The sequence below is a fragment of the Pongo abelii genome, chromosome 4 (assembly GCF_028885655.2).
Source record: "Pongo abelii isolate AG06213 chromosome 4, NHGRI_mPonAbe1-v2.0_pri, whole genome shotgun sequence".
Lineage (NCBI taxonomy): Eukaryota > Metazoa > Chordata > Mammalia > Primates > Hominidae > Pongo > Pongo abelii.
This window is the reverse complement of record NC_071989.2, coordinates 29,731,714-29,875,892: the sequence shown is the minus strand read 5'-3', so window position 1 is coordinate 29,875,892 and position 144,179 is coordinate 29,731,714. Positions and strand designations below refer to the sequence as shown.

At 33.5% G+C, this 144,179-nt stretch overlaps 1 long non-coding RNA gene across 2 annotated transcripts; it reads left to right on the top strand.

Annotated features, from left to right (window-relative positions):
• Positions 1 to 78,007: 78,007 nt before the first annotated feature.
• On the top strand, positions 78,008 to 138,321 carry LOC129059361 (uncharacterized). Of its 2 annotated transcripts, XR_008525189.1 has the most exons (7): positions 78,008 to 78,150; positions 81,586 to 81,666; positions 82,462 to 82,607; positions 98,493 to 98,593; positions 135,404 to 135,432; positions 135,797 to 135,841; positions 136,834 to 138,321. It is a non-coding gene; the product is annotated as an uncharacterized LOC129059361 (long non-coding RNA). The 2 variants fall into 2 exon arrangements; XR_008525187.1 differs by lacking the exon at positions 81,586 to 81,666 and having other exon boundaries at positions 78,014 to 78,150; positions 136,834 to 137,111.
• Positions 138,322 to 144,179: the final 5,858 nt, after the last annotated feature.

The window sequence follows — 144,179 nt, the reverse complement described above, 5'->3', positions numbered from 1 at the left end:
AAAATAGATCTAATATTAAAGCCTTACTAGTATAAGGCATATAAAAGATATTACTTCCAGGTCTATGAGTAATTATAACTATTTTATGGTATATCAATTTGATGCTGGCAGTTAAAAGCAATAAATTAATATTTTGGTTCATATTGTACTTGCAATTAGTGTGACCATATGATTTATTTACTCATTTATTTATTTATTTATTTTTGAGACGGAGTCTCGCTCTATCACCCAGGCTGGAGTGCAGCAGCACGATCTCGGCTCACTGCAAGCTCCGCCTCCCGGGTTCACGCCATTCTCCTGCCTCAGCCTTCCTAGTAGCTGGGACTACAGGCGCCGGCCACCACGACCGGCTAATTTTCTGTATTTTTAGTAGAGACGGGGTTTCACCGTGTTAGCCAGGATGTTCTCGATCTCCTGACCTCGTGATCCGCCCGCCTTGGCCTCCCAAAGTGATGGGATTACAAACGTGAGCCACTGCGCCTGGCCATAGTGTGACCATATTATTTTTTTTAATAAAATATTTTTCATTCAAAAAGATTTTGAATATTTTTTCCAAATGTAATATATTTTGATTATTAATGGTAGTAATAGTTTCAGTATACTATATTTACCTTTCTTGGAAATTAATCAATACATTCTCTGACAAAGACTAAAATTATTCATTTTTCAGTCCATCTATCAATATAATTTAAGAAAGACTGAATTTGGATGGTAGAAACCTATAAGATAAAAATAATTACTTTGTCCTGGTACCATAATTTTTCACACACTTATCTTGTTTGCTCTGCACACATTTATGCAGTTTTACATCAGTAAAATTTATATATACAGTTGTCCCTTGAACCACATGGGTTTAAATGTGTGGGTCCATTGATACACAGATGTTCTTAAAACATAAAAGTTACATTGAGTGTGCCTGCTTCTCCTGCTTCCCCTTTCACCTCCTCCACCTCTTCTTTTTTTGCTGTTTCTGAGACAACAAAACTACTCCTTCTCTTCCTCCTCCTCAGCTTATGCAACACGAAAATGGCAAGGATGAAGACCTTTGTGATGATCCACTTCCATTTAATGAATAGTAAGTATATTTTCTCTTCCTTATGATTTTCTCAGTAACACCTTTTTTTCTCTAGCTTACTTTATTGTAAGAACACAGGGTATAATACATAGGACATACAAAATATGTCTTAATCAATCATTTATGTTATTCCTAAGGCTTCTGGTCAACAGTAGATTATTAATAGTTAAGTTTTGGGGGAGTCAATGGTATATGCAAATTTTCAACTGTGCAGAGGGTTGGTGCCTCTAAATGCTGCATTTGTTCAAGGATCAACTGTATATATTGGGTTTTGTAAGTTCTTTCCAAAATATCATCTTCCTCAGAATTTCGATATGTGGTAGTTTCTTTTCAGAATGAAAAATATAATTTGTGCACTTCTCTTGGATTCCTTTATTCTGAGAGCTATGAATACTATTGAATGTGTTTATATAAGGAAGCCTCAAAAGTAGGGGATATGCATGTATTTATTATATGTATGTACATACACATCTATGTATGTGTGCATGTATTTTTATGATTGTTCAGTAGGAAAAGTTCAAAGCAACTTTCTCTGTATAGGTGGAAAGGGAAATTCATAATGGCTCAGATACTCCTTTACTTAAGTGAGGACTAATTGGAAGAACTACTCGGTCATCTATGTATAAGAAGAAATTGGTATCCATTCAACAGGGGATTTTTTTTTTTTGTCTTGACGTACTTCTTGAGTGTCATTCTTTGTTTCACGTTTTTTTCTGCAAGACATTCTTTCTGTTTTGGAGAAATGTGTTATTCTTCAAACACCTTATCTTCTTAGAGCTCAAAGATGGTTGTAAAAGGAAAGGTTCATTTTCATAAAGGTCTAGGATCCTCCAGGGAAGAGAATCATCTAATCTAATCATCAGTTGGATTTTAAATTTACTGAATGTTGTCCAACAATTTAAGATGGTCCAGTTGAAACATTTGGCAAGAGTGAAGACCGAGGGTCATCCTCAAGCATACCTCCTAAAATGAACCTCATTAAAGGAAAAGAGGGTTGTTATATCCTGTAACCCAGGCTCAAAGTTACCACCCAGATGCCAGATGAACCAACGTGAAGTTTAGGTGCAGTATGATGGTAAGCTACCCATACTTTGTTATTGGTACGATGGAGAAACTTTCTTAGGTTTTTGCTCTGTATTTTCAAAATAACAAACTGTAACCTAACTCTTCCAAGTAATTTTTAGTACAAGGCTTCCTATCTCTGTATGGCACTGAGGGATTGAGATCAACCTTATTGGCTAAACCACAGTGGCTTGTCCTGAGAACTTTTGTGGCTACATTGGTTATAGAGTGAGAATTAAAGCTTATTCTGAAATAGAATAATTGGGAAATTTCTTTCTTTCCTTACATAACCAGACAATCAACTGTGGGAATAACAAAGCTAATATTAGGTTCTTGGGAGCCATATTTCCAATTTGACACTATCCTGAAGAAACAGAAATGATGATATTAGAAGTCTGGCTCAGGATATTTAGGAAGGAAGAAAGACTTACACTTAGGGGCTGGTTTTGGCCAGAGTTTAAAGGCCGGTGGAGAGAAAACATGGCTTTTCACCACAGGTTTGGCAAGTAAACCTTTAAACAAGGCTTTTAAGTATTAATAAATTTGCTACACATTCTGTACCAAAATTGGATTATAGATATTTTAAGAATATAATTCTTTAAAAGACTCAGGTTATTAAGCAAATATTATTAAGTCAACAAGTTACAATATGTTGAATTAAAAGCTGACATGGTTTAAGAAAGTAGAAGGTCTTTTTTTTTTTTTTTTTTTTTTTTTTAGATGGAGCCTAGCTCTGTTGCCCAGGCTAGAGTGCAATGGTGCGATCTCTGCCCACCACAACTCCGCATCCCGGGTTCAAGGAATTCTCCCACCTCAGCCTCCCATGTAGCTGGGATTATAGTCATGCGCAACCACATCTGGCTAATTTTTGTATGTTTTGGTAGACACAGGATTTTGCCATGTTGGCCAGGCTGGTCTTGAACTCCTGACCTTAAGCTATCCACCCACCTCGGCCTCCCAAAGTTCTGGCATTACAGACGTGAACCACCACACCCGGCCAGAAGGTCCTATTTGGATTAAATGCCGGAAGAAGCATAAGGAAATTAACATTGACTGTTATATGGTCAGAAGAAATTATACTCAGATCTCACCGTAGGATGTTTTCTTATTGTTGTAACCCCATCTTCAAGGTCTTATAGTGGAAAAAGCAAATGGCTTCACTTGAAGAAATTTAAGCAAGGCAATCACATAGATGAATGAAAACCAGCCCCTTCTTCATATATATTATTCAAGCCCCTTTTCATTTTTATTATTCCAGGATCCTCTCTTATTCCATTGTGCCTATTTTACATTAGTATTCTCTGCTGATATCCACTTAGATTGTCTCAATGGAGTTTATATTTATAACATAATTACACAAAAAACGCTTTGTTTCTTTTCTTCTGCAAGTGATGAGCATTCTAATAAAATAACTTATGTTTCTAATCAAGATTCAGCATTCAAAACAATAGAATATTTGTGGATTTGATTTTCTATCATTTAAATTTTATGTTTCCCAATCCCTTTTTCATGGACAGAGACAAATACATATAATCACTGTATTGCTCTCATCAAGAACCGTAACATTAGAATTAAACAAACAAGTCAATTATTTATATCCTGGAAAATATTAAATTTATACTGTCTTGCTAATATTTTCTTACATAATAATTTGCAAACACATAAAGTGAAGGTTACTTTATAATAATATGCTGTCTTTTATATTTTAGCAATATTTTATGTGAAAATATTAAAACACACAAAAACTACATAAAATTACCAAAATTCCAGCACTTAAATAATTTGGTGTGATTTTGAATGTCTTTCCAACAGATCCTCTCTTAATACACCCTAATATTCACCTTCATTGTAACTAATATAAGTGTTAATTTTTCTTCTCAATTCTTCTCATCAGTGGACTCATGTATGTTTTTCTACGAATATTTTTTTCTAAAACTTTGGCACAACTATAATATCTCTAATTATATGAGTTCTTCATCAATCTGTCCACTATTAATTTCTTTCTAATGCATATTTGAAATGCTACATAATTGCATAAATTGTGGATTACCTATAATTTATTTATTCAGATATTTTTGGTGGATATTTAGGTGTTTTCCTATTTTCAAGAAGCAACATTGTACATATATATCATTACATAAGTGTCTCTAATCTTGACTGCATATGAATAGCTTGCAGTTTTGTTTAAACAATCTCCCATGAACATATTTTTTCCTGAAATACCAAAAGCAATTTCCAAATACTGTGTAATTTCAGCCATAATTACTTCATAAATAAAGTTCTCTTCATCTCTACTTCTTCTCCCAAACCTAAATATATATCACTCTTTAGCTTCAGACATTCAAGCAGTTAACTGAGATATGTGTAACTTTCTAAAGACTCTGATAACTTTAATTTTATACCTTTTTTTGGACATCCTTGCATTATTATTTTTTTTTACTTTGCTTTGTACCATCACAGCTAAAATGGTAGTTTAACTACATTCTATGAGTTCATTCCAGACAAATTCTAATCCGTGAATGGAAATACTGTCAGAATAAACTCTCTGAAACACAACCTAAGCATGCTGCACTTTGGACTGTGTAATGGCTATCTAGTAATAATAATAATAATAAAACCTTTATTTTTCATACCCATATATCTGTATGATATAATTTTGGCTATTGACCCACCTTCATATTATTTTATCTATAAGCACGATTCACTCCTACTATACAAATATAATAGCATTGTTCTAAACTCCATATTCTACCTAAAGAGAAATGAGGCTTCCACAATTCACTCAAAGTGGTAAAATTATTGATATGAGTAGTCTTTTATAATTTCATATATGTATTATAATATAAAAGGCAAACAACATAAAAACCATGTCAGAGTTACGAGTAAAAACACTATTAAAAAAAAAACAGAGGAAATCCTCCCAAAATTTCAGTAATCCATAGGATGGCAAATAAAAAAGAAATAGAATAATAAGAAACAGCAAAAACAAGTAATACAATTGCAGACTTCAGTGCTAACATATTAATAGTTGCTTCAATAAAATTACGTATATAATCAATTAAAAAACATAGGCTGATAAAGTGACCTTCTAAAATGGCCTAACCATATCCTATTTATATAAAATTCACCTCAAATTCAAAGACAAAAAAGTTGAAAGTAAAACGATGAAGAAAGATATATCATGCAAACTTTAAGCAATAAAATGAATTACTACAATAATACCTGATAATGTACATTTTAGACAAAGAAAAATTCTTGAGAAAAAGAGACATAACAATGATAAAAATAATAAATCTACCAGATAACAATCTATAAAAAATCTGTAAAACAATATATAAGCAACATTTTAAAAATCCTGTAAAACAATATGTTAAGCACCAAACAAAGTGTCCTCAAAATACATGAAGAAGGACTTATAAATATGAGGTAAAATGTTTGTAAGTCCATATATCTCATCAGGGATTTTTTTTTCTAGAGTATATAAAGAACTCTTACATCTCAATAGCAAAAAGACAAACCAACTAAAATGGGTAAACCATTTTGATTTTTCCAATGAATATTCACAAATAGGACCAAAAGCACATAAAATGATGCTCAATATAAAAAAATTCTCAATATTTTAAATCATTATAGAAATTTAAATTAAAATTAAAATTACAGTTAAATACCACTTCACACCCATTAAAATGGCAATAATTAAAGAGACAGGCAATATTCAATTTTGGGAAGAATGAAAAACCTTACACTTGCTGATAGAGATGCAAAGTTGTCAAGCAAATCTGGAAAAAGGGTGATAATTGATTAAACACTTAAACAAAATGTATCTCATCCACTCCTGAATATCTATTCAATAGAAATTGAAACATACATCACCTGAAATCTTGTGAGTTATTGTTCACAACAACATTATTCAACTGTATTCTTATGAGTTACTGTTTCACGGCAACATTATTCAAAATAGTTCATCAACTGAGAGTGGATAAACAAAAATGGATGAACCTCAAAAATATTATGCAAATTGAAAGAGGCCAGATGAAAAAGATCACACTGTAAATGATTTGATTATAAGAAATGTTTAATAAGAGAAATACTTAGAGACACAAGTAGGTTAGTAGGTGAGACATGGTGTTGGCATGGGAAATTTTTTCAAAGTATTAGAAATGTTCTAAACATGTATTGCAATGACAAGAGCAAGACACTGTAAGTTATTAAAATTTTGTATATAAATGTCACATTCAAATACCATTTTTATGTATACACAATGATGTAAGAATGATACAATATGCTTTTAATTCTGTATTTAATTATATAAGGACTCTATATTATTTCCATAGTTCTATTTATTTTAATTATCAATTATATAATTAGTTTGATAATTTATAATCTTGTTTCACTGTGCCTCAAATAAGTAGTGTCTTATGAGCAACCAGATCATTGATTCTTATATATACTCTATGTATATGTGTATATACGTATATTTGCAGTTTACAGTTTGCCCAGTGCTTGCCTCAAGTATCATCCAAGAAAAAGTGTATTTTTATAATAAACTTGATGTGTTAAATCAGTTTTAATGCTGAGAGAACACATTTTTGGGTAGTCTGATGGAGTTTTTAACAGAGGGTCTTATTTTGTGGTAAAATAATGTGCAACTGTTTAACATAAAACTCCTAAATTTTTATATATACCGGGAAATAAGTTAATATATGCAGTCTTTAAAACTTTTTATATTCTCCTGGCTCTAAAGGAAAGCAAGGTAACTAGCACTCAAAAATACTATTTTTCATGAGGATGAAAATGTATTTTGTAAAGGAGAATTTTATTTTAGCTTCAAATTATTAATATTTCAAATCAGAAAACCTAAGAATGTGTGCAGGTACGACGTGTGCTCATTCTGCCCTGGAATAGGAGGCTTAGACAGTAAAATCCAGTCTTCTAAACTAATCATTGGCTTTGCTCAGGGGTTAGAGGTTTCTGCCAGGGCTGCTAATGGGAGAAAGGGAACAAGCTAGGAAATTGCAGCATCATTTTGCTCTTTTGCTTTGGGGGCCAGCTGAAATTTGCCCAAAGTTTCCAAAATATCCTAAGGATCAATATTTGCATTTTTATGTAATTGAAATAGTTGCAAAAGGACTCAGGATTTGTACCAAAACACAAACATTTAACAAATAACTGTACAGATACCTACGTCATAATGATGGTGATAATTATCATGAAGCAAACTCTGGAGTCATGAGTGTATACAATTCAAGTCCTGAAACAGTATGATTCAAAACTCAAGATAAAAGGTTATACAAGTGATTTTATGCAAGGAAATTATCAGGCGGATTATCTTGAGAAAAGCAGGACCTGGCCATTTTGATAAAGAAATTGTAGCACCTTTTGGCAGGTGCATATTAAGAAAGGTGTGTAGGCCAGTGAGAACACTCTCGAGGGTGGGATAGCTTCAGTCCTTTGTAGATAATATTGAGGATTTTGAAATATGTTCAAGTAAAAAAAAGTAGAGAAGAAAAAAGTGAATAAAACCTTGGACATCTTTCCTACAGACATATTGAGGATAATTTGCCTTTATACTTTAGCATACTACATGGAAAATGATAATACAAATGTAGCATTTTTAAAAAATCATTTTTATAACAATACTTTTTGGGGTAATGACAAATATTTATTATTTTACATCAAATTCAGGTGAGTCACAAAAGGAAAATCCGAAATAATTCTCACTGCAGAAAAATATTGGCATCTTTAATAAAAGACAGTTTTTTTGGTTTACTTGCTTTGTTTTTTCTTTGTTTAATTTTTCTGATGTATTTAAGTGGTTGTTTACCTGTGTCCCTTCAAATTGTGTGTTCTTCTAATTTAAAAAATTATTGTCTTTATATTGATTTTTAGGATTAAAAAACTATATATTAAGGCTTTGCTGGTTATACATGTTGCAAATGCCTTCTCCCATACTGAGCTTACAAATTTACTCTCATAATACTGTATTTTATTGAGCAAAACTAACTTTATTATAACAAGATGAAATACTCTTTTTTACTATCCATTCTGTTTTCAAAATATTCACTATGCACGAGATAGCAAAATACTCTTCTATGTTATAATCTAGAATATTTTTCCTCTTTCTTTGCCTGGGACAATTTCAGGAGAATTGATCTATATACAGTTTCTAAGTAGACGTCCAGTTTACCTAGCAGCATTTACTAAAAGGACAATTTTATTATTTTTCTAGGAAGAAATGTTATCAATTCTGTTGATGGACCCCTTAATCTCTTCTACTGATTATCTTCTACTTGAACCAGTACCAAATTAATGTTGCAAGCTTTGTCTTGAAATATGTAAGACTTATTTGTTCTTATTCCACCCGATTGTGATGAATATGGGTATTCTGGGTTTCCATTTAAATTTTATATACAGTTTTTAAATTTCTCCAAAAAACCTGATAGAATTTTGACTGAAATCGATTTCAATCTATAGATCAATTTGGACAATGAATACATGTAAATGTGACACTTATTTATAATTATTTTCTGATATTTATATATTTCATTAATTTTAATTGTGTGATTGGATTCACATCAATCTCTTTAGTACAATGTTGAATACAGTTGAGATTAAATTATATCCGTATATTATTCTCCACATTTGAAAAATAGTTGTTAATATTTCACCATTAAGTATTATATTGGCTGTATAATATTTGCAATAGTATTTTGAAAAAGTAATGTATTCAAATATAATTTTTTATCCTAAATGTAACACGAATTATCATAAATTGAGTTTTTAAGTGCATGCAAGTTTATTAGAAAATAAAGGAATAAAGAATGGCTACTCCATAGGCAGAGCAGCTTAAAGGGCTGCTGGTTGCCCATTTTTATGGCTGTTTCTTGATTATATGCTAAGCAATGGGTAGATTATTTGTGAGTTTTCTGGAAAACGGGTGGGCAATTCCAGGAACTGAGGGTTACTCCCATTTTTAGAATATAGGGTAACTTCCTGATGTTGCCGTGGCATTTGTAAACTCTCGTGCTGCTGGTGGGAATATGGCATTGAGGATGACTAGTGGTCACTCTTGTCGCCATCTTGATTTTTGTAGGTTTTAGCCAGTTTCTTTACTGCAAATTGTTTTACCAGCAGGGTCTTTATGACCTGTATCTTTTGATGACTTCCTATCTCATCCTGTGACTTAGAATGTCTAGCCCTCTGAGAATGAAGCCCAGTACGTTTCAGCCTTATTTTACTTAGCCCCTGTTCAAGATGGAGTTGCTCTGGTTCCAAAGTCTCTAAAATTTCCCCTATTTTCTTTGTAAGAGAACCCTTCATCCTAAGGATTGTAGAGAGACAAAAATCCATCTTCTGTGACTTCTTTAGGCTGAATAAGGGTGATGATATTTCTGCCTAACTATGAAGTTCCCTTGTATTCAGGATAGAGGGGAGCTAAGTCAGAAAGCATCAATATGCTGAGGGCCATTTATAACTCCAAGTTCTGACAAAACTGGAAGATTAATAAGTGCAGAATTTAAGAAAACATTCAGACAAAACTGGATATATGGAAGATTAATAAGTGTACAATTTAAGGAAACATTCAGTAAGCTTATCCCGCATTCCGATGCAGAGTACAACAGCAATATATTCCACAACACTGAAGCAAAATAAGTAAAATTATCCTAAGTAAAATAAATAAGAAGGCTTTCCATGAACTGGGCAAATATTGCAACCAAGCTGATAGGGGATTGCTAACTGATTCCAATATGTGTCCAGAATTAGAATAGTGATACAGATTTTTGCATTACTTTCCCTCTAGTTTCTTCTGAGCAGCAGCCAGAGATCACTGATTAGTTTACAGAAATAAGCAGGGTTACTCTAAACTGCTTGAAAAGGAAACCTCAAAAACAACTGATGAGACTAGAATTTAATAACAAGTGCACCGTAATTCTTGAAACATAATTTTTCTCTCTCCAGTCTTTCATTTTTACCAAAGACAAATCATGGTAAGTTCGACTTGCTTTATTATTTGTGTAATATGCAGCAAGAATAATTATTTTTCACATAGAATTTTTAAGTTGACTTTGATGGAAATTTGTTGCATAGAAAGATTCTCAGATAAGACTTTTTTAAAGATGATCCCAGCCATGGCTTTGTACCCACCCTCAAATACCTATGAGTTAGGTAAATTCCTCTCCTCTTGAGGTCCCATGACAACTTGGAGCTCCTGAGCTTTTCAGAAAGTGACATTCTTTACTTACCAAAGTCAAGAACCCTGCACAAGGCATTTGTAGACAAGTATGAGGCCAGTTTTCTTAAGGGAATTTTGTTGACTCTGTAAGTCAAGTTTAATTCCTTAAAGAAAAGCACACCATTTCAGTAAAGCCTTGATAAAAATAACTAGTTTCTCCAGTTGTGACATGTTCCAAAAAAAAAAAATCTTATTTCACTTATGCAAATAACAATATGGCCATAAGTTAAGAATACTCATAAAGAGTTTCCAAATTCTGGATAAATCAGGAAGAGAGAAACAAATATATTCCAACTTTTGTTCACAAGAGGATACTTAATTGTTAAAAGCTGTCAATAGCTCAAAAGAATAAGTTTTCTTGACTCTGAAAATCAAAACAAAGGATCAGCAATGTTTTAAGCAAAAAGTCAAAAAAATTACTTCAGTCTTTTATTATTTATTATTCAGTCTTTTATTTTATTATTTTATTTATTCAGTCCATGCAGTTAACTCCTGTTCTGCTTGATATTCATGAACATTTCAGCTCTCCTGAGAGTCCTGAAGGATTTTCCTCTATTCTAATGTCACAATATCCAAAGTTATCAGAAGCCTGCATTCAAGAACACCTGTTAGAGTCCTATGGCTGATTATAAACCACCTTTTAAAGTGGATCAAAACAAGACAATCATTATTGGTGGATGACAAAATGCCTTAGGGCAGTCACTGTTAAAGCCACAGTTGACTAGGAAATTTTTGTTACTTTTGTGGCACACAAAAATTTTACATAACAATTATAGTTATTTATAACATGCAGTAAGTCATATTAGAAGTATAGGTGTTTCCCATAATTTTGGAATGCATACCAATAACATATTTATACAAATACAACTCAAAGAAAGCCAAACACCATTTCATATCTGACAATGCTTCCCATGTGATTTTTACACCAAATAAACCAAATGTCATTTTTACCTTAGTGTACTATTAATGTTAAACCCTGTGTTTATTAAAACCTTATAGGCAAATATACCCAATTTTTATGTCTGATCATAAGGTAAAATTTTTATTAACCATTTAAAATCCTTTAAATTTTTGTTAAAGAGAAGATTAGTGTTCTAAGAAAACTTGTTTTTTTTATTGCAGTGATCAATATATGGAAAAATTGAATTAAACTCCTTTAACTGTATGTTCACACATAGAATTTATCTTAACAAGATCTGACATAAAATCCTTTAACCCTCTAAACTTAGGCAAGAAATCCACATTACCATGCTTCTTACAATCTTTTACCAAAAGTATATTCTACTTTTATTGCATGCCTTGAATGTAGAGCTGTTTCTTTAGTAGTCTCAAATACACGTTACACTCTTAACTCTTGATTTTGAATTATATACACTGTCCTTTTTCTGCATATGCTGAAATTATCAAACTATTTTCTACATTTTTCTCTTCATGTGGTAGAATGTGATGGATTCCAAAGTTAAATAAAATTTTTAATTTCTGCAATTAAACCCATCTTACATTGATATATATATCTTCCTTATATTGCAAAATTCCTTTGACTAATGCATTGTTGAATACTTGGCATTTATGTTTTAGACATAAACTCCAGCTTTAAAAATGGTGTGGGAATTACACCATTTTTAGTCTGTACCCTGGAAAAGATTTCTGGACAGAATATTCTCTTCTTCTTAATGATTTGGTAGAATTTGATAAGAGGAAGAGATTTTTCAAGTTTTTTGTTTAAATGTTTGCATCCTTCATAACATTGATTTCAGAACTTGATGAGGTTATGAAAAGAGAAGAAAATTGCAGACTGATCATTCTTTTTTTTTTTTCCTGAGAGAGAGTGTCACTCTGTCACCCAGGCTGGAGTGCAGTGGCATGATCTCTTCTCATTGCTACCTCTGCCACCTGGGTTCAATCGACTCTCCTGCATCAGCTTCCCAAGCAGCTGTGATTACAGGCTCCCACCACCATGCCCAGCTAATTTTTGTATTTGTAGTAGAGACGGGATTTTGCCATGTTGGCCAGGCTGGTCATGAACTCCTCACCTCAGGTGATCTGCCTGCCTTGGCCTCCCAAAGTGCTGAGATGACAGGTGTCAGCCACCACACCTGGCCTGGATCATTCTTATGTAGACAAATGCAGATATATTGCATCATCATAAGCTTAATCCACAAAAAACACATCAAGGCAGAGCATAGTTTATTTCAGAAACAAAAGATTGGTTTTGCAGCCATAAATTGCACTAATTCAGCATATGAACCAAATTAAATAAAATATATACATTCATATACATACATATCACTCCAGATGAATGTTTAAATCACTGATTTTTCTAACTTTTCATTATTTCATATAAAGTCCTTGAACAGTTTTCCTTAAAGTACAGCTATAGCTATATTCTGCCTATTTTCCAGTGTCATATTTCCATGCTGTTTCTTAAATTCATATACTAATTACATGCTATGTTACATCATCTCACACATGTGTTTAGAAATGTACAGTATAATTTGGAAATATTCAGAAATTTTTAAAACTTTTTGTTAATTATTTCTAGATAATTTTAAAGTAGTCAGTCTACATACACTATACATTTAGTCCTTTGACATTTGATGATACATACCATGTATCTTTTATTTACACCTATATGGGCATCTCTCTATAGTTTTACTATCTTTTCATCATTTGTATAATTATTTAATAATTTATTAATCATTTTTACATCTTTTGAATAGTTACCATTTTAAACCGTTTTATCAGTTATCAGAGAGGCATTGTAAAATATTCAACTATAATTGTAAATGTGTTTACATATCTTTTGGCTTCTGCCATTTTTTAAATTTAAATATGCAAAATTTTATGTGCACAAAACATTAGAGTTGCTATATCTTAAGATGTTGTCATTGTATTAAATGTTTTTCTTTCTCTCTAGAAATACTTCTTGACTAGACTAATGTGGTTGATTATTTTATAGGTACACAAGTTTCTCATTTTTAGTATTTGAATGATATATATGTATAGGTGATAAATACATTATATACTGTCTTATTTTGGCAATATTTTTATGATATTTGTAAGCCACATATTACTTTTTACTTGACATCAGTCTTTAACTAGAATGTGTAATCTATTTAGATTTTATGTAACTCATTGTATAATCTGTATTCAATTCTTTAAATTTATTTGTTTTCTATTTGTCCTGTGTCTTTTACATTTTCTTTTTTTATTTTGTATTAATTAACAAAGTTTATTATTCTTTTTCAACCACATTAACTTAGCAGCTATATGGTCTTTGTATAGTGTTTTAGCAGCTACCATAGATATTAAAACCTGAATCCCTGGTTTATATTTAGGTTAGTCATTTGTTTCCTAGACAATGCAAGGGTCCTAGGCCATTTAAAGTTTATTTATACTACTGCCATTGTATAGAGCCAATTATTATTTGTATTTATATTCATTCGTATTTGCCTGTTCCAATCCTCTCTGTTTCTTTCTGCAAGCCCATTGTTTGTTCTGTGTTTATGTTCATCTGCTGAACACTCTTTAGGAATTCTTCAATGCAGGTCAGCTTAGTATTAATTGTCTTTTATTCTGATCAGCATATCTTTTCTCTTAGTAAATATAATTCTTTTTATATTCTCACTTCTGTTACTATTCTTATGATTCCTACTCTTAGCCTTTCTACTACATAAAGCAGTAAACTTCACCTATTTTGGTAGTTTTTAAAAGATATTCTCCGTAAGTTTGTCTTTTCTATTTTAAAGTGATGGACCTGAGTATAATTTTCTTTCTATTTAACTTGAACACGTGACTTGTAGTCTTTCATCAATTTTGGACATTTTTGTCATTATTTCTTCAAGATTTTATTTTTTCCTGTTTTCTGTCTTTCTAGTTAAACTTCAGTTATACATCAATTACACGTTTTGCTCCCACTGCATCTCTGTTTGTTAAAATATTTATATTTTATTGTTTTATCTCTCCTTACTTCAGTGTCTTTTTTCTGGTTCATTAATTTTCTTTTATCTCTGTCTAGTCTTCTAGTACACGCACAATTGAGTTGTGCTAATGAATTAAATCCTTCATACAATCAAGCGAAAAAATTTAACTGGGCAATTTGTCTTTCTTGACTCAAATGTCTTTCTTGACTCAACCCTCATTCAGTAATACATCCAAATTTTCAAAAAATCCCAATATTTTAACCTCAATAATGATAGACTGTTTTTCATGTGATTGATTTATATGTAAATGTGAACATATTGTAGATACTCATTATTCTGATTTACTTAATGTTTGTGAGATTCAACCAAAGATATGATGACCATTTAAATGTCCTTTTCATTGTTGTGCATTGTGCATTGTCCTTATATGCATAACCCCAAATTAAGTTATCTATTTTCTTGATGTAAATTTCAGTTAACTTTAGTTTCTTATTCTAAAGATAAATACAGATGTGCATCTTTACATCTTTCTTGTGGAATTAAGGAACTTATTTGGTTCAATATACTAAGGACTTACATTGCTACATTAACACTATAGAATATCTCATCTCTCTTTCCCCCCATCTCTTTCTCTCTTTCTACTTAATTAAATTTATCTATGAAAAAATTATTTAGAATAAGCAAATTTTGAATTCCAACAACCATCCTTTTAAAAAAAATCTTTACTAGAATTTTGCTTCAGATTTATTGTTAATAGATGGTCCTGCTTACAATTTTATTAAATATCAACATCTGGGTCACATAGAATATAGGCTATAGCAATACTTAAAAAATCATTTTACATGAAGTACAAATGAAAATTTTTATCTATCTGTGGTAGGCTGTGTCAAATATGTAGATACTTTGGTTTTAAAATTAAACAGATGATGAAGCAGCTTACCGAGGTGAAATTCTTGCCCAAGCTAATGCAGTAGACAAGGCAGAGGGAGCTGGGATTAGAACTCAAGAAAATTTTACTCCAGATTCCATGCGTTGAAACTTAGGTTCTATAGAACCTTAAGTAGATTATTTTCTGTTTTACAAAGAAGAATTTTTAACAACACAGTTGTCGTTGAGTTTTGTGGTTTGTTTGGGCGATTTCTACCCTTTAAAATTGTTCCTTTCTGGCCTGGCGCGGTGGCTCACGCCTGTAATCCCAGCACTTTGGGAGGCCGAGGCGGGCGGATCACGAGGTCAGGAGATCGAGACCATCCTGGCTAACAAGGAAAAACCTCGTCTCTACTAAAAATACAAACATGAGCCGCGCGTGGTGGCGGGCGGCTGTAGTCCCAGCTACTCGGGAGGCTGAGGCAGGATAAAGGCGTGAACCCAGGAGGCGGAGCTTGCGGTGAGCCGAGACAGCTCCACTGCACTCCAGCCTGGGCGACAGAGTGAGACTCCATCTCAAAAAAAAATAGTGTTCCTTTCTAGTCATCCTACGCCTTGTCTTTATCATACCTGCTAAATGAGCTCATGGAAACTCGGGTATGGTGGCTTCATGGTTGCTCACCTATGAGAGTTAATTGACGGATTATAAGAGTCTACTTAGTCTAAGATGTCCCCAACATCAGCATATTAGCATTTAATATTCTATTAAATGTTTATGTGCATGGCTCATTTTATTACAAATATTGTAATTCCAGATAACTTGTAATTCTTACGTATTTGCTATACAATTGCTTAGAAAACTGTAATACCAGATAGATGCATGCTCTGAACTTTTAGAAGTGACAGTAGTAATAATAGATGATGGTAATGATGGTTGTGATAATAGCCATGGTTAGAGTTTCTCATATAAAGTAGACATGTTTGATGTAATCAAGCTGGCAAATGATGGAACCTGGTTTCAAATCCAGGAAAAGTTTTAGTGCTCTTGAATGTCATATTAATAAGGGGTTCTTTCAACAAATACATTCAATGTAAATCTACAGTTGCTTCTTAAGATACCATATGTGAAATACACAAAAGTTATTCAAAAAAGTAGATAGAAAATTAAGGTAAAATATTCCCAATTCATCATATTATATTCAGTGCTGTATGCATTTAAACTTTAATATTGTAATTTATCTCGGTGTGCTATGTATATTTAGTAATGCAAAAGAATGACAATTTTCTTTTTGTGATTTTTCACACAACTGTCTAAGAAAGGTGGATAATTAAAATGAGTAATCAGAGGCCTTCTACGTTTTCACTTACTAGCTATGGACCAAAACATTAGGTATTAGAGGAGCTCTCAGTGCCTGAACTTGTATAGAATATCATCCCTCTCCTTTACCAATGACTTCACATCTTTTTTGTTAATACTTCAAAATCTAACTCATGTTCATGTACAGTGCTAGAAGTAGATCAGTAGATCACCTGGCATCACCATAGATGGGTGGGAAAAGAGGTAAAGAACAAAGCATGTAGGTTCTAAGGCTTTTAAATTAAATTAAAACAATGTTTTCTCTCTAATTTAGCTCCAAAAATTTCAAAAATAATGTGAACTTATGCAACAAGTGAAAAGTATAATATAAAGGAAAATAAATGGAAAATTAAATTAATAATTTAATTTCCTTTAATAATTGTCAAAATAATAATTCATTTAAAAATTCTCCAATTTTGGATGTTCTCTTTATAACCATTTTATTTAGGGATGTACAAAGGTATTTGTACTAGAAAAGTATTAATTATAAAATATTTTCATCCAAAATTATGTATATTTAATATTCATATATAATTTTTAAAAAGGTAACATTTTAATTGACAATTCAATTTTATATTCTACTTGTTATAAGTAAATTTTATATATGTATCTCTAATTTACGAGTTTCATGAGAAGTTAAAGTGCTTTTGTCTCAGTAGGTATTTGATACATGACATAAATCATAATATTAAGATTAGTCTCAAGGAAGCTTTTGGAAAATTGAACTCCATGAATTATATTTGTGCCACTATAACTCATGTGAAGATCTCAAAAAGGAATTAAGAATAAAAAGCCAAATTGAAACATTTAAAAATATACATTTTGTTTCCCATATCCCGGTATCATGTGAGATAAGTTAATATTCTTTACCCTAAATCACACCAGTTAAAAATTTTTCTATTCACTTCCACTGTACTCTGAGAGCATATTTGCATGATTTCTAGACTTTTAAAATTTCAAATGTGTATTTTATGCCTCATAATGTGATTTATTTCAGTGACTATTCATATTTCCTGGAGTAAAATTATATTCTGCTATTGTTGAATAAAATATTGTATACATTTCAATTAGATCAAGTTGGTTGGCGGTATTGTTCAAGTCAGCTATATTATGAATTCTGTTTGGTTGATCTTTCAATTACTAAAATGAAATTATTTAAGCCTTCAACTAGAATCATGGACTTGTGTGTACTTTGTGGCAGTTCTACCATATTTTGTGCCTCAGATATGTTCATCTTCTATTGTTACATGTATACAACTTAAACATTGTTATGTCTTTTGGGAAAATTAATTTCTTCATCATTAGTAATGTCCTCCTTTATCCCTGATTTTTCTTGTCTTAAAGTCTTAAAGTCTGCTTTATCCAAAATTCATATTTACTTAATATTCAGTATTCTGGAGGTTTTGGGGATAAGTTTTAGCATGTGTATTAGTGGGCATTCCCCAGAGAAATAGAACCAAAAATACATACTGCATGTAGTATATGCACACGTAGTATGTATTATTGATTCTATTTCTCTAGAGAATAGAATGTATATGGAGAACTATATACATATGTAGTTGTATATATATGTAAATATACACACATATGTACATACACATATACACACATACACACATAATTTTATACATATATATTTTATACATATATAAATACATATATAAAAATATGTATAAAATATATACATATGTATAAAATATGTATAAAATATATATATTTATATTTATACAGTTATAAATATATACATATATATTTTTATAAATATATACATATATTTATACATGTATAAATATATTTATACATACATACATGTATAAAATTATGTATATATAATTTATATATACATATATAAATATATGTATATATAATTTATATATGCATAATTGTATATAATTTATATATAAATATATGTACATATATAAATATATATACATATACATATATACATATGTACATATATAAATATATACATATATGTACATATATAAATATATACATATATGTACATATATAAATATATACATATATTTACATATATACATACATATTAATGTATACATGTATTTACATATATACATATATACATATATATGTATATATGTATTTTTATATATATATGAGAGAGAAAGAGTCATGAGAAACATGCAGAGCAGGCCATCAGGCTGGAGACCCAGGTAAAATAAAAATTGATATTGCAATCTCAAGTCTAAAGGCAATCTGAAGAAAGAATTCATTCTTCTTCAAATAATCTTTTTTTTTCCTTAAGCCCTTGTAACTTACTGAATGAGTTCCACCTGAATTATAAATTATAATTTACTTCACTCAAAGTCTTCTGATGAAAATGTTAATATCTAAAATTACCTTCACAGCAACATCTAGCCTGCTGTTTGAGCAGTCATCTGGGCACTGTTGCCCAGCCAAGTTCACACAAAAATAACTCTCACAGCACATTATATGATTGTCTACCCCCTTATTCGTATTTTTTATGTCTGTATATTTGAGATTCTTGTAGACGACATATAGTTGAGTGTGTTTTACCATACATCCAGAAAATTTGTCTTTTAATTGTTATATTTATATTACTCACACTTAAGGTGATCGTTGATATGGTGTGGTTAATATCTATTATCTTTGTTTTATCTTTGATAATTTTTTTGCTGCTTTTTTTCTCTTTCTCTTTGCTTTCTTTGGTTTTAACTGAGAATCATATAATTTAATTTATCTTCTCTCTTAGAATGTCAATTCTATTTTTTTAAATTTATTTTTGGTTAGTTTGTAACATGTAGCCCCTCCTTATCCATAGCGGGTATATCCCAAGACTACCAGTGGATGCCTGAAACCACTGATTATACCAAATCCTATGTGTAATATGCTTTTTCCTATAAGTAGTGGCCTATGATGGAGTTTCATTTCTATATTACGTACGGTAAGAGATTAATAAAAATAACTAATCAGTATATAAAATAGTTATAACAATATGCTAGCACCACTACTATTCTCTTTGGGACCATTATTAAGTAAGATAAGGGTTATTTAACACAAACACTGCAATACTGGTACAGTTGAATAATAATTAAGCCAGATATAGTGTAGACAGTGTAGATATGCTGGACAAAGATATGATTCACTTCCAGGCAGAATGAAGCAGAACAGTGTAATATTTCATCATGCTACTCAGAACAACACACAATGTAAAACTTCTGAATTGTTTACTTCTGGAATTTTCCATTTAATATTTTCAGACTCTGGTTGACTGCAGGTAACTGAAACTGCTGAAAATGAAACTGGATAAGGTGGAACTACTGTGTACATTTTCCACTAACCTAAGTCCACTTTCAGATGACACTATCCCACTTTCTGGATAGTTCAGGTCATTATAACAGTGTTTCCAATTCTTTCTTCTTATCTGTTAGAATTTTGCTGTCATTCACTTAATTTCTCCATAAGTTACGATAAATCCAATCCATTTTAATATGATTTCTTCAGTTAACAAAATCAATTAAGAATTAAAAAATGAAATGTTTATTTTCCCTTTAGTTTTCTCCACCTTTATTTTCCCTACTTTTATGTTGATCCATGTTTCCTAACCCCTAGCAAATTCTTTCTCTCTGAAGAGTTTTGAAAAATATTTATTTCAGCACTCTCTGATAGTGATGAGGACCCTCAGTGTTTGCTTGTCTGAGTAAGTCTATTTATTTTCCACTTTTGAAGGAGAATTTTGCTGAATATAGAATTATAGTTTAGGTTTTTTTTTCTTTTAATACTAAATATTTTACTTCACTCTTCTTGTTCATATGGTTTCTAATGAGAAATTTGGTGTTATTTTTCTCTTTGTTTCTCTATATCTATTTTCCCACCCCTGGGCTTCTTCAAGGTTTTCTGTCTTTTGGTTTTCTGAATGTTGTATATGGTACTACTAAGAGCAGATTTTTTGCTCTGATTTATCCTTATTTGTTTTCTGAGCAGCTGGTTTTATGGTTTCGTGTGTGTCATTAATTTTGGAACATTCTTGGAAATTTCTATCTTATCTTTCTAGTACTCCAAATACACTTACGTTACACCTTTTAAACTTTCCATCTTTCTTGGATATTCTGTCCTTTTAAAACTATTACTTTTTCTCTTTGTTTACAATTTTGGTTAATTTTCTATTGACCTATTTTTCGAGCTGTCTGATTCTATTTTTATCATGCCCAGTTTACAGATGCTTCCACCAAAGATATTTTTCTCCTAAGGTATTTGTGATTTCCAGTATAGCCTTTTGCTACCTTCTTAGGGTTTTTGTCCCTATGCTTACGTTCTCCATCTATTCTTATATTATTTAATTTTTCCATGAGAGTTTTTAATATAATATTCATTGTTATTATAATTCCCTATCTTATCATTCTAGAACCTGTGCCACATCTGTGTCTAGTTCTGATGTTTGCCTTCCTCTTCAGAATGTATATTTTATTTCCTTTTATCTTATCTTGTAATGTTTGTTTTGAATGGAGGATATGATATATTAGGTAATAGGGACTGAGTTAAGTGAATCTTCAGTGTAAAGTTTTCTGTCAGTCTGCTACGAGTTTGGTTGTTGTTATTCTATTTGTAGACTCCAAAAGCTGTAGATCCCTCTGGAGTTCTTTTTGTTTCCCCTATTGTTTGGGAGTTTCCTTATAAACTCTTATTTAAATAAAGTCTGTCTTTCAGGTCTTTCACCTGTAATCTACTGTCATTATACTGGTTTCCTGTAGAAGTGGTTATACAATGTGATAGAATAAAACATTCTACAATCTTATAATTAAATCTTAGTCTTTTGGCGGGGCTGGGTTGCTGAGCTGTGACCTTTAGAAGTGTGTCTTAGCATTTCCCCCCACTCCTCTTAGGTGAGACAGACAGTCCAGAGTGGACTAGAATTGGGTAATTTCCCTACTTATAGTCAGATAAGCTCTGGAAAAATGATTTCCTTTGGTGAGTAGACTTTCATTATGGAGAATCCTCTACATGTATTTCAAATATTGACTTTTCGCCCCTCCATGGCAGAAACATGAGGGAATTTTTCTTTTCACTTTACCATGAGAAACTTCAGGAGTTCCTGTAGGCCAAACACTTTAGAGAGTGTGCTTGCTGCCACGACTGGGACTTCAGAGTTACTCACTTACAAGTAGTCCACAGAGCCTCCAGAAACTAGTCAAAATCATCATTTAAGAGGACCTGCCACCTTCTCATTCCAGTGGCTATGCTTGTGGTAATGTGATCTTGGCTGTGAGTCTATGGATTTCTAGTTTCTGCAGAGTAAAGGGAGGTGATTTTTCCTTTTATTTCAATTATCTGATGGATCCAAGAAAAGTCATTGGTTTTCAGATTCTCTAGCTTTTTATTTTTATGATTATGGCTGGACTTTTTTCAGACTCATTAGATATCAGAATTAAAACTGGAAGTTTCTATTTTTAGAAACTTTTTAGATTCTCAGATTACAAATGTGGGCTAAGAATCAACTAATTTTTAAACAGCATTTTTATATTGTTAATTTATTTTCAGGTGAGATCATATTATTATACACTATGCCATTATATTTACTGCCATCAAAGAATCAGACAAGTAAAAACTACTGACAAGGTAGGAGAGCAAGAGGGTGGAATGTTTATCTGAATTGGCAGGAGGCTGGGTGAGTCAAGTGAACACTTCGGAAGTTCAAAAGGTGAAGAGTTGTGTCCTTGAATTAAGTAGTCAAGCAGAAACTTCAAGAAAGATGAGCGATAAGAAAGAAGAAGCAGTAGTTTTGATGTTAAGCAACTGAATGGAGCAGAGAATAAAGGTATGATTTTAAAAATGCTAAGTATCCAAGAAACAGGAAAAATAGAATTACCTGAGACAATGTATGGATATGAGGGAAACAAATCAATTGCTATCAGTGAGATCTTCGGTTGTGTCTTTCACAAAGTTCGCTATTTAGGGAAAGGAGAACAAACATTCTAGACATTTTATTCTAACTTTAAGACTTTAATATCAACTTGGTCTAGCTGTGAGATGGTAGAAATCATAATTGTATTTTCTTCCTTTCATTATTTTATAAATTATGCATTAGCTATGTAAATGTTAAATTCAAATATAAATCTATAGTTCTATCTTTTGATTTATTTTTCTGGTAAGCTGGTTATTTTATTAATTATTATTATTATTTATTATTATATATTTATTCTGGAGGCTTTACCTTCCTAAACTATAAACACACACGTACATGTATGTGACCTTCAGAGATGCTTCTTAGCTTTTTTGCCCCCTCCTCTTAGGTGAGACAGAAAGTCTAGAGTAAACTAGAATTGGGTAATTTCCCTATATATAGTTGAATAAGCTCTGGAAAAAAATGTTTTCCTTTGAAAATTTATACCTATGCATAGATATGTATAAATTTGTATGTATTATGCATATATACACTCTAAATTGTGTGTAATATTCATACAACTCACACAACCACATATACAGCTTTTGTGAGAAATGATTCACATGTTATACAACATACTTATTTTAAAGTGTACAATTCAGGGACCTTCAAGAAAGATGATGGATGAGAAAGAAGAAGCAGTGGTTTTGATGTTAAGCAACTGAATGGAGCTTTTTACAACCATCACCACTGTTAATTTTAGAACATTTTAATTATACCAGAAAGAATCCTCTAAACCTTTAGGTATCACCCCCATCTCCTATCTGTCGCATCTCAATAAGCAACTACTAAGCTACTTTTGGCCTACATGGATTTCCCTGTTCTACACCTTTCAAATAAATGGAAACACACCATATGTGATCTTTTGTGTCCAGATTCTTTTGCTTAGCATAATGTTTTCAGGGTTTATCTCTTTTGAGCGTATATCTGTATTTAATCACTTTTATGGCTGAATAATATTACATTTTGTGGATATAACATGATTTATTTATCCATTCATCAACTGGTGATCATTTGGGTTGTTCCACCTTTGTCTGTCATGAATGTTGTTCTTATATAAACATTCATGCACAATGTTTTGTATGGATATACTTATGCTTTTATTTCGTTTCTATGTATACTGAGAAGTAGAACTGCTGGATCATACAAAAACTCTATTATAATAGAGTTTAATTGTTTGAAGAACTGCTAGGTCATTTTCCAATTTGACTGCATCATTTAGCATTCCCACCAGTGGTGTGTAAGGGATCAGATTTACCCAGGTTTTTGCCAAAACTTTTATCTGACTTATTGTATCAGTGTTCCTAATAACTATTTACTTGTATTTTTTGTTTGATACTATTCTATCAACCCGCCTGCATTAATATCATAATTCTTATTTGATCAATGCCAAGTAATTTAAATATATTAGCATTTGTTATACTTCACATTTTATGGAGATGCTTTCTATGCTTAATCTATGTCAGAGTTATGTCAGCACATGATTCAGGACTGTGTGGCCATGAGTAGAAACTCTCTTAAAAACCAGGATACCAATTCTGCTGCTTCAGGTATCAGTTGTATGTTAAAATAAATATAGCTAGATTGTATTTTGCATGTTATTCAGAAATGTTCAGTATTTAATTCTGTAAGATACTGAGTGGAAATCAAAGTATCATATATACATAGAATTTACATTATCTATCAATCAGTTTATGCTAACCAAAAATCAATTTAGTATGGTTCATTCCTGTAGTAGAAGTGGATCCGATACTGTCCAGATGGGCACCAAGGCTGTGTCTCCCATACATAGCACATGGAGGTCCAAGGACAAAGTATAATTGACCCTTTGAACAATGTAGGGATTGGTGGTACTGACTCCCCACACAGTTGAAAATCTGCATGTAAGTTTTGCCTCCCAAAACTGGTAACATAAATAGTTGATTAACACATATTGTGTATCTTATGTGTATTATATGTTGTATTCTTACAATAAAGTAAGCTAGGGAAAAGAAAATGTTATTTAAAAAACCATAAGGAAATATATTTACTTTTCATCAAGTGAAAGTGACTAACCAAGAACAATTTTTATTAACTAACCAGAATTGCAAAGTGTAATTTCATTATGGAATTTTTAAATAAAATAAAGTGTAATCTATGTGCACCACTGATCACCAAAATCAATAAAAACACTTATAGTTTCATATCGCATGTCATTTTTTTTCTTGGCCTTTAATTTCCTAGCTAGACTTTTTCTAAATAAAGCAATTGGTATTGATCACTTTCTCCATCACTGGCCTTCAGGTCCTACAATTAACAAGCCATATTTAAAAGTATTGACCACTCACTTGTTCTTGAAATTTTCCGTGTTCTCGGTTTTATCGACACCATATTTGTTTAGTTTTCCCTCAATTATTTTTACTCACGTCAGTGTACTTCTCTTTGTCTAGAAAGCTCTTAAATGTTGGTGTTCTACTGTTTTCATCCTATTCTTACAAAGAAGAAATTCATATTAAAAACAGAGAAGTTTCTATAAATAGTCATAGAAAATATAATCAGGATTATGGTGGACAGGTTTAATAAAGTTATACAGATATAATGTTTAAAAATAATATAGTTATTAAAATAAAAATTATAGCTCAGAGTCAGAGAAGACATAGCATAAAAACAACTGTGTTGGACTAGATCCCAGTAAACTCATGAGAGTGAAAACCAGATAATGAAATAACAGAAGTATTTCTAAAATAATAAATAAACTAATTCTACATGATACCAAAGAGTTAAAAAAAAGGGAAACAGAATTATCCATACTAAGATTCATTATATTGGAGTTATTGAACTTCAAAATTCTTAAATATATATATTATGACCAAATAGCACTCAGATTTCTCAACAAAAGTAATAAAAAGAAACCATTTTTTCAGTATTCTGAGGGGCATAAAGACTACAGATAGACTCCCAAATATTCATGAACTTAATATTATTACATCTGAATCATATTTTGAGGGGAAGAAGGGAATCACTGAACTATCCAACATAGGACGAGAACAAAATTTGATTTGCAAATTTACTTCTATCATCAAATAGACTGAATACTCATGTTGAATCAATTTTAGAAGTATTCCCAAAGAGTTGTATAATGTAATTTAATGTTATAATCTCTGATAATATAAAAATAATATCAATAACCAAAACTAAGAGGCAAAATTAAAGACAATAGTGAACACTTTGTAGTCTAACACTAATCTTTCATAGCAGGATGTAAACAGTGTAAAACACTACCTGTGTCTTTTAAGTTAATTTTATAACCTTTCTTAAATTAAGGCCTGTAAGAAATTAAGAAAGTAATAAGTAATAAGAAATTACTTATCTGAAAATTTGCTAATTTTGAGGAGTGTAATATAAATAGAAATGGTAAGAGAGGACATACAGCAGGAGATATGAAAAGAGAGATAAGAAAAAATCAAATCAGTAGAGCTTGATAATTGGTTTGGAGGAAATTGGAAAATACTAAAGTAGTATTAAAAGATGGAACGCAGGAAGGTTGCTGTAACATAAACCAGGATATGGAAAACAAGAAGAAATACAGATTTATGTGGAGAGATGACAAGCAGAGATTTGAACATGTTGGGTTGGAGGTATTTGGAAAACATTCAAGTGACAATTCAAACTGTGACACTGTGGATTGGATTTCACAAGAGAGTTGGCACAAACATGGGGTTGAGATTTCACATCATACAGTTATTACAGCTAGGTGACTTGATGGAGTCGTCCAAGGATGATGAGTAAGAAAAGTAGAAGAAGTTACTCACAAACCTCAGGGGCACCAATACATGAATGATGGGCTGAAAGTGAGGCTGGAGCTAAAAAGAAGCTAGGAGAAGAGATCGTGGAAAGGCTTGGTAGTGAGAGCTATGCAATATATTTGAAAAATAGAAGGGATTCCTGCATGGCTAAAGGTGAAATTCAAATTGCATATATAAAATGGAAAATTGAAATCTAAGTGACTTATGTTTTTTAATCTCAGAGAAATTGATAGCCTGAATACCTTGGGTTAATGAGTTATTTTGTAGAAAGGAGAATATTGGGCTGAGAAATTATTATCTATAAATTGCAGTTAGAGGAAATAGAGATGTTATTGCTTTATTCTTCAAAAGAATAGCATAACGGAACCCACTTGGAAAATGAGCCAAGTAAGGTATTGAAATATATTAAAATTATGACATAAGCATTTTTAAACCAAAAATGTTCAACTCCAGGGAGAATTTTATTATTTTTCATTATTGCTTCAAATTTTGTTTTTCTTATTGTTGTTGTCATTGTTGCTGTTGTTTCCTTCTGGTTATACCTACTGGTTTTAATTTCTAAATATTTAATATATACATTTTAGGATACAAATTCATCTCTGTTGTGTTTCATAATAGTCTATGATGTAATAATTTTTTTTTAAATTGGAGGCATAAATGCATTGTGTGTTACATCATTATATATACAGTGATGTATATCATTATATGACTATACATTATTTTCATGGAAAAGAGGAAATAATTATATATAATCTTATCTCCTCTTTTAATAGCCAGGTCATTCTTTCCTAAACTCTGATATTGGGTATTGTAGAAAAATCCATATTTTTTTACAGTTAGATTTTATTTTTTTCTCTATCTTACACAAGTAACTTATTTTGTCTCTCAATAGTTTAAAGGTAGTTTAACTTTTTACATTAATGTTTTAGAATATGAAAAGCAGGAAATAAATTAGGAAAGGTTAGCTCTCTGAATTAAATGAAATTAATTCAGGAGAAAAATCATAAATCTTTCACGGTGGTTGAATGCAGACATATCAATTTGCAGACATAATTAAAAATAATGCTTCCCTCAGAAATAGATATACATTTTGGTATAATGTAAGACTTTTCCCTAGTTTATATGCAGATCATAAAATTTATCAGGATTTCCTTCTAATTTTTAGGATAAAATTTGTTTTTATGTGATTTATTACAACTTTTAAGTTATATTTTAAAAATAAACCATCTTGAGTAAACTGGTCCAGTACGGAGTGGATCTCAGAGAAGGTATAATGATTAGGTACTAAAAATCTTTGAGAATGCACCATCCCTCTTTTCCCAGTCTTTTTTTCCCCTTTATCTGATCTTTTATAACATGTGGGTTCTTTTTTTTTAATTTCTGAATTCTAATAAACAGGAAGAATTATCTCAGAGACTGGACTGACTTAGTATATTTCCCCAATTCTAATCCCTAGTAAAGAGAGAATGTGAACATTTTAGCTTGAATACACCAAACACTTCTAGTTCCCTCAACTAAACCAAGGGCTATGGAGGTGCAAACCCAGCCACTGCAAAAACCACAGGTATAAACCAGAGTCGGTCCTCAGAAATAGGAGACTGCTCTTGAGCTGAGCAGATACCACCAAAGCTTACTGATATTCATGAGATGAACAGACTTTCTGGTAGGATTCCCTACTAGGGCTTTGAAATTCTTTTTCCCTTTACATTAGAAGTTAAAGTAACCATGTTTTGTTGTTTTTTTTTTTTTCCATTTGTTTGTGTAATCTGATTTCTTTGAGCAGTGGCTTATAGTTCTTCTTAAAGAGGTCCTGGCCTTTTCTTGTTAGCTGTATTCCTAGGTATTTATTCTTTTTATGGCAATTGTGAATGGGAGTTTGTTTGTGATTTGGCTCTTGACTTGCCTGTTGTTGGTGTATAGGAATGCTAGCAATTTTTGCACACTGATTTTGTATCCTGAGACTTTTTCTGAAGTTGCTTATCTGCTTAAGAAGTTTCTGGGGTGAGATGATGGGGTTTTCCAGATATGGAATCATGTCACATGCAAAAATAGACAGTTGGACTTCCTTTTTTCCTATTTGAATACCTTTACTTCTTTCTCTTGCCTGATTGCCCTCACCAGAACTTCTAGAACTATTTTGAATAGGAGTGGTGGGAGAGGGCACACTTGTGCCGGTTTTCAGGGGGAATGCTTCATTTTTTGCCCATTCAGCATGATATTGGCTATGGGTTTGTCATATATGGCTCTTATTATTTTGAGGTATGTTTCTTCAAAACCTAGTTATTGACAGGTTTTAACATGAAGGAATGTTGAATTTTATGGAAGACCTTTTCTGTATCTATTGAGATAACCGTATGGTTATTGTCTTTAGATCTGTTTATGCGATTAATGACATTTATTGATTTGCATATCTTGAACCAACCTTGCATCTCACGGATGACACCTATTTGGTCATGATGGATAAGCTTTTTGATCTGCTGCTGGATTCTATTTGCCAGTATTTTGTTGAGAATTTTTGTATTAATGTTCATCAAGGATATTGGCCTGAAGGTTTCTTTTTCTGTTCTATCTCTACCGGCTTTTGGTATCAGAATGATAATGGCCTTATGGAATAAGTTAGGGAGGAGTCCCTCCTTTTCAATTTTTTGGAATAGTTTCAGTATCCTGCCAGCTTTTCTTCATACCTCTGGTAAAATTCAGCTCTGAATCCATCTGGTCCTAGCCTTTTTTTGCTTGGTAGGCTATTTATTGCTGCCTCAATTTCAGAAATTGTTATTGGCCTATTCAGGGTTTCAGTTTCTTCCTAGTTCAGTCTTGGGAGGGCATATGTGTCCAGGAATTTATCCATTTCGTCTAAATTTTGTAGTTTGTGTGCAAAGAGGTATTCATAGTAGCCTCTTATTTTGTTTTTTTGTGGGGTTAGTGGTGATATTCCCCTTATCATTTCTGGTTGTATTTATTTGAATCTTCTATGTTTTCTTCTTTATCACACTAGTTAGCAGTATATTTTATTATTTTTTTCAAAAAAAAAAAAACAGCTCCTGGATTCCTTGAATTTTTGAAGGGTTTTTCATCCCTCTATCTCATTTAGTTCAGGTCAGATCTTGGTTATTTCTTATATTCTGCTAGCTTTTTGATGTGTTTGCTCTTGGTTCTCTGGTTATTTCAGTTGTGATGTTAGGTTGTTAGCTTGAGATCATTCTAGCTTTTTGATGTGGGCATTCAGTTCTATAAATTTCCCTTTTGAATACGCTTTAGCTGAGTCCCAGAGATCCTGGTATGTTTTCTCTTTGTTCCCATTAGTTTCAATGAACATCTCAAGTTTTGCCTTGATTTCATTATTTACTCGAGTCATGGATAGAAAGAATCAATATCGTGAAAAGGGTCATACCGCCCAAAGCAATGTATCGATTCCCATTAATCTACCATCAACATTATTCACATAATTAGAAAAAACTATTTTAAAATTCACATGGAACCAAAAAAGAGCATGAATAGTGAGGACAATCCCAATCAAAAAGAACAAAGCTGGAGGCATCACATTGCCTGACTTCAAACTATACTACACTCCTACAGTAACAAAAACAGCATGGCACTGATACAAAAACAGACACATAGACCAGTGGAACAGAATAGGGAACCCAGATAAAAGACTGCACAACTACAGTCATCTGATCTTTGACATACCTGACAAAAATAAGCAATGGGAAAGGACTCCCTATTTAATAAATGGTGCTGGGAGAACTGGCTAACCATATACAGAAAATTGAAATTGACCGGTTCCTTACACCATATACAAAAATTACCTAATGATGAATTAAAGACTAAAGTGGAAAACCCAAACTACAAAACCCTAGAAGAAAACCTAGGCAATACCACTCAAGACATAGGCACTGGCAAAGATTTTATGGCAAAGACACCAGAAGCAATTGCAACAAAAGTTAAAATTAATAAATGGATCTTATTAAACTAAAGAGCTTCTGCATAGCAAAAGAAATTATCATCAAAGTGAACAGACAACCTATAGAACGGGAGAAAATTTTTGTAACCTATCAACCTGAAAAAGATCTAATATGCAACATCTACAAGGAATTTAAACAAAGTTACAAGAAAAAAACAACATCATTAAAAAGTGGGCAAAGGCATGAACAGACATTTTTCAAAAGAAGACATACATGCTGCCAACAAACATTTGAAAACTAGCTCAGCATCATTGATCATTATAGAAATGCAAATCAAAACCACAAGAAGACACCGTCTCACATTAGTGAGAATGTCTACTATGAAAAAGTCAAAAACAACAGATGCTGGTGAGGTTGTGGAGACAAATAAATGTTTTACACTGTTGGTGGGAATGTAAAGTAGCTCAACCTTTGTGGAAGACAGTGTGGCAATTCCTTAAAGACCTAGAAACAGAAATACCATTTGACCCAGCAATCCCATTACTGGTATATGCCAAAAGGAATATAAATCATTCTATTACAAACATATGTGCATGCATATGTTCAATACAACACTATTTACAATAACAAAGACATGGAATCAACCTAAATGCCCATCAATGCTAGATCAGATAAAGAAAATGTGGTAGATATACATCATGGAATACTATGCAGCCGTAAAAAAGAATGAGATCATGTCTTTTGCAGATACATGGATGGACCTGGAGGTCATTATTCTCAGCAAACTAATGCAGGAACAGCAAACCAAATACAATATGTTCACACTTATAAGGGAGAGCTGAATGACGAGGATACATGGACATATAGCTGGGAACAAGACACACTGGAGCCTGTCAGAGAGTGGAGAGGGAGGAAGGAGAGCATCAGGAAGAGCAGCCAATGGATGCTGGGCTAATTACCTAGGTAATGGGATGGTCTGTGCAGCAAACCACCATGGCACACGTTTATCTATGTAACCTGCACATCCTGCCCATGTATCCCTGAACTTAATATTTTTTAATAAATAATAAAATAGCAATGGTTTTCTACAACCTCACTCATTTGCACACACTTCTCTCTTTACCTGTGATGTTCTTTCAGAATTATTTAAATTCCAGTCCATCAGTTGCTCCCCCTGTCATTCCCTGATCCCCACAACCCTAAGTCAGGTAGTACTGGCACTGCCCCAGCCTCTCTCATTTGCTCTATTCCTATGTAGTACATTGCGTTTCTCCATAATATGGTGATATAGTTTTCAGTACAGTCAATTGCTTACCATTTCTTTCCTCACTCACTATCCTCAGTGCTTCATTCTTTTAAAAAATAAAATTGTCACTAATAAAATGTCCTATCCAATTTTAAAATATAGATTAATATTTAAATAGACTCTCATCAGATGCCATATATTTCTTCTGTATAAGTATTTATTAATCAATATGACATTTGTAATGTATGTAGAAAATCAAAGCAGAAAAATACGCACTGTAAATACTAAATCAAAATATATCAAATTTGAACTACTCTAATATAATTTCAACTACAAATAAAATGAAATTTCTTCCATTAAAAAACACAGTAGCTTCTGTCATCTTCCTCATAATGAAAGAACCCAAAAGAACTAAAAAAACCACCCCAAAAGAAAAAAAAGTTATTTAGATAATATATAAAAATGTATAGTCTTCATTTTCAAACAAAAGTAGTATTGAAAGTACCCCATTAATTCTGTCAAGTAATGTTGCAAAATATGATATCAAAATTTAATAAATATGATATGATAGGCTATCTTTTGTGCATACATTTTAATAAATAATATACAATATTTCATATCTATGTCTATATACAGTTATGTGTTTTTTATCGATCCAATGTAATTCTATCTAATCTAATCCAATCTAGCCTAATCTAATCTAATCTAATCTAATGAGATGAAGTCCATCCTCCTCCAGCTTTTCTGCCCTTGGCCATGGTGACTGTCAATGGCTCAGGCAGTGCTTGCTTCACCTGCATATGCCTCTCTCAAGGATAGTAATGAACATGGAACAAAAATGAGAACCATAATATTATTGTTTTCGGTAACTAAGTTATGCCATGTGTTTTTTGCTACAACATAACTTAGCTTATCTCGACAATTTCCATTTGATTCATCTAATGCGTTTTTATTTTATTATTTTTTAAATAATTTCTGACTTTTTTACTCATAAATAAGTGAGGAACATACATTATCACATTTTAATCTTTGTTACCTTTGCAATCAAAGCAGAAGAAAGTGTATCATAATAATATTACTCACTCCTTTCATTTACTTTGAAGTATATCTTATACTGAAATATAACATTCCTATAATGAAGAGTTATAACAAAGCACTTACGTCAGAACTAAAGATTAAATGATATACTTTTGCACTTATGAAACAAGGACTCATTTATATTTATGACATGAAAGGTGATTTATAACTTCATATATGAGAACTTACACTTTAATTAAAACTTAGAATCCAAAAAATTTCATTCATTTAAAATATTTATTAATTATAAGTGAGCACAGACAAAAGATGGGCAAAATCTTTATACTTAACTTATACTCTGTTGGAATCTGGCAGATGATTCAGAAGAAGTGAATTAAATAAAAGTATTGTGGAATAAAATGAAGCAAGTCGGAGGACTAGGTAGTCTGGGGACTAAAGATGGACATTCAGCTTTACGTTGTATGGAAAGGGATGGTTTCATGGAGAAGGTGAAATTTGTTCAGGATCTTAGAGCCTTCGAGCTAACAAGGTCTCTGAAGAAAGAGCTTTCTAAGTTCCTGGACTGGCAAAAGCAGAGACCATTAGGCTGGAACATACCTAGTGATGGTGGGGACAGCAAGAAGGCTAGTGCAGCTGGAAGAGGGAGAGGGGTGGGACAGGAATCAAAATGGGGACTTTGAGAGGCCACTGCAAGTCAGATCCTGGAGGCATTAATAGGTTGTTTAGATAATTTAGATTTAATTATCTGTAAGACAGAAAACCAATGGAGGGCTGGAGCATTATGACCGGATGACTAATTGTTAATGTTGAGCAGAATGTCAGGAGGCAAAGGCCTAAAAGGGACACCTGAGGAAGATTACTACAATAGCTTGGACAAGGAGGTACCTGTGGATGTGGTGAGAAGTGTTCAGGTGTTTATCTATTTTGAATAAAGAACCAACAGTATTTGCTGATAGATTGAAAGTAGAACTTGAAAAAATGAGAGGAATCAAACATAAGGTATTCATTAACTGAGATAGGAAACACTATGAGAGGTAACAGGTTTGACAAATAGATATCAGCTTGTCCTAACTGCTGCTCCATAAATAGCTTTTATGATTGATGCCTTAATTACAGGTGTAAGTTCACTGCCTAGATGAGTAGACCATGTTGTCTTTGTTAAATGTACATGGGCAGGACCGGAAATGGGATGCTACTGTAGATAATCTTTTTTATATGACTCTTATTGGTCTCTTCAAGATATCACCAGCCACCCAGGACACTGCCATATCTGCTTGGTCCCACTGCTAATTATCTTGCCTTTTTACGTTGATCCACCTCCTACTGACATTAGATCCTACTTCTGAATAACGGTGAAGAGCTCTTCATTTTGAATTCATTGTCTGCCTCTTATTTAAACTGCAGTTTATGTTTTCTTTTTTTAGAATTAAAAAAACAAATGAATTAAGTATTTATCATGCATGAATAAAGCTACAGAGGTGGTGAAAGAAAATGCAATTTAATATTTCTATTAGATTTGAAGAGGGAGAGTATAAGAACGTGTAATCGAAAGGATAGGTAACAATGCCTATAAAATTTCATTTAATTGGGAGGGAGGCCAAGATGGGCGGATCACCTGAGGTCAGGAGTATGAGACCTGGCCAAGGTGGGTGGATCACTTGAGGTCAGGAGTTTGAGACCACCCAGCCAACATGGTGAAACTGTGTCTCTACTAAAAATGCAAAAATTAGCCCGGCATAGTGGCATGTGCCTGTAGTCCCAGTTACTTGGGAGGCTAAGGCAGGAGAGTTGGTTGAACCTGGGAGATGGAAGTTGCAGTGAGCCAAGATGGCTGGGTGACAGAGTGAGTCTCCATCTCAAAAAAAAAAAAAGTATAAATAAATAAAAATAAAAATAAATTCATTTAAAAAATAAACCTTTATTAACCTAAATGCCTGCCAGCTCTATAGTTCCTCCTACACAAAGAGCAGGACTTTACTCCATTTTATGGTTGTGTATGAGTGTCTCCAAGGGGTCAAAACTGCACTCTACAAACTGCATTTATTGATTCATAGCTATTTATCCATGTGTACTTTCTGCCACACACTAGATGCATTTTATATACGCTAAAGCCCATTTTGAGAATCTAGCATTTGTCCCATACTTGAGATTTCTGATTGATTCCAAATTTCTTTGGAACCTAGTAAGTTGCTAGGTTCCATGCAGAGTCGTGGAAAAGCAATCCCCACACACAATGATCTACACATCACTAATTCTCCAAAGCATTTCTACTTATGCTGAGTTTTGCAAAGAATTTCTGAAATTGTTCTGTCGTGACTGACTCTAGTTCCTCTAACTTGAGGTCCTTCCCATCAGTCTAAGGGAATTTGTAGGTGACAAGAGTCATTTAAGACCCTCCATTCTTGTCTTATCTTCATCCAGATCCACCCCAAAGCACTTCTTGTCTCCCAGTGTTAAATATATACAGACGTATAAGCTCTCTTGCTTGTTAATAAAGGCGAACATATATTTGTATGTATAAAACATACAATAGACATCTATGGCTTCTGAGATACAAGACTTTTTGGATTTCTACTAGTATCCTTATTTTGTACCTATCATTCCTATTATCTCATGGGGTTATTGGATATTTTACTGGCATGAGATATCACGTTTGATGAAAAAAGACACCTATTAATTAACTGAGCTAGGATTCGAACCAATAACTCTTTGACAGAAAAGTACATGCTCTTACATTAAAGCATATTGCTAAAAAATAGAAACAATGAAATATCAAATTTATGAATGAAATTGTAGAAGTAATCCTCATAAAAAGAAAACTTTTAGTACAAGTTCACCAAAGGTAAACAAAAGTTCTAATCCCTTGAAACTTAAATAAATAGCTATGGAGATAATAATAAAGTATATTTGTCATTTATCAAATTGGCTAACATTAATATAAATTTTAGCAATATTGTAATGAAATAGTGATTCTCATACATGGCAGAAGAGAATATAAATTAGTACTGATTTTTTAGAATAATTGAGCAATTTTTATTATAATTCACATAATATTTCATATTATTTGGCTCAGCAATTTTGCACTTCCTTGCTTTAGAAGTTTTCCCTATCTAAATAGGTATGGGCAGAAATGTCAATAAGCACATCACAATAACATAAAAACGGGCTTAATTAAATTAAATATTTAACTTGAAAGGCAAATATGCAATATTAATCACACACTATAACAAGTAAGTCTCATAGATATCAAATATGCTTTAATATTATAAATCTGAGTCATGGCCCACTCTCCAAGCTGCTCAGCTTGCTGTATTTGAATATACTCAAGAGAAATTATTCTAGGTTGAAAAAATGATACTGTCTTTCTTCTTTGACTGCTAAGAAAATCAACAAACTTTAGTATTTCTGGCATTAATTTCTATGTATTACATACTTTAGATATAATTCTTTACTGGATATTAAATTGGAGAAGACAACTATTCCACATGCCAAAAGAACCCTGTAAAAATTGACTTGTTATTCACAGGGAGCAAACACTTCTTGACTTTTCAAACTATGCTCTTTATTAAAAAATATTTCTAAAATAAGGTAAAAAAGAATGTTAAGTGTAATTCTTGTTATACTGAAATGAATTAGAGGAATCATTTGAAAACTATTTTTAGAAATCTCTAATTACTTTTTCTGCTATTTGCTGCCTGCAAGGTATCTAGTGATAAGGTTTTACTAAATCAGAAGTTGCATTTTTAACACTGACACTGCTGATTAAAACCAGAAAGAATAACAGTCATTTATTTCTATAAATCAGAAACACTTGTCTATGATTCTAACTTACAATATAATGGTAGATTTAAATTGGCTGAAAAGTTGGAAATATGCTGTTTAAGCAATCCAATACTTGTAGAAACGAACATTTTCTTACTGATAATGATTTCTGAAAGTGTATTCAGTGTAAGTGGCCAAATAATAACCTAGGAAGATAGCTAACATTGTGTTTCTGAAGAATAAAAGTGTATTCAAATAAAAAATTAAATTTCAAATTAAATATGGAAAAAAGCATAGACTGTATAGAGGTCTGTGCTTGTATGCCTTCCACTTCTCATGTTATTTAATTTACCCTGCAGACAATATAGGAAGAGGATTTAGAATATATTCTAGTGTCAGATTCATCTGAATTTTAGTATTGGCCCTTCTATCATCCGAATTACCTCGTGTGGCTTAACCACTCAAAGCTACAATTTTTTTATTTAAAATATTCATATTATTAAGGCATCTAACTCAAATGGAGATTCTCAGGAATAAAGTGGATAGTTCATACTGAGAGTTTTGCAAACATCTGTTAAAGCTAGCAATGGTTTAACATGTTGGGCTTATGATGCTGAAGACCATTGCAGTGATGTTAACAATGTTGGAAGAGTAAAACAAGAAAATCCACGATGCACACAGGCATAAGAATTGTACACCAAAAAGTATTTCTTCTTGTATCCAAAAGCTACAAATTTCTCTCCGTGAAGGATATTTCTTCACATATTTTTAAATTCTTAGCATTTGTCATATGAAAACCAAAACATTATATACCAGTTTGTGAAATAGGAAAGAAATAAGAAAATAAATTTTCCTCTAAGAAATTTCAAGAACCGTATATAAAGTTATTTTTAAATTATATCTTAATTGATATTTATATAACATAAATTTTATCTTTTTGAAGTGTACAATTTAGTAGTTTTTAATATACTCAAAGAGTTATGCATCTATGATTGTCTAATTCTGTAACATTTTCCTGAGCCTTCCCAAAACACTCATGCCTATTATGTAACTCTTGATATTCACTTCCACCCAAACCCTTCAAAGACATTCACATACTTTCTGACTTCATGATTTTTTTCTATTCTGGACATTTTATGTAAATTAGATTATACAATATGTGACATTCTGTGTCAAATTTATTTCACTTAATGCAACATTTTCAAGGATCATCCATGTTGTAGCAGTATCAGTACTTTATTTTCCTTTATGGCTGAACAATGTTCCATTTTATGGCTATATCACATAGTCATACAATTGTTTATTCATTCATTAGTTGATAGCCATCTGGGTTGATCCATTTTTTTAGCTATTATGAATAAAGCTTCCATGAACATTTTTCAAGGTTTTTTTGTGTGGATATATATTTTTTCTTTTCTCTTAGGCATATAATTAGGAGTAGAATTGTTTGTTCATCTAGCAGCTCTATGCTTTAAGACATACAACTAACTGTAATTCAATTATCTAATTCCACATCTACAGAGTTAAGTAATTTAGCTAACAAATCAATAAATATTAATTGCCTGTAATGTAAATATGACAGTAAAAGGAATCAAAATTACTACTTACTATCTATTAGGAACAAGCTTGGTTCCTGAGGATCTTGAAGTGTTCGGTGTTGCTGAATGTATAGAAGGCCAAATGAGGAGGAGAAAAGGCCATTCAATAAAATAGTTCCTCCTTTCACACAATAAGAATATTTTCTGTTCTTTCAAATCTATACTATATATACACTAATTTGGAGAATTTTCCCAGATTGCAAAGGAAAAAGAGAAATAGTTTTCATGATTCACAGGAAATTCAGAGATTTTGTTATCATTATCATCATCATTTCTTTATGACTTAGCATAGGCTAGTCTTAAAAAGAAAATCTTGTGAAACAAGTACATTGCATAACATATGCTAAACATACAAAATTAAAGATGCTTTAGGATATCAAACCTCAAACTTTTATATAGCCTCAAATTCAAGAATATTCTACATGTGGTCTATTCTGTGAGAAAGAAAAGAGAAAATGTTGTCTTTAAAAATCCAATATTGTCCCATTCTTGTTTGTATTAATGTGTAAATGCAATCCATTTTAAGATTGCTCATACTCACCACGAGTATTAAAGCATGAGTGCTTTATGTGAAATGTCAGTCCTTGCCCTGAGTTTTCAAGTGAAATTTATAGTAACATAATCAGAAGATGATACCATAATATATTAATTGAACAAAGCTAGATACCTCAGTTTGGATTTGAATGAGCTTAGTGATTTTTATTGGAAAACTGAATTGATGGAACCTACTTTTTTTCTCATGTTTTAAAATCAAAACCTTAAAGAAGATAGCTATTACAAGCTGATACTGGAGAATAAATTGTAATAAAAATATTAGATACCAGAAAAGAGAAAAATGTGTATTTCCTCTACTCTCTATTACTACAATTTGAATTTACTCCATATATAGCACTGTATTAATTTTAAAACTTTCTGTAATAGGATCCAATATGCTATCACCAGTTCTGTTGAAAATGTAGATGAGTATTGAAGGGGACAATGAGCTTTCCTCGTCTAATCTAATTCGTCTGCCCTTTATTACCAAAACAACTGGCTTTTTGTAATAAAAATGATTAAAAGTATAGCAATAGAAAAGTTTATCACTCGTAAGTGTGTAAGTCAGTGAATTGTCATACATTGAAAATATCTGGAACCCAGAAATCTGAAATCAAAATGTTGGCAGGGCCATACTTCCTCAGAAGACTAGGAGAGAATTATTGTTTGCCTCTTCCAGCTCGATGGCCCCAGGAATTCCTTTGCTTGTAGCCACATCACTCCCATCTCTGCTTCCATCTTTCCATGTTATTTTCCTCTGTTCATCTTTTATTGAGGTACTTGTCATTGAATTTTTGACTTCCCACTATAATTGAAAATAATCTCATTTTTAGTGCCCTAAATTAACTAGAACTGAAAAAACCCTCTTTCAAATTAAGATTACATTGAACAGTCCCAGGAATTAGGACATGGCCGTATCTTTTGTGGTGGCCACCATTCACCTCACTGCAATCACTATATTAATTTCCAAGACCATGAATTTGTTTTGTCTTTTTACAAATTTTATATAAATAAAATCATATGTAACATACTCATTTGTAAGTTTTTAAACTAAATTTTATATATGCAAATTTTTGTCATGTTGCTTCAGGCTGGAAGCCTGCAATGAATAAACAGGGCCTGATTATTTTGCTTCCATCGCTCTTCTTGCCCACTCCTTCCTAGTTTATTTGCTGCTAAACTTCTGTTTAGATTATGCCTGGAGGAGGGAAGGGAAGAAACGGTTACTGTACATGTGTTGTTTATAATCCATCAAGGAATGTAGAGGATGATTACATTCTTTGATGACAACAAATAAAAATAAAATAAACAGGAAAATTAAAAAAACATAAATTTAAAACCATCAAGAAATACAAATTGTAAGAAACACCATCTTTCAGAAGACAGATACCACTTTCAACTGGTGAGCATGTAGTCGATATTGATAAATCCACATACAATGTTCAAGTTTTCATGTGCATACTACTTCCCTAGGTAACCTGGTACAATGTCCAGTATCTACACCCAAAGTGGGATTTCCTGGGACCCTGTACAGGTAGATCTACAAATTTCATCAGAATATTCAATTAGGGGAATGTTGTATATATGAGGTGTATTATATATAATAATATGTAATAGTTACATATATTGAGAAAGAAAGAAACAAAGATCTTATCTATAACTTGAATCTTCTCTAAATAAAATAGGTAGAAAAAAGTTACCTTTCCTTTTAGCTTAAGCAGCCAAAAGCATCAAAATAACAAAGAATATTCTTAAATTATAGCTAGTGGAATGTAATTCTGGTTGTGAATGTTAAACATTTGGAGTTGGCTGCATAATTTAACAACAAACACTGTGGCACAGATTTTTTGCTATCCACCAAAAATCTATGCTCACTCTTTCAGAACAGAGACACATGTCTCCAAAGGGTCTGTACCACCATAGGCAACATTGTGATTCTCTCATGCATGTAGTGTGGCTATGTAGTTACTTCTCAGCCATAGAACACAAAGCACGTTAATGAACATTACTTCCAGAAAAAAAGGTATTAGGAATTAGTATTTCTTTCTCATACACTACATCATTCCATCAACTAGTAACAAGGGGACCTAGAGCTTGACAAATCCACAGCAAGCTATATGAAATCCACAAGCATAATATGACAGAAAGGTGCTTCCATAGGTTCAGAGCTCTTAAAATGTTATGAGCATAAGAAATACATTTCTTATTTTTTAAACTACTGAAATTAAGAAGTTGTTTGTTATAGAATCATGCATTGCTTTAACCAATATAGTATATAAATTTGATTTACTATTTAATTTTGATTTAGATACATAATATCTGATCTTTATGGACAAGTTTGCTTTGGGCTTCAGAATTTTGGGGTTTTGGAAGATTGTATATACTTATAATGGGTAACATATGCTGGGATCTGTGGAAGCACATTCAATCAAAAACAACAATTTTTCTAGTGAAATATGTGAATATTCACACTAACTGAAATAAATATTAAAAATAATTTTCTTCCAATTTATGTGAAATTTCCCACAGAATATGCTTTAGCTTAAGTTCACATAGATTCACAGTTTTGGAATTGCAAGTCAAGAATTGTAGACTTTGATTTCAATATTTAAATGAGTAGTAATATCTATATACTATCTCTTTACAGTCATGTGCCACATAATGGAATTTTGGTCAATGACAGACTACATATATGATGGTGGTCCCATAAGATTATGATACTGTATTTTTACTCTACCTTTCCTGTTATACATATTTAGATACACAAATACCACTGTGGTATAATTGCCTACAGTATTCAGTACAGTAACAGTATACAGGTTTGCATCCTGGGAGCAATAGGCCATATCATATGGTGTAAGTGTGTCTTAGGCTATACCGTCTAAATTTGTTTAAGTACACTCTATGATGTTTACACAACTACAAAGAATCACCTAAGGATGCATTTCTCAAGATATATCCCCATTTTTAAGCAATATATGATTCTATTTTTAAGTTTAAAAATAATTATGTTAATAATTATGTTAAGGGTAATTGGTAGTATTGAAGAGTAAATTTGTACAATTCATACAACTTAATTGTTCAAGGTGGTTATGCATTAGCAAAATGTCAAAATCTATAAACACAAAAATGTACAACCCTTCAAAAAATCATTGGGATCATGAGCCATAATATTTAGAACATGTTAATGACTTGTTAGAAGTCAATTGAGAATTATTTAGCAAATCACAACCTAGCAAAAACAAGTTCATCCTCCTACAGACACTAAGATAATGTTTCTCATCATATGCCATTTATGTTTGGAATTTAAATGGCTGTAAAAATTTATTTATTGATTTATACATTCTTCTGCCACTTTTAATTACTTGAAATTATGAATTATACAATATAAGGTGAAATTCCAGAGACTAAAAAATAGCAATGAGTGCCCATTAACTGGAATTTGTGTTTAATAAAAATAAGTAGAAATGATTCTAGAACACTCAATTCTAAATATGTGTACCTAATGGAAGGATCAAAGCTAAATACGAGTTTGGTAGCATAAATTTGATAAATATCTTGAAGCTTAAAGATGATGTTAAAAATGTTTACATAATTATGATGTTTAAGAAGATATATTGTTAAAAGTTTGTTAACATATAAAAAGTGTAATGCTAAAAATTACAAATAGTAGTAGAAACAGCTTGCAAAGCTTCTCTTAACTTCATGTAGTTAAAAGATTGAACATTGAAAAGGCTAGTAAAGATCTGTATTAGAAGAAATTTCTTTTTACATTCTTATAATTAATCTCAATTCATTTTCTGCATCTGACTATAACAAAGTATCAGCTGCCAGCAATTGCTATGGACAGACTGAGAATTATCAGTAATACATATTAAAAGCCATGATACAGGCATAAGACTATTCTGTTACATATTAACATGTGACTAATACAGCTCAGACCAAAAATACCACAGCTCTAGATTATGGCTATTGAAAGAAGAGAGTCCAGAAATTATCACTGGCAACATTTGCTTAAGTGTTTCCATAGTTTTACTATTGAAAAATAGTATGAAGAAGAATTTTTAATTAGTAGCTAAAACATGCAGTTGCATTTAGGATATACCAAGTTTATTTGTTCTTAGGCTTCTTATTTTATAAATATAATATTGTTTTCATTTTGTAATGTGGAATTAATATTTAGCTTTAACAGTTTTGTTTTTCAAAATCTAAAAAATACTATGGTTCTTGTTTGAATATATATACACACACACACACACATATACACATATATACACACACATAAACACACACACAGACACACACTCACATACACAATCATGAACTTCATAGCTATGTTTCCTTCAGTCAACAACAGATCACATATATGAAAGTGGTTCTATAAGATTATAATGGAGCTGAGAATTTCCCATTGCCTAGTTATGTCGTACCCGTTGTAATCTTGCAGCACAATTACTGAATTTTAAAAAGTAATTTAATGTAGCCTAAGTTTGCAGTGCTTCTAAAGTCTTCAGCAGTGAACCAGAATGTCCTTAGGCCTTCACATTTATTCACCACTCACTCATTGACTCTGAGCAACTTCCAATCCTGCAAGCTCCATTCATGGTAAGTGCCTTATACAGGTGCATCATTTTTTAAAAATCTTTTAATCTATATTTACTATACCTTTCTATGTTTACATATGGTTAGATACACAAATACCTACCATAATGTCAAAATTGCCTACAGTAACATAGTATACAGGTTTGTAGCCTAAAAACAATAGGCTATACCTCATAGCCTAGGTGTCTAATAGGCTGTACTATCTAGGTTTGTGTAAGAACATTCAATGATGTCCTCAGAATATATCCCTACCATTAAGCAATTCATGCCTGTGTCTTTCTCTAAGTACATATACATGTTTTATATATATATATATATACACACACACACAGAGACATATATATGCATATATTGGTATATTAATAAATGTGCACATGACTACTATATATGCATATACAGGCATTTATATAAAAATATATAATATACAATACATGAATGTGTGGATTTATGACAGACATTTGCAGTCAAAATTTTGATCACCAGATTTACTAGTTGCTATCTTAAACAATCCTGTCTAGGTCTGCTGTAAGTCATAGGATTAACAGAGATGGTGAGTTTTCTCCTTCCCATTCATAGGGAAGCCCTCTCTGCTTGATAGTACAATAGTATAATAGATAATAGTTAATTCCCTCTCTGCTTGATTCAGTTTAAATTGATCAATAGATTAGTTTATTTTATGACCTTTTTTCCTATTCAGGTTGTCCAGATACGTCTTTACTCCATGTCCAGAAATGTTTACCAGTGTCGAGCACGTGATAATTAATGACACCCAGGATAGGATATGTCAGGGTTATTCAACTTCTCAGAAAACTTCCATCTTATTTTTAGCCTCTATGAAAGGAAGTTCTCTTTATATCACCCACTCTGTGCTTTTCCTGTATCAGTTGTCATAACAACTCATTGTTCTTATTTTCCTGGTACACCCATTTCAATTCTCCATGAGCTAAAAAACTGATCCTTCAAGGAACCCTCCCCAAAGATATCTGTATCTGTATCTGGCACTTAGATGAATAATTTTCATCTCATTTAAAATTACTGCGTAGACTAGTATATTAGGATGCTCCAGAGAAGAGAACCAACAGGAGAGATGGATGAGAGATAGATAGATATATGATAGATTGATAGATAGGTAGATAGATAGATAGATAGATAGATAGATAGATAGATAGATAGATTATAGATGCTAACTAGATGGATGGATGGATAGATAGATAGATAGATAGATAGGTAGATAGATAGAAGCTAACTAGCTAGATAGATAGATATTATGAGAAATTGGCACATGTGATTATGGAGGCCAAAAAATTTCACGATCTGTCTTTTGAAAGCTGGAGACCCAGGAAAGCTGCTGGTGAAGTTCCAGCCCAAATTGGAAGGCCTGAGAACCAAGGCACCCAATGGGGTATAAGTTCCAGTACATGTTGGAGGGAAGGTCCAAGAACTGGAGGCTCGGGGGTGTAAAACCTGGTCCATGTCCTAAGCCCTGAGACCCAAGAGCACCAGTGTCCTAGGGCAAGAGAAGCTGATGTCCCACCTCAAGCAGAGAGTAAATTTCCTTTTCTTCTATTTGTTGTTGTTGTTGTTTTTCTCTTTGGACCCTCAATTGATGGGCTGATGCTCACAATAAATGACAAGCACAATCTTCTTTACTCAATCTACTGGTTCAAACTTCACAGATACATCCAGAAATAAGGCTTTATCAGCTCTCTGGGCATCCCTTAACCCAATCAATTTGACAAATACAATAACCATCACAACTAAGAGGGGGAAATGGTCTTTAGCTTATGAGTACAAAAGAAACAATTCTACTGCTATTTTAAATGTAACTGAGCATAAGCATCAGTCTTATAATTACTCACTGAAGTTTGGTTAATCAAATTTTTTACCTAATCCTTCTTAAAAGATACTCAATTCACACACTCACAATTCACTGTCCAAATCTTTGGTTAATGAATAGATGTACAGCTATTATAACTAGAATATTATTACTGGAAATAAAATTAAATTTTAATTTTCAAAATATTCCCAATTTTCCAAGAATTTATAGAAAACAACATTAAATGCACCAATGGAAAATATTAAATATTAAGTATAAACAATTTAAAAAATAACTCCTTTCTCTGTACTGTTTGGCTTTTACTGAGAATGCTTTTTAGAATAGATAAATCTATAATACAAAGATACAGACAAACATAAAATTATAGAGATTATATTAAACAAATAAGATTATTTAGTCATCAAATATGCATTATTATGTAGGAAAAGTGATATTTAGTACGTGATTTTAACTACACTTTACGTGCAACTTTACTATAAAATATCTACTCTATTTTGGTGATAGCAGGCATTTTGGTGTAATTAAAAAGTGTCTTATTAACTCTCATAAGAAAGTATAATCTAAAATTAGTGAATCTAGAAATTTGGAGGTTACAGACTTGCATTTGAGTATCTGAGGAAAACTAAGGACACATGCATGAGAAAAATATACTATATTCATTGTGGCCAAATACTTTAACCTTTTCATGACTTTAAAAAATCTTGTTTATGAAGCTAAGAATTCTTGGCACATGCAATGGCCAAAATGTATTTACTTATATTTCATATCAACTTAGAAATATTTAAAAGCATATCCAAATAATTATTAATTATATATAATTTATTATGAAATTTGAGTTTTGTATTAAACTTCCTTTTGCTCATTATTTATATGGTTATTTACCTTAACATATCATTTATCAAGTCCTATGTTCATAATTATAATTCCCATTTGATATTTGACAAATTTCTGATGTTTTTTATTCAGGAAACTTTCTAGTATTATTATCCAGATGCTTGTTATCTTTTTCATCAGTTTTACTGAACATGATGACACTTTATATTTCAAAAAACTTTTCCTGCTCATGAAATACTCATCTTTTATCTATACTTTGAAAGGGTACATCTGAAGAAAAAATATCATCTTATCACATTTTACATAGTTTTCCTTCCATAATAGATACCTTTTCATTTTTCTTTTTAATTATTCCAGTTCATTTTACCATAGGTTTGAAAGAAGAATAAAATGTCCTCTATGATGAACATCTGTTATACTATTGGCATTTATAAGAAAGGAACTAATATGTTACTCAATCTACAACATTAGATGGTTTTCTAAAAATCCAGTTATTTTTATATAAAAATCCAGTTATTTTTAGAAAACAATCTAATATTGTAGATTGAGTAACATATTAGTTATAATATGTTCTTACAAATGCCAATAGTATAACAGATGTTCATCATAGAGGATATTCTATTCTTCTTTCAAACCTATGGTAAAATGAACTAGAATAATTAAAAAGAAAAATGAAAAGGTATCTATTATGGAAGGAAAACTATGCAAGGCTGGTTCAACATACGAAAATCAATAAACATAATACAGCATATAAACAGAACAAAAGACAAAAACCACATAATTTTCTCAATAGATGCAGAAAAGGCCTTTGACAAAATTCAACAACCCTTCATGCTAAAAACTCTCAATAAATTAGGTATTGATTATTGATAGGACGGATCTCAAAATAATAAGAGCTATTTATGACAAACCCACAGCCAATATCATACTGAATGGGCAAAAACTGGAAGCATTCCCTTTCAAAACTGGCACAAGACAGGGATGCCCTCTCTTACCCCTCCTATTCCACATAGTGTTGGAAGTTCTGGCCAGGGCAGTCAGGCAGGAGAAGGAAATAAAGGGCATTCAATTAGGAAAAGAGGAAGTCAAATTGTCCCTGTTTGCAGATGACATGATTGTATATCTAGAAAACCCCATCGTCTCAGCCCAAAATCTCCTTAAGCTGATAAGCAACTTCAGCAAAGTCTTAGGATACAAAATCAATGTACAAAAATCACAAGCATTCTTATACACCAATAACAGACAAACAGAGAGCCAAATCACGAGTGAACTCCCATTCACAATTGCTGCAAAGAGAAAAAAATACCTAGAAATCCAACTTACAAGGGATGTGAAGGACCTCTTCAAGGAGAACTACAAACCACTGCTCAAGGAAATAAAAGAGGATACAAACAAATGGAAGAACATTCCATGCTCATGGGTGGGAAGACTCAGTATCATGAAAATGGCCATACTGCCCAAGGTAATTTGTAGATTCAATGCCATCCCCATCAAGCTACCAATGACTTTCTTCACAGAACTGGAAAAAACTATTTTAAAGTTCATATGGAACCAAAAAAGAGCCTGCATTGCCAAGTCAATCCTAAGCCAAAAGAACAAAGCTGGAGGCATCACGCTACCTGACTTCAAACTATACTACAAGGCTACATTAACCAAAACAGCATGGTACTGGTACCAAAACAGAGGTATGGACCAATGGAACAGAACAGAGCCCTCAGGAATAATGCCGCATATCTACAACTATCTGATTTTTGACAAACCTGAGAAAAACAAGCAATGGGGAAAGGATTCCCTATTTAATAAATGGTGCTGGGAAAACTGGCTAGCCATATGTAGAAAGCTGAAACTGGATCCCTTCCTTACACCTTATACAAAAATTAATTCAAGATGGATTAAAGACTTATATGTTAGACCTAAAACCATAAAAACCCTAGAAGAAAACCTAGGCAATACTATTCAGGACACAGGCATGGACAAGGACTTCATGTTTAAAACACCAAAAGCAATGGCAACAAAAGCCAAAATTGAAAAATGGGATCTAATGAAACTAAAGAGCTTCTGCACAGCAAAAGAAACTACCATCAGAGTGAACAGGCAACCTACAGAATGGGAGAAAATTTTTGCAACCTACTCATCTGACAAAGGGCTAATATCCAGAATCTACAATGAACTCAAACAAATTCATAAGGAAAAAGCAAACAACCCCATCAAAAAGTGGGCAATGGATATGAACAGACACTTCTCAAAAGAAGACATTTATGTAGCCAAAAGACACATGAAAAAATGTTCATCATCACTGGCCATCAGAGAATTGAAAATCAAAACCACAATGAGATACCATCTCACACCAGTTAGAATGGCAATTATTAAAAAGTCAGGAAACAACAGGTGCTGGAGAGGATGTGGAGAAATAGGGACACTTTTACACTGTTGGTGGGACTGTAAACTAGTTCAACCCTTGTGGAAGTCAGTGTGGCGATTCCTCAGGGATCTAGAACCAGAAATACCATTTGACTCAGCCATCCCATTACTGGGTATATACCTAAAGGATTATAAATCATGCTGCTATAAAGACACATGAACACGTATGTTTATTGCGGCACTATTCACAATAGCAAAGACTTGGAACCAACCCAAATGTCCAACAATGATAGACTGGATTAAGAAAATGTGGCACATATATACCATGATATACTATGCAGCCATAACAAATGATGAGTTCATGTCCTTTATAGGGACATGGATGAAGCTGGAAACCATCATTCTGAGCAAACTATCCCAAGGACAAAAAACCAAACACCTCGTGTTCTCACTCATAGGTGGGAATTGAACAGTGAGAACACATGGACACAGGAAGGGGAACATCACACATGGGGGACTGTTGTGGGGTGCGGGGTGGGGGGAGGGATAGCATTAAGAGATATACCTAATGCTAAATGACGAGTTAATGGGTGCAGCATACCCACATGGCACATGTATACATATGTAACAAACCTGCACGTTGTGCACATGTACCCTAAAACTTAAAGTATAATAATAATAAAATTAAAAAGAAAAATAACTGGAAAATCTCAAAGTCGCATCCAAATCGGTGTTTCTGGGCTTGCGCATGAGAGGTGATAATATATACCATCACCCTATTTTTGAATACATTATGATGGCCTAAAAATAAAATTACCACAAGGATTATTATTAGTTTTATCTCATAGAAAAGTATGCTTGCTAAGCAATGTCTGTAGGATACCTGTTTTATTATATGTTTAATTTTTATATCACCTTTCCAAAAAAGTTAATACCTCTGAAAAATGAATTGTGTCTTTCTCCCACTTTTTATGATAATCAACTTTATTGCATCTCTTACGTAAGGTATTTGAATATAGTTTTTGAAATTTTAAACATCATTTCTTCTTATGGTCAGTATAATAAAGTTTATGCATAACCTACACAATATTACCTAGAATGAAGAGGAGCATTTAATATAATTTAGAAAAAAAAAATGTTTGGCCATCGTAACTCTGACAATAGTCAACTTCCCAGAACTTTAACTGCCATTTCTATAGCATGGCATGGAATAATTGCCCTTGCATGTCACTATCTACTTTGATGATCATATTCAATAATGAAGTCATTGTGTGTGTGTGTTTGTCTATGCTTTGTATGTATGAATTATCAAAGACTGAACACAAATGGTAATTATTTTTCAAGTTCTTTCATTTACCTATTTCTATCATGTGCCTTTGGCATGATTTTCAGTTTCACACTGTAAAATCCATAGCTTTCTATATTAAGACCATTTTGGAACAAGAACTACTAATCTGTTTCTAGACTACATGTCCTATATTTTCAATGTCGGTCTGTTTTAACAAGATTCAACTTATTCTTCACATATTTTTGCTAAATGCCCTTACTTATGTAAAACTAATTTTGGTTCCTACCAAAATTATATGATATTCTATTCTAATCCTGTCACCAAATCAAAGTCCTTTAAACTTTTCTGTAATAACTAAGTTAGATCACTCTTTTATCTCATTCCTAATTGGCAATTTGGATATTTGAAATATAATTTAGACAATGAGTGACTAATGCTGGAAATGAATAAAATACTAATACCTAGGCCTTTATTTCTAGACTTTTAAATATATCTGAGAAGGGTATTGGATATTTTTTCCTGATGTTATTTTATATACTCATAGTGACTCTGTGATATTCCCCAAATAACCATAACTATTAATGAAATCAAAGTTTATATAATTTTAACTTTGAACAATATCACATTTATGCAGACCCTCCTGTAATGATGCCCCTGATATTAAGGATATTATTGTTTTAGTATACTTAGTGGAAATTGAACAATATCACATTTATGCAGACCTTCCTGTAATGATGCCCCTGATATTAAGGATATCATTGTTTTAGTATACTTAGTGGAAATTTATACCTACCTCACACAAGTGATATTTTCTATCTTATTATCAGATGCATGTAGGAAGATAAGAGCATATTATATACTTATTTTTCAGTAGACAAATAGAGGCATTGCATAGACATATATGGAAATACATAGAAATGATTTTTAATGAAACATTTATGTACACAAATAGATATTATTTAAGTGTACTATTTAAATGAACACCTATCTAGATATTTATCCACCAAAAATTAACCTAATCTGTAGCGCATTTTTCTTTCTTCTTAGTGCCACTTGTATATGGTGTATAGACTGATATATTATTGAATACATTGTGGGCATGAATTTTCCATCTCAACATTTTGAATGTATTTCTTACTTCTAATTATAGATGTGTTCCAGTTTAATTAAAATTTCTCTTTAAAAGGATCATTTTTCCTACTATATATGCAGGTTTTCAAGACTTCTAACTTGAATTTTATAAACAGCTAATGTGAAAAACAAAAATGTCCTGATTTTGAAGTATAAAATAAAATGATAGTTTTGATCAAGTCAGTTTAGATCTAAATATCTCTGACTACACATCTATATCTACATTTTTATCTATATATATATGCATATATTGTGTATATGTATGTGTGTGTATTTCATTATTAATCTTACTGATATTGTAATTCAAATATTTGAAAAGTCCACTTATCAAAGACAGCTCTGCAGCTGTTTGAACTATTAAGGCCACTCATTTTGCTTATATCTGCTACCTGTTATTATAGAGATTGACATACTGTCCTAATTTATAAATAAACATATCAACACTTCAATTTTTATCTAAACATCTTAAACTTCTTAATGTGTTACCTTACCATCATAGTTTGCTTTTCAGTGAGATACTGTAATTTTTATTCTTTTTGGTTTTAACAGTGACTTTGTTTTCATTATACACAAAGAAAAAAACATATATTTTGTCTCAGAAGTTAGGCTGCCTATTTCAGTGCTTTGGGAACAGAAATTACCTGAACCTATGTACAGAATATTATATTGAAGAAAACCAAACTTAATATTTGAGAACGATTTCTAAATTCATTGGTTGTGAACTATTAGAGCCTATCTAATTAAAGTCTTAGTTAAATTTTATAATGGTTAAGAAATATTCATTTTATTTTAATCCTCTTTTCAAGGTTAATAGGGCAAAGTTATTTTTAAATGAAAATGTTGAAAGCAATTACTCACGGGAACATTACTCATAATCACAATGCAAGCTAGTTATTTTATTATGCATCAAAGCTACTTATTTTATTGTGTTTCCTTCCTAGGGGGTCAAAGATTTTAAAGTCAGCATCCTGCTAATCCTCCTAGATGTTTAATTAAAGTAAAATATTGTGCAGATTAAAGCAAAATAAAAATTAAATTTATTGTCTTGATAACAAATACAAAATTCATGACATTTTGCAACGGTCTTTTTTGCCCATCAAAACAGCTTTTTATTTCACCATGTCTTCTATTAGCTCCTTTGCTTATCACTTGGTTTTCAAAAAACAAAGAAAGGAAGAAATGAGGAGAGCTAAACTTCAAAGCATCCTTTCCAAGCTTTCTTATTCCTCCTGGTCTCATTGGTCCTTATCCTTATTTTAATCACTTTGTGTGGATTTTAATCACTTTGTTTGAGATGGTTCCACACTATTAAGATAAGTATTGAGGACTTAGTAGTTGGCTTGAAGCACTACAAAATTGAAGCCTGGATTGTAGAAATGGATAGCTCTTCAAATTATTTGTCATTTTCTATTTATCTTATTTTTCTCCAGTTCACAAAAGTACATCCCAGATAAATTATATGGCCAAAATGTGTTTTTTTTTTGTTTCTGCAACATATGAGATAATATGAGCTATAGATTTAATAAGTGAAGGAATTGAAACAGGCAATATACCCCAAAGAGAAAAAATATTCCCTCATATTGACAGAAATTTCTTTACTTCCTAAAAACATGTATATGAGTATCTACTTAAATTATTTATGATTTCTAATTTGGGTATATAGTGTGAATAATTCAATATACTTATACAGTTTTAGTTTCTAAAAACCTAAATCAAATATTTTAAATAAATTTACAAATATGTCAGTAAATTAATTTTTAAAAATCACTCTGACAGTTCACCTCATTAAGCCTTTTCTTTGGTTAAAGTAATTAGTGTTTAGTTTTACTTTACTTCAATCATTTGGTTAATAACAGCACTCTTTCCTAAAGTTGTGTGTGTGTCCTAATGCACCTGATCTTTCCTTCTTGGTTCTGGAGTGGAAGACAACTCAAGTTGTCTTGATTCTGGAGTGAAAAATATCTAGAATTGCAGAAAAGGGAACAGACTAGAATCCTTATGGCATTAAAAGGAGCAAAACATGTACTCTCCATAAGATTTTCTACATGCCTCATTTCTTGGTTTGGAGATGTAGTTTTCAAATATCAAAGTGCTGTAACTAAGTTGTTTTTCTAGAGGTGACAAAGCCACCAGTAGAATGACCACTGATGGGTACATTTTATTTATCATTTGAGGAGCAAAAACTGAGAAAGTGGAGGAAAACCCAGCTAGAACTTCAAAATGACACTTGAAGACACTTAAAGTAAGAAGGGCGAAATCCATGGAAGAAAGTGAATGAGAAGATAGAGAGAATGCAAACTAACCTTATTAATGTCATGACTGGTTGTGGCATGACCATAGATGAATCCTACCATTTCTAATTTTTCTAAGTTGTTTTGGTTTGACTATAGAACAATTAACTATATCTGAATATCTGATGCTTTTCAAAGCGGTCACCAGCTAATGCAGATTTCTTATGAAAGGCTAGTTTTCTTTCTAATAATCATTGGCATTAACCAGTTGCCATAACTACTAATGGATTGCATAAAACACATCTGCATAAATACATATGACTGAATGTGGACATGTGTAAAACTGCCAATTTTAGATAAGCCAGCTTTACACTTTAGATAAAGAATAATTCCACAATTTTATTCTCTTACCTGCCCACTCATACATTCAATAAAAATCATTGAATTTTTTGTGAGGCAATAAACAGGGAAACCAATAACTATATGAAATGAATTTAGATTATGGTAAATAATAAAAAAGTAATGATTTTTTTTGAGAAAGAGTGTGTGAGGGTAGAGTGCAGTATTATAAGGAAAAACTAATGAAGTCTCTCTGCAGAAATGACATCTGAGCTGAGACCTAAATTATTTGAGGAAAGCAGCTATATAATTAGCATTTCAGAAAAAATAAAATTGTAAAATGAGACGTGAAGAAGGGAAAAAGAGCTTGGCATGTTCAAGAAACCAAAGGCAAAGAAGAGGCAGGTGGCAAATAATACATACAGTTTTGAAAATAATAAAATTTGAAATTTATTCTGAGTGAAATGAGAAGACATGGGAAGGTTTTATGGAGGAGAATTACAAATTGATGACCATGTTTAAAAGGTTATTGATCATACTCTGTAGAGACTTTAAAAATTTCAGGAGACCAGTTGGGCATAGGAACAATGGAATGGAGTGGAAGATTTGGAGATGTATGTCATAGTGAAAAGCAAAGGATAAACATTCAGACTGGAGAGAAATTTCCACAGTTGTTCCCAGGTTTGAGGAGATGTCTACTAGAAATCTGAATTACATGTTATCCCTTATTTTTTTATTGCATAATCTATTTAATAGTGAATGTTATAAAAAGTGTATGTGGTATACAGGTTAAGAGATATGAGGGTATTTTTCTACTGTCTTAAATTCTTTAAATCCAAATACCCAGCACAAATATCACAACACAAGGAGCCTGAAAACATCGAAGGCCTATTTTCAGTATGTCTAACCAACCGAACATTTTGTTCTTATCTATAAAATTTTCTAATCAAATAGTCTAAGTTTACATACTTTTATCTTTACTTCTTGACTAGGGAACTTCCCTTTCTGTGATTCAAAATAACCATATTCTACTCACAATTCTATCACATAGTTGGGTGTCATCAGGAAAATAATTGCAGCTCTTTAAAAAATAAAAATACCTGATTTTACTCCTTCAGAATATTGACGTTAATATAGTAGACATCATTTATAAAAAAGAGATTTGGAATTTCTTAAAGACCGCAAGGTAGAATAATTGATATGTCTCCATATTTGAGTCCCCATATATAAGGAAAAACACAAAAAGAAAATAAAAACAAAGAAAAAAACACCCACAAGACAAAACACACAAACAAAATGACAACAAAATTACCATATTTCAGAATGAAATAAATGGGACATACCCCAAAAAGTATTTATAGGATGAAATAAAACATACACACACACACAAACACACAAATACACACTTCAACATCAAGCACAGTACAGATTTGGCTAATATCCCTGAATTGCAAACAAAGCAATTTTCTTAATCAGGATATGTTTGAACAATTAAACAAAACAACAACAAACACCAATAAATATAAATTATCAATACTTATGGAAATCCTGACACCACAGATCAATAGAGTGGAAATAAAAATGTAAATGCTAAGCAAATACCAAGGAATCATGCCATTTAGCTTTCCACTATCTGTGATCCTAGCTAGAGGAAACCACAGGACGTGAAACAGAGTGATGATGGATGGAATGTCTATTATCCTATCAGAAAAGATGGAATTGATGACTTACAAGTTTGTATTTTCAAATACAATGATTTCAAAAGCCCATAAACTGAAAGTATTAGGTTGATGCAAAAGTAATCACGGGTTTTGCCAGTAACCCGTCATTACTTTTGCATCAAACTAATAGTTGTTTCTGTAATAAAGAAGCCTCCATGTATAGAGATGTGACTGTAGTATAAATAGCAAAGCATGAAGGGAAGCAAATAAAGAGCAATTTAAATAGACCTGGCAATAAGTAATGGTAGCTTAGACTAGTCAAGTGGTGTAGAATTAATTTTGTTGTTATGATCTATTGTCAATTAATAATTTATATGTACACATTATATGTTTCAGTTATACCTCCTTACTATTTAATTTCTTCATTTGGGAGCTTGCTATTAATCTCTTAGAATCTTCAATTTTGCCATTATGTGCTTGTTATTAAAATTATCCAAGTTTGTCTTCCATTCTCAAATGATTTGTGACCAGCTCATTTTGGTAAATAAAGAAGTTAATACCTATTTTTCATTTATAATAACAACTTGATTATTATAATTAATCTACCATATAAATTAGATCGTTAAGTATAAAATTCATTATTTTCGGTACCGTCACAGAGTTGTGCAAACATCACCGGCTATGGATTGGCTGTGTACCCAAATCTCATCTTGAATCGTAACCCCCATAATCCTTATGTGTCATGAGAAGGACCCGGTAGGAGATAGCTGAATCATGGGGGCAGATTCCCCCAGGCTGTTCTTATGCTAGTGAGTGAGTCCTCATAAGATCTGATGGTTTTATAAATGTCTGGCATTTCCCCTGCTGACACCTATTCTCTCTCCTGCCGTCCTGTGAAGAGGTGCCTTCCACTATGATTCCTGAGCCCTCCCCAGCCACGCGGAAAGGTGAGTCAATTAAAGTTCTTTTCTTTATAAATTACCCAATCTCGGGTATGTCTTCATAGCTGTGTGAGAGTGGAATAATACATCATGACGATCAATTTTAGATGACTTTCATCACCCCAAAAGAAATCTCATATGTTTTAGATATCACTCCCTCTATTCACGATTCTAACCATGTCCCAGATATAGGCAACCACTAATCTACCTTCTGTCTCTAGATATCTTCCTATTCTGGACTCACAATAAATGAATTAGTATGATACATGGTCTTTTGTCACTAGCTTTTCACATAGTATATATTAAGGTTCATGTTCTAGCATGTGTCAGTATATCATTCATTTTTTTATTACCAAATAATATTTCATTGTATGGACATAAGTTCTATGGATATTTACCTATTCATCAGTTGACAGACATGAATCAACTTGAGTTTTTTCCTGCTTCTTGATTATTATAAGTAATATTGTTATAAACATTTGTGTGCAAGTTTTTATATATCTTGGAGTTGCTCGTCCATATGGTAAAATCTATTTTTAAACTTTTGAGAAACTGCCAGATTATTTTCCAAAGTAACTGCACTATTTTACATTCTAATCAGCAATATATGTGTGCTCCAATTTGTCCACATCCTTGCCAAGACTTCCTATTTTTTGGGGTTTTAATCCTAAGGAATATGAAAGAGTTTCTCATAGTGTTTTTTATTTACATTTCTCTAATGACTAACAATGTTTCCTTAATAACTAATGACTGTTTATGTGCACGTCATTCATTTGTAAATCTTCATTTGACAAATATCTATTCAATCTGTTGCCCATTTTTAACTGGGTTATTTGTCATCTTATTGTTAAGTTGTAAGAATCCTTTATATGGTCTCTATAAAAGCCTTTTATCAGATATGTGATTTTTAAATATTTTATCTCATTCAATGCACTGCATTTTTGTTTTACTATTGATGTCCTTTGCTCACAAAAGTTTTTACATTTTGATTAAGTTTAATCTATTTTTAGATTATATCTCTTGTCTTTTTGGTATCATATCTAAGAAATTATTGTATAAATAGGGATCATTAAGATTTATGTCTCTTCCTAAGAGTTTTATAATTTTAGCTCTTACATTTATGTCTTTGACGCAATTTTAGTTAATTTTTGTATATGCTGTGAAGCAGAAGTCCAGTTTCATTCCTTTGCACGTACATATCCAATAACAATTTTCCTTGGTGCTATTTTTTCTCATTTATCCTGGCAATCAAGAAATTATGTTGAAATTTTCATTCAATTGTGTCTTATCTATTTTAAAGAACTTGACTTTTGTTTATAAGTTGAAACATAAGAGACTGCATCCATTCATGACAAATGAACTCTGCTAATTATTTTCTTTAATAGGGACTTTCTTAGCTAGGTGACAGTAGTAAACTTTAGGTCTTTATTTTTCCCTGAAATTATTAATGAATATAAAGTCTCCAAGAATCCAAACTTGTATTTAAAAGATAGAATATTTTAATAGTCTTTCAAATCAATCAATTTGGCACAATAATCGATTCTTGCAGTTTTTGACTATATTTTGTAGACCAGACATTTTGGTGGTTTACCTGTTAATTTTGTTTCTCAGGTTTAAAGTTAAATGTTAAGTCTAGCAAGATACTATAGTTTCATACTGAAAAGAAAGGAGTGTGATAACTAAAGATAATACATTTCACACATTCCTTTTCAAAAGCACCTCAAATCAAACTACATTTTTCAAGATGTACAATGTAATGCAAAATTCAGAAATTTTATAAAGTCCTTTTAAAACCACACACTAAAAAACTTTAGCTTTTCTAAATAAGGAAAAAAAAGTAGCTTTCTCCAAGTGAGTATTTCAATGATATATCCTGGAATGTTATCCACTTTTTGCTCATTCCCTGAAGTTTTTTTTTTTTCTTGTTGTTGTTCTGTACATGTCAGATATATAGATAATATATCTCATAATAAGTTTTTGCTGTAATAAATTATTGAGTAATTTAAGACCACATTTTTAAACCTGTCATCTAAGAATTACCTAAGTGATTATCTACTTATTTATATTTCAGGCATTGGGAATTAGAAATTTAAGGAAAGAGTTTGGGAACATGACATTTAAATGTGAAACCCAGATTCTTTCTAACAATCAGTAAATGTTGGAAAATTATTCAGTAAGTTGTCCCCTCTGATGAATCTTAAGGATATTATGCTAAGAGAAATAAGCCAGGCACAGAAAGACAAATATTGCATGAATTCACTTATGTGTTATCTAAAACCAACCAACTAACAATGTGTAACTGAACTCATGCGAAAGACTAGAATAATGGTTACCAGGGGCTGGGTGTTAAGGAAAAGGAGAGATTTTGGTCAAAGAGTAAAAGTTTCAGTTATAAGATAAATGAGTTCTGGAGCCTAAATATAAAGCACAGTGACTATAGATAATCCCAAAGCACTGTACACTTCAAATATTCCAGGAGAGTAGATATCCAGTTCTCACCACACACACACACACACACACACACACACACACACAAAACAACAACAACAACAACAAAAAACCAAGGTTAAATGATAAATATGTTAGGAGTTTGATTGTGGTATTCATTTCACAATGTATACATGTATCAAAACATGTTGGCCAGGCGCGGTGACTCACGCCTATGATCCCAGCACTTTGGGAGGCCAAGACGAGTGGATTACCTGAGGTCGGAAGTTTGAGACCAGCCTGACCAGCAGGGTGAAACCCTGTCTCTACTAAAAATACAAAATTAGCTAGGCAGGATGGTGCATGCTTGTAATCTCAGCTACTCAGGAGGCTTAGGCAGGAGAATCGCTTGAACCCAGGAGGTGGAGTTTGCCGAGATCGCACCATTGCACTTCAGCCTGGGCAACAAGAGTGCAACTCCTTCTAAAAAAGAAAAAAAAAAACACATATTGTTCACTTTAAATATATACGTTATTTATTTATTTATTTTTACCAATCATACATTAAAAAAGCTAGGGAAAGCAGAAAAAAAAACCTCTTAAATGCAAATACCTTTCATAGTAGTGATGTAGCATTCAGGCTAACCAGTCTTTCTGCACCAAGTGTGTTAACCTATAGGTGTGTTGCACATCACAACGAACTCAACATAGATTTTGATGGTGCAAAATGAAGCATGAAATTGTTAGCTGCTCACTCTGATAACACACAGGAGGAGAAAGAGTATATGGTCAGAGGAAAATAGGTTAGTAAATGAAAAAAGTTACATGTAAAATGGTACCAGATTTACAACTTACACAAACGTTCTATCAAGCAATTAGTTATAATAAATTCCTCTGGAAAATAAACTGTATTGAATTATACTTAATTTATTCATTCTACTAACAAAAATGACTAAGTGCCCTTGATAAGGTCCTCTAGTAAGAGGTACTAAGCCAAATACAAAGATACATTGGAAACCTGACTCCATCTCTATACACAATATGCTCAATACCTTCAAACCTCAGTCTGGTTTGTTGTTTACAGGTTTAACATAAATCTGACTAACAAATATAACTTATGACACCTCCATTGGACAGGGACTAAGGAGGTTCTCAATAAATATGTTTTGAATGAATCAACCAATATTCACCACCTTTCATCATGTGTTTCTTTTTCAGAAATGTGCACTACAGTGGAAAAGCTTGCCTAAGTGATTATTGTCATAATGACACGTATTCAATAAATAATTCTATTCATGGAATTTCATCAGCTTAATAAGGAAAGAGTAAATGAAACATCACTATAACTATGTACAAAGTTGGAATGTTTGCATTTATCAGCAAGTACTAATTTATTGAAGGTCCATTCTAAACAGCCCTTTTTTCAATAAAGACACTTACATTAATATTACAACTAGTTTTAAATTATTATTCCTTCAGAGTGGCAGGTGCTAATCGATGTTTAATGTCTTTTTCTTTATTTTATGTAGGCCCATAAGGCCTTTTAAAATAAAATAAGCTGTATAATGTCCATTAATCTTTACCCACAAATTAATAATATTTATTATAATGATTTTTGGAAAGGTACTTTAAAGAAAACAATAAAACCATGACTCATAGATCACTTCTTTTTACTATTTTTATTATTATTATTATTATTATACTTTAGGTTTTATGGTACATGTGTGCAATGTGCAGGTAAGTTACATATGTATACATGTACCAATTTTCTGTTAACTTGAATGGGTACATATAAATTCTATGGTCTTAAAACTTAAAAATTAATGCTTCAATTGATCTTGATTTGTGACTTTATATTGCTAGAGTTTATGCTCAACTAAAATCAGTCAAAACTAAACATATCTTGTGCTTTGGGAATTCAAAAATAGAAAATAACTTTATTACTTTCTAAAAAGTTTACACATAAAGAGACAGCCTTTTATATTTTTAATCAAGAATTTTTGCTCTCAAACTTAGTAGAACTAAGAATTCATAGAGGGTTTTGATTAAAATACAGATGGCCAAACCCTGCCTTCAGAGATTACAAAAGAGCAGGACAAAAAGGTATCCTGAAAACATCAGTTTTGACAAGTTCCTCATATGATCTGATTTAGGTAATCAAACCACACTTTGTCAAATGCTCAACAAATGCAAATGCTCAACAAATGTGGTAAGTACCATAGCTGAAAATCTTAAAATCTTCTAGGAATTTGTAGTTTCTGGAGATTATTATGGCCAAAGAAAGACTAAAGTTGTATAAAACCATATTTAGATGAAGAGATGCCGATAACTTATCTTACACTAAAAATATAATTGGACTAGTTTTTATGAACTTTCCAATCTATGTCTAGAAAAATGTGTGGTATGGGAGCATTATTCTCAATTTACATAGGAGTGTAAGAGCTTAGCATCTAATTTTAGTACATCTCTTGAGGACCAAAATTATTCTGTTGTTTTATATTTGAGTTTCCTATTTTGTATATTAAAATATGGTCAAATTTTAAAAATTTACTCATACTGGAAATAAAATTAATTTCCAAGCTCCACCTCTGAATTTTAAAATAAGTATGTTAATGATATCTTAAATGAAGTAATATTTGGTTATTTTCATTTAGTTATAAGAGGGTTAATTAATATATACAGTAGCATATACAGTGGCCTGAACATGCTTTCTTTGTACATTTTCTATTTAATAATATATTAATTAGGATTTTATACTATATGTACTATTAAAGCTCTTAAATAGTTTAATGTTCCATATACAAGAATATAAATTATATACATGTGGATTGCTTTGTCATTTTAATTTTTTAAATCTGCTTTCATAGACCTTAAGTTCTATTTTCTTTTTGAAACAAGGGGAGAATCTCACTGTCTGTATATACCTCATACATGGAGAGAAATGTGATATTGCATTTTTAATTTCTGCATAACTTATCTAAATTCTGTTCTTTTTAAATATAAAATAAGAAATCACAATTTTATCGGTAATAGCATCTACCTTTTTTCAAATATATAACAGAAAAAGACAGATGAATGTATTCAATTGTATATACACAAGCTGGGAAAATTTCTCAAATGCTAAGAATGTCTCTTCACCTGAGGAAAGTTTTATGTTATACAACTAAAAATATTTTTGTATTTAATTATTCTTATGTTTCATTTGAAAGGTATAAGTTGTTCTACTTCATTTAGTCTTCAGTTAATAATGAATTAAACAAACTTCCTGAAAATTCCCTTGTTATTTTAAAAGAGATCCTTGATATTGTAGCCCTTTCTTATTTGAAAATATTTTTACATGAATATCCTTTGGTTAGGCAGCAAAAACTTAAGCTTTTGTTAAAAAGCAAAAAAAATAAATGTTAAACATACAGGAGTATATTACCAAATATGTTGTTTTTGTCAGTCAATATAACACTTACTCATATTTTCTTTTGATCACCCAATAGTAGTAATTGTACTTTAGAGTACAGCTGCATTTTAACTGAAGGAAGAGAAGAAATTCATTGGAACAAAATAAATGTCAATAATTTGTTGATGGGAGATATTTCTATTTTCTTCTTTTCATCTCTCTGGATTTCAATGCTCTGTTGTGAAATGGTATTATCCGTTTTTTTTTTAAACAGCTCCTCTTACTGGCTCTACTATCTACTCAAAACATATTACATATATCTTGTATCAGAAATTCTATAAAATCTACATTGATTAATAATTTTGATCATATGGCTAACTTTCTAAAATATTTTATTTCATTTTTTATTATTATTATACTTTTAGGGTACATGTGCACAACGTGCAGGCTTTTCACATATGTATACATGTGCCATGTTGGTGTGCTGCACCCAGCAACTCGTCATCTAGAATTACGTATATCTCCTAATGCTATCCCTCCCCCTTCGCCACACCCCACAACAGTCCCCAGTGTGTGATGTTCCCCTTCCTGTGTCCATGTGTTCTCATTGTTCAATTCTCACCTATAAGTGAGAACATGTGGTGTTTGATATGAACGACACTTCTCAAAAGAAGACATTTATGACATTTATGCAGCCAAAAAACACATGGAAAAATGCTCATCATCACTGGCCATCAGAGAAATGCAAATCAAAACCACAATGAGATACATCTCACACCAGTTAGAGTGGCAATCATTAAAAGGTCAGGAAACAACAGGTGCTGGAGAGGATGTGGAGAAATAGGAACACTTTTACACCGTTGGTGGGACTGTAAACAAGTTCAACCATTGTGGAAGTCAGTGTGGCGAGTCTTCAGGGATCTAGAACTAGAAATACCATTTGACCCAGCCATCACATTACTGGGTATATACCCAAAGGATTATAAATCATGCTGCTATAAAGACACATGCACACGTATGTTTACTGCAGCACTATTCACAATAGCAAAGACTTGGAACCAACCCAAATGTCCAACAATGATAGACTGGATTAAGAAAATGTGGCGCATATACACCATGGAATACTATGCAGCCATAAAAAATGATGAGTTCATGTCCTTTATAGAGACATGGATGAAGCTGGAAACCATCATTCTCAGCAAACTTTCTAACATATTTTAATAGCTAACATATTATTTGAATAGTTACTGTCTTTCTGTCTTGATAATAAGCTTTTCAATTCTTTGCCAGAGACTGGTGTTCCTTCATCTGAAAGTAGTTCTCTCTGTTAAGAAATTGAGAAATGCATCAACAGAATCAATCCCATATACACTTTTGTTTTAATGAATCCTAAATCTTAGGCTTTATCCAAGAATACCTGGGACCAAAGCTGAAACCAAAACAAACAAACAAGCAAAACAAACTTGGGTAGAGTCCAGTATTCTGTCTTTTAACAACTCCCCAGATAAACCTAATTTATGCTAAATTTTGAGAACCAGTGTTTTGACATATGTTGACTTCTGCTGTGATTTGAATATATCCCCACAGAATTTATGTGTTGGAAACTTAATCCCCAATGTGACAGTGTTGGGAGATGAGGTTCATTGAGAGGTGTTTAGGTGTTGAGGGCTCTGTCTTCATGAATGGAAACCAGAAAGAGCTTCCCCCCATGTGATGACACAGAAGGAATCCCTTACCAAATATAGATATATTATTCTTGGACTTCCCAGCCCTCAGAACTGGGTGCCAATAATTTTTTTATTTTTCTAATACATTACCCAGTCTGTAGTATTTCATTGTAGCAGCACAAATGAACTAAGATGACTTCCATTAAAGTGTTTCTCTAGAAAGGCAAGTGAAGAACAGACCCACTGCTGAAATAATACTCATTAGTCTAAATACGGTGAGATGCTTGGAAAACGAAACATAGCACTCTAACCTGTAATGAAAATTACCCTACTGTAAGAGGACATGAGTAACAATATGCTAGTTTTTCATAAAGAATTACCAAAGGTTAAATCATAAAGAAGACTAATTGGGCTGGGCGCGGTGGCTCACGCCTGTAATCCCAGCACTTTGGGAGGCCAAGGCGGGTAGATCACGAGGTCAGGAGATCAAGACCACGGTGAAACCCTGTCTCTACTAAAATAATACAAAAAAAAAAAAATTAGCTGGGCGCGGTGATGGGTGCCTGTAGTCGCAGCTACTCGGGAGGCTGAGGCAGGAGAATGGCATGAACCCAGGAGGCGGAGCTTGCAGTGAGCCAAGATCGCACCACTGCACTCCCGCCTGGGCGACAGAGCGAGATTCCATCTCAAAAAAAAAAAAAAAAAAAAAGACTAATTGTAAGTTTGCTTAAATTCTGAAATAAAAAAATCTAATGAAATGAAAAATAAATAATTAAAATACTAGAGGCCATTTGCTGATTTATTTGAATTTTTGAGGGATTTTGTAGCCTTTACATGGCAAGTCTACTGTGATAAATTGTCTGCAAAGGTTACATCACTTCCTTGTGCTCCTCTATTCACACCTCTTTGTAATGTGGCTTGGCAGGTCAGCCCATTAAGATGTGGAATCTTGTTTCACACTTTATGTATCTGGGCTGACTTTACCACTATGCTTGGCTGCTGAAAAGTGGTGAAAGCGATGCTATTTTCTACAGCCTAGACTTTAAAAGACTTTTGCCTTTGGAAGTGCAATTCTGATATTGCCATAACAAGAAAGCCATTCTAGCCCACTGACAGAAGGGGATACCCAAGGTATCCCAACTGATAGCCAGATATGTGAATGAGGCCATCTTATATATTGCAGTACATCCAACATTCTGCTTAGTGAAACTATTTCAGCTAGTCAAGCTAAACCAGCAGAGGCCAACCGACAGAACCAATGTAGTTTAAATATATGTCCTCACCAAATTTCATGTTGAATTGTAACCTCCAATATTGGATGTGGGGCCTGGTAGGAGGTGATGGGATCATGGAGGCATATTTGTCATGAATGGTTTAGCGCCATCCCTGTAGTGTTGTCCTCACCATAGTGAGTTCTTGCAGGATATGCGCTGTTTAAAAGTGTATGGCATCTTCCCCCTCACTCTCTCTTGCTCCTGCTCTTGCCACGTGAGACACCTGCTCTCACTTTGCCTTGTCCCATGATTGTAAGCTTTCTGAGGCCCTCACCAGAAGCAGATGTTGGCACTATGCTTCTTGTACAGACTGGATAACCATGAGCCCATTAAAACTCTTTTCTTATAAATTACCCAGCTGCAGGTATTTCTTTACAGCAATGCAATAATCAGCCTAACATAAGAACTTTAAGAAATAATAAATTGTTCTAGTTTTAAGCCATCATGTTTGGGATGATTTGTTATTTAGTAGTAGAGATCTGATACTATTATAAACACAAACTTATCTACATGTTTGTGTTTCTCTCGTGACTAAGTTAGAAATGTAATAGTGGAATTCTAGTACAAAACCCAGTTTCAAACATATGGGAATTATAATTCAATCCAAACTATGAAGGTTATGTATTTTTAAACAAGGTGGAATGCCTTATACTAATGATGTTAAAAAAGAACATGGCCCGGGGCGGTGGCTCACGCCTGTAATCCCAGCACTTTGGAAGGCCGAGGCAGGCGGATCACGAGGTCAGGAGATCGAGACCATGCTGGCTAACACGGTGAAACCCCGTCTCTATTAAAAAAAAATACAAAAAAATTAGCTGGGCTTGGTGGCGGGAGCCTGTAGTCCCAGATGCTCGGGAGGCTGAGGTAGGAGAATGGCATGAACCAGGGAGGTGGAGCTCGCAGTGAGCTGAGATCGCGCCACTGCACTCCAGCCTGGGCGACAGAGAGAGACTCCATCTCAAAAAAATCAATCAATCAATAAAAAGAACACACTACTGTGGGGAAAACATTAGCGAGATCACTAAAACCTGTCAACAAACACTGGAAGATTCTGGAACATTAGTTCTCCTACTTTTTCTCAATGTTTCAGAAATTCTAATTATGGACAATTTGGATAGGGATGCCTCTTATTTGTTAAGTTTTATCATGATAGACATACTACATCCATGCAAACTTGTCATGGATAAACTTTACTGGGCCAGTGGATATGGATTAAGTATAAATAATGGAAAGATAAGTTCAATGTCTCCTTTTGAATAAAAATGTGTAAACAAATGAATAAGCCCAGATCCCAAATATATTAATTTATTCAAATTAAAATTAATTAAATTGATGCATTATAATTAACCTATTTCAGCTTAAATGGTTATCTGCATTCTTTTACTGTTAATTATGTTGCTTCTTTCTGTTGTTTGTTTCACCTTGATGATCTTAAAGGCATTCTTCAAAATCATGAACTAATACATTCATTTTATGTTTTACTCTGTTGAAAATGTATGCGAAACATTTTAATTAAAGCTAAAACTAATCTAAGTGAATTTTTAAAATGCACGGTCTGAAATGCAATAAAAGGATAATAAATGCACCTCCTTATGACCCCATCTATATCACCAATGTCTTGTTTGAAATACACAGAAAGGTTAATTTCTACATTTGTTTTATATGATCATTTATATTCAGGTTACCTCAAGTGTTATTTTTAAAATGATATGCCTTATTCATAACTGTCATTTATATTACCTATATTCTTTATCTCAGGATAATTATATTAATATTTATGTTGTACAAATTTCAATAAAAGGTAATTTACACAGAAGGGATGCAATGGAGTCATGAATCGTGGCACATGCTTCTAACAATTCATAAGAAGCCCTGTAATAGAAGTAAAAGAGTGTGATTGTGTAAATCTTTGTGATTATAAGTATGGATACGCAGGAGTTCTTGCCTATCTCCTAGAATAGGCAGAGGATCTCTAAGGGTATTGTTTGGAGACATTTGTTATTTTGGAAAATTTACCATGGTCTATCACATGAGCTATGCAATCATCTCTTATTGGTGCCTCAAGACATTGCCACTTCTATAGCACATACCAATTGACAAATGTAGAATCGAATATGTAACTATCATAAATTCCTATATTGTTTGGAGGGCCTACATGGAAAACTGAAACAAAGACATACGTTTTCCTGTGATTCACTATTATAACTGAAGAGATAGATGAGTTACTATGCAATGTGATTTGCATCTATCTTGTTTGAACTATACCATACCACAACTTCTATACCCATATGATACCTTGCTCCAATGGTACTTTTTAACATTGATTTCAGCAACTGTGTCAGTCTCCTTTTCAAGCTAGTTATTCAAGGAAAGCACCATTCTTAGAATTGAAAAACTTAAAGTTTGTTAATTCTCCAAGATCTACACAATAGAGACGTTCTTACTAATGTCTCATAGATTTTAATATGTAAGTCCATTCCCTTGCTCTTGTCTCTGCACATACTCTAGCCTTGTAAATGAACAACAGTGTTGAAAAATTGTTGGTTGGGCAATCTTTGGCATTCTTAAATTTAGATTCTGTACCTTTCATTTTTTCCGTGATTCTTAGCCAATCTTCATCTTCATTTATATATATATATATTATATATATAATATATAATATATATATATAAAATTTGATAAGTTACCATGAAGTGTTGTATACTTAGGAGCTATCTTGTCCCGAGTAATTAACAATTCTCCGTTTGGCTCTTCCCGTGTTCTCAGTGCAAGATTTAAGTAAACCCAAACACAAAGCCCTGAAATTACGGATTACTTATCAATGATATGTAAGCCAAATGAAGAAAGTATAACTTCATAGGATAGAAGATATCCTTGAAACTCACGGTAGTGTCACTTAAATATGTCCATTCATTTTTGCTATGTACTCCTTTTTCAGAGATAGACGCTTTTGTATGCTCATGGGGATAGGGGAAATATTTCACTCCTAGTAAAATTTCAGCCGACTAGAATAATTCACCAATTATAAATACAAAAGAAACCTAAATTTCTGGCACTTCAATGCATAAAATGCAAGATGATAGAAATAAACATTCTTATGAAAGCAGTATTTTAAATTCAAGGATGAAAATTTGCAGTGGAAATATGCTGAGCCTTGAAGAGTGGTGACAGAGCAGCTTAATGAAGGTAGGATCATTCCATTCTTTGCTTCTGACAAAAAGCATACTGGGTTTTCATCCAAGTCTCCAGGCATGCACTTGACTACTCATTCTGAGTACCAAACATAATCTCAAGAGATGTTCTCTTCAGAACATTAGATCCAGCCTAATTGAAGACTTCTGATCAAGGAGGTCTTCACACTTCCCTGGGTCTGACTAAACTTTACACAGGCTTCTTCCTCCTTCTAGTCCCCCTGAGAGGTGACAGTGTGCTGGCAGCCCTCACAGCCCTCGCTCACTCTTGGCGCTTCCTCGGCCTCCACATCTGCTCTGGCTATGCTCCGGGAGCCTTTCAGCCTGCCACTGCGCTGTGGGGGCCCCTCTCTGGGCTGGCTGAGGCCTGAGCCTGCTCCCTCAGCTTGCCGGGAGGTGTGTAGGGAGAGGCACGGGGGGAACCGGGACTGCGCACATGCTTGCAGGCCAGCTAGAGTTCCAGATGGGTGTGGGCTCGGCGGGCCCAGCATTCCCAGCAGCCAGCCCTACCGGCCTGGGCAGTGAGGGGCTTAGCACCTGGGCCAGCAGCTGCTGTGGTCGATTTCTCGCCAGGCCTTAGCTGCCTCCCTACAGGGCAGGACTCGGGACCTGTAGCCTGCCATGCCTGAGCCTCTCCCTGCCATGGGCTCCTGTGCCGCCTGAGCCTCCCCGACTAGCGCCGCCCCCTGCTCCTCGGTGCCCAGTCCCATCGACAGCCCAAGGGCTGAAGAGTGCGGGCACACGGCACAGGACTGGCAGGCAGCTCCACCTGAGGCCCTAGTGGGGGATCCAGTGGGTGAAGCCAGCTGGGCTCCTGAGTGTGGTGGGGACATGGAGAATCTTTATGTCTAGCTAAGGGATTGTAAATACACCAATCAGCACCCTGTATCTAGCTCAAGGTTTGTAAACACACCAATCAGCACCCTGTGTCTAGCTCAGGGTTTGTGAATACACCAATCAGCACTCTATATCTAGCTAATCTAGTGGGGACTTGGAGAACTTTTGTGCCTAGCTCAGGGAATGTAAACGCACCAGTCAGCACCCTGTCAAAACGGACCAATCGGCTCTCTGTAAAACAGACCAATGGGTTATCTGTAAAATGGACCAATCAGCAGGATGAGGGTGGGGCCAGATAAGAGAATAAAAGCAGGCTGCCTGAACTAGCAGTGGCAACCCGCTGGGGGTCTCCTTCCACAGTGTGGAAAGTATGTTCTTTTGCTCTTTGCAATAAATGTTGCTGCTGCTCACTGTGGGTCTACACTGCGTTTATGAGCTGTAACACTCACCGTGAAGGTCTGCAGCTTCACTCCTGAAGCCAGCGAGACCACGAACCCACCGGGAGTAACCAACAACTCTAGACATGCCGCCTTAAGAGCTGTAACACTCACGACAAAGTTTTGCGGCTTCACTCCTGAGCCAGTGAGACCACGAACCCACCAGAAGGAAGAAACGCTGAACACATCTGAACATCAGAAGGAACAAACTCTGGACACGCCGCCTTTATGGACTGTAACACTCACCGTGAGGGCCCGCAGCTTAATTTGTGAAGTCGGTGAGACCAAGAACCCACCAATTCCGGACACACCCTGATCTCCCTTTTACTTGGTCTAGACAGAATCCAAATGACCACAGAGGTCCCTCTTCTTACTCTTACAGTATTTCTTTTAGAAAACTTGTAATTATAAATTCTTTCTCTGCTCCTTTGAGATGTACATATTTTTATTATCGCTTTCCTGCTCTACAAACCAAGGCTGCCTTTCTTGAGAACCTGGGAGCCATTCCTCTGAAAAATAATAATCAAGTGAGTTAGAATCACCTCTGGGAAAAGAGAGGAGACTGACTGAGGTAGGTGCATTGCTCCAAATTGCAAAACTACCTGCTGTTGTGAAGTTGTAAGAAATTTGATGTTTCTTTTGGGTAAGGCCAGTGAGCAAACACAGATGGCTTGTAATACCTTCCACTCTATCTCTTCAAATCTCCTGCCCTTTATTTAAACAGTTGAATTGAGAATGCATGCTGGTCTCTATGTACTATTGCAATATCCTTGAACAAATTCTCCCTGACTTGTTTAGTTTTATCTGGTACAATTTTTACTTTGACACTGCAAAACAGTTTGCTGTTGACTATGGCTTCCTACAACAATTAGTCTCCGTATATGGACCTATAAAAAGAAACCACACACATCAAACATCACGTTCTGCAACATAAACATATACAATTTCTACTTGTCAAATAAATAGAAACCCAACAGCAATCAGATGGAAAGCAGAAAGAAAAGAAGATAAATCCAATTGTATTATTTATGGGTAAACATCAGGATGAACTAGAGCTTCATTGTTTAGGCATAATACAAGTTTATCAATGGATATTTGGGGAGCCAATATTATGACTCGATTTTATATGCCACAAATGTGTTATTCATATGTGAATGTAATATAAGATACAATATCAGATATGAAGTGGCAAATACATATTGTAGCTGTATAAATGACATATCCAAACTTAAAATAAAAATACTCATGAATAGGCTAGTTGTGAGAACCAAAATAAGCTCATTCCTGAACAAAATCTTAATATATTCTGTAACTATATTTCTAGTAATAAAATAAAATAAAAAAACTAGTATCTTGTTTAGTTCTACATGAGAAAATAGTTAAGTGCATAAAATAAAACTACTTATTTCTCTACTATAATTCCAGGAAGAATAAACTTACTTTGTAATTTTAACATATAATTTTGTTCCTACTATACCTTCACCCTGCAGGGAAAGGATTGGATTTTAGGGATTTCGAGGTTACTAACGGGAATAAAATAAGATATGTAGGTGAGAATTTGAGAAGGATAGAATTTTGAGTTGTAAGATAATAGTTGTAATCACCTATTGTTTTGTAACAAAATTTTGCAAAACTTAAGTGGCTTAAAAGTAAATGTATTATCACCTTCAATGTCCTTAGGGTTGACTGAACTGCGCTGAACCGTTCTTGCCTAGCGTTTCTCACATAATTAACTAACACACATAGCTGGTAGGGGCTAACTGTTACCTGGGACCTCAGTTGGGATGTCTACTAGGGCACCCACATCTGACCTCTGCATTTACTTTGAGCTTGTCTGAGCACAGTAGCTGTGTTCTGGGAGGCTGTGACACAAAAACATGCATGCCAAGATGAAAGGTCTAGGCAGATGCTGCCGGAATTTATTTTTATTTTACTCATAACTACAACCCATGCTTTATTTAAACTTAATTGAGCAAGTATTTTGTAAAATGGTAAAACATATAAAGGAAGGGGAGAAAGTGGAGCCTAATCAATGAATAGATATGATTTACCTCCTATTGAAAAATAATTATTGCAGAATATTTTATTATAATTATCCTTAGCAAAAGGAGCAAAAGTGATTTTTGAAAATTTTATTAGTCATTACTCTATAGAGATGCAGATTTGATGCAGCAGGCATCATATTTTTACATATTTTTACATCCATGCTGTAGGATATAGAAAAGCAATGATAAAGTTATTTCTCTAAGAAACGCATTTGTAACTTAAAGCAAAACTTTATTATTTGTGGTGCTTTTATATTTTTTCTTGAGTGTTATATTTTTGGATAATCATATTTTCATATATTTTATTGTTTTATCTGATGCTTTTTTTGAGGAGTATATAATTTATCAGTAGGGAATTAGGTTATTTTTCAGTGTACAATGAAGTAGTTATTATCATATTCACAAGGCTGTGCAATCATCACTATGTAATAGCGTATCATTTTCCGTAACCGAGAAATAAACCCCTTGCCCACTAGCAGTAACCATTTCCTCCCTCATTTTTTTATCCTTTGGAAACCACTAATCTATCTTCTCTATGGATTTGTCTATTATGGAAATTTTCTATAAATGAAAATATACAATATGTGGCCTTTTGTGTCTGGAGTCTTTCTCTGAGCATAGGTTCATCTATGTTGTAGCTTGTAGCATGTAACTACACTTCATTATCTTTTACAACTAAATAATGTTTCATTGTATAGATATTTCAAATCTTGTTTATGCATTCAACAGGTGTTGGACATTTGAGCTGTTTTCACTTTTTGGAAATTATAAATAATGCTACTATGAATATTAATGTGAAAGTATTTGTGAAAATGTGTGTTTTGAATTCTCTTGCTGGGTCATAGATATAATTCTGCGTTTAACATTTTGAGAAACTGCTAAACTGTATTTCAAAGTGGCTGCACCATTTTTTATATTCTCATTAGTGATGTTATGAGGGTTCCAATTTCTCCACCACATTATTTTCTAGCTTTATGATTATAGTTATTCTGCTGGTAGTATCTCATTGTGGCTTTGATTTGCTTTTTCCTCATAATGAATGAATGATGTTGAGTATCTTTTCATGTATTTATGGGACAGTCCATATATATACAAACATATATATGGTGTGTGTATATATATATATACACACACATACACACCCATATATATATATATACACACATAAATATACGTATACATACACACCCATATATATGTTTGTATATATATGGACTGTCCCATAAATACATGAAAAGATATTCAACATCATTCATTCATTATGAGGAAAAAGCAAATCAAAGCCACAATGAGATACTACCACCAGAATAAGTATAATCATAAAGCTAGAAAATAATGTGGTGGAGAAATTGGAACCCTCATAACATCACTAATAAGACTATTAAAAATGATGCATATATATGGGTGTATATATATATGTGTGTATGTGTGTATGTCTATAGATAGATAGATAGATAGATAGATAGGTAGATATTTCTCCAACTGGATATTTCTCCAAATAGTGGAAATATGCACTTGAATTGGTTGGTCATTTAAATTGGGTTATCTTTTTAGTGTTGAGCTGTAAGAATTCTTCAAATATTCTGGATACTAGACTTTCATTAAATATATGATTTGTGAGTATTTTCTCCCATTCTGTAGCTTGTCTTTTCACCTTGGTAGTCCTTTGAAGCACAAGTTTTTTTGTTTTGATGAAGCCAAATTTTTATTTTTGTTGCTCATGCTAAATATCATATCTAACAAACTACTGCCAAATTAATGATTATAAATATGTATGGTTTTTTTTCTAAGAGTTTTATAGTTTTAAAGCTTACATTTGGGTATGTGATCCATTTGGGTTTAACTTTTGTATATGGTGTGAGGTAGAGGTTTAACTTCATACTTTTACATGTAGATACCCTGTTGTCCCAGCACCGTATGTTAGAACAACTATTCTTTCCCCATTGAGTTTTCTTGACACCCTTTTCAAACCACAACTGAGCATAAATATGGGCTTATTCATGAGCTCTCAGTTCTGTGTTATGGATATATATGTCTATTATTATGCTAGTACCACATAAACTTGATTGCTGAAGCTTTGTAGAAAATGTTTAAATGAGCACATTTGAGTCCTCCATCTGTATAACCCAGCCTCAGATATCAGACTGAATCACCTGTATTCCATTCTATTGATCAAGTGTGAGTCATATGACCAGACCAGAGTCAATTGGAAGAGATTACATGAGGGAATAAATACAAGGAGCATGAGTCCTTGGGGGTTATATTTGGAAACTACCTCTGAAGAGAAGAGTAGGTGCAGAGAAGCTTCCCTAAGACTGTAGATTTCCAATTATGGAGACCATACATTTTTTTTCTTTTTTTTTTTTTTGATTAGTATGTCCATGAACTTAAAATCATTGAAGAGTATTGCTTAATTGAGACTACAAATAATGGAGAAGACATTTTTAGACCTGTTTTTCAAAGCTCAATATAGTGTTGTTATTAATATTGCTGTTTGTTTTGTTTTGCTCTTAACAGAATCACAATAAAGATAGACATGATCATCTTTAATTATCTGGCACCATATGGCACCATATAAGTTCCACGTATTTTTTCAGAACCTTAGGGGAAAAAGTGGCTTTCTTAAAATACAATAATTAATTAATTAAACTTTATACTATCTCAGAGAAGTTGCCAAAAATATATTTAATTCAATGTAATTATAAAAATATGATGATGTGAACTTTCTTAAAGAAAGTAAAACAAAAAACAAACAGAAAAATCCTCCCAAGCTATTGCTATCTTGTAAAAAAAAAAAAAAAAAAAAGTCCTCTAACAAAATTTATAACAACAGTGATTTAAAATGCATTGATACAAACATCCACTAGTTGAAAAATATGGAGATTTGAGGGTTAAAATCACATTGATTCTTTTTTTAACATCAGTGCTGAAATTAGATGTTTTCTTTGCCCAAATAATATTTAGGGAAATACAGGTTGTCATTACACTAAAGTACTGATATTACTAAATTTTTCAAAGCACTAAATTGACATATTATTTGCTTAAAATGCATATATCATGAAGAGATCAAGAAAAAGCCACATTACAAAAATATTAGTAACGTGATATCATTTATGTAGACTGGAAATTTCACCAATTAATGTTTCAGTTAAATACATAAAAGACAACAAAAACATAATCAGCTTCGGGTGGTGTGGACAAAAGTTATAAAAATATATATACTCGTTTCAGATAATTATCTGAATAATTAACTATTGGGGATATAAGAAAAAACAAAGTTTGATAAAATATGCAACAAAGCTATTTAACATTCAAACTATGAAAAATATAAATAACTACCATATTTTTATTCGAAGATCAGCAAGGACACCTAATAAGAAACAGTGATTGAGGTAGTCAGAAATCCAGGGGCGTGTGAAGACTTGCAGTTAGGTGGAAAACAGTTTTAAGAGAAAAACTATGTTGGATGTCATGAACAGGACATTTACTTAATGAAGCTGATTTAACATTTTGAAAAAAAATGGTGAGGTTCAAAATGGGCATTCAAAGCAAATAGGAGAGATTTTCGAGATGAAAGATAGAAAAATAGAAATAATTCTTTCTAATTTAAGATGAAACCAGGGAATGAGATATTAACAAAAACAAATGAGAGTTGAAAACTCTGTTTTACTCTGTTTTACTTTTTAGAATGTGGAATAAAATCTGTTTTGTGCATGTAATAGGAAACAGTAACAAAATACTGAGATATGAAAACAAAATGAAAAGAATTCCAAAATTTAAAAATATGTTAGAAATTATCAATAGATAATTAAGAATACTGGCTACACATTTCTATTTTGAAGACAGTTTAATAATAGCATAAATATTTATTAAATACATTATTTAATTAAAAATTCTGTGTAATATATAACACACATATATTTTTCAATCAAATTATAATAAAGCATAATAATTTTATTTTCAGGAAATATATGGTTATATTGTTAAAAGATGTACTCAAATATGTATATATATATATGTTATTTTCCTTATTTAATTTATTGTCACCTATTACTTTGAAAAGTTTTTAAGATTGTCCTACTGACATAGCCGTAGATTTTAAAAGTTGAAACCTTGAGGGTATTCCATTGTTTTGTTGTCTGTCTAACCTAGCTAATTATATTTGCTACTCTAAGTTAATTGAAACTCTGCCTTTATTAAAATAATTTGTTTACTCTAACCACACAGCCACTGGGTTTACTGCTTTATCCTTTGCTTTTTTCAAAATATATCTGAATTATTATGCAGACTTTGAACATAGCAGAGATCTTCCCCAGTTGCTTAAATGGTGACCTATTGTTGCTGCATATTTTTTAGTATATGTTACTGTATCTTGTTCATTTTTTGATTAAAGTGAATGCAATTGAAGATATCTTTAGTGTACCCAGGTCAAGCTTCCTTTGCAATATGTTTTTATCTTTTTTATTCTAACTTATTCTGATTCTAAAAAAATTATATGTGTTTGTATTAAAAATCATCCAAATTTGTTGTACTCTTACATTGATCAAAAAGCTGAACAGAACTGTTAGAAATAATTTGCAGATGACAAGATCTTCAGAAGTTTCAAGTACCTCCTCAAGTTTATGTTATGCATATACTATTCAATTTTATGCTATTTCATTTCCCAAAGAGGAAACAGCACGACTTTTGAAAAAGGTGAAAGTGCTTTACTCTGGCCAGTCAACAATTTTCAGAAGCTATTCTATACAATCATGATGATTTGAAACAAGATGGTTCTTTTTCTCCTTATATCATCATTAAGGGAGTGAGAATGAGGGTTGCTGATAAATTCTACTCCCTAGCACATGGAAAACAATTTCAGCACAAAAATGTACTGCAAGGAAACAGTCTTTTACACTAAATCACTCACCCAGAATATGCTAAACACTTTTATATGTATTTTTAAAACTTGAGGAAAGTGAGTTTTATTAAAATAATGAAATGTAAGGATTATCTTTTAGGGAGTGGTATATTAATCAATATATTAGTTCATTTTTACAGTTAAGATACCTGCATACATTCAATTAATTTGTTTTTTTTTTAACTCTTTGTTGTAAAAATTATAGTAAAAACTGATTAGGCCTTGACAAATGATGGGAAAAGATAGGAAAAGTACACCATTCAAGACAATCAAAAATCATTTACAGCCCCTCTATTTCCCTGTGCTCTCTTATTCAAAACATATTGTTTCCAAAAAGTGAAGTTTTAGAATCATATAGTGGTATGGTTTGGCTGTGTCCCCACCCAAATCTCATCTTGAATTGTAGCTCCCATAATCCCCACATGTCCCGGGAGGGAACTGGTGGGAAGCAGTTGAATCATGGGGCATATTTTTCCCACTCTGTTCTGATAGTAAATGAGTCTCATGATCTGACAGTTTTATAAAGGGCAGTTCCCCTGTACACGCTCTCTCTTCTTTGCCACCATTTAAGATGTGCCTTTTCTCCTCCTTCACCTTCCACCCCAGCCATGTGGAACTGTGAGTCTGTTAAACCTCTTTTTCTTTATAAATTACCCAGTCTTGGGTTGTCTTTATCAGCAGTATGAGAATGGACTAATATATATAGGTAACCTCATGTTTCTAAATGTTGTGTATCTCTTCAATATACCTAATCTGTTTCTTTATGTTTATATCTCTCATGTTGCTTTGCACAGTGGTTCCACATTGGTTCAATAAATATTTCATTAAGTGTGAGATAATGTAGCAAGAATAATTTGATACAAATTTACTCACTTTTTAAGTCAGAAGGAAAAAATAATTCCATTCCAAGGAATTTTCTCAAGATAATTGAGTACAACTATATAAAATGGTGGATTCATTTATTTGAAGAAAAATCAAAATGTGACTTAGAATAAAAGAATAAACATAAAAATGAATTCCAGTTCACTTCCTTAAACTAATTTTCTATTATTTAAGATACATTCCAACTTTTCTCATCTCACTAATCTGACCATTAATATTCAAGTTCTTCCATTTTAGCAAGCAACCATGTTAAATACTTCACAGAGAAAATGCATGAAATCAGAAGAAAACTATTTCATTTTCCCATAATTCTCACAAACTTTTTTAATCCTATTACTATATCTTCTGTCTTTCTTACATTACAGTAAAAATTGCCTGTACTTCTTTCTGCAGTTAATATGTTCATTTTTGCTCTGCATCTTCTTTTAACCATTTAAAACACTTCACAACTGCAAGTAGTCCTTTTTATTCCATCAGTACTTTGTCCAACTTTATTTCCATTATTTTCCTAGAAAAAGATGACAAAATATCATCCTCTATTGATTCCATTCCAGTTTTGCTTCATGTTTATGCTCCCTTTCATAGTAACTGAAATATTTATCTATAGTTGTCCTTTCTATTTCCATAATTCTCATTCTTTTCTTCACCCATTCCAATGTCTCTCATATTCACAGAGACTACCTAGGTTATTGTTATAATCATGACTAATGCTAAAAATCTAATTTCTGTCTACTTTTGTATGTATCAGTAAAAATCATTTCCTGAAAATGAGAGAAACCACATCTGGCTAAAATGAGCAGACAAATACTTTATTAAGAAGTCGTTGGGGCTGGGCTTGGTGGTTGACACCTGTAATCCCAGCACTTTGGGAGGTGGAGGTGGGCAGATCATGAGGTCAGGAGTTCAAGACCAGCTTGGCCAACATGGTGAAACCCCCTCTCTACTAAAAATACAAAAATTAGCTGGGCATGGTGGCGGGTACCTGCAATCCCAGCTACTCAGGAGGCTGAGGCAGGATAATCCCTTGAACCTGGGAGGCGGAGGTTGCAGTGAGCTGAGATCACGCCACTGCACTCCAGCCTGGACAACAGACAGAGACTCCGTCTCAAAAAAAAAAAAAAAAAAAAAAAAAACAACAAAAAACAAAAAACAAAAAAAAATAGAAGTCTTTGATAGTTCAGATAATAACTGATAAGGGGTCTTGACACATGGCTTCAAACAACAATCAAAATGTCTCATCAGAATATCTCCTTGAAGAAATTGCTTTTACTAATCATAGCATTAATGCTGCCAGAGACAACAATGGGAAAACATTTCTTGTTGCCACTGTAGCATCACTGACACTGCAACCTAAGAATAGAATCTTGCTGGAACTGCCATTGTTGTGAGAATGGAATTTATGTTGTTCCGAAATCTTTGTGCCACAAGTTTATTTGAAGCCCAAACTAAGATCACCTGCTTGTCAGCTCTACTAGGCCTGGTGTCCGTACTCATTCTTCAAGTGGTTCTGGAAACGTGTCTATCTGGACTTATCTGTTCCATTGTGGGAAGAAGCCTCTACTTCACAGAGGTAGTTGTGATCGGTTACTTTAATTAGATGAGATTTTCCAGGCACTGCAATTGGGCATTAAAGAGAACAAAGAAAGAAAGTAAAAGGGAAAAAATTACTATAATCCTCACTTTCCCACAAAAAAGGAAACATACCTTCTAATATTTACATATAAAAATGGTTCATATCTAGAATAATTCATATATGATTCATAATATTGGTTATATTTTCTCTAGCTCTCCAGAAGGAAGAATATGCAAAGATATGATTCATTTATTGAACTAAACTCAAAATGTAGGCTATACTGAAGAGACTATTGTTTCGTCAGGGTGTTCAGAGCCCATCTTAATATTCTGTAATGGATGGATTACATTATTATGTAATTATCTCTAATATAATATGTATAAAATTGATACATGATAAATGGGAAAAATATTCTTTAATATAAACAATATCTTGTAACTCAACAAAGAAAAAAAGACCTATTAATCCTAATGTCATCACTTGGCAAGGAAGTTACAGTCTATGATTGCCTTCCTCCACTTTTTATTGCATAGTATCCTTAAACTTTAGTTTTATCATTAACTAATCATTATTCTTTATCAAATAATATGATTGAAACTTTGCTTTTGAGGGCTCTAAACCTTCTGTTTCAATTTTCCTATAAAGACGCACTTCCCTTTTTCATTAACTTTTATTACTAGACAGGCAGTACTAAGGTATACAGAGGCTATGTCTTTATACTATTATCTTTCTTCTGCAGTAAAAAACACATTTTTTAATGAAAGTGAGAATGAGTTATTTCTGCAAAGATCATCTTCCTTTTTTCCTTGCTCTTGCTTATTTGCCAAAAAAAAAAAAAGAAAGAGAGAAAAAGACAAAGAAAAAAAAAGAAACAAAAAACTAGCCAGTACTTCAGCTTCAGCTTCTAGTTCAATATAAACCTTGATAAGTCAGCAGATGGTAGCTTTCCCCCTACGGAAAGCTATGTGATTCTCAAAAACATTTTTTACAATAAATTAATTTGGTGCAATGTTGAGTAGACACCATTCCTCTTTCTTGCTTAGGTTCTCAAACCATATATTCTGTCAATAAAAAAGACATTAATGTGGATGAAACTGCAGACTCAGAAGTTCTTATCTCTTGTCATAACTAGGTTCAATTGTGTATCATCCTAGTAACTTCTGAGTTATAGAATATACATAACTATAAAAATTAACCCATTGTCTCCTGCATTTGATATAAAGTCAAATTTTTGGTCAGATACAACATTGTATTTTATAAAATAGCAGTGATTAAATAATTCAATAAATAAAGTGAAGAGAGAACTGAGAAAAGCAATAACTACAGTGAAATCAAATACAAACCATAAATTAGTGTGTATTGCCAAAGCCATGAGAGAAGTTTAATGTAATTTACTTAATAAGTTTAATGTAATCTACTAATGCATGGTTGACTGGGTCCCTCCAGAGTATAGCACTTTTTCAGATTATCAACAGAGAAAAGTACTTATGGGAGGTTAGATGGCCCTTATAGTATCTATGTCAACTTCAGTAAAGAAGATCTTACTGCTATTTCTTGGAAAGGGAACAACAACAGAACAAGTACTAGATAGCTAGAATGAGCCTGTCTGATATTTACAATGCAGTTGATAGCATCTGCTTAATTATTTGGTTCTATTCCAATAATCAAGTAGGAACTTTCACTGAGCTTTTAATGTATCATAGGATGGGCATATTCCTATAATTTTCACCCACTTTAAGGAGATCATCTTCATCACATTTCTCGAATATTTTCATCTTAATTTCTCCAGACATTCCCCACAAGTCCTGATCATCATGAAAAGCCATAAATCAACATAATAAGTATTGTTATTAATAAATATCTTTGGAATTAGAGTCCTCACTTTATTTATCTTAGAGTCTGGTTGTCTTTTTCTACATGATATCAGATAGTAATTTAGACTTTGCAGGTCATACAAAAATTTATCACAACTACACATCTCTACTACTGTAGTGTGAAAGCAGTCAGAAACAATATATAAACTAATAATAATTGCTGTATTTCAATAGGCCTTATTTATAAATGAAAATCAAAAGACTGGATTTGAGCCACTGGCCATAGTTTGCCAACATTTGACTCAGAATATTACATTACCCTTAACCAAAATCCAACTGCTTTTTGCACTGGCCAAACAAGTATATTAAAAGGGGGTGTGCTGCAATAGTTGTATATTGACATACAACATAAAACACACACACACACAAACACACACACAAGAATCTTTACCAAGACCTTACATCTTTCATGAAAATTAACTCAAAATTCATCACAGACCTAAATGTAAAATACAAAACTAAAAAATCTTAGAAGATAACATAGAAAATCCATGAAATAAAATCTAGAAAATCTAAAAAATGTCTTGAGTTTGGCAATAACTTTAGATACCACACCTAAGGCACAATCTATGAAGGAAAGAATTGATAAGCTATACTTCATGAAAATTTAAAGTTTCTACTCTGTAAAAGACACTGTCAAGAGAATAAAGAAGCCAAAGAATGAGAAAACATCTTTGCAAAAGACTTCTCCAATCAAGGATTGTTACCAAAATACGCAAAGAACTCTGAGAACTCAACGATAGGGAAAAACAAACAAACAAAACAAAACAAAATAAAACAAAACAAAAAACAAAACTCTCATTAAGAAATGGGCCAAATACCCCTAAGGAAACCTCACCAAACAAGATACAGAGGTAGAAAATCAACATATAAGAAAGTGCTACACATCATATGTCATCAGAGAAAATGAACTAAAACAATGAATTACCACTAGACACTTACTGACCAAATTTTAGAACACTGACACCACCAAATTCTGTTGAGAATGTGGAGTAACAGGGACTGTAATTCATTGCTTTTGGAAATTCTACATAGTTCACCATTTTAGAAGTCAGTTTGACAGTTTCTTACAAAACTAAACACACTCTTACCATATGATTCTGCCAATTTTCCTTTTGGTATTTACCTAAAGCGGTGGAAAACATATGTCTACACAAAACCTGCAAAGTCATTTATAACAATTTTATTTATAAATGCCAAAACTTGGAAATAACCAAGATGTCCTTTAGTATGTGAATAGATACACAGCGGCACAGTCAAACAATAGAATATTATTCAGCACTAAATAATAATCTCTTAAGCCGTAATAAAGAATGGAAAAACGTCAATGTTATTAAGTGAAAGAAGCCAGGCTGAATAGGCTACATGCTATGTGACTTAGAATATAAGGCATTAGACAAAAGGCAAAACTATGAGTAAAAGACTGTTTGGTTGGCAGTGGTTGGAGGTGGGAAGAGATATAAAGGTAGAGCATGGAGAAATTTTAAGGCAGTGAAACTATTTTATTAGATACTATAATGGTGGATACATGTCATTATATATTTGTCCCAACCCACAGAATGTACGACACCAGCAGTGAACTCTAATGAACACAGTGGACTTTGGGTGATAATGATATGTCAATATTGGTTAATCAATGGTAAGAAATATATCACTCTTGTGGGGGATGTTGATAATGGTGGAGGCTATACATGTGTGGGGGAAGGGAGAATATGAAAAATATCTGTACCATCTGCTTAATTTTGTTTCAAAAATTTGCCTAAAGGGTTCTAAAAATAAAACCTATCATAAAAAGAGGAAGAAGGTGTGATAGAAATTCTATTCAACATATTTTAAGTTCTTAATGTTAAGATATAGTATTCACCATAGATTCATTATTGCATCATTTTTATCATTTTATAAGAAGAAGCTCTGGTGGCTTCTACTTCATTCTTCCTGTCTCGAATACTAGTACAGCATAGGTCAAAGAGCTAATATGGATATTATAAAAGCTTTTAGGGTGATTGCAAATGTATCTTGAGGTAATCATGGTGCAAATCTTTGTCTCGTAGGGGGCTCCCTAAAGAGAATTCACATCAAAGCTGAATATATTGTCATACCCCTCATAGGGCCTCATTTAGAAATGTGAAATGCAATGGAATTCTGCATCCTCAGAGCCAGTGTCCAATAATGTCTAGTTAATTCTATTTGTTTTATTCCCTCAATACATAGTGAGCCTATTAAATGGCTATAAGCAATTCAGGGTGGTGTTACAGCCTGAATTGTGTTCTCTCAAAATTCATACGTGGACGTTCTAACCTCTAATAACGCAGAACATAACTGGATTTGGAGACAGAATCTTCAAAGAGGTAATTAAGGTAAAATGAGATTGTAAGTATGGGCTTTAGTCCAATATGACTGATGTTTTTGTTTGTTTGTTTGTCTGTTTTTTAAGAAAAGGAGATGAGGACACATGTATACAGAGTGAAGACTATATGAAAATAAAGAGAGAAGATGCCTATCTACAAGTGAAGAGAGAAGCCTCAGAAGAAACCAAAACTCTGGGAACACCTTGATCTCAGGCTTCTAGATTCCAGAACTGTGAGAAAATATATCTTTGTTGTTTAAATCACTCAGTCTATGGTACTTTTTATGATAGCCCAGCAGACAAATACAAGTAGGAATTATATTGTTTTTTGTATTATTGCAGGGCCCTTCCTCAAATAATTAACTTTCTTTCATTCACAGAGTCTAAACTTTTAAAGAACTCAAGTCAGGGAATTGGCCTATGGACTGTGACTCTCAATCTTGGTGGCTCCATTAAAAACTACAGAAACAAAGTGGAAGATAGATGACAGATAGATAATAGACATATATGATAGATAGGCACGTAAATCAATCTTTTGTTGTAAAGACTCCTTGTTTAATTTTCCAATGACCAATTTTTACTTGAGTCTTCATGTTCACGTTAGTATATTTGGAGATAAATGCATTAGAAGCATTGATTTCTCATTGAAAATATTTCCCCATGCAAAGTCATTTCAGATTTTTTTCAAAACAACATAAGAAAATCATCATGAGACATAGGAGGATAACTTATACTTACTGTTAAGGAAGGCTCATTTTGTATTAAGCATTAAAGCTGCCCTACTTATAGATTCTTATTTCATTTCTCAAGTCCCACTTTTTCTTCAGTGTGTAGTTACTCAACTTTCAAATGCAAACATCAAAAATGAAATATCCTGTGAAGCGTAATGTTGGAAGTAAGTGGCTACTCACAAAATGTAGTGAGATAAGTAATTAAAGGATGAGAAGCTGGATCAGTAATGATTCTGATATATATGTACAAACATATTATTTACATAGATATATCATCTACATCTGATATATATCATCTATATATCTATATCTGTGTATCTCTATTATCTATCATCTGTCTATTTATCTGTTATCTATCATCTATCTATCTATCTTTCTATTTGCACCAAGGCACAAACTATACAATCAGATACTTCCTATGACTTCACTAAAAAGTCCTTATCAGTCACAGTTACAGAGCTAAGAACAACCTTAAAAATTCTTGATTCTGCAATTGTATTAATAGCTGGACCAATTCGATATGTAGATTCATTAAGGGTCTGCTGAAGAAGTTAGTGTTCTAGTATACTACACACGAATATCCCTTTATACAGTAGCTGATTATCACTGCCTTCAGTACAAGTGTGAGCAGATAACAAATTGTAAATTCCTCTCACTTGTCTTGAGCCATTTTACCTCTGATTCCCATTTTATATAAGTTGTTCTTGGTTGTAAGCACAGAAGTTACCTCTCCTGATTAGAAGGATTTAAAAAAAAAGAATACTGATTGGCTTACAAAATTAATGGGATAGCTAGAGAATTATTCTGGAAAGATACATAGCTTGGGTCTATGACAAAAATCTTTCCACAAAATTGTCTTAGTAAAGAAACCACAGCCACCTTGTTAGAGTTCTAGATATTGCAGCCGGTTTTACTGTAAATGTCCTACGGATGAATTAACCCTTGACCCTGGAAGCTACTACTAACACTTTCTGTTGCCTAAAAATGCTTACATTCAATACAGCTGCCACTGTTGCTAGAAAGGATAATCTGCCATTGCTGCCAATACTTGTGAATTAAAAAACATAGTATGTGGCCCTAATTGCAACAACATAAGTTCAGTACTCATGCTACTGGTTAGAGAAAACTAAGAAAGTGTATTGATAGTCAGTTTTATATTTTATAATAGGAGGTATATATTGCATTGCCTAAGACGCAAACATTAAAATGGTTTTAATGCCCAATAGCCAGAATAATAATGATATCATACACATTTTGTTATTATGAATAAACTATCCCTCTCACAAAAATATGCTTATCAGTAAGTAGAATCACAATCTATCCACTTACCGAAGCCAAATATCTTAGGACTTTGTGATGCATCCTACCATTACATTTCATATTCAATTTATCAGAAAGGCTTATTGATTATATCTCAAAAAGAGATCTAAACCTTATTACTTGTACCACTAGAAACCATCTTCAAGCCACTGACATTTGGACTCCAGATACAATCTCCTGTTAGGTCTCCATGCCTCCATTCTTGCTACCCTACAGTCTGTCTACTCCACAGCAGCCAAAATAATCTTTCATGACTCAAATAACATCAAGTTATTGTCATGTTTAAAGTCCTCCATTGCAAGCAGAAAACCTAACTTCTTACCATGTCTGCAAATTCTTATATGACCTATTCCCTGTTTTGTTCTCTGCTCTGATTTACTTCCAACTCTGTGCTCTTCTACACTATTGGTTTATGTGATCCTTTGTAATTCTTATTCATTTTTTAGAAGAGAAAAATTTATCAGAGGACCTTCTTTTTTTTCTGGAAAATTCATTCCTCAGAGTCCTTTGCTTGGCTTCTTCCTTCTTATAATATCAATCAGTGCGAGACTATACATTCATTGCAGAGGCATGCCTTTCTCACTTACTCTTGCTAAAAAGAGTATCAATGGTCAGTTCTATCTTATTTTATGCTCTTCAAAGTACCAATGAAGAAGTAACTCTCTCTCATGCTTATTGATGTAGCCGCCTTTACTATATTGTATCTGATACAGAGTAGATAGTCAATAAAAATATTTGACTAACTCAGTAAGTCTAGACACCATGTTTTAATGACTATATTGTCTATTCCCCTCATGCCCCCAAAAAACTGATAAAAATTACTGTTAGTATAGTCAGAGAAGCTAATTTCTTACAGCTCAATATGAAGTTATACCAATTTTTCCTGTTCTATATTGTTTATGTCTTGGGAAAGTAAAAATGGTATATAGAATTCTGAAAATAATATAAATATTCACAATTTGGAAATTTTTTTCTATATATTAACATTGATATATAGAATTTCCAAATGATTCACCAATAATTTGAATTAAATACACGTAGATAAGATGAAGAACTGAGAACTGAATAACTAAGGAGTTATTTGAAGTTTCAGCCTGTACTCACTCTCTTAGCATCTTAAGTGATTCTGGCTGACTTGTGAAGATCTTGGGTTAATATTTTCTAAATTACTTTCAATTCTTTGAAAATAGATTTAAAAAAATACTACCACATATGTAGATGACAGCTAACTAGAATTAATTTAAATATAATAAATAATACAAAATAGTCAAATTGGCATCAAAGAGAAAGAAGATTTTCTTCACTTTGACAAGATTAAATTTAATAGAGGTGAATAAAAAAAGAAACGCCGTTTCAGAATATCACTGGTTCAACTTAAACCTATATTGTTGAGTAAGAAATATTTTAAAGGGTAAATAGAGTCTTTGCTTTAAGAACTTTTGTGTAAGCCATTGATATTAGCATAATCTGAAATGGCTATGACTTGACCCCAGAATAAGGGCAATGTGTTTCAGAATAAATATTTAACTAAATAAAATATTTAAAGGAGAGCAAACACATTGAGAGTAGTCTGAATGGCACAGGAGAAATGGTTGAGCAAATGAGACACCTGGTCCAGAGACAATGAAGAGATTTCGTTATAGCTCAAGCATATTTTTAAGGAATATGATATGAAATGCAAATTGCATATAGTCTTTGCACCTTGAAAGGTCATAAGCAGCACTACAGAATGCAAAGTCAGCAGGAGCAGGGCTTCAGTTTAATGTAACAATGATTGGAAAACTATCATTATGAGCCCATAGTGAAGTGGTCTCCCAGTGAAGTGCCCTCCCTTTTCAGAGTGATGAGAGAAGTCCTTTCTGCATCTAGAAATGGGCCAAGATAGACTTCTTCATCCACTCTAACAAACAGTTGTATTTCTGTCAGTCACATGCTTACAATAAGAACAAAGAGAAATGGGTAGGCGGCAATGTAACTAGCAGTGGAAAATTGTGCTTGTGGTTTACAAAATATTTTTATCTGGTCAGATATTCCCCGCAGCTATTAGATGAACAGGTATGAACTTTGAAAGATTGGTTTCCATTCTGAGTAGAACCTTTTGCTAACTAGGTTACAGCTAAGGAATCTCATTATTTAATTTTGTGTAGGAGTTTGGAGACAGGCTGCTGAGTGGATATAAGCCTCTGCCCTAGAAGAAAGAGCATATAAAAATGTGACAGCTTGTGTAGGTGACACAGTGTGTGGGTGAGGGTGACGGTACTGGCATGAAAGCTGAAATAAAATAAAATGATCATTTCCTTTAATTAATAACTGAAATTCTGTGAGGTAATGGTCACTTGAAAGTGAGACATCATTAATTTATAAATAAGGGCAGTAAAGAAGTAAGTCTGAATACTGCATCTTATGTTATCTTAGAGAAGCACAGCACCAATTCAAAAGGCAAGAATTTCCTTGTCTGAGATAGGATGTTTGCAAAGAGTTAACATTCTCTTCTCACTCTGTATTCCAAATTACTTTTGAAAGTAATATCCATATTGTACCTTGAAGGAAAGCCTAAGCAGTAAACTTTAACGGCTACCTGAGTTGGCAATCATTTCATAGAAACAAGACACTGCGCTGGAAATTGCCCTATAAATAATATCCCTTACAGAAAAATTAAAATGGAATTCATATTATTGATGTTCACTAGCAGCCATAAGAAACACAAGGGAACAGGAAGTGGCTCTTGTTTCAAATCGCTCTCAGAGGCACCTGAAGGACACCCTCAAAGTCAGCTTTGATCAATGGTGATAAGTGGTTTGTCCAGCATTTGGAGTGGGCTGTAATGTATTTGGAAACCTTGAAGAATTTGCCTATTGAATAGAAATGATCCAGACATTAGATGCCCCACATTGAGTTTTTGTCTGCACTGGCCATTAATTCACCAGTGCTCAGATTTTCTGAGGAAAAAGCCTCTTTTCCTTCCTTGCTGATTCTCTACCTCCCCTTCCCCGCTTCAGTTTGTTGATTTTTACATTTGTGTTCACCTCCAGGCTTTATGTTCTCCAGGATTTTTCTGGATTTTGGACTGGAGGAAAGATCTACAATTCTGCTTTAACTATTAGTTACGTAACCTGCTTTGCTAGGTGCATATGTTGATGTGAGAAGTGAGACAAAAAACCACAATCTCTAGGTCGTGTTGTGCTTCTGTATGTCATGACTGGTTACAGTGGTGTCCAGAGTGTGCATTAAATTGTCCATGTTGAGAAGTAGATATTCATATGAAACTGTAAATGTTAAACTATAAATCCAAGAAAAACAGAGAATAGGAAGGAAAGGAGCAGAAGATGAAGGAACAAAAACAGGAAAATGATAGCAAGAGTTAAACTGAAAGAGAAATAAAAAGAGCAGCAAATAAATTGGAAAGACAAAGCAATCGGAAAAGGTTAGAAAACTAGGAACACACAATTCCATAAGAAATGTACTATTCAGCATGAGTCAAAGATTAGATAAGACAAGTAGCAGTGTCTCATACCTGATTCTAAGTGCACATTGTTCTTTATTTATAGTTGAATAAAACATTTTTAACTGACCAGGTCTCATATGACCCCCTTGCTTTTATTTTATTTATTTATTTTTTAATTACACCTGAAGTTCTGGGATACATGTACAGAATGTGCATGTTTGTTACATAGGTATACATGTGCCATGGTGGTTTGCTGCACCCATCAACCCATCATCTGCATTAGGTATTTCTCCTGATGCTATCCCTCCCCTTGTCCCCCACTCTCCAGCTGGCCTCAGTGTATGATGTTCCCCTCTCTGTGCCCATATATTCTCCTTGTTCAACTCCCACATACGGGTGAGAACATGCGTGTTTGGTTTTCTGTACCTGTATTAGCTTGCTGAGAATGATGGTTTCCACCTTCATCCATGTCCCTGCAAAGGACATGAACTCATTCTTTTTCATGTCTGCATAGTATTCCATTGTGTATATATGTGCCACATTTTCTTTATCCAGTCTATCGTTGATGGGCATTTGGGTTGGTTCAAAGTCTTTGCTACTGTGAATAGTGCTGCAATAAACATACGTGTGCATGTGTCTTTATAATAGAATGATTTATAATCCTTTGGGTATATACCGAGTAATGGTATTGCTGGGTCAAATAGTATTTCTGGTTCTAGATTCTTGAGGAGTCACCACACTGTCTTCCACAGTGGTTGAACTAATTGACACTCCCACCAACAGGGCAAAAGCATTCCTATTTCTCCACATCCTCTCCAGCATCTGTTGTTTCCTGACTTTTTAATGGTCGCCATTCTAACTGGCATGAGATGGTATCTTATTGTGGTTTTGATTTGCATTTCTCTGATGACCAGTGATGATGAGCTTTTTTTCATGTTTGTTGGCCACATAAATGTCTTCTTTTGAGAAATGTCTGTTCATATCCTTCACCCACTTTTGTTGGGGTTGTTTTTTTTCTAGTAAATTTGTTTGAGTTCCTTGTAGAATCTGGATATTAGCCCTTAGTCAGACGGATAGATTGCAAAAATTTTCTCCCATTCTGTAGGTTGTCTCTTCACCCTGATGATGGTTACTTTTGCTGTGCAGAAGCTCATTAGTTTAATTAGATCCCATTTGTCAATTTTGGCTTTTGTTGCCATTGCTTCTGATGTTTTAGTCATGAAGTCTTTGCCCATGCCTGTGTCCTCAATGGTATTGCCTAGGTTTTCTTCTAGGGTTTTTATGGTTTTAGGTCTTACATTTAAGTCTTTAATACAACTTGAGCTAATTTTTGAATAAGGTGTAAGTAAGGCATCAAGGTTAAGTTTTCTGCATATGGCTAGCCAGTTTTCCCCACACCATTTATTAAATACAGAATCCTTTCCCCTTTGTTTTTGTCAGGTTTGTCAAAGATCAGATGGTTGTAGATGTGTGGTGTTATTTCTGAGGCTTCTGTTCTGTTCCATTGGTCTATAAATCTGTTTTGCTACCAGTACCATGCTGTTTTAATTACTGTAGCCTTGTAGTATAGTTTGAAGTCAGGTAGTGTGATACCTCCAGATTCATTCTTTTGCTTAGGATTATCTTGGCTATATGGGCTCCTTTTTGGCTCCATATAAAATTTAAAGTAATATTTTCTAATACTTTGAAGAAAGTCAATGGTAGCTTGGTAGGGATAGACTGAGTCTACAAATTACTTTGGGCAATATGGCCATTTTCATGATATTGATGGTTCCTATCCATGAGCATGGAATGTTTTTCCATTTGTTTGTGTCCTCTTTTATTTCCTTGTGCAGTGGTTTATAGTTCACCTTGAAGAGGCCCTTCACAGTCCTTGTAAGCTGTATTCCTAGGTATTTTATTCTCTTTGTAGCTATTATGAACGGGAGTTCACTCATGATTTGGCTGTCTGTTTGTCTATTATTGGTGTATAAGAATGCCTGTGATTTTTGCACACTGATTTTTATCCTGAGACTTTGCTGAAGTTGCTTATCAGCTTAAGGAGTTTTGGGGCTGATGATAGGGTTTCCTAAATATACAATCATGTTATCTGCAAACAGAGATAATATAATTTTCTCTCTTCCTATTTGAATGCCCTTTATTTCTTTCTTTTGCCTGATTGTCCTGGGCAGAACTTCCAATACTACATTGAACAGAAGTGGTGAGAAAGGGCATCCTTGTCTTGTGGCAGTTTTCAAAGGGAATGCTTCCAGCTTTTGCCCATTCAGTATAATACTGGCTGTGGGTTTGTCGTAAATAGCTCTTACTATTTTGAGATACATTCCATCAATACCTAGTTTATTGAGTGTTTTTAGCAAGAAGGGGTGTTGAATTTTATCGAAGGCCTTTTCTGCATCTATGGAGATAATCGTGGTTTTTGTCATTGGTTCTGTTTAAGTGAATGGATTACACTTATTGCTTTGTGCATGTTGAAACAGCCTTGCATCCCAGGGATGAAGCCGACTTGATCATGATGGATAAGCTTTTTGATGTGCTGCTGGATTTGGTTTGCCAGTATTTTATTAAAGATTTTTGCATCAACATTCGTCAAGGATATTAGCCTGAAATTTTTGTTGTTGTTGTTGTGGCTCTTCCAGACTTTGGTATTAGGATGATGCTGACTTCATAAAATGAGTGCAGGAGGGGTCCCTCTTTTTCTATTGCTTGGAATAATTTCAGAAGGAAGGGCACCAGCTTCTATTTTACCTCTGGTAGAAGTAGGCTGTGAATGCATATGGTCCCGGGCTTTTTTTGCTTGGTAGGCAATTAATTGCTGCCTCAATTTCAGAACTTGTTATTGGTCTAGTCAGAGTTTTGACTTCTTCCTGGTTTAGTCTTGCGAGGATGTATGTTATCCATTTCTTACAGATTTTCTAGTTAATTTGCATAGAGGTATTTATAGTATTCTCTGATGGTAGTTCGTATTTCTGTGGGATCAGTGATGATATCCTGATATCCCCTTTATCATTTTTTATTGTGTCTCTTTGATTCCTCTCTTTTCTTCTTTATTATTCTGGCTAGCAGTCTATTTTGTTAATCTTTTCAAAAAAAAACAACTTCTGGATTCACTGATTTTTTGAAGGGTTTTTTGTGTCTCTATCTCCTTCAGTTCTGCTCTGATCTTAGGTATTCCTTTCTTCTGCTAGCTTTTGAATTTGTTTGCTCTTGCTTCTCTTGTTTTTCTAATTGTGATGTTAGGGTGTTGATTTTAGATCTTTCCTGCTTCCTCCTTTGCCATTTAGTGCCATAAATTTCCCTCTAAACATTGCTTTAGCTGTGTTCCAGGGATTCTGGTATGCTGTGTCTTTGTTTCTGCCTTAATTTCGTTATTTACCCAGTAGTCATTCAGGAGCAGGTTGTTTCATTTCCATGTAGTTGTGTGGTTTTGAGTCAGTTTCTTAATGCTGAGTTCTAATTTGATTGCACTGTGGTCTGAGAGACTGTTATGATTTCTGTTCTCTCATATTTGCTGAAGAGTGTTTCACTTCCAATTATGTGGTCAATCTTAGAATAAGTGTGATGTGGTACTGAGAAGAATGTATATTCTGTTGATTTGGGGTGGGGAGTTGTGTAGATGTCTATTAGGTCTGCTTGGTCCAGAACTGAGTTCAAGTCCTGAATATCCTTGCTAATTTTCTGTCTCTTTGATCTGTCTAATACTGATAGTGAGGTGTTAAAATCTCTCACTATTTTTGTGTGGAAGTCTAAGTCTCTTTGTAGGTCTCCAAGAACTTGCTTTATTAATCTGGGTGCTCCTGTATTGGGTGCATATACATTTAGGATAGTTAGTTCTTCTCATTGCATTGATCCCTTTACCAGTATGTAATACCCTTCTTTGTCTTTTTAAATCTTTTTTTGGTTTAAAGTCTGTTTTATTAGATACTATGATTGCAATCCCTGCTTTTTTTTTTACTTTCCATTTGCTTGGTAAATCTTCCTCCATCCCTTTATTTTGAGCCCATGTGAGTCTTTGCATGTGAGATGGGTTTCCTGAATACAGCACACCAATGGGTCTTGACTCTTTATCCAATTCGCCAGCCTGTGTCTTTTAAATGGGGCATTTAGCTCATTTACACTTAAGGTTAATATTGTTATGTGTGAATTTGATCCTGTCATTATGATTCTAGCTGGTTATTTTGCCCATTAGTTGATGCAGTTTCTTCATAGTATCAATGTTCTTTACATTTTGGTATGTTTTTGTAGTGGCTGGTACCAGTTTTTCCTTTCCATATTTAGTGCTTCCTTCAGAAGCTCTTGCAAGGCAGGCATGGTGGTGCAAAATTTCTCGGCATTTACTTGTCTGTAAAGGAGTTTGTTTCTCCTCTAGTTATGAAGCATAGTTTGGCTGAATATGAAATTCTAGGTTGAAAATTCTTTTCTTTAAGAATGTTAAATATTGGCCTCCACTCCTTTCTGGCTTGTAGGGTTTCTGGAGAGAGATCTGCTGTTAGTCTGGTGGGCTTCCCTTTGTGGGTAACCCAACCCTTCTCTCTGGCTTCCCTTAACATTTTTTCCTTCATTTCAACCTTGGTGAATCTGATGATTATATGTCTTGGGATTGCTCTTCTCAAGGAGTATATTTGTGGTGTTCTCTGTATTTCTTGAATTTGAATATTGACCTGTCTTGCTAAGTTGGGGAAGTTCTGGATAATATCCTGAAGTGTGCTTTCCAACTTGGTTCCATTCTCCCCATCACTTTCAGGTACACCAATCAAACGTAGGTTTGGTCTTTTCACATAGTCCCATATTTCTTGGAGGCATTGTTCATTCCTTTTTATTCTTTTTTCTCTAATCGTGTCTTCACACTTGATTTCATTAAGTTGATCTTCATCCATTTTTCCACTTGATCAATTTGACTATTGATAAAACTTGTATGCTTCCTGAAGTTCTCTTGCTGTGTTTTTCAGCTCCATCAGGTCATTTATATTCTTCTCTAAACTGGTTACTCTAGTTAGCAGTACCTGTAACCTTTTATCAAGGTTCTTAGCTTCCTTGCATTGGGTTCGAACATGCTCCTTTAGCTGGAGGAGTTTGTTATTACCCACCTTCTGAAGCCTACTTCTGTCAATTTGTCAAATTCATTCTCCGTCCAGTTTTGTTCCCTTGCTGGAGTGGAGTTGTAATCCTTTGGAGGAGAAAAGGCATTGTAGTTTTGGGAATTTTCAGCCTTTTTGAGCTGTTTTTTTTCCTCATCTTTGTGGATTTATCTACCTTTGTTCTTTGATGTTGGTGACCTTTGGATGGGGTTTTTGCGTAGTCATCCTTTTTGTTGATGTTGATGCTATCGCTTTCTGTTTGTTGGTTTTCCTTCTAACAGTCAGACCCCACTTTTGCAGGTCTGCTGGAGTTTGCTGGAGGTTCACCCCAAACACTGTTTGCCTGGGTATTACCAGCAGATGCTGCAGAACAGCAATAACTGCTGGCTGCTCCTTCCTCTGGAAGCTTCATCACAGAGGGTCACCCACCAGTTGCCAGCCAGATCTCTCCTGTATGAGGTGTCTGTTGACCCCTGCTGGAAGGTATCTCCCCATAGGAGGCACGGGGGTCACAGACCCACTTGAGGAGGCAGTCTGTCCCTTAGCAGAGCTCAAGCACTGTGCTGGGAGATCTGCTGCTCTCTTCGGAGCCCGCATGCAGAAACGTTTAAGTCTGCTGAAGCTGCACCCACAGCTGCCCCTTCCCTCAGGTGCTCTGTCCCAGGGAGATGGGAGTTTTATCTATAAGCCTCTGACTGGGGCTGCTGCCTTTCTTTCAGAGATGCCCTGCCCAGAGAGGAGGAATCTAGAGAGGCCGTCTGGCTACAGAGGCTTTGCAGAACTGCGATGGGCTCCACCCATTCCAAACTTCCCTGTGGCTTTGTTTATCCTGTGAGGGGAAAACCACCTACTCAAGCCTCCCTCAGTAATGATGGATATCGGTCCCTCCACCAAGCTGGAGCATCCCAGGTCCACTTCAGACTGTTGTGCTGGCAGCGAGAATTTCAAGCCAGTGGATCTTAGCTTGTTGGGCTCTGTGGGGCTGGGATCTGCTGAGCTAGACCACTTGGCTCCCTGGCTTCAACCCCCTTTCCAGGGAAGTGAACAGTTCTGTTTCGCTGGCGTTCCAGGTGCCACTGGGGTACAAAAAAAAACTCCTGCAGCTAGCTTGGTGTCTACCCAAACAGCCGCCCAGTATTGCACTTGAAACCCAGGGCCCTGGTGATGTAAACACCTGAGGGAATCTCCTGTGGGTTGCAAAGACAGTGGGAAAAGCATAGTATCTGGGCTGGATAGCACCATCCCTCACTCACACTTTCCCTTGGCTAGAGGAGGGAATTCCCTGACCACCTTGTACTTCCCAGTGAGGTGGTGAGGTGATGCCCCGCCTTGCTTCTGCTAGGCCTCCGTGAGCTGGACTCACTGTCTAACCAGTCTCAGTGAGATGAACCAGGTACCTCAGTTGGAAATGCAGAAATCATTTGCCTTCTGTGTTGGTATCCCTGGGAGCTGCAGACTGGAGCTGTTCCTATTCAGCCATCTGGCCCAGAAAACCCCCTGCTTTGAAGTGTGTGTGTGTGTGTGTGTGTGTGTGTGTGTTTGTGTGTTTCATGCTGTGAAGCTACTTTGGCAAGATGAACATATGCTCAACAGATGAAAAGAAATTATTAAGTGGTCCGGGCTCAGTGGTTCACGCCTGTAATCCCAGCACTTTGGGAGGCCGAGGCTGGCGGATCACAAGGTCAGGAGATGGAGACCATCCTGGCTAACACGGTGAAACTCCTTCTCTATTAAAAATACAAAAAAATTAGGCAGCCGTGGTGGTGGGCACCTGTAGTCCCAGCTACTCAGGAGGCTGTGGCAGGAGAATGGCGTGAACCTGGGAGGTGGAGCTTGCAGTGAGCAGAGGTTGTGCCACTGCACTCCAGCCCGGGCAACAGAGTTAGACTCCGTCTCAAAAAAAAAAAGAAAGAGAAATTATTAAGTGAACTTTGACCAATATATGTAAGAGGATTGTCTATAAAACAAATGAGCAAAACTCTCCAAGTGTCTTCGTTGGATAAATATGAAAATGCAAGGAAATTTATAGGAAGGTTAATGAAATAACTGAAAAATCAATAAATCTTTCACTTCTGTGATATCAAGAAGCATAGGATGAAAAAGTCAAAACCTAAAGCAGGAAGGGCCAGAAGGAGGTCCTTCTTCCATTTTCCAACAGCAAGTAAATTGAGGGTCCTGGCAATGTCAGTCGTTTGGGGTGTTCAAAGGAGTAACTTCCACTTTAACCCCTGATTCCTCATCTAAAGTAAGTGTAATTTCTGTTCTTTAATTATGAGATTTATCTTATTCCTCACACTTAGCAGTAATGTAATGTAGTGTGAAGACTGTACAATGTTTTCTGTATTGGTAACTGCATTTCAATAGGAAGTTTTCTGCTTAAAAAGCCTGTAGTGTTTTTAATTGTATGAACAGCCTAAGTGGAAAATCAAGAATGTGAGAATAATATATATTTTCTATGATTAAAAAAAAGAGAGAGCATTTTATTAACAAGGAGTACTGAGGGCATTACCACTTAATCTGAGATCAGTGTTTAGCCAAAGGTGGAATTTATGTGCTCTAATTGGCCCAATAACAAAGATGCCCAGAATTCTGCATTAGAAAATATCTGTCTAGTTCATTGGGCATGAATTGGTTGAAGGAAAAGCATTTAAATTAAATGATTGATTTAAATGTTTTATATATATAAAACACACACACATATATATATATATGCTTATATGGCTGTGAACACAAATCTCATCTTGAATTATATATATAATGATATTATTACGAGATATATATATATATATATATATATATATATATATATATATACATCTTATTCTCATGGGAGATTTATAATGTAAGTAATACCATTTGGGTAAAAATTCAGTTTTTCCCTTAGTCTTACATGATTTGGGGATTTTGAATTGCAAACAACATTTATGTACTTTATGTAATTTCCTGAAAAGGGATCCATTCCTGAGACAATTTCCAAGATTATTTGTAAAATTAGGCTTGGCTTTTGAAGACAGAATCAGTTGTGTGTTTCCCACACAAGTCAGGAGTTGTATGTTGTGAGGACCAGCACTCCAGGTAAAGAAAAGTAAAAATTGTCATTTAGATGGATCCACAGCAACACTTTCAACAAAGCTTGGAAATGAAAAGGCACGTTTGGAACACTGCAATAATTTCATGTGCCTAAACAGCATTTCACAATGCATTTCTCATAGAATGCTTAGACTGAGTATTGTTAAAAGGTGCTAGTTGAATAGTTATGTGATCAGAATCATTTGGAAAACATTAAGCTCCAAGCATTCAATCAGACGTCTTTACTGAGGACATCGCAGAACCTACAAACCAGTACCTATTCTGAATTTCAAGAGGAATAGATGTTTATTTCAAGAGGATAATGTTTCAAACAGCATCCTGATTTCCTATTGTTATACAACTGGAGAGTGGATTGGCTACAGCAAAGGGAGTCAGTTGGATAGCTGTGAAACCCAAGGCTGGAGATATAGGGAGTGGTAAACTTATTAAAGGTCTCACTTATCACATCAAGGAATTTGGTTATATCCTTTTGCAATTTTAACATGTAAAAATGAACTTAGCTGCGTGTAACAGAAAACCTAACAAAAGGTTATGCAAATGAACACATATTTCTGATAACTAGATGTTCAAAACTATATTATTACTTTCTGGGTTTGTATATACATATTTCTTGTAAGTATATACATATGTATACATGTGTATGAATACATATATATGAATATATGATACAATAAAGTATGATATATTTTATATTTTTAATATTGCTTTATGCATCACACATTACATGTCTTACATTACTTTTATATGTAGTTGGCACTTTTGGCATTCTGCCTAAAAATATCTGTATCAAAATCCATTGATTCATTTTTACCTTCTTCTTTTTTTTAATATTAGTGCAGGTGACAATGTTATCAACTTTCCATTAGTACATAACAGCTAGAAATTATTTTAGTATCAATTTTCTCCATATAATTTTGGTTACAGGAGTCCAGCTAAGATTAAATGAAGTGGGAAGCACATAATAGTATGAATGCCAGGAGCTGTGGTTCATTGAGGGGCTATATTTGAATAGTAATATGGTTTGGCTGTGAACTCAAATCTCATCTTGAATCGTAATAATCCCCATGTATCAAGGGTGGGTCCAGGTGTAGATACTTAAATCATGGGGACACCTTCCCTCATACTGCTCCTGTGGCAGGGAACAAGTCTTAAGAGTTTGGGGCCAGGTGTGGTGGTTCATGCCTGTAATCCCAGCACTTTGGGAGGCCAAGGCAGGCAGATCACACAGTCAGGAGATCGAGACCATCCTGGCTAACAGGGTGAAACCCCATCTCTACTAAAAAATACAAAAAATCAGCCGGAAGTGGTGGTGGGTGGCTGTAGTCCCAGCTACTCCAGAGGCTGAGGCATGAGAATAGCGTGAACCCGGGAGGCGGAGCTTTCAGTGAGCCGAGATCGCACCAGTGCACTCCAGCCTGGGCAACAGAGCGAGACTCTGTCTCAAAAAAAAAAAAAAAAAAAGAAGAGTTTGGATGGTTTTATAAATGGGAGTTTCCCTGCACACTCTCTCTTGCCTGTTGCCATGTAAGATGTACCTTTGCTTCTCCTTTGCCTTCTGCCATGATTGTGAGGGCTTCCCAGCTATGTGGAACTGTGAGTCCATTTAACCTCTTTTCTTTACAAATTACCCAGTCTCAGTTATATCTTTATTAGCAGTGTGAGAATGGACTAATACAGATAGGAAGTGTTATTTGGTATCTTTTGGAAACTGTGAATACTACTGGGGAAAGGTGAAGACGCTTATAGTAAGAAACACTGGTGTTCTGGAAGATAGTATAAATAATAAAGTAAATAATTTTAAAGCAACTAAAAGGAAACCCATAGAATTTTCTCAACACATTTTGAATACTATGGAATATTACTTGCTTTTCGATTTGGAATTTAAAACCCCAAATATTATTGAGTCCTTGCTGTACTTATAATTTCATTATTTTCAATTTTCATAAATATACATTGGGAATAGCTGTATATTTGGCAGACATTAAAGATACAAAAATGTAAAAGACACGAACTATTCTCAAGATGCCTGTAATGGAAAAAGTGAACACATAATACAATTAGGTTGTTTCTGAAAAGTTTCATATAGGTGATCGAATCTGAAAAGTATGTATATAATATTGAGAATATGTGATATGAGATAGCTTTAAAAATATTCTGTAGATGAATGTGCATGGTTTGTTTAAATATAATTTTCATAAATTTGTTTAGCTGAAATTCAGTTTCCACGTTGTTTATACAAACTAAAATATTAAACTCCTAGAAATGCAAATAAATTATTGGTAAATGCTATGGTATGTCCCTCCCAAATTCATATGTTGAAACCTAATCACCATTATGGAATTAGGCGATGGAGCCTATGGGAGGTGATTACATCATGAGGGCAGAGCCTTGGTGAAGAGTATTATGCCTTTATAAAAGATGCCTGAGGAAGTTTGTTTGCCCTTTCTACCACCCAAGGACGCAGCAAGAAGGTGCCATCTATGAAACAGAACGTGAGCATTCCCCAAACACCAAATTTGCTGGTGCCTCGATGTTGGACTTTTGAGCCTCCATAACTGGTGAGTAAGAAATTTCTATTTTGTATAAGCAGCCCAGTCTGAGGCATTTCATTATAGCATCCCCAGAAGGACTAAGACCTGCAGTTATAGATACAGTTGGCCTTCCGTATCCATGAGTTTCACATCTGTTGATTCAAACAACCAAGGATGGAAACCAGTGGATAGGTAGGGCCACTGTATGTATTTTCCATCTGTGGTTGGTGGAATCCACAGATGTGGATCCTGTGGATACAAAGGGTGGATTATGCGACACCATTTTATATAATGGACTTGTGCATCCTCAGATTTTTCTATCAGCAGGAGGTCCTGAAACCCATCCCCTGCAAACACCAAAGGGCCGACTGTGTATTATTTGAAAACTTCTATTTGGAACACTCCCATTAAATCAATTAAACAGAATTCTATAACATTTTTTCTTCTCCTCAGTCTCAATATTTATCTCCAATATGTGGCGGGTGAATCTATACCTGAACAGAAGTAGCTTGGCAATTTTTTGAATAGTCTTGCTACTGAGAAATAAGGAGGAGACTATTCATCAAATATTACCCAGAGGTAACTCAGAAAAAGTTTTACTTTGTATAAAACCTCTCTTTCTAGGATTCCAATAGTGTATATTAGATGAATGATGCTTATTTTCTAAGTCATCAAGTTTTGATGATATTATTATTCAATTTTCTTCTGTATAGTATTTTCATCCTACTTTTCACTACTATTATTGTCACTTATAACTTCTCGATTTCTTCAGAGTTAGGCATGATGCCTGAAATTGCCATAGATTTTTGTACTGCTTCTAAAGGTATAACATGAAATTCTTGTATTTCCTTTCACAGTTTCTTTAAAATGATATATAAACTTACAAGTACCTCTGTAGAGGGTATCCTATAAGATTTACTTTATTTTTTAGAGCTTATTCTTGTACTTTATAAGGTTCTATGTAGATGAGTGCCCTTGAAAGAAATTAAAGCAAAGATAACTGCATTGCTAGAATATACATAAGATAAAAATATACTGATAATTCCTGATTTGTTATAAATGTGATTTTTTCAATGATTCTGAAGTGGTCAATAATAAAACTTCATGGGTGTTGTGTATGTCAAGTTTGCGTTGAATGTGCTTATATTTTTCAGAGGTGATCTTTTTATAATATTCAACAGCATTTGTGATCTACAAAAATAAATAAAATTTTAATTATTGTTGAATTATTATATTGAACCATTTTTTCAAGACTGTATTTATTGTTTCCATCCTATGTCTATCTTTCTCAAATTTCTGAAATGTAGGCTATGTGTATTATATAGCTATAATCACAGTAATGCGACATGCCAAGCCATGCTAAAACTTTATTGACATACAACAATTAGGATTTCTTTAGGTCATCTTTGTCTAGATTCACTCAGGACTGCTTCATATAGGCTGGACTCACTCATCATCTATAAGTTGGCAGGTGCTTGGCTGGCCTAGGCTGGCCTCTGTGATTCAGCTGTTCTGGTGTGGCTCTGCTTCATTTGTCTCTAAATCTTCTCAATCAGATCAGAGAGATAATATGGAGATATTCCTTTCGTGGTGGTGGCAGAGGTGAAAAAGAACATACAGAAAGAATACACTATCTCCTAAACTTGGCTCAGTGACAGCCTGTTAACACATACATTCATGTTATTCAATTGACCTAAGCAAATTACAAGGCAAAACCCAAATCCAAGGAGTGGGATATATGTAGTCCTTCCACACTCCCACCCTTTACTGGAAGGAACTGCAAAGTTGCATGCCAATGGCATGAGCCCAGGGAAGGCTGAGCAATCAGGTCACTAGGGTGCTCAATGACAACATTAGTTTCTGGCAATCTGCATTGTAAATATATTGAAATTCCTTTTTAAATATAAAGAAAAATATTTTAACATGTAATTAACTAGATTCTCTAAAATTCTGACAGTCACTTAAGTGGGTAAATTTTAGTTTTCAGGAATATGATTGGAAACAGTTTTAGTATTTGTTTTGTAGTTGGATAATTTTAACTGGACATACTGTGTAAGAATTTCTATTTTAAGCCTTACATTTCATAGTTTTTTTAGAAATGTATAATGTACTGAAGCAAATTTTGGAAATTATGAAGGAAAGATTAAAAACTTAGTAATAATTATAGGATAATTTGACAAATATAGTATTTCTGCTCTGAATTAAAATTAATACTTTATTTAAATTACTGACAAATAAACTTGTTTATCTCACTACAACATTTTAACAGAACTTAAAATTGTATTTACACGATAAGTATTAAGGCTTTAGTAAAACAAGTAACGAAGACAGTATCTATACCCTACACGCCAATCTTTTGCTGGATCTTAGGAACTTAACTCATTTTCAGTCGGCTTAGTTATGGTTTTTATTATCAATATGACCAGGGAAATCAGTAACTTCGGTCCTTATTTCAATTGAAATCTATAGCAAAGTGAGTTTATATCGAAGATTCCCTGGTGAAACTACAGATACAACAAAATGGCTTGAGAGAAAATTCCACCTCTTATGTGTTTTCTAGATAATGTTTTTTTAGATCTGATACTTTCTGTACTTAAGCAATTCCTGATTAGCCATGTCCAGAAATAACACTAAATTTTCAAAATCTCAGAGTATGATATCTTCTGGAGTTATTTTGCTGTTGTCCCAGTTTCACGTCTTGCAAGTTGTCACTCCATGTACATGAAATGGGACAAGCTATCTCAGCAAAGACTTTAGACATTATTAAAGAATACTGCCATCCACAGCATTTCTTTCTCTCTTTTTTTAATTTAATCTTTCCAGTCAAGAGTAGAAGCACTAGCTTAAGGCATTCAGGGTGAACTACTTTTATGATGTAACTTTACCCTGAGAATGACTCAAGGCAGTACTATTTGAAATACACTTTGATTTGCGTCAGGGAAAGAGAAGGAGGTCAAGGGATTGCCCCATACCTAGGTGGCCACCAAAAAATATATTTACTGCAGATTCAAGTTATTTAGGTTGTTCAGCACTCATACAAACTCTAAATAATACACACAAAGACAACAAAGCTCTGAGGACTACTACATGGTACAGAAAGGCTTAATGACCTCTTAGCAGACTCTTAAAAACACAGATGTGTGAGTGGTGATTTAGACTCAAACCATATGAAGAACAGAAAATAATATCAGAGGGAGATTTAGAACATGCATTTTCCCAGGGGTTAGTGATTCAATTACCATTAGAGCTACGTGGAAAGGGACTTTCACTTATCTCTAGACAGTGTAATTTGAAATGCCCATTTCAGTTCACTTCATCACATTTATAATATTCCAGAAACATTGCCTTGTTTATGGCCTCTCGTGTGATGCCATTCAGGATACTATAAAAAGGTTGAAAGCATAAAAATACAATGCAGCATATTCACTAAAGCTGAAAGACAAAACAAAGCAGCATATAAAAGCTTATTCTATAAATTTGGCTCTTGAATATATCTTTATTTTCTGGGAATATGTTATAGAATGCAGCTTATTCTAAGCTACACTGTGTTGTAGCATAATAGATAAATCACCCTCATCCCCTCGGTTTTAGTAGATATCATCTCTGTAGCAAGGTGGAACTGGAAAGCATGTTGGTGTAAAAGGTGACATATAATAAGAGACAGACTCTCACAATAGAGTTAGGGATCTGGCCTTTTTCTTCAACTAATATAAACCAACTTTTAGCACACTAGCATGGCACACGTATACATATGTAACAAACCTGCACGTTGTGCACATGTATCCTAGAACTTAAAGTATAATGAAAAGTATATATATATTTTATATATATATTTTATATATAAATATAATATATATATTTTATATATAATATATTATATATTTTATATATAATATATTATATATATATTTTATATATTATATATTATATATATATTTTATATATTGTATATTATATATATTTTATATATTATATATTATATATATTTTTATATAATATATATTATATATATTTTATATAATATATATTATATATATATTTTATATATATTTTTATATATTATATATATATTTTATATATATTTTTATATATTATATATATTTTATATATATTTTTATATATAATATATATTTTATATATTTTTTATATATAATATATATTTTATTTTTTTATATATAATATATATATTTTTTTATATATTATATATATATAACTAGAAAGAAAGGTTAAGCCTAGTTTCCACATTAAGACATGTTTATACACAACAATCTTTACAGAATATTTCCTTCCTAACTTGATATATTCTGTATTGCAGACTGAAGTTTTCTGCTCAAATGTGAATTATTCTTAGAATGTTAAACTTCAAGGGCATATTGTAGTGGTAGGTATGCTGTCTTCAATTTGCACTGACTATACCCTTATCAGGGTATGCAATGTAATCTTGCTTCTGGCATTGGTCTTATTACCTGATAAGTACCTATTACCTGATAGTACTTGTTACCTGATAAGTACAGAGTACCACTGACCTATGTGGAGAAGGGTAGAGACTGTTTAGTAGCTTAATGTCAAACTTTAGATATGTTTGCAACAGATCAAATATAGCATCTTAACATTTAAATTAATTCAAGTAAAACAAATTCTATTGAGCTAAAACTCAAATGAAGGAAACAAATTTACATCTGTCCCTGTTTCTCCAAAATGACTTTCTCCTTCAATTACATGTGCAATATACTATCACAGCCTGGAGGAGGCTGAGATAGGCTAGGTGGAAAATATATGTTGTGAAATAACTTTTAAGCTAATTTCTGAAGTATGGATAAGAGTCATGTTGAAATGATAGAAAAAAAGATTAGGAGAGAGGGTTATGTTTATTCCAGTCATATAGATCAGCCTGAAAGCACTGAGGTCTTCTAGTATCCAGAAGTAGTTCTTCTTCTGCATCTCAAATTTATCTAGGATTTTATTTTTATTTTTTTATTCTTTTCTTTGTATATACTCTTTGTCTCTACGAACAAGTGCTTCCATTGTAGACACACACATACTCTCACACACAAATTCTACAAGGCATTTTCTCTTGGAAGTCCCATAAACAACTGAGGCACAACATCATACAAACTGATGAAACCACTTGCAAAACTCCATAACCCAACCCCCATATACTTTTTTCATACATTTAATATTTGTGAATGACTCTATTAGTCCAATATTTATAAAAATACAGTTACCGTTTGCTTTGAATCCCGCCTTCTAAATATATTTTGAATTATCACATGTTCTCTCCATCTGCACTATAAACGTCATAGGTTTAACTTGACTATTACTATCTTTCAAATGCTTTTCTAACATCAACTATTAATATAATTTTCCTTTTCATCTTTCTCCCCCTCTTCTTCTCCTCTTCTTCTCCTTCTCCTTCTTCTTCTTCTCCTTCTTCTTCTCCCTCTCTCTCTCAAATGCTTTCCCCATTATTGCCTGCATTTTTCTCTGTTGTTCTGCCTATATTATTTTTTAGAGTAATTCTAGTATTTGCTGTAACAGATAAATTTTTAAAAAAATGCTCTATAGACTTAAACCTATGTTCTAATTGAGGTGATTGTCCATAGATCAAGGAACCAGATCTTTCTATTTTATGGTGCTGCTACCTTCAATACATGGCAGCTAAGGTCACCAAAATAGGGGATCAAGTATGGAGGAATACATTTGGAAAGTTTAAATGGGCTAAACCTAATGGATTGCATTTTACTTCAATTCACATTTCATTGGTGGCCAAAATCCAGTTATATGGCCATTTCCAACTGCAAAAGTTGGAAAATATATTCCAACTCATTGATCAGGAAGAAGGGAAAATGCATTTTATCAATTGTTTGTACTAGCCAAACAAACCTACTGATGAAAGGTGTGCCTCTGCAGGTGGTAGCTTGAAATTAGTAAACTCTTCTGTCTTAGATTGGGTAGACAAATTAAATCCATTAGACAAGGACTAAAAAACCACTTTAAGTTCACTTGCATATTAGGTACTACAATGCATTTCACTAGCAATAAATATACTATTCCTCAGTATATCTTTCAGCTGTAGAACAAAGCAGTCTTGCCCTCAGTATGCATGTAAATGTTTTAAATGGCTGATATACAACCTTGGTTATCTTCCCTGCTGTTTAAATCTCTTATGAAAGTTTCTTTACTTCCTCTACCACTTCACTTGTGCTCCGAATGTGCTAAAATCATTCTTGCCACAGCCACCACTCTGCCTTTACTCTTTACTGCACAGGAATTCTTCTCCACTTCCATCCTCTCTAATACCTATTTATCTTCAAAGTCTCTATTTAGAGCCACTTCTCTTCAGGAAACCTAAGTTCGATGTCTCATTTGATACTCTAAAATGCCTTATTGTAACACATATCACATTTTATTATAATCATCTGCTTACTTGTCTGTCTCTCCTAATAAATTTTAGAATGCAAATCTTATTTCTATAAAATTTCCAGTGACAACTAATATAGTGCCTATGTATTAGTTTCTTAGGGCAACATACAAAATACCACAAAAGTCTAAAACCAACCAACAAACAAAAACATATTCTCTCGCAGTTCTGGAGACTAGGAGTCTACTATTGACATGTTGACAGAGTCACATTCCCTCCAAAAGATCTAGGGATGATCTATTCCATGCATCTGTCCTAGTGTTTTGACATTCCTTGGCTTGTAAATTCATCACTTCAATCTCTGCTTTCATATTCTGAGGCTCCCCTTTCTGTGCCTGTGTCTTTATATGGCCTTCTTACAAGGATATAGGTCTTTGAACTTGGGGCCCACTCTTACCCAGTATAACCTCATCTTAACAGAAAAGTGAAATAATAGAGGCCAAATACCATTTTTTTAACCTTGATTAAGCCACTGATTCTTCTTGGTCATCAAAACGACTGAATGACTTACAAATACTTATTTTGTATTGTATTCTATGATTTGTATTTAACCACTTTAAGTAGATATACTTCCACAGCTATGATGAAATATATACTACAAAATATATTTTATACAAACTAGTTTCAACTTCTTTGTGAAATAATCCTTTATATGAAATCTAACTGAAATGAGAATATGTATTAATTGTAAAACAGATTAAGGTGTTTATCACTAAAAATACCAAAAATTGTTAAAAGTGTTTTAATGATCAAATTATATGGTTACTTTTGTTAAAACATCATGTAACAAGCTTAATGTGGTTTGAGATATCACATTGCTAGATTTCATGAAATGCGAGCATAGTAATAAAATTTAATACATATTCACATTAACATATATTCAGTTTCAAATATTCTTTTTAATTAGTGAAATAGCAAATCATGAGGACAAATTATCAAACCATTGTCAAGACTCCTGAAAAAATACTTATGCCCAGAAAATTTTCACTCACCCTGACAAAACCAGAGTCTAATTGACTTTTTTCTCCAAAGATCATATCCAACTCTGATCTTACCTTTGAAGTCTCCTGCTCCTTGTCCCCAGTTGTATATGTTACACTACACATTTCTTCTTACATGAAACCTTTAATGCTCTGGCCTTCTATAACCCAGAGTACTGCAGAACCCTGCACGAGCCATTCTGCTCTGGCAAGGAGCAGAAGATACCCTTCCCTGGGTCATTGCACATTGCACATGCTGCAACACTCTACAGACAGACTCTAGTCATGTTTCAGTCTCTTAATTGAATACAGTTTAATTCTACTCAGTATCACAGATAAACCCCCAAATGCCATATAAACCTAACTTATGTGCCTCATTCGAGTGAATGTCCGTAGATCAGGGATCCAGACTCCTTCCTGTTGTAAAACTGAATATAATTTATTTTTGAGACAGTCTCACTCTGTCTCCCAGGCTGGAGGGCAGTGGTGTGATCATGGCTCACTGTGGCCTCTAACTTCTATCTTCTGAACTCCAGCAATCCTCCTACCTCAGTTTCCCAAGTAGCTGGGACTACAGGCACACACCACCATGGCTGACTAATATTATGTATATTTTTGTAGAGAGAGTGTTTCACCATGTTGCCCAGGCTGGCAATTTCTTTTGCAATGTCAATTCCCCAATTTAACAACCACCCCACCTCCTTTTTTTTTTTTCCAATTTAACAATTCCCAAATGCAATGCCAATGCCAATGCCAATGGGAATAGTTAGTATTTAAGAATAAGAACCAACTTTCAGTAAATCTCTTGGGGAAATTAAAGTAACTATAAAGGTGTTTTCCATATATATATATATATATATATATATATATATGTCTGTGTGTGTGTGTATATATATATGTGTGTGTGTGTATATATATATATCGGGAGACAAAGAAAGAAGAAAATTGGCTTATTATATTTTCCTTACTATTGTATAAATAGCTTAGTTTTCAGAATAGAGAAAAAAATTTAGAAAGTATAAAAACTTGGTTATTTTACTAGTTCTATAGAAAGAAAAAGAACTATAACATATTAAAAGCAAGAAGCCGCTTGTGGAGGCATACATATTATACGCAATGTCTAACAGTGACCAAGTGTGTACATTGGTTAATAGGAAAAGAGCAGATTGCTAAGCTCTGCACAGCCCTCTGGTATCTCCAAGATCTATTATTGTTACTCAGCAATGGAAAGTAATTGTCTTCAGGAAGAAGGGCTTCTCTAAAGAGCTTAGCAATCTGTAAAACAGACTCCTTGAATAAGTATTTGTGTTTTGAAAGGTGAAGCAGAAAAAAACAAAAACAAAATAAAACCCAAATATATTCATTGAATGAGTTCCAAGAAGGTGAGGGAGAAAACTTTTAAAATTGAATGACAACATTAATCTATTATAGCCACAAATGATCCACCATGAAACGAAGACAGCAATTTAAAGTTATAAATAGAATTTATTTATGAGACGCAAAACCATGATGACCAAAAAGAAGAGGGCGTTCATAGCTAAGATCTTCACCAATGGCCTATTAACAAGGATTATAAGTTCAATACAGAACAAGTTTCTACTTAGGCTAGCATGGTTTTAATTGCTGGATTTAAGAATACATGTTTCAAAATCCAGTTCTAAAGTATATATGGCTTATTTCATAGAATTAATTTAGTTAATGTCATCTAAACCCTGGTTGTTCACATGAAATTCTTGGTTCACAGCTTTCTTCTTTTCTTTTCTTTTTTTTTTTTTTTTTTGACACGGAGTCTCGCTCTGTCTTCCAGGCTGGAGTGCAGTGATGCGATCTCGGCTCACTGCAAGCTCCGCCTCCCGGGTTCACGCCATTCTCCTGCCTCAGCCTCCAGAGTAGCTGGGACTACAGTCGCCCGCCACCACGCCCGGCTAATTTTTTGTATTTTTTAGTAGAGATGGGGTTTCACCGTGTTAGCCAGGATGGTCTCCATCTCCTGACCTTGTGATCCGCCCGCCTCGGCCTCCCAAAGTGCTGGGATTACAGGCTTGAGCCACCGCGCCTGGCCAGCTTTCTTAAAATATTGCTTAAAAAGTATGCTAAAGGTATTCAGCATAACCTGAATAACTGACCTTTGAAAACAAGAACCTATAAGTTGATTGGTTGCTGGTTATGCTTCTTAAACGGGGTAGGCTTAACAAAGAATCTCTGTGAGTTAATTATCACAATTACACCGTTAGTTTCTTCAAATAATATTTTATTACTTGAAACGTAACTTTGTCATCAATAGAAAGTGATAAATTCTTGTACATTATATCCATTTAATTATACCTTTTCTTCAAGGTACTAAAATATTTGAGACTACACTTTCAAAAGTATGGACATATACCCTTGGATAATCATAATTATTCTAAAGATTGAGAGTAAGAATGGTGCTCAATATTGTCCCTTGGATAGACTTAAGAAAATAAATTTTTTCCCCCAGAGGTACAGATGAAGAAAAATTAGTTCTGATATTTTTCTTGTGCATTTGTATTATCCCATTCCCTCATTATTCCTCAAAGAAACATGGGTCTGAATCTTGGCAGGTATCTTAGAGTTGCATTTAAGTGTTTATATCAAAAATACCATGGTTCAGTTGATTTATAGGTATGGTACAAATGGGAAGTTCTAGCCCAAGGTTTCCATCTGATAATTATCAAGCAATGGCTGTAGATAAAACAGATGGGGACTAGACTGTCCTCTCTTCTTTTAATGCTGTCTCAAGCAGAGTCAATAATTCATCAAGTGTAAGCCCTATCCTGGGAAAATACCTCCTGCATTGACTAGTCAATGCGGGGGGGTGGGGGTACAATTTTCCAGCTCTCTTGCCTCAATTTGAAAGATTTCCGGAATCCTAACTCAGCTTCCAAGCTCTGTACAAAATCTCCTGAAACCTCTGTTGCGGTTTTCTTGCAGATAAAATTCTACCTCTGCCCAGTCCTACATCCTCATGCTTTTATAGGTGTTGTTATGCTCACAGTATGAATCTATGTGCAGATCCTCAGTTTAGAGGCTGTTTCTACACTACCCAACTCATGGTATGCTTACAATTAAGAACAATCTGAATGTCTATTGAAGAACACAGAGGATCAGATTGTGAAGGTAGCCTGCTTTGAATTAGAGTTCTTATACACTTTGTAATTATATAATAATTTCAAATTATATGATTAAAATTCACACGAAAAGAAGGCAGAGGTCCAGGAACCTTCTTGCAAGGTTTCCTAGGTCCTTTTTTGTATTATTGGACATACTCAGGCTTTGGATAACAGATGCAGTTTCTAGGTGAAGTAAAAGGTCAGCTCACCTATGCAAAAGTAGTCATTTAGGTAATGAAATATCCACAATTTATACTCAGATAATTACATTCCTTATGTCACATTTTAAGGGAGCCATGTCCTATAAATCCATAGATCCCAGATGTGTTAACAATAAGGAACCCTAGACAACCAGTCACAGTTGGCTAAAAGTGTTTCATAGATAAGAAATCTCTTGACAGGAAGAACAAACAACAACAACAAAAAATTATTTTTTACCAGGAGGTCTGACATTATTATGTTTACAAGGTGATTAGACTGGGACAGCTGTCCTCTTTGTTTTGCAGGAAAAGGAAGAGAACAGATCACAAACCTGATGCTTAAATTTTTACGCTCTATTACTAGAATGGATTAATACATTTGATGAAAGGAACAAGACACAAAGTGATATACACTGATTTTTTTTCCATGTATCTATACATTTAAAGACAGGCAAAACTTAACTATATATTAGCAGTCAATGTGGTACTGGTATAGTTTGAATAATTATGTCCCCTCCAAAATTATACTTGAAACTTAATCCCCAATGCTACATTAAGAGATGTGGCCCTCGGGAGGTGACTAAATCTTGAGGGCTCTGCTCTCATGAATGGGATTAAAACTCTTATGGAAGTGCTTGAGATTGAAGGGAGCTGTCTCTTGCTTTTCAAACCCTTCTGCCATGTGAGGACACAGCTTTCCTGCCCTGTGCAGGATGCAGCAAAAAGGCATCTTCTGGAAGCAGAGAGACTGGCTCCTCACCAGCCAGCACCTTAATCTGGGACATTCTAGTCCCAAGAACTGTGAGAAATAATTATCTGTTGTTTATAAATTACCAGGTTTCAAGTGTTTTGGGACAGCAGCACAAATGGACTAAGACCTTTGGAAATAATAAATGTAATGATTGAGAAGGAGTACAAAGAGTTTCAAAGGTACTGATTCATGGCTTGGGTATGGCTGTTTTATAAATGTTCACTTCTCACAAATTTACTGAGGTATACGTTAATGATTTGTGCAATTTATTTATAAAAAACATTTTAAAAGCATAAAAAGAATATCTGATGTCATGTCAACCTTTAATAGAACTCTATTTTCTTATATACTTAATTACAAAACAATATCAAGCTTAGATAATTTTACATAGGATTCCTACACAGTATTTATGAAATTGTTCATTCCTGTATCAAACAATCTCTTCCAGAAAATTGAGAAAGATAGAATTCTCACAAGAATGTATTAAAATATAATTTTACTTATATATCAACATTAAATATAGATAGGAAAAGGAAATATAATTTTATGTCAACTTCACAAGTAAGCATAAAACATGGATGCCAAAATCTATCTTAAAAATAAAAATTAGAAAATTAAAGCCAGAAATAAAAGTAATCTCTCTCTTTCTCTTCATATATTTATGTATATATAAACATATATATGAAGAGATACATATATATACACCCAGACATACATTCATATGTAGTCATATGCTTATTTTTTTATCACCTGCCTATATCTTTATTAGTAGGTATGATATATATACATATATATTCATGCCTATGTACATATACGTATGACTGCTTTATATGTAAGAAATTAATTATGTAATATTTATAATACTATATATGTTATATGTATGTATATAAACACATAAAAATGGAGACAGATTAGGGAGAACAGAGGCAGACAAGCATATATTAGAACTTGATATAAGACAAAGTTGTTAATGTTCCTGACAGATTTTTTGGAATATTTCTCTGTACTATAAAACAGTATCTTTATTAGTTTCCAGAAAAATAAATTGTTATAATTGTGAACTGTAATATTTCGATTCTTTAGAAAAAATATAAATTTAAAAAAATATTTTAATTGTACGGAAATTAGAATCAGAACTTTTTTCTACAAAAGACGAGATAGTAGATAGTTTAGATTTTGAAGACCAAGAGAAAAAATTTGAAGATTTCATGTATACCTTTTTATATAAGAGAGAAAATGAGTTCCTATGAACTACTGAATAAATTTTTTTTTGTAATACATATCTACCGATGAGAATAATGAGATTCTTTTCTTCCTTCTTCCTTTCTTCTTTCTTTTCTGATATAGTTTGGCTATGAGTCTCTGCCCAAATCTCACATTAAAATGTAATTCCAAGCATTGAAGGTGGAGTCTGGTGGGAGGTGATTTGATCATGGGGGCAGATTTCTCACGAGTAATTTAACACCATCCTCTTGGTGCTGTCATCATGATAGTGAGTGAGTTCTTGCAAGATCTGGTGGTTTAAAAGGGTTTGGCACTTTCTCTGTCTCTCTTGCTCCTGCTTTCACCAAGTGAAGTGCTTGTCCCCACAGGATTGCCTTCTGCCATTAGTATAAGTTCCCTGAGGCCTCCCTAGAAGCCAAGAAGATGCCAGCATCATGCTTCCTAGACAGCCTGAAGAACTGGGAGCCAATTAAATGTATTTTCTTTATAAATTACCCAGTCTCAGATATATACTTATAGCAATGCAAGAATGGCTTAGTACATTCTTTCTTTTTGCTTCATTGAAACTCAAAATTTGTGTTTCATGTCATCAAAATCTATTGGAAGTGATCTGTGATGAGATTTTTTCTTATTTTTTTTCTATGAAAATCTCTCCTCATAGAGATAACTACTGTCAAATGTTGGTATCAATCAAGAAGCATATGCTTTTAATTGAGCATATTTATAGACTTCTATTAGGTTGTTGTTCTAATATTTACTTTTTATCATGTCGTTACATTGGAAATCACTTCCAATTAAAGGTTGTATGGAAGTAACTCGATTTCATAATTAAATTCATCTTGAAATATAAACTTTTCTTTCAATTTTCGCTGAAGTCTTGAAAACACTGTTAAAATAGTAGTTTGAGCTCACAAAATTTATATACTAAAAAATTGTGCCTGGCCATTATAGTGAAATCCCATGTCTACCAAAAATACAAAAATTAGCCAGGAATGGTGATGCACACCTGTACTCCAGAGGGGACACAGGAGAGTCGCTTGAACCCAGGAGGCGGAGAATGCAGTGAGCCAAGATCACACCACTGCACTCCAGCCTAGGCAACAGAGTGAAACTCTGTCTCAAGAGAAAAAAAAGTTAATACCAAGGTGTACTTTTCTTTTTCTCTACTAATCCTTAAGACTTAAGACTTGCTGTATGTACTTTCTAGTACACTAAATATGTTTGAGTATATAGGAACACTAATATGTACACAAAGATAATCTTCAAAACACTTTATTTTTGTGTACAAAATCATATTTATGTACATTGATCTACATTCCATCTGAGCATATTTTTCTCTTCATTGTCATCAAATTAGTCTATGATAGCTGACTTCTGATTTTTAGCTTTGTCAGTTACTGCTATTATCTGCAAACTGCAATAATGGCAATCAGATTTAGGATTTGTAAAATGTGACAATGAAACAGTGTTTTATTTAAAACATTAAATAATTTGGTGTTTTAATAAAACATGCTCTTCCATACATGCGTGGTTAATTCTGTGGTATTAATGATTTATGCATACTCAAAACCAGTTGATATAGTCATAATTTTAACTGTATAGTTATGTGTGACCTTTGTTTAAAATCTTACTATTGCTGTCATTATTGATTTCCATTTTAAGGTATACCTTAACTTATCACGAAATAAAATCAAGATGAATTTTAAATACCTATAAAGGCTAAACTCTGTTTCAAGGTTATTTAACAGAAGGGCAATCGTAAAACTGTAAGAAAATTTGATAAAACGTGAAGGAGGCACAAGAGAGGAGGGATGATAATAGAATTGCACTCGTACGTCCTGTACCTCGTGGTCCAGGCCTTTCTGACCCTCCTTTTAGACTGATCATGGGTACATCTGTTCTAATTATCAGGAAAACGACTTAAGTCTATGATCAATTTTATGTAGACAATGGATCTGTCTTCAAGAACTGGTGGATTTTGTGGGGATTTTTAATGTGTTTGTTTTGTTTTATTTTGTTCACTTCTGTCTGTTCTATTTTGTTTTATTTTACAGACAGGTATTGTTTTGATATATTGTTGTTCTTTTGCAACATCTGAAAATAAATTTACAGCTCAGAGAAAATAAATTTTTACCTCTAGAGGAACATCAAAGTCTTAAAAGGTCACAGACAATATCTACTAACCAAGAGCTTTGAAAATATTGGAAGAAACAATGTGTTCTTTTAATTTGCAGAGCATAGACAGGGGATCTGTTCTGAATCAGGTCCTTTGGTGATGGACGACGGGGTGCCCCGAGCTAAGATGGAATGGCCACTGAGGCTGGCCCTATAGAAAAAGCATCAAGATAGACAGCAGCAGGTCTCAACTTTCCTGACGGCATATGTTTCCTGAGTAACATTCTTTCTTCTGAATCTTGGATTTAAAGCCTGAGAGACAGGCAGGAGAAAAGACTTAGTCTCTTTGGGGTTCTAGTCTAATCTAGCCACCTCATCCAATTCTTTATTTCACATGCAACATGCCTGCTATCCTCCTTGCAATACCTTTGATGATTTTCTGCTTTCGTGAAGACGGTAAAAATGTTATGTTATTTTCTTTTTCTTTTTTTTTTTTTTTTTTTTTGAGACAGAGTCTCACTCTTTTGCCCAGGTTGGAGTGCAATGGTGAGATCTCGGCTCACTGCAACCTCTGCCTTCTGGGTTGAAGTGCTTCTCCTGCCTCAGCCTCCTGAGTAGCTGGGACTACAGGTGCAAGCCACCACGCCTGGCTAATTTTTTTTTTTGTATTTTTAGTAGAGACGAGTTTCACATGTTGGCCAGGATGGTCTCGATCTCCCGACCTTGTGATCCACCCGCCTCAGCCTCCCAAAGTGCTGGGATTACAGGCGTGAGCCACTGCACCTGGCCCAAATGTTGTATTATTTTTTAAAGCAGAGAGAGAGAGAGAGAGAGAAAAAAAAAAAAAAGGGTACATTTTCTTATTGTCTTAGTCTCTTTTGGGTTGCTACAGCAGAAAACCTGCATCTAGGTAATTTATAAAGAAAACAGGATTTTTAGCCTATCGTTCTGCTGGTTGAAAAGATCAAGAGCATGGCTCTGACTTCTGGGGAATGCTCTCCTGCTGTGTCATAACATAGCAGGAAAGGTCAAAGGGGAAGCTGACCAGTGTGAAGTGAGATAACCAAACAGAACAGGAGGAACCTCACTTTATAACAACTGCTGTCAAATGAAATAATCCATTTTTGTGAGAACCAATCTTTTCTTGTGAGATTTAGGACTCACTTGCTCCACAGGATCAGCACCAAGCCATTCATGAGGGATCCACCCCCATGACCCAAACACCTTCCTCTAGGCCTCACCTCCCAACACTGCCACATGGGGGATGGAATTTCAACATGGCTTATACTGAGAACAATCAGACCATGTAAAAACCACAGCAAATCTTATTTCACTCACCTTTTTTTAAGGGACTGTCGTGTTCTCTGAGAAAGAAAAAATGCCATATTAGGCAATGATAAAAAGTTAAATTCTAAATCCCATGTGTTCTTCACTGTCTAAAATAGAAAGACCAAAAGGATGCCAAGGGACTTTGCCCTAAAAAATAATCATTTTCAGGAGCCATCCAGAGAGGGTCTAGGCAAATTGACTTTACTCAGTGATATTTATATTTCCAGTTGGTTTCCTCTAGTAGAAGACACGTAGACATGCTTAAAATCTTCTCTAGATGCTGAACATTAAACTGAGTCACAGCACTCACCCGCCTGACCCCACAAATGGCAGCTTCTTTTGGTATTATTCTTAAAATGCAAGTTTTTTAAATTTTAAAAACATTTTAATCCATCCTCTCCAGAGATTTACCTAGCTTTCTCCATTGCAGCTTGCAGCTACATTGGAGAGCTTTAGACTAGATAATTTTACTTAAAAAGCATCTTCAGCCATCCACTCTTCTTTAAAACTAGGTCACAATCAATCATTTTGAAGGTTAAATTCCTCTGAATAATTTAGGTGAGGTTGAAATAAATGTAGCTATTTTTTTTCTTTTTCTGCATTGAAATTAATTTAAACTGAGACCTAATTACATAAGCTATGCTAAAATAACTTTTATGACTTGAGCCAGCATAATATTTCAGAGCTCGGTTTTAACTCCTAATACTACATTTCCACAGGCTGTGCTAGAACAGAAACTCACCTCTAAAGACAAAAATAATACATGGTCCTGGTTTATAGCTTTAGCCCCTAGATATAGCTTTCTTCCACAGCCATATCATTCCTACAATAACAAGACTCCAATCATGACTGTTACCCATTATGTGTATCTTTTCCTGAGCAGTCTGTATTTGTTGAATAGTGACTTAAGCCAGTTGAAAAACATGGTGGGCAAAAGATATTCTTGAAAGTAACTTTAAAAAAATATTTCATGAATACATATAGCATTAAGCACTCAGGTTTTTTGTTGGGGTGTGTGTTAGAAAGAATGAAAAAAAGAGTTGTTTTAGCATAGGTATACATTTTTAAAATACAAATGTATGTTATTTTTGTTTAGCTTTGTTGTTATTATATACTTCTTTGTTATTATTATTAATATACAGATTTCTTACTGGAAACCAATTCATATAATTTATTAATAGATTTTTGTAACACACAATAAAATGATGAAAATACCAAATATGCTAATAAAGTTGACCAAAGTGAGCAAAGATGAAATATTATGAGTTTCTCCATTATTTACTATTAATTATAAGGAATAGAAGGAAAATTATCACCTGTACATGTTCAAAATATTGTAATAAAACCATTAAAATACTAAAAGGAATAAAATTCTAAATGAAGATGTGATTTATTTGAATTATTACTATAGTATTATATCTGATTTCTTTATTTAATGCCTTATAAAACTTCAAAAATTAGAATTTTCAGCTACTCTCAACTGGAGAAGTTAGGTAATTCCCAAGTACATTTCTATAAACTCATCCAATAAAGAATATAAAATAACAGCTAAAAATGTATAGTAATAATTCTTCTCCATATCCTTTTCTCATATACCTGGTACTAGATGCAAATATAATTCATATATAATTCAAAAAAGCCGTTTCCTAAAAATGGTGATAAAATGTTTCCCATTTACTCATAACAGAATATAATTTTTATATTTATGGGTGTGTTCTTTATAAACATTAAAATTGTGACTTAAAAGATAGTTTCTTTGAACATTTTTATTGCAATTTAAGATATAGAATCAATAGAGAACTTGTCCATTTCTTTGTTTAATACATTTCAGGCTATGTAACATTTCCTGTTATAACAACATAACAATTATTTTAATAATAGTTGAGACTTATATGAGAAGATACAATTTCTTCCCATCCTCTATCCCTGTATCCCACCCTAAGAAAAAGTGAAAACTTGTTTTCATCACATTTTGTTATATACCTTTTTTCTATTTCGGATTACCTTTCTATTTCACAAATGCTTTTCCCACATTTAGCTCTTGCATTAGATGAGTTCTTTTTAATATAAGCATTATATTTTTAAGATGAATACCTGTAATAACTAAGGAAATACATTTCAAACAGTAACATTTTAATAAACTTGACATACAATAAAGAAAAAAGAGGAGGAAAAGAAAAGTTGCATGTATATGTTTGTGTATGTATGTGTGCATGTGTCTGATCAATTGATTTTGAGGCAGACAGCTATTCCATTGTTTTTGTTGATAAGAAAAATAACTCAGAGAAGTCTGAGCTCTGTGAGATATGCAGGCCCAGAGAGACACGAGTATGAGACGTCATTCATCCCCCTTCATGCCTAAGGGCAATTGTTTAACGTCATTTTGTTCCTGACCAGCAGCCTCATCAATTATCTCCATGTTCCTAGAATTTATGATAAAAGAAACAAATGTTTAGCAAGTTAATAATTTGTTACTTTAATGTAAATTCTTGGTAAACAATTTAGAAAAGGCCTCTTCTGGTCTTTCTTTTTTTGCTTCATACTGCATTTACTATTTTTTGACACCGTTAGAAGTTCTTCACAAAGATGTTTCTCTGAGCTTGCACAATGTTCTAATAATGGATGGATTAGCAATCACTTGAAAAGAACTCAGAAAATTGAAAAGGCAAAGGGTAGGGTTTCCTGTTCATGGCACATGCTGCTTCCAGAACCTTTCTTTCAGGTTTCTAATTTTCCTCATTTGACATTGCAGAAAGTGTTTCTCAGGCAACACTCCCTCCCCCATGCCCTAGGTCCCCTTTACAGGTCTTTTTTGGGAAGCATGGGGTGGGCAGCTCTTCTCTTGTTTTATTTTCTTTTCCTTTGTTTAAAAATTTTAAATTTAGGAGGTACATGTGCAGGTTATCTATATTTATCATATAGATAAATTGTGTAATGGTGAGATTAGAGCTTCTAGTATACCCATCACCCAAATAGTGAACATGGTAACCAATAGGTAGTTTTTAAACACTCACCCTCCCTCCCAACCTGCTTCCTTTTCAAGTCTCCAGTGTCTATTATTTCCATCCTTAAGTCCATGTGTACCCATTGTTTATCTCCCACTTATTGGTAAAAACATGTGGTATTTGACTTCCTGTTTCTGAATTATTTCACCTGTGATAAAGACTTGCAGCTCCATTCATGTTACTGCAGAGGACATAATTTCATTCTTTTTACGGGCGCATTGTATTCCATGGTGGTTATATACCACATTTTCTTTATTCAGTCCACAGGTGATGAACACTTAAGGTTGATTCCATGATTTTGCTATTGTGAATAGTGCTGTAATAAACATATGAGTGCAGGTATCTTTTTAATATAATGATATCCTTTCCTTTGGATAGGTGCCCAGTAGTGAGATTGCTAGGTGGAATGGTAGTTCCATTTTTAGTTTTTTGAGGAATATCCATACTGGTTTCCATAGAGTTTTTAATAATTTACAGTCCCAAGAAGAATGCATAAGAATTCCTTTTTTTCTAATTCCATGCCAACATTGTTGTTTTTGACTTTTTGATGATAGTCATTCTAACTGGTATAGAGTGATATCTCCTTGTGGTTTTTAGTTTTCATTTCTCTGGTGATTACTGATTTTGAACAGTTTTTCATGTTTGTTGGTCATTTGTTTCTTTTCTTTTGAGAAATATCTTGTCATGTCCTTTGCCCGCTTTTTAATGGAGTTATCCGATTTTTTCTTGTTGAGTTTTGTTTCAGTTATTTGTAGATTCTAGATATTAGTCTTTTTTTGGAGACATAATTGGCATAATCTTCTCCCATTCTGTAGATTGTGTCTTTACTCTGTTTTTTTCTTTAGCTGTGTAGAGTCTTTTAGTTTAATTAAGTGTCATTTGTCTATTTTTGGTTTTGTTGTATTGGTTTTGGGGGTGTTAGTCATAAATTACTTGCCTTAGCCAATGTCCAGAAGAGCTTTTCCTAGGTTTTTATCTAAGACTTCATAGTTTCAGATATTATATTTCATTTAATCTATCTTGAGTTAATTTTTGTATGTGGTGAGAGATAGGGGTCCAGTTTCATTCTTCTGCCTATGGCTAGCTAATTATCCAGCACTGTTTATTAAATAGGGTGTTCTTTCCCATTGTTAAATTTTGTTAACTTTGCTAATGATCAGTTGGTGGTAGGTATGTGGCTTTATTTCTATATTCTTTATTCTGTTCCATTATTCTGTGTGTCTGTTTTTGTATTAGCACTATGTTGTTTTAGCTACAGTAGTCTTGTAGTATAATTTGAAGTCAGGTAATGTGATACCTCCTACTTTGTCTTTTTGCTTAGGATTGCTTTGGCTATTCAGGCTCTTTTTTGGTTCCATATGATATTTAGTAGTGTTTTTTCTAATTCTGTGATGAATGATATTAGTGATTTGATAGGAATTTTGTTGAATCTTGAGATTGCTTTGGGGAGTATGGTCATTTGAATGATATTCATTCTTCCAATCTATGAACATGGACAGTTTTTCCATTTGTTTCTGTCATCCATACTTTCTTTCATCAGGGTTTTGTAGTTTTCCTCCTAAAGACATTTCATCTCCTTGGTTAAATGTATTCCTAGGTATTTAAAAAAAAAAAAAAATGGGCTATTGGGAGTGGGATTGTGTTCTTGATTTCAGCATCTGCCTGAATTTTGTTGATGTTTAAAAATGCTACTGACTTTTGTACATTGATTTTGTATCCTAAAATTTTGCTGAAGTCATTTATTAATTCTAGGAGCCTTTTGGCAGTCTTTAGGATTGTCAGCAAAGATAGATAATTTGATTTCTTCTTTTTCTATTTGGATGTCCTTTACTTCTCTTGCCTGATTGCTCTCCTAGGACTTCCAGTATTATGTTGAATAGGAGTGGTGACAGTAGACATCCCTGTTTTGTCCCAGTTCTTAGAGGAAATGCTTTCAACTTTTTACCATTCTGTACAATATTGGCTATGGGTTTTTCTTATATGGTTCTCATTGTTTTCAGTTATGGTCCTTTAATGCCTATTTTTTTGAGAGTTTTATCATAAAGGGATGTTGGATTTTATCAAGTGCTTTTTTTGGATCTATTAAAATGATCATATATTTTTCATTTTTAATTTTTCTTATATAGTGAATTATATTTATTGATCTTAAATGTTCAACCATTCTTAGCATGCCTAGAATAAAGTCCATTGATCATGGCAAATTATCTTTTGGATGCAAAGTTGGATTTGGTTTGCTAGCATTTTGCTGAGGATTTTTGCATCTTAGTTCATTAGCAATACAGGCCCAAATTGTTGTTGTTGTTGTGTCCTTGCCTGATTTTGATATCAGGGTGATACTGGTTTCATAGAATGAATTAGGGAGAAATCAGTCCTTCTCAATTTCTTCCAATAATGTCGATAAGATTGATACCAGCCTTAATCTGTAGGTTTGATAAAATTCAATTGTGAATCTCTCTTGTCTTGGACTTATTTTGTTGAAAGATTTTCTGTTGCTGGTTCAGTTTCATTACTTATGATTGGTCTGTTCAGGATTTTATATTTCTTCCTGTTTCAATCTTGAAGGTTGTATGTTTCTAAGAACTTAACCATTTCCTCTACATTTTCTAGTTTGTGCACATAGAGATGGTTATAGTAACTTACGAGGATCTTTTGTATTTCTGTGGTATCAGCTATAATGTTACCTTTATCATTGCTGATTGTGCTTATTTGAATTGTCTATCTTTTTTCTTGGTTAAACTACGTAGGAGTCTATCAATTTTGTCTATCCTTTCAACAAAACACTTTTTATTTCATTGATTCTTTGTATCTTTTTTTTGGTCTCAATCTCATCTAATTCAGCTTTGATTTTTGCTATTACTTTTCTTCTGCTAGCTTTGGGTGTGGTTTATTCTTTTTATTTTTTCTAGTTCTTTTGTTTATATTTCCTTGAGGTGCAACATTAGGTTGTTAATTTGTGATCTTTCTCCTTTTTTAATGTAGGCATTTAATGCTATAACTTCTCTCTTAGCATTGCTTTTGCTGTATCCCCCAGATTTTGGTATGTTATGTTTCACATTAAATTGTTTAAAAAGTTTTTTTATTTCTCCCTTAATTTTATTGTTTACCCAAGAATCATTTAAAATAAGTCTGTTTAGTTTCCATATACTTGAGGAGTTTCACTCGTTCTTGTCAGTATTTATTTCTAATTTTATTCTGCTGCAGTACAAGAAGATGCTTGATAAAATTGTGATTTTTTAATATATTGAGACATGATGTATATGGCATTTAAAAAGCTAGATAAAAATTTAGATCTGTTCATAAACAAAAATTGAGAAAACATATTTCTAAAAATTATGCAATTTTTTACCTATAAATATTACTATAAAACCATTCAAAATCACATACTTCCTAGTTTTTTTCACTAAAAATTAGGGTCACTAAGAGTTAAAATTGTAGTTAATGTATGTAATAAAAACCAGTATAAGAGAAATAATGTTATATGCAGAGCTATAAAGAAAGTAAGATCTAAAGAAAGGTGAAAAGAGAGCAATTTTTTTCTTTTGCCTGACAAGGAACTTTGTGTTGTTGAAAGGATAAGGAGGAAAAGAAACTAAATTTTTGCCCTAAGGTAGAGTGCCAATATAAAAAAGGATTATAGGGCAAAACTAAAGGTCTGAGTAAGTTGAAGATGGTTTGTGGAAGATTAATCATGTGAAAGAAATCTTGTGTGTGGTCAAGTTGGGTAAAATGAGGTTAGTTTCTCTAAAAATTGAGCATCAATATCAAGGGACACTGATGCCAGTCCAGAGTCTGGGTCCCTGTGTAGGAATCACAGAATTTTCTAAAAGCATTGATCTGCTCTTTAATAGAAAATGTTAGAGATTTTAAAAAACTTATGGAAATCTTATCATCTGTGGTCAAAACTGTTTGAGATTAGATTGATTTGTTTGTAAGGTTTTATTCAAATTAGCTTTATCATTAACAATATACTGATGAAAAGGTTAATTTTGGTTTTCTCTTTTAAACAAGATTTTCATATCATGTTAATAAGACATAATAAAAGACTTAAGTTCACCTTTTGAGTAATCTGCAAAAAATAAAAGAGGGAAGACAGATTCTGTTAGTTTCATGTTGTCTTTATTAGGTTGTTTGATTACGTGGATAGCTGACTTTTCTCTCTACCAAAGAGTAAAAGATTTGCTTTCTGAAATCTTTAAATTATCATTTTGTCTAAATCATTGATGATTATTTTACAGTAACAGGTGATACTATATTGATTAAGTGTTTTAAAACTTTAAAATTTGGTCTGGGCACAGTGACACACACCTGTAATTCCGATACTTTAAGAGGCTGAGGTGGGATGATTGCTTGAGCTCAAGAGTTTGAGACTAGCCTGGGCAACAGAGGGAGAACTCATCTCTATTAAAAAAAAAAGAAAAAGAAAGAAATAGGAAAAAGGAAAAAAAGAAACTTTAATATAATATTTGAGATACTTTCCTTATTTGTTATGTTGAAATCAGAGAGGAGCTTATCATCAAATAAGAAATGGTGTTTAACTTTTTTGAGTTATATTTGTATAATTGTGTTATTAATATGGATTCCAAAATAGTATCAGATTCCTAAAATTCTTATATGTCTTAATATGAGTTATCAGTAATAATTATGATTATTATTTTTGGCTGTTGTATTAATATAGAAATAACCAAATTTTCCCGTCATTTGCATTTTTAACATTGCCACTCTAAACCTTCTATTTCACGGATAATTATTGTTTTACTTTGAGACTTCTCAAAAATTGGTTTATAATTGGCTACAGTGCAAAATTTGCTTTTACTTCAAGGATATTCATGGGAAAGTATCCTGAGAAATAAGTACTCTTTTTTTTTTTTTTTTAGATGGAGTCTCACTCTGTCACCCAGGCTGGAGTGCAATGGTGTGATCCCGTCTCACTGCAACCTCCACCTCCCAAGTTCAAACTATTCTCCTGCCTCAGCCTCCCGAGTAGCTGGGATTACAGGCATGTGCCACTACGCCCAGCTAATTTTGTATTTTTAGTAGAGACAAGGTTTCTCCATGTTAGTCAGGCTGGTCTCTAACTCCTGACTTCAGGTGATTCACCCATCTTGGCCTCCCAAAGTGCTGGGATTACAGGCGTGAGCCACTGCGCCCAGCCGACAAGTACTCTTGAATAGAGGTTTCTGATGACTATGGAGGTTATATTATTGGACTAAGTCAAAACTTTCCAAATTCTACTAAACTTTATGTGTTCATGAAGATTGCTAACCTAACATCAAGCAAAACAACAATTAATTACATCAAACTGAAATGATAGACAACTGAAATAATATTTTTGACTTTTTGTTTGAAACATTACTGATTCCTTGAACATTTTGTTTTCTAAAGAAAACTTTTTTGAGCTATTTATAGCATATAGAAATTGTGTAAAATATACTCATGTAAGCAAAATTAAAATATTTGCCTTTCTCTCTGATTTCTCCAAAATTTGGAAACTATTCATGAGTATCTTATTTTATGGCAAACATGAGTTCTATAAGAATAAGTTTTCTATAACAGGACACAATTGGAAACACTGGCTATTTTACCAAGGCTTTGACTTGAATGACAAATTTTCCAATATGAGCAGCCTGCTTTGAAGAATTGAGGTTGACTTTATAGAGCAAATAAAAAGTCTCTTGGAAAGACTGGCCTGGTATCTTGTCTGTACACATCCCTTTCAAGGTTTGTGACCTTGTAGGAAGTAAAGAACGTTGCTTTTGGACAGGCAGAGGAAACTAAAATATTTAGGGGAGATTGAGAAAAGAAGAATTCACCCAATTTGTTCAAGTATCATAGGCACAGTCTAATAGTGACTGTCACTTACCAGCCTTGAGGCTTTTAAAAGTCTAATCCAAAATTCCATATGAAAATTCCATCAAAGCCAACTTAAAAGAGCCTATATGGTCAATAAAAATTCTTGTTGAACGTCATATGAATAATCAGGCCAAGTATATTACTAAAACTTATTTTGCAAGTAATTGGTGCTACTAAGGTTTATCTTTGGTAGAAATGGGGAACTGGAGAGAGAAAAATTATGTTTCAGAAGAAAATTATAGCATATCTGTTCTTAGATTTCCAGCCCTGACCATTGTTTTTGAGTTTTTATTATTTTGCTAAAATCTTGACTAAATCTCTAGTGTAGCAATATATCCCTCATTGTTTTCCCTCTAAGAAAATGAAAAGCATGAAGTTCTGAAGGTAAGTGATGATTCAACAAGTGACAGCAGTTACATAAATCAGTGACTTTACTGACAACTATCTTAGAATGAGCCTTCCAAGTGTCAAGGAATGTAGGACTATGCAGAAATGGATCATCAACGTTTTCATGGGAAGATTTTTGATCAACGGGGGAAATGAGAAAGAAAAACTGTATCACAAGCATTCTGAGCTCTTTGAAGCATGCAGGCCCAGAAAGGTAAGTATGGGACTTCAGTCATGCGACACTCCTCCTGCACCCACGTGTAGGGCAATTGTTTTGAAGGAAGAAAAAGACCCTCTCATGTTATTTTATATTGTTTTATACTCAGTACCTGTTTTAACAAAAAACAACAAGGAAGTAAAACCAAAGACAGGCAGCCCAGCGCCAGGCCCAAAACCAGGCCTGGGCCTGCCTGGCCTAAACCCAGCAGTTAAAAATCAACTCATAACTTAGAAATCGATGTTATTTATAGATTCCAGACATTGTATAGAAGAACTTTGTGAAACTCCCTGCCCTGTTCTGTTTCTCTCTGACCACCAGTGCATGCAGCCCCTGTCATGTACCCCCTGCTTGCTCAAATCAATCACGACCCTTTCATGTGAAATCTTTAGTGTTGTGAGCCCTTAAAAGGGACAGAAATTGTGCACTCGGGGAGCTCGGATTTTAAGGCAGTAGCTTGCTGATGCTCCCAGCTGAATAAAGCCCTTCCTTCTACAACTCAGTGTCGGAGAGGTTTTGTCTGCAGCTCATCCTGCTACAGTTTAAATCATTTTGTTACTGACTAGCTGCCTCACCCATTAACTTCATACTCCTGGAATGTGTAATACAAAGAACAATGTATAGCCAATCAATAGGTTATGTTAGTTTAATATAAATTCTTGGTAAACAACTTAGAAACTACCTCTTCTTTCACTTTAAAAACCTGCCTAGAAGGATCGCCAGATCCTAGGAGTTCAAGACAAGCTTGTTCAACATAACAAGAATCTGTTTTTAATTTTTTTTTTTTAATTAGCTGAGTGTTGTGTTGCACACCTATAATCTCAGCTACTTGGGAGGCTGATGTGGGAGAATTGCCTGATCCCAGGAGTTCAAGTCTGCAGTGAGCTATGATTGTACCACTGCACTCCAGCCTGGATGACAGAATGTGACTCTGTCTCAAAAAAGAAAAAGAAAAGAGAGAGAGAGAAAGAGAAAGGAAGAAAAAGAAAGAAAGAAAGAGAGAAAGAGAAAGAAAAAGAAAAAAAATCTACTTGTAACTGTTGCTAATTGGAGTGTATCATTATATTCTGGGCAATTTGAATCTATTCTCCCAGGTAACATTCTCCAAGCATGTCCCAAATAAACTCTATACTTGTGTTAATTTTGCCTCAGTTTCTTCCTTTAGGTTGACAAATGTATAAAGTTGTGCAATGCAGTTTTTTGGCTGTATTAAGGATAAAGAAGAAACAAGGTAAATTACACTTAATATTTCAACTTCTATCATTCAGATGTTCAAATCACTAACAGTGTATCAAAAAGAACATACTGGTATACCTTAGAACTCTGATAACTGAATTAAGTAAATCACAAGAAAATGAGTCAATCTATCTTTAATTTTTCAACCTAAGTACTAAATTATAAATTCGTGGTTCTTGGGTGAAGAAGATATTTTGGTTTGTGCCCCCTAAATAGAAGTTAAGCTTTATTTGCATTTCTGAAACTGAGACAAGCAAACATTAACATATTTAAGGAAAAGATTTGAGTAAGGAAAGTCATTAATATAGTTTTTAAGTAAAGGAGAAACAGACAAAATATCAGTCCTCCTGCCTCTTGACCTTTTTTCATGAGATATATACAGATATATACGTATAAGCGAGTCACTTTACCAAGATAACTTACTTGGTTATAATTAAATTTGTGTTCCACTGATAAACAAAGCTGGATAGTAGTTAAATCCTTAGGGACAGATTTTATTTAGTGATACCCATTCTAATAAGAAAGGGAATCCCGAGTGAAGTGAATTCAAATTTGCCATAACTATAGGCAGGATAATTTTTAAAGGTTGGAGTGTACTTGGGGAAAAGAACTAGGGATACCAGGGGGGTTTGTTAGACATGTGAATAGGTCCTTTGGGTTTGCTAAATGGTGCTTGTCAGAGGAAGAACAAACTTCTCTATTTTTATCCCATGAGGCAGTGGTGCAAGAGTGAGCATGGACCCCACTGAAGTTAGACCCTATTCTCCCACAGGAACTGAAAAAGCAGAGTTTTCTCTCTAAATGTTTGCATTTCAAATAAGTTCACAGGCCATGGAGGAAGCAGTTCTGGGTGGTAGATTTGCATCTTAAAAGGCAAAGGACTTATAATTGCAAAGTTACTAAAGAAACTACTTTGAAGAGGAGTTTGGGAACCTATCTGCCTATCACCAGGTTTTGGCCGAAACAAAAAGTAAATTATCTTGGCAACACAACACTGTATTAGCCAAGCATTTAAAAGGGAACTAAGGTAATCTTGAGTATATGACTTTAAGCTGTTAGAAACTGCGCTGAAGTTTGTTCAAGTCTCTTATTGTACGGGTTTGGAGGGAATAATGTGTCAAGAGTTCCAAAATTCTCACCATTAAGCAATGTTCTAAATTTTTGTTTAGATTGCAACATACATTAGCTTAAGAAGATAATGCGTTAGCTAAAGGGTTTAAATATTTGGTTATTTTGGCAGATGCATTTCCCAATTAAAATTATATTCAAAGAATCTGTTTTAAAATAGCACTTAACAACAAACTCTTGGTATAGATTTGTTTACATCTTACAAGAAAATACTCATGCAAACTATTAAAACATTATAACAGCAAATGTTTAAACTCACATGAAATTTTAAGACCCGCACAAATTGGTGAAATTAATAAACATGGCTATTGGTCTATTCTTGATCATCTGCCTGTAGAGAGGTAGACCATTTATCCTTCATCATGCTTGATATGGTTTGGATCTGTGTCCCCGCCCCAATCTCATGTTGAACTGTAATCTCCAAAGTTAGAGAAGGGGCCTGGTGGGAGGTCCCCTTGCTGTTCTCCTGAGAGTGTGTGAGTTATCACGAGACCTGGTTGTTTAAAAGTGTGTAGCACCTTCCGCTTCTGTCTCTTCCTCCTGCTCTTGCCATCCAAGATGTTCTTGCTTCCCCTTCACCTTCCTCCATGATTGAAAGTTTCCTGAGGCTTCCCCAGCCATGCTTCCTGTAGGTCCTGTGGAACTGTGAGCCAATTAAACCTCTTTTCTTTATAAATTCTCCAGTCTCAGGTAATTCTTTATAGCAATGGGAGAAAAGGCTAGTACCATGCTTTACTTTTTCTCATTCAGCCAGTGTCTTTACCAACAAATAATTGGTGCTATTATTAAAGTTTTCAGAAAACCACTGGGCAGAGAGTAAAAGGTTTTTGACAGTTGAGGCTACATCTTGAGATACATAATGCCCATAAGCTCTGGATATTGACATAAATGGTCCTGTTAGCAGAGGGCTTTTGGGGCACTAATTTGTACGTGCTTCATCTCAAGCATATCTCAAGATGTGATCATATGTGAATATATCACATACAAATTTGACAAAATGTGGTGCAATCACTAATCTCTTGCTATAGGAATCAAGGAAGTAATTGATCTACTACTAAGGACCAAGAATAACCTGCACTCCTTTGTTCCTTAACACCCTGATCAATACAGAGCATTTTCATGTTAGGGCAAATTAAAGTAAAAAGGAAGGAGGGAAGAAAGGAAGAAAATGAGGAAAAAAAAAGGAAGCAAGGAATGAAGTGATGAAGGGGTATAAAAAAAGGAGGAAAAAAGTATTCGAATATTGTCAATAAATTTAATAAAGTATTACAAGATTCAGAAGATTTGAACCTCAGAAATGTACTTTGTAGAACCTAGTTTGTAAAGAAGATTTCCATGAAATATTAGTAAAAATTAAGGAATATAGGATATGTTGAAATAAAAAGGAAACAAAAGAAGATAAAATAGAAATGAATAAGAAGACAAATTTCATAAAAGCAAAAGAAAAGGCCAAACTGAAATAATGTTAAAAACAATACAGAAGAAAATTTGCAACATTAGAAAATGTAGCAATGTAGAGGGTAAATCTGAGAAGCAATTCTACATTGAGAAAATAAGGATATAGAGATAAAGTATTTAGACTATGTAGAATTGATGTTAGAAAATGATGTATGCTTAATATATTCATCACAAAGCAAATGAACAAGATTAATAACAAAAAACAGAAGAAAATTTAAAAATAAAAAGAAGAAAAGGTTTTGAGCTTAGAAAAAATAACAAAACATATAAAATTGTAATTTGAAAAGGTTTATAACCTTTCAGGAAAGACCAATAAACCCATTTTGAGGGAATAAACCCATTTTGAGGGAATAAACCCATTTTGAGGGAATGCCAAGAAAGAAATAACAGTCTGTTGATACAACAATATATTGTACCCTAAAATTCTAAGTTTCACAGAGTCATTTATTTTATTTTCTTTAGAGAATAGTCTCATTTTAATTTTTTTCTTTAATTCTGGCGATATGAGTTGTGCACCCTAATTCACTTTGAGTGAAGATTACGATTCATTAGGGGAGAGCATTTGGGACAATGAGGGATGCAATTGCTGTCTATATGAACTTTCATTTAGCTCCACTGTTCCTATCCTATATCATTCCTGCCTGTGAGTTTAGAATTTGCCTGGATTGCTAACATGCTTTTTTGTAAGTTGCAAACCCCACATACATATTCTTTGCTGCTGCTGACTTGCTTCTCTTTTAACCATCAACAGAAAGACATTTTATCTTTCTCTCTCCAAGAAATGGGTAAAACCTTCTTAGCCAGTAAAGGATTTAGTTCTGAGATATATATATATATATATATATATATTTTTTTTTTTTTTTTTGAGATGGAGCTTTGCTCTTGTCGCCCAGGCCTCCACCTCCTGGGTTCAAGTGATTCAAGTGATTCTCCTGCCTCAGCCTCCCGAGTAGCTGGGATTACAGGAGTGCACAACCATGCCTGGTTAATTTTTGTATTTTTAGTAAAGACGGGGTTTCACCATGTTGGCCAGGATGGTCTCGAGCGCCTGATCTTGTGATCCACCCGCCTTGGCCTCCCAAAGTACTGGGATTACAAGCGTGAGCCACCACACCTGGCCTAGTTCTGTTATTTTAATGAGGGCATAAAAGGACATAGAGACAGGCATCATAGTGTCTTCAAGAATAAGGATGTTCTTTCTCTCCATGTATAGAAGGAGTACATCTGGAATGAAAGACTTAATGACCTACTTTGGAGGAAGGGCCTAGAATTCTTTTATGACTTTCTTCAGGAGAGAAGGGCAAGAGAAAGTCAGAGCATGACCTTCCTGCTTCTGCTGTTTTCCTAAAAGCCAAAGTGTTATTCTGGGGGTAGCATGCCCTAAACCCCATTACAAGAAAGGGACATGGTGAGATTATCCTTTCATAAAGGCAAGTGAATTAAGTTTTGGTAAGAACAAACTCACTGTGGTTGTATATTCCTTAGTATTTGAATAGAGGAAAACAAAAAATCTCTCTTCAAGGGATATTGAGAAATCTAATTAAATAAGATTCCATTATTTTAAAGTAAAATTATAGATAATGTTTTAAACACTAGAAATTACTATCTCCAAATGTTAAAGTGATATTATCCCATGGATCATGTTGGGTTAGGTCAGGTCCTTGGGTCTCAAGTATTCTTTGTATCTGGCAATATTGACTCTCTGGATGTTTTAAGTGTTTCAAGTAGACACTATAAATCTTAAAACATTCCATACCTATTATAGTGTCTTAAAATAGTTGTAAATTACTTTTCAAGAGAAGAGTTTAGATGGAATATAAGATTCATGTGGAGAGATGGAGTATAAGCTGTGCATAGGAGATATTTCAACTCCAGAAAAAGAACCAAGAACATTTTTTTTTTCCTCTCCACTTCACTTTCAAAGTTCACTGGAAAGAAAATCAAGTTTTTCATGTCTTCAATTCTTCCAATTGGGTAGGAAAGAAAAATGTGATTCATTAAATTTGATTTGTGACAATGTTTAGAATGATGATTGTGCTCTCGGGCATGAACTTACATTTGTGGAAATTTGAGATTTACAAAAATCTAAGGGACAGTTTGCTTAAGGGGAAAAATAAATCACATACTGTCCTTTATTGAACAGTTCATACTTACAAATTAGGTCACATATACAAGAAAATCTTCTCCAAAAATTATTTTTCTATTTGGGCTCCAGTCCCTGTTTCTGCAGGAGCAGTAAGTGAGAGAATAAACTCTTTATATATACTTATGCCCTAATAATATACTCAGGGTTGTTACTTTCCTAACCAAGTTACTATGCTAACATCGGATCGTCTATTTCCAACACACAGCTCTAAAAAATGTTTATCATGTTGAAACTTTTTCCTAGGTACTTTAAGGAAATGCCAAGGCATTCGTGATATATTTATATTAGATTTCAGATTGTTGGGATACATTATTTTAGTACCAATATGATTATACCCATGAATAATTAAATCCTCCATATTTTGTATCATGACTGCTCATAAACATTTTCATTTTTAAAAATATGAATGCTGTATTTTAAAAAATCATTTTGTATAGTGAGTTTGAAAACAAAATGTTACCTTTAATAACTCCTCTTCAAAGTCAGCAACTATAAAGTTAGAATTTAAGAATTGGTACTCAGTATGGAATTTTTATTATTCTGTTGTCTATTTGCAGATACTAATAACACCATATGGTTCATCGATGCTAACATCTGTCATCCAGCCAAGTATTGATTAAATCACTTGAAAATATGTGAGGAACATGGGGAGTTAAAAGAGAGTTGATTACATATTTATACATGTTTGATTTAAAACCTTCCTTTAATCTAGTGGAATTTAAATGAGGTAAATTTCAAAAGACTATTTTTTTTTTCTGTCTCACAGGAGAAACTTTCTCACTCTTTGGAATTTATATACTCCAGTTCTTAACAATTTAGACATATGCAAACATACAATTTAATTTTGTCTATCTGAATATTTTTAACGTATTCAAATATAATCTAGTTACTCTTCACACTTGATAATTTTATTGGCAGCAAGGAAGATGATTTGCCACAGAAATAAAGATTTCTCTTCTTGCATAAACCTTGGAACAGTGACAGAATTTATTTAAATTGTTATAATTCTCAATTTTTCCAAGTAAATATCATTGGTTTATAGATCCTTGGAGGTTATGTTACACAAAATTGTTATATTTATTATAATTTATGGGCCTATTTGCTAAAGTAATATTTTTATGTTTCATGTATTTTCGTAAAAGTATTCAAGTACTCTAAAGTCCATAAAAAGCAAAAAAAAAAAAATTAAGTTACCAAATTTGATAAGGCTTAAATCTTCCGTATTTATTATCTATGTATGGGATTCATGCATAATGATGCATATTTTTAGTTAATGTTGTGTAATTTTTTCTGGCATTATACCAAAGAGTAATATGAAAAGTAAATTATTAGTTTTCTGGCCATGAATCCAATTGTTTACTAATGATCAGCAGATATATCGTAAGTATGCAGTATTGCTATTGTGAATGTAAGTAGTTTCACATAAACACTATTGTTTTTAAGAGAGAGAGAGATATATATATATAAATTACATGTCTGGTAATTTATGGCCTTCAATGACATTCAACCAATAAAATGACTTTAATTAACTTGCAGAATATTATTAGTTCATAGTTAATAATGATAGAAAAAAATTAATCTAAATATAATTTACAAAGGGAAAGTAAACATGATGGCAATTAGCAAGTGGATTTAAGTACATGTCGATGATACCCTAGAATACAGTTGATTAAGAATATAGATATTATTCTGAAGGCAATGTTTGAGATAATTTCCTAATAGAGAAATAAACAAATATGCTAACACTTTTGGAAATATTGTTACTAACAGTCAAATAAGCATATGTTTTAGAGGTAGGGGAAGAAGACAGAAAAATGCATTTCTGAAATTAAGAATAAAAATTTTTTTATATTTATTAAATATTGGGAATGTTTATGTGCTTTCACTTATCCCCAAATCTCTCGTCTCCCATATGTCTCTAAGTCTTTTCTGAGCTTAACCTTAGAAGACAATGACTGAGCCGGGCACGGTGGCTCACCTCTGTAATCCCAATACTTTGGGAGGCCAAAGTGGGAAGATCACCTTAGGTCAGGAGTTCAAGACCAGCCTGGCCAACATGGTGAAACCCTGCTTCTACTGAAAATACAAAAATTCACTGGAAGTGGTGGCACATGCGTGTAGTCCCAGCTAATAAGGAAGGTGAGGTGGGAGGATCGCTTGAACCTGGGAGGCAGAGGTTGCAGTGAGCCGAGATCATGCCACTGCACCCTAGCCTGTGTGAGAGTAAGATTCCCTCTTACACACACACAAAAAGATTATATTAATTTAATCTGGAAAGATAGATATTAAACACCTCATGCTAAAACATTGGTCTCTAGGAAAAAATCCTTTCATGTTTTTAGCCACTCTAAATTCTGTTTTTTTATGTTTCTCTAGAATTTCAATAAATATTGTCTTAATTAAAAGACAACTTGTGTGAATTACTCTATTGTGGCTCCTTGTTCTTTATTTTTCTGTATAATAAATGTCACATTAATATAAGTTGCAATTAATGTAGCTGTCATAATTTAATTACCATAATCCAAAGCTTTTGTATTTAATATGATGGATTGCCCTTTAAAAAATATTAATCCAACCTGTACTCTAATAAACTATTTGGCTGACTAAATATATTACTTCTGTATCATGCAAATCAAGTTAAAATAAGTTGGCCATAATCAATATATAATGGAAAATATATTTGAATAATATTTATGTAAGTTGAACTTGATCAACAACATATGATTTAAAAATAAATCTCACATAAGAAGTTTAACATTTGCATTTTCAGTTTCAAGGTTAATTTACATTTTAATTTACTATACATGAACCAACTTCCATGCTTAAAACAATTAAATAAATTGATAGCTTTGAAGGCAAACAAAGAAGTTTTATTTTTTAAATGCTAGTCTAAGCTTATGGAAATAACCATATGAATCTGAAAACTTTTGTTGAATCATTATGCTGACACTGCTAGAACATTTTCGTACCCCAGACCACAAAAGCTACTTTATATTTTTGAGGTATTTATAGAAAACTTTGACTCTTAAAAAAAAACTGTGAAATTTTGGTTGCAAAAAAGGAATAAAATTAATTGAACCTTAGGTAGTTGAATAATTACTTTGAAATTCAGCCTGTAGAGCAAAAGTTTTAATGATAATTGGAGAGATTCAAAACATATCTTTGATTTTGGACAATCTGCATAATCTTGCCAATTCATACACAAGCTGGGGTGTCCTGGAGCTGGCTCATAATAGACCATGAAAACTGACTTTCAAGAGTCTGACATTATTTTGATGCGTCATTGCTGACAGCTTTCGGGCCTCACTAACCACCCTTTTCTGTTCCACATCTGGGAAAGCTGAGAAAAAGTTTTGGATGCTCTCTTCATTGGCACTGGAAAGAAATTCAAGCAATGTAATCCTTGGACTGTGTAAGGGAACTCTCACTCTACCCCAAGCCCGTAACAACAAAAAAGCCAGCCAAACCAATCTTCTTTCCCTGTTCTCTTAAGCCTGTTTTATGCCTGCTTGGGAACCTGCCCTACTCTTCCCAGAAAGCCTCATTATGTGCATAATAAACTTTTTCATACCCTCTTGGTATATATGACATCATCAGTCTTGACATCAGAACTAAATTTTGGCTGAAGGTTCACTTGTCTCTGTGGATTGACAGAAACATAACATTTCAGAAATTATGTGAGACAATTGTAAAACTAAAGCAATATTAAAAGTTTAATTATATAAACCTACATCCAAATAATATTAACCTCAAAAAAAACAAATATTCAAAACCTGTACTTTCTAACAATTTATTACATTTTGATATTATCTAAGCTTTAGAGATTATTGATATCTCTATTGTTCAGGTGATGCAGAAATACTAAAAAGTATTGTGGTACTAAATATAACTTTTCAACTCTGTGATCAGTGAAATTGGTAGTTTGAAATCAGCCAGAGTGAGAGAACACCACAAATGGTACAAATCACTTCTCGATTTGTTGTTAATCAACAAATGTTATTGTAGATTAACATTTAAAATGTTAATTTTAATTGTTAAGATGTTAATGTAGATTAAATTTTTAAAGTATCTTGATATTTTTTAAATTGTAAAGAGCACCAAAATACTTGAGGAACTATTTGAATATTTTAAAACTATTGTTAAATTTAGCAAAAATGCTAGTAATGAGTGCAAGAAGATATCACATGTATCTTTGTTGTTTTATTTTTGTCTTACTTGTTAGTATAACCAAAATATAAATAAAAATATGAACTATGATTCATTCTGGAACTACATGCACAATTCTGGTTGTTAAATATTTAATGAAACACCATGCAAGCAGTCAGAGAAATACAAAAGCCATTTCTCCCGTGATTGTTGACAGGATTTTCTGTTGTGTGGGCTTTTGTACTGTGGAATTCAGTTCCTTGCCGACTGTTTCAGAAATTTATCTACGTTCTTTTTATGCAGGCCTTTACATAGGGCAACTAAAAAATATGGTAACTTAATTACTTTATAGTGACCAAGCAAGAGGGTATGAGCAGACATCTAACATGTAAGCCACAAATTCTTTGTTACCTAATCTCAAAAGTTAATCTCATCACTTTTGCCGTATTCTGTTCATGAGAAATGAGTAAAGTCGCTCGTTTAAGAGGCTTAAGAACGGAGACTTAAGATAGAAGATTGCACAAAATGTATGTATCAAGAGGTGGGAACCTTTGGGTGTTATAGGTTGCTTTTCATATAATGAGCCATACATCTCAGCTGCAATTGAAACCATGGAACTCAACGAGCCATCAGGAGCCTCTCCTTAGAACCAGGCTTCATGAAGTTCAGGTGATAAATAGAGCTGGGATTAAAATTAATCTCCTAATGAGTCTCATGGATTCCCAAAACAACTGCTTGGTTATTTTCCTGGTTCACTGCAGTTATAATATAACTGCAATGGTATATTCAGCACCTGAAGTAAAATTTATGTTGATTCTGCTAACTTGGGAATTAAGGGCTCTTATGGTAGGAAAGGTCAAGCAAAAGCCCCTAAAATGCCCTTCCAGCCAAGTCACTAATCAGGTGTAATGCCCTATGTCATAAGGAATTGCAGAAATTATTACACCCAACAAAGATTCGAAGAAGGAAGCAGAGTGGCCACTATCATATCTCCAGTCAGCAGTATGTCCTATGCACAAACAGGGCGATCATGGCGGATGATAGCGGAATAGCACAAACTCAAGCATGGGGTAGTCCCCATCACAGCTAAATGTCATTTTTGTATTTTTGCAGGAACAGATCAACACCAGTCCTGGCATTTGGTAAGTATCTACCGATTTAGTTCGTGTTCTTCTTTATTTATCTTAGTTGGTAGGGTGAAAAGCAGTTTCAAATTGCTTAGCAAAGATTGCAGCACAGATTTGTTGCCTTCACTCTTCCCAGTGTTGACTCTCTGGTCCTCTGTCACAACATACAATCCAGTGACCTTTATTATTTTGACCTTCTGCTCATACTCATGTTAACTATGTTTGTAACTGGTGACACCATTTTAATTGCACCAATTGAATAGGAAAGCAAAACAATATAGTTTTCCTACTAAGATACGTACATTCAAGAAGATGGAAGTTAAATGTCGTAAAAATTAAAAGGCTTACTAAATAGAGATTTTTGTTTTTTTTCTATAAGGTCAATGATGGAAGACATGCTGGGACATACAGTTCAAGATACAGGGTAAATTGTTCTTTCTTGCATCTTCTGTCACTATCACTGGATGGCATTCTTTGAATACTTCTTTCAGTGGCCACACCAATCCTGGGAAACAAATTTATAATCACATGGGGGAAATGAGCCCCTAATTACTTTACACTACTGTTGTCAGATACCAGTTACATGCACCTCAACACAATTGTAAATGATACAGAGATGTTGCAGATATTCAAATTCAGGCCAGGTGTGGTAGCTCGCGCCTCTAATCCCAGCCCTTTGAGAGGCCAAAGTGAGACAACTGCTTGGAGTTTGAGACCAGAGTAAGCAACATGGCAAGATGGCGTCTCTACAAAACAATTAAAAAATGGGCACGGTGGCAGGCACCTGTGGTCTCAGCTACTTAGGAAGTGGAGGCAGGAGGATGGCTTCAGCCCAGAAGGTCAAGCCTGCTCAGAAGGTCGAGGCTGCAGTTAGCAGTGTTCACGCCACTGTACCTCAGCCTTGGCAACAGAGCTAAACACTGTCTCAAAACTAATACTAATTTTAAAAAGAAAAAGAAAGAAAACTAATGCAATGTTCTTCTTTGGTTGCTGGACACCATTAAACACATTATTCTAAAGCTTTTGGAAACAAAAATCTACCATTTATGGAATACTTGCTCTAGGTCAGACACGGCTTATCATAGATTCTTTATATGTAGGAATTGAGGCTTAGAAAAATTACATGATTTAAGAAACCAAGGTTATGTAACTGGAAAGTGCAAAGCAGAAAATTGAATTCTGCTTGAATATTTTAAAGTCTGCCAATAAATATTTATCTCAAATGTCCTTTTTCATTTTTAAATTGCAGATAATGTTTTCCTTCTAAAGTAGCAACAAATATGTAATATTTTCAGATTAATATGATGGTTAAGTGTTTATTTAAAATTTCTCCCTTAATAGCACAGCAAATACATGAGAAAATTTTAAAATATTTTGTAAATAACAACCTTTTATTCTAACCTGTTTTGTTTACAGAGGTGTTGAAGAACCAGACTTAATTAAAAACAAAATCGAAGACACACTTCTTCTATTTTATGTGTAGTTAATATTCTATCATCATTCCTTACATCTTTAAATCAGTGTAATCAGTATTATATTATCAGTTCAGGTAAGAGAAGATAAGCTTTTCTGATAATTTCCCTAAGAATCAAACTCCTGATATTTCGTTGTATTATTTTGAATCTCTCCTGAAACTCTTCTTATCTGTGGTTAGTATTGTGACCATGTGTAATTTAAACTACTTCTACTTTAATGATCGGGCTTAAAAGGGCATTTACTTAAATCTTTACAAGAGAGAGGGAAGATAATCTAATCAGATTGTAAAGGTTTAGAAGAATGGGTGTGATTGACCCTCCCTGAGAAGATTTTCCGAACACAAAACAAGCTCCCCAGATATCTAGACAATTCTAGGTGAGCTAAAACTTGTAAAATGCAAAACAAATCATAAGATTTGCTTTTAGGTCAGAAAATATGAACTACTTTTTGCAAGAGACATTTGTTATACCCAGGGAAAAATAAACTACCAAATCAGCAACTCACATATTTTATGTTGGGTATGGGTTTATAAAGGATTGGCAATATGATTTTATATATACGTTGCAAACTTTAAAATAAAATCTGAAAATCCAATGAATGTCTATTTTTACGCAGGACTAGATGATGGAGCTTCTATGTTTTGATAATAGACAAATGTACATTTCTTTCCCAAAATAGTCTAGACTTGCAGAATTCTGTTACGATTATTTTATATATCTTATAGTCCCCACTTTCCATTTTAATATTGGTTTTTTTGGACTAGCCTTTTGAACTTTATTCTTTCGTGTTTTTAAGTGAGTTTTTCAAGAAACGCATCTACTTTTTAGTTTATTCTGGAATAATCTTGGGATTTGGCATATTTTATTTTTTAACTTATTATTATTTTTTAAATTTCTGCTCATATCTTCATTGTCCCAAATACATAAAATAGAAGTCTTTTACTTAAACAGTTTTATCGAGTCAGGGCGATAAGATACAGTAATGATGATAAAAGGGTATCCTCAATGAAAAATCAGTGCTTCAGACATAATTGCTACTGGGGTCATTGTTGATTCAGCATCATTTTTGTAATACAGGACTTGCTTGATGCAGCATAATTGACAGAAAAATTGTAAAAATAAATGGTGGAACATGCCATGCTTGAAACAAGCTCTTGATTATAAATCACAGGTAGGGGTACCATGGTTCATACCTATAATCCCGGGACTTTGGGAGGTCGAGGCGGGTGGATCGTTTGAGCCCTGGAATTTGAGAGAGCCTGGGAAACATAGGAAGACTTCATCCCTATTTAAATAAATAATAAATAAATGAATAATAAATAAATGATAGCCAGAAATCTTTTTAGAGGCAAAAATTTAGAGCAGAAGATCTGGCTACAAGGGCTGTGACCAAATAGATTGGTCTACTGTAGGAGTAGCATGATGTGCCAAAAAATAAAACTAAAAACAAAACAAAGTACAAGGGTGACAGAAGAAGGATACTTGATAAGAGGAAATAATGAAAACACAACCTGGTGATGAGAGAATCATGGGGAGAAACAAAAAGAGAGAGCATTTTAGCAGTTGTCCAGAAGGGAAAGAGCCTGCAGATCACACATACTGCCGCAAACTGGGGAACATAAAATTCTTCCAAATGTTGCAGCAGCTATTCAGCTTCATGCTATTGCTGCTATATAACAATGAGAGCCTGGTATTGCCAATTCTTTGATGTTTCAATACATTTTTGATGCATGATATTGTGAATTTTAGAATGTGGTGAAAGCCAAGCTAAACAATTGTCTATGAACCAATTGTGTCTCTATGAGTCCATCAGGAAAGTCTTATGCATCTAATAATCACTTTCATTTAAAATGGAAAATTTAAGTTCTATAATTAAGCATTTGACTTCGTATATTAATACATGTTTTATATCTACATATATAAGTATACATATATGCTAACAAATGAAGATGATAAGGTCAAAATAAGGACGTTTCCCTTATTTCTTTACACAAATAATTTGATTTCTTGTAGTTATGTGAACTCAGGGCTTAAGTGAAATAAAGTCTTTAAGGTGACTATTTTACCAATTAAGAAAAAACTTTCTTTTTGTTTGCAATATATTGTTCATATTTTTATTAGTGAAAGGACCCCGACTCAATTTATTGATGCTATTAGTATTTTAGCTATTTTCAGTAAACTCAAACAGTTGTTTAAATCATTGATTCATAGATATATCCTAGGTACCTGTCATATAAAAGACTGCTGTAGGCACTGGGGATACAGTAGTAATTGAAGCAGGCAAGAGCTTACCTCCAGTGGAAAGTATATTCTAATTGAAGAGACCAACACTAAACAAATAAATAAAATATAAAGTAGATTACACTGTGATAAATGTTAAGGGTGAAAAAAAATTTAGAGAAAGGAGAATTTAATTGTTGGCAAGTGGTAGGTGGAAAGAAGAGCAAGTTTTGAAACTTCAGACTGTGTGGCCAGGGAAGGCTCCATTGAGAAGGTGACTTCTAAGTAAAAAAAACAAAGGAAGCTGGGTGCGGCGGCTCACGCCTATAATCCCAGCACTTTGGGAGGCTGAGGCGAGCAAATCACAAGGTCAGGAGTTCGAGACCAGTCTGGCCAACATGGTGAAACCCTGTCTCTACTAAAAATAAAAAAAAAATTAGCTGGGCTTGGTGGCAGGCACCTGTAATCCCAACTACTTGGGAGGCTGAGGCAGGAGAATCCTTGAACTCTGGAGGCAGAGGTTACAGTGAGACGAGATCGCGCCAATGCACTCCAAAAAACCCCAAAGGAAGTGAGGTAATATTTTAAAATATCTGTTGGAGGATATTCTAAACGAATGTTTTTCAATATTCATTAACTATCCTCTTAGGAACCTTTTAAGGCATTCATTAACTGCATATCCTCCAGTACACACAAATAAAATTAAATCCTAAGAAATAAGATTTTGATGGGTTAGCTTTAACATTGGGTAACTACTAATAGCTGTAATAGCTAAGATCTTTTTTTTTTTTTGGCCTCTAAGTATCAACTTTTGCTCTCTTGGGAATGATATAGACCAAATTGAGAATGCATATCCTAGACTTAGATAAGAACAAATGCAAAGATTTAGACATAATTATTTGGTAGTATGTGGATATCTAGCAACAGCAAGAAGGTTAGTGTCTGAGTCAATGATAACTAGTGAAAGAATAGTAAGAGAATAAAAGAGCTAAGAGAGTAGGGAGATCATTTAAGAAGTTACAGATCAAAATATGGACTTCGACATCATCAGGGGATTTTAAGTAAATGAATGGCATTGTTTAACAAGTTTTGACTGTCTCACTGGCTGTTCTGTTGAGTCTAGTGGGAACAACAGCAGAAGCAAAGGGAGCATATAGAAAATATTTGCAATCAGGCCTGGTTATATAATTTTGGGATCCCAATGTGAAATGAAAATGTTGAGCTTCTATTAAAATAATTATTCAGAAATCAAGATGCCAAGAGCAAAACATTAAGGACAGAGCACTTCTAAACACAAAGATCTGGAAGACTGGACACCAGAAAATAGGTTGCAGACACTTGAAGTTGGTCCTGTTTGCAATTATTTGTGAATTAGAGTAGCGATATTGGTGGTGGTTAAAAGAGATTAAAAGTTGGATATTGGAGGCATAACAGACTGTATTTCCTCCTAATGAGCGTAAGAAAATGACAGCAAGAGAGGACACAAGCATAAACTTAGATTCCGCCCTAAGTAATAAAAAAATGAATTAGAGTTGAACTGAAATAAAGGCAGCAAAGGAGTTGACTTGGTAGATTTGTTTGTGTTACTGTCATTATTCTCAGAATTTCCTATAAGATGTTTCTGAATTATAATTTATTTCCTATCTTTTATCTGCATTATCATTAGCATATCTTAAGAGTTATTTTAATTTTAAAAATGTTGTCAAAAGTGTGTCTTTTATTTGAATAACAAAACTGTTGTTTTAAGTTGAAGACTACAACTTTTTTTAGTTTATCAGTTTCAGTAGTTATTAATGAAAATATATTAAGAATTCACATATATTTATGACATATATAAATATATACACTTGTTTGTCAGATGTCTATTGGGTCCATTCTTGTATTTCATTCTACATTGAGTATCTTTAAGATTCACAATTGTCTTATCCCTTTGAAAAGATTTATTGATAAATTAAATATTTATGTTTAATTAAACTGATGTATATCTAATTTCCTTTCACCCTCATTCTTACTTGTTGAGTGATTGCAAAATGATCAAGTCTTAGAATTTTTCAAAAAGGAATTCCTAAACAGCATAACACATTTTGAGACAGAAATTCATAAGACCTCCTATGTAATATGCTTATTATTTTTAAAGGCCTCATCTGGTAGTGCCTATTACAATTTAAAATGTGCACATTCTATAAATGATCAACTGCACTTCATAGCCACCTCTATTTCTTAATTCTTGATAGCATTCCTTCCTACATTGACTTTTGTTCTGTAATTTCAAATGTTCCAAGGACACAAATATCAAGTAAATTACCTATAATTGTATTCATAGTTGTTATCAAATTCAATTAATAAGTATGCTATATATATGAAAAAGTGATTCAGGCTTTAATTTTTGTGCTGATCTTTTGCTTACTTTTAAATCAATGCTGACAAAAAGCCTTAAGATGCTCTTCAGCCTCAACTCTGGAGGTCAGCAAGGACAGAAAGAGCAGAGAGCTGATAAAACAGAGTGAACAAGGCAGACTGAACCACTGTGATTATTTCCTCTGTGTCTGTTTTGCAGGAAGATTTTGTTATCTTAAAACTGAAGAAGATTATACAGGTTATTTTTCTTTACTTTTTTTTTTAAAGGTTATTTTTCAAGGTACAGGATGAATTAAAAAAACGATTCAATCATGCTGTCAAAGATTTGTGTAGCTGAAAGCAGAATTTATATTAGAAAATGTATTTCTTTTCTATATTTGATAAAACTGAGGCCTCAAAATTGATAATTATATTTGTGTTTCCTAAATTTGATGAAGCTAAACAACTGAGAATTTGAAAATAGTGTTTTGACTAAGATGAATAATTACTTTCAAAAGTAATACAATAAAGTGAGAATGAACATGCCATACCACAGAAACTGATACCACAATGAAAGTAAATTTTATGTTTTGTATTATTTTAATTTCTAATGTAAGAAATAATTATTATCAGTGACATGGCTCTGCCACAGTTACTCATTTCCAAATACAAAACACATACTACTCTAAAAACCATTTATTTGAGTTTATCTTTCCAAATAATAAAAAATGTTTAAAATATGGGAAGACTTTACAGTATGAAAGTGTGTATATGCCTGTGTGTTTTAAAATAGGAAGGCAGAAAAAAAATGACATTGACGGCATCTTAAGCATCTCTTTGAATTTCTCATAAAGGATTTCCATATAAAAGTTTCAAGTAATAATTCAAGATGTATTTGCAGTTTATTATTTTTAAAGACTCTATTTCATGGTTCCAAACTGTTTTTTTTTTTAAAAAAAACCTATAAGGAATAATTTGCTGATGAGTCTTAGAGGTGAAAATTTGAAAATGAAAAGTAAGGACGAACACATTTATCTTCTATCATTTTGTGGAAAAAAGTCAGACATGTACTACTAACAGCTGTCAGTAACAATTCTGCTTTGAAAGACAAACTATATCACATGCAATATTTGAGATGCTAATTACAAAAGTGAATTAAATATTTTGAAGGAGTACAGTAAGTGAAAAACAAATACCATTTGGTATTTTAGTAATCTTATCCACATCCATATTCAATCAGTAATATCAGGCAATTTAAAATTTGTAATTAAGTGAAATTATACATATTTCACAATTGTGCACACATAGAATGCATAAAATTAGCAAAGATAACCAAAAATGTAATTTGAAATTAAAATATTTCCAAAATAGGCAATCAAATAATTACCAATATTAATGTTTCAATTTATTTATGATCTTTCTATATTTTTTCCTCCGTACTCAGAATTGTGAGAGTTGCATCACATTCATTGTTTATAGGAGGCAGTATCTCAGTTCTTCAATTAATGCAATGTTTCTAGTATTATTTTCCAGAAACATAAAATGAGTTTTAATAACATAAAGGTCCATAAATACCATCATAGGCAATGCCTTCTATCTCGTGAATATACAACATTAAGAAAAAAATATATACATGGATTTTTTTATTATGTCTAGACTGAATGCTAGCCAGAAATTTAGCATTGAATAATTTATTATTAAATATTTAGAATAGCATGCCATGCACTGCGCTAGATGCTGAATAAGATACAGAAGGTTATTTTTCTTTTGAAGCTTGCATTCTTGTGGGAATTCAATTTTTTAAAAAATATTTTCAACTGTGCTGAATGTCACCAAAAAAAGGAGTACTACGAGTTGAACTAAGAAAAGTCGGAAGACTGCATCCTCAATATGGTTTAAGGAATGAAGGAAACTGTACATCCCAGTTTGCTGAAATGGGCCAATCTGTGTCCATTGTCCAGGTATAATAATTAATAATGACCGATTTAATTTTCATAATTGTTCCAGCTTAAGCAATAAATAATAATAGTTATTCCACTTAAGACTGTCTTGATTGTCACTTCTCTCAATTGCTCTTTTATCTTCCATTAAATAACAAATATTTAAAAACTGAACTTCTCTGGATTTTCACTAAATACACATTATTGATCAAAAAAACAGCATATATTTTGTTATCATTCAGTATTATTAGAAACCAAGGCTGTGAAGATCTTACAAAACTCACCATAAACTCACCTAGGTGGGTAGTCCATTTACATTTACATTTACATGGAAATTTCCTTAGGGAGTCTGCAGACAAAAATCAAAATTATCATTTTTTTCTTCCATTGATACATACTATTTTATATATTTATGGGGTGTATATGAGTGTTTATTACATGCATCGTTTGTAATAATAAAGCCAGGGCATTTGGAGTATCCCTCACCTTATGTATTGATTATTTTCATGTGTTGGTATCATTTCAAGTACTCTCTTTTAGTTACTTTGAAATATACAAAATAATGTTGCTAAGTATAGTCACACTAGTCTGTTGTCAAACATTAGAACTTATTTCTTCCGTCTAATTCTTTGCTTATAATGCTTGACCATCTTCTCTGCACTTCCCCCTTCCCACTCATCCACCCTTCTCAGTCTCTGGTATCTACGATTCTATCCTCCACCTCCATGAGAGCAAGTATAAAGTGGACAAAGACTTAGTTGTGATTTTCAAGTGCCATACCAGGTGGATA